General features: G+C 42.3%; 2 protein-coding genes across 2 annotated transcripts; one reads left to right on the forward strand and one right to left on the reverse strand.

Moving 5' to 3' along the window:
* The first annotated feature begins 10,136 nt into the window (after positions 1–10,136).
* Positions 10,137–70,968, forward strand: LOC126100431 (farnesol dehydrogenase-like). Its single transcript, XM_049911036.1, has 6 exons — positions 10,137–10,268; positions 32,229–32,397; positions 42,004–42,133; positions 43,686–43,818; positions 59,183–59,338; positions 69,352–70,968. The coding sequence occupies exons 1-6, from the start codon at positions 10,137–10,139 to the stop codon at positions 69,394–69,396; spliced, it is 765 nt and encodes a 254-aa protein (XP_049766993.1). The 3' UTR covers positions 69,397–70,968.
* A 2,826-nt stretch (positions 70,969–73,794) lies between these two features.
* Positions 73,795–92,451, reverse strand: LOC126100955 (protein adenylyltransferase SelO-1, mitochondrial-like). Its single transcript, XM_049911616.1, has 7 exons — positions 91,759–92,451; positions 91,556–91,686; positions 91,199–91,404; positions 90,840–91,097; positions 81,588–81,709; positions 81,224–81,480; positions 73,795–74,146 (listed from the first exon to the last, which is right to left on the reverse strand). Exons 1-7 carry the CDS (start codon positions 92,250–92,252, stop codon positions 73,908–73,910), a joined length of 1,707 nt encoding a protein of 568 aa, XP_049767573.1. The 5' UTR covers positions 92,253–92,451; the 3' UTR covers positions 73,795–73,907.
* Between the last annotated feature and the right edge of the window lie 51,728 nt (positions 92,452–144,179).

Raw genomic sequence — 144,179 nt, forward strand, 5'->3', positions numbered from 1 at the left:
CCTAATGTTAAGACGGACCTCCTTTTGTCCGGCGAAGTGCATCTACTCGATGTGACATGGACTCAACACGTCGTTGGAAGTCCCCTGCAGAAATACTGAGCCACGCTGCCTCTATAGCCGCCCATAATTGCGAAAGTGTTGCCAGTAGAGGATTTTATGAGCGAACTGACCTCTCGGTTACGTCCCATAAATGTTCGATGTTCGTGTCGAGCGATGTGGGTGGCCAAATCATTCGCTCGAATTGTCCAGAACGTCAGTCGCGAACAGTTGTGGCCTGGTGACATGGCGCATTGGCACCCATAAAAGTTCGACCGTTGTTTGGGAACATGAAGTCCATAAATGGCTGCAAATGGTCTCCAAGTGGCCCAACATAACCATTTGCAGTCAACTATCGGTTCAGTTGGACCAGAGGACCCAGTCCATTGCATGTAAACACGGCCCACTCCATTTTGCAGCCATCACCAGCTTGAACAGTGCCTTGTTCGAAACTTGGACCCATGGCTTCGTGCGATCTGTGCCACATGCGAACCGTACCACCAGCTCTTACCAACTGAAATCTGAACTCATCGGACCAGGCCACTGTTTTCCAGTAGTCTAGGATCCAACCGATGTGATCATAAGCCATGGAGAGCCACTGCAGGCGATGTCGTGCTGTTAGCAAAGGCACTCGAGTCAGTCGACTACTGCCATAGCCCAGTAACGCCAAATGTCGCCGTACTGTCCTCAAATATAACTTCGTCGTACTTCCAACATTGATTTCTGCGGTTTTTTCACTCAGTGTACCTTGTCTGTTAGCACTGACAACACCACGCAAACGTTGCTTCTCTCAGTCGTTAAATGAAAGCCATGGGCGTGGTCAGACGTAATGCCTGAAATTTGGTACCTCGGCACACCCATGACACTGTGGATTTCGGAATATTGAATTCCCTAACTATTTCCGAAATGGAATGTCCCATATGGCTAGCTCCATCTATCATTCCGCGCTGATTGTTAATTTCCGCCGTGCATCCATAATCATGTCGGAAACCTTTTCGCATGAACTGAGTACAAATGACAGCTCATCCAATGCACTGCCCTTTCATACCAAGTGTGTTGTATCGAGGGGGATTACTTTGACCGGGACAAAGTTGATGTTAATAAATAAATAAAGGCCGGCCGGAGTGGCCGAGCGGTTCTAGGCGCTACAGACTGGAGCCGAGCGACCGCTACGGTCGCAGATTCGAATCCTGCCTCGGTCATGGATGTGTGTGATGTCCTTAGGTTAGTTAGGTTTAATTAGTTCTAAGTTCTAGGTGACTGATGACCTCAGAAGTTAAGTCGCATAGTGCTCAGAGCCAAATAAATAAAGATTCTTGAAGAAGAACGAAAAATCCTATTATTTTTTATCATATCTTGTATATAAACAATGAGACATCTAGGATGAAATTAATAGATATTTACGCAACGGATTGCCAACTTTATATTCGGTGGCATCATCGTCGCGTTTCCCCAACAGTAGCAATTTGCAACTACATATTTGCTTCTGAAAGGGAAAGATATGAAAATCAATAACCTTTGAAACAAACTCGACGGTACTGCGAAGTCAGTCATCTGACCTCATGGTAGAGTTCAGTATGTGTTCCTGCCTTTTTTTAATACTTGGAGATATAATTATACTGATATATTAAACTCTGAAGGATGCTACGTAAAAGGGGTAAGCTGTCCGCTAAACAGTGGGAAGCGAAAGAAACGATAAGTGACAGAAAAAAATCTCAGAAATGACTTCTTTTCAAATCCTTGGCTTATTCAGTAATCTAGCAATTAACTACTGAGCCACTAAGCAACAGAGCAAGTTACAAACTACGTTGTCCAATTCAGCTGCACATGCGTTACAATACGGAAGATACCACAATTAACTGTTTCTATGTACCAGCTTTTCGAAGAATCTTTAATGCACCAGTGGCTACAAGCAGCATTCCTTTTAATGCACACTGGCTCTAATAAAAGGTATTCCATAAAGATAAAACGTTTGCGTGAGTAAAATAATATACAAATATATTAATGAAATTAAGTAATTTGTGCATTGAAGCGCCAAAGAAACTGCTATAGGCAGGCGTTTTCAAATACAGAGGCATTTAAACAGGCAGAATACGCCGACGCCTATATAAGACAACAAATGTCTGCCGCAGTTGTTAGATCGGTTACTGCTGCTACAATGGCAGGTTATCAAGAATTGTGAGTTTGAACGTGGTGTACAGTCGGCACACGAGCGATGGGACACAGCATCTCCGAGATAGTGATGAAGTGGGGATCCACGTGCGACCATTTTCGAGTATACCGTGAATATTAGGAATCCGGTAAAACATCAAATCTTCGACATTGCTGTCCGCCCCCGTTAGCTGAGTGGTCAGCGCGGCGGAATGCCACGCTAAGAGGCCCGGGTTCGATTCCCGGCTGGGGCAAGAGATTTGCTCCACTCAGGGACTGGGTGTTGTGTTGTCCTCATCAACATTTCATCCCCATCTCAGACGCGCAAGTCACCCTTTGTGGCGTCGAATGCAATAAGTACTTGCCCTCGGCGGCCAAACTTCCCCGAATGGAGGTCTCCCGGCCCACAATGCCGTATGCTCATTTCCATTATACGACATCGCTGCGGCCGGAAAAAGAGCCTGCAAGAACGGGACCAACGACGACAGAAAAGAATCGTTCAACGTGACAGAAGTGCAACCCTTCCGCAAATTGCTGCAGATTTCAGTGCTGGTCCACTAACAAATGTCAGCGTGCGAACCATTCAACGAAACATCGTCGATATGGGATTTTTTCGGAGCCGAAGGGCTACTCGTGTACCCTTGACGACTGCACGACACAAAGCTTCACGCCTCTCCTGGCCTCGTCAACACCGACATGGGACTGTTGATGACTGGAAACATGTTGCCTGGTCGGACGAGTCTCGTTTCAAATTGTATGGAGCGGATGGACGAGTACGGGTATGGAGACAACCTCATGATCCATGGACCCTGCATGTCAGCAGGGGACTGTTCAAGCAGGTGGAGGCTCTATAATGGTGTGGGGCGTGTTCAGTTGCAATGATATGGGATCCCTGCTACATCTAGATACGATTCTGACAGATGACACGTACTTAAGAATCCTGTCTGATCACCTGCATCCATTCATGTCCATTGTACACTCCTGGAAATTGAAATAAGAACACCGTGAATTCATTGTCCCAGGAAGGGGAAACTTTATTGACACATTCCTGGGGTCAGATACATCACATGATCACACTGACAGAACCACAGGCACATAGTCACAGGCAACAGAGCATGCACAATTTTCGGCACTAGTACAGTGTATATCCACCTTTCGCAGTAATGCAGGCTGCCATTCTCCCATGGAGACGATCGTAGAGATGCTGGATGTAGTCCTGTGGAACGGCTTGCCATGCCATTTCCACCTGGCGCCTCAGTTGGACCAGCGTTCGTGCTGGACGTGCAGACCGCGTGAGACGACGCTTCATCCAGTCCCAAACATACTCAATGGGGGACAGATCCGGAGATCTTGCTGGCCAGGGTAGTTGACTTACACCTTCTAGAGCACGTTGGGTGGCACGGGATACATGCGGACGTGCATTGTCCTGTTGGAACAGCAAGTTCCCTTGCCGGTCTAGGAATGGTAGAACGATGGGTTCGATGACGGTTTGGATGTACCGTGCACTATTCAGTGTCCCCTCGACGATCACCAGTGGTGTACGGCCAGTGTAGGAGATCGCTCCCCACACCATGATGCCGGGTGTTGGCCCTGTGTGCCTCAGTCGTATGCAGTCCTGTTTGTGGCGCTCACCTGCACGGCGCCAAACACGCATACGACCATCATTGGCACCAAGGCAGAAGCGACTCTCATCGCTGAAGACGACACGTCTCCATTCGTCCCTCCATTCACGCCTGTCGCGACACCACTGGAGGCGGGCTGCACGATGTTGGGGCGTGAGCGGAAGACGGCCTAACGGTGTGCGGGACCGTAGCCCAGCTTCATGGAGACGGTTGCGAATGGTCCTCGCCGATACCCCAGGAGCAACAGTGTCCCTAATTTGCTGGGAAGTGGCGGCGCGGTCCCCTACGGCACTGCGTAGGATCCTACGGTCTTGGCGTGCATCCGTGCGTCGCTGCGGTCCGGTCCCAGGTCGACGGGCACGTGCACCTTCCGCCGACCACTGGCGACAACATCGATGTACTGTGGAGACCTCACGCCCCACGTGTTGAGCAATTCGGCGGTACGTCCACCCGGCCTCCCGCATGCCCACAATACGCCCTCGCTCAAAGTCCGTCAACTGCACATACGGTTCACGTCCACGCTGTCGCGGCATGCTACCAGTGTTAAAGACTGCGATGGAGCTCCGTATGCCACGGAAAACTGGCTGACACTGACGACGGCGGTGCATAAATGCTGCGCAGCTAGCGCCATTCGACGGCCAACACCGCGGTTCCTGGTGTGTCCACTGTGCCGTGCGTGTGATCATTGCTTGTACAGCCCTCTCGCAGTGTCCGGAGCAAGTATGGTGGGTCTGACACACCGGTGTCAATGTGTTCTTTTTTCCATTTCCAGGAGTGTACATTCCGACGGACTTGGGCAATTCCAGCAGGACAATGCGACGCGTCATACGTCCGAAACTGCTACAGAATGGCTCCAGAAACACTCTTCTGAGTTTAAACACATCTGCTTGCCACCAAACACTCCAGACATGAAAATTATTGAGCATATCTGCGACGCCTTGCAACTTGCTGTTCTGAAGAGATCTCCACCCCTTCGTACTCTTACGGAGACGGATTTATGGGCAGCCCTGCAGGATTCATGGTGTCAGTTCTCTCCAGCACTATTTCAGACACTAGTCAAGTCCACGCCACTTCGTATTGTGGTACATCCGCGTGCTCGCAGAGGCCCTACACGATATTAAGCAGGTGTACCAGTTTCTTTGGCTCTTCAGTGTATAATATTGCAGTGTATGCTACCAGTGATGATATATGAAATACGACATTGCTCAAAAGCCCTCCATGACTCAACAGACACACTTTCGTTCTTTCGATTAACTCTTCAGCATACTTGCACCCCCAGTGTACATTTGCACGCTGGCTCTCGGCCTTGCGCTCTAGGAGTAATTGTAGTTTGTTAGCGTACACACTAGATTTCAAAAATACCCCTTTCCCCCAGACAAAAATCACATGGTGTCTAAAAACCAAGATCTGCGTGCCTATTTCACGTCACCGTTGTGAGAAGTCACCCAGCCATGGAATTTCTCTCGTAACAAGACCATTATTGCAATCGATGTGCCACAGGTTGCACCATCCTATTGAAACCAAGCCTTTTCAGAACTCACAGGACCCAGTTCAGACCATAAGAGCTCTTCTAACATACTGAGGTAGCGTTTGCCGTCTACTGTTAATGCGTTTCTGGCGCAGTCTTCGAAGGAATACGGCTCAGTTACGCCCAAATGCCACACCCATAGTCAGCCGCTGTGGCTGCAACGGCTTCTCCACAATTACTCGAGGATTTTCGACGACCAAAATTCTCCAGTTCTGCTCGTTCCTGAAGCCATTCAACAGGAAGTGTACCTCATTAGTGGATATTATTTTCTTAAAGAAATTGTTGTCCATTCTTCGTTTTACAAGCAGCCGGTGGGCAAATGTTCGGGGTTTTTAGAGGTAATTTGTTTTCGGTCATTGCGTCAGTTGGATTTTACAGGTCCAAAGGTGCAGATCTTTCAGAATTCATTGCATATTGGTTCTGGGAAGGTCCAGTTGTTTTGAACGTCAGCGAATGGATTCTACCCCGCTTACAGGAATGTTATCGCTAATGTTTTTCGCAGAGCTACTAAAATTAGGAAGTCCTGAGGATTTAATGTTCACATCCGAATTGGTTTTCTCAAATTCAGCAGTCAGACTCATCTCAATCGCCTCATTTGGTGCATTACGTTGGCCAAATATTCCACGGAGTTTGTGAACAGTCTTTGCACAACATTCACCACATTTGTAAATAAGTTTTCACTGTGACAACGCGCTGTTCCGTCGTGAAACGCTCCATTTCTAACCACAGAGAAAACAGATGAAAATCGTGCATCGTTCAGTTTACTAGAATAGAAAGGACAGATATTTATGGGACACCACTTACTAAACCAGCAAATACGACACGTTCCAATAAGAACTGTGAAATCACACATGACATGTTCTTATTGAAATCAAACATGGCGTGTTTTGATCTTTTCTCCATGCCCATGTCACAGCAGGTTAGGTTAGGTTATGTTAGGTAGTAACGGCGTGTTTGTGGACAGACATGACAAATAACGAAAGTAACAATTAACGAATATTTTACACAGAGGAGGGTATAGGGGTGGACAAAAATTGGGAAATGTCAAAAACACAGCACGTTACCATGACTATTAAGGTGTAGAAAAACAGTTACCTTTCGAAACGGCTTTCAGTCACCTCGGAATGGATAAATAAAGGTCCTGCAAGGTTTTCAAAGGAATCTTACACCATTATGCCTCGAGAATAGTGGTACGTTCAGGAAACGATGATGGAGGTGGATAGCGATCAAACACCCTTCTCTCCTAAGTAGACCACAAAGTCCCAATAATAAAGATCTGACGACTGTTGTGGCCAAGATAGATGCGGCAGTTCATTCTAGCGCTCACACAACCAGTGCTGGACGAGGCGAGCTGTGTGAACAGACGCCCTGTCGCCTTGGAACACAGCAGGGGGAGGGGGGGAGGGGGGAGGACGTTGCACCTTGGGATGGATCTGATCAGCCAATAAGGTTACATAGGGCCCACAAAATAGCACAATATGGCTGTCCAAATTGTCACCGGATCCACCATGTTTCTCGCTTGGGACGTAAACTCGGTCAGAAGTTGAAAACAGTATGAAACAAGATTCATACGACGAAACAACATCCTTACATGGCTCCAGAGTCCAGTTTTTACGGCTTCAGCACAACGTTTTCCTTTTTCGGGCATTTTGCGTCACCAACGAGTGGTTCTGGAATTCCATCTCGCCCTGCAGTTGCCTGCTTCTAGTGTTGAGAGGGCTCGCGAGTGCGACATGCAGTTCTGAGGTGATTTTTGCAGCTGTCGTCCTGTTATCTTCCATTATAATCATCTTTATTGACCGTATGTCACTAACACACACTTTCATCCGCTTTGTGACTTACAAGGGGAGGCCACGACGTTTGGAACGCGGATTTACTGCGTACACTCGTAGTACTCCATTAGGACAACAAAATGTGTAAGCAGCAGCGTGTACTTCTCAAGCGTTATTGACAAAATCGCAAGGTAAATTCGGTCGTCAAATATATACCTGTGGGTCACCATTTTTACAATGAAGCGCCGGCAGCCGAGGGGTTGCCGGCACAGTAACTCGGCGTGTTTGGTCAGAGGGCTAGCTACCCTCTAAAATAAAAAACTGAGTGAACGGATCAACAAAGAACCTGAACGGCTGTCATCGGACATCCGCCCGCCACGAGCAAATTCATCGACCAATATAGAGCAAAACGAGCCGGCACGGTAGCTGAGCGTGTTCAAAAATAGCTCTGAGCACTATGGAACTTAACTTCTGAGGTCACCAGTCCCCTAGAACTTAGAACTACTTAAACCTAACTAACCTAAGGAAGTCACACACATCCATGCCCGAGGCAGGATTCGAACCTGCGACCGTATCGGTCGCGCGGTTCCAGACTGTAGCGCCTAGAACCGCTCGGCCACCCCGGCCGGCTCAGCATGTTCGGTCAGAGGGTTAGCTGCCCTCTGTAATAAAAAAAACTGAGTTAATCGATCAACAACGAACTTAAACTGATGTCTTACGACGTCCGCCCCGAGCATTCAACGAACAAAATGAGATTTTAAAAAATTTAAAAAAAGTGATTAGAGTTCAAGCCCCATAGTCGCTGGGTCGCTGGATCGAGTCCGGCTCGTCAGTTTTTTTATATCTAACACAATCATTTTCTTTACTATTTATATTACAATTGATGTAATGGGAAAAATACGTGTAACCGGATGAACTTTTATTAAATTTACAATGTTATTTTGCAGTCTACAAATTTTTATTATCACAAATAACATAATATTCATAACTACCGACTAGTAAACGACCAAACGCGTAAAGTGATACTGAAAATGTATGTTTGTCCGTGTCTTCAAAATTGTTCGTATTTAATCGAAAGAGAACGAGAAATTGCTTCTCGTGAAGACGCTATTAAAATACACTCGATACTGCATGACCAATGATCAGCGCCGATATTTAAGGAAATGCTGGGTTAAGCATGGTTTGGTTCCAAATTATCGGTTGAAAGACAGGTTTTAGAAAATGTTAACGAGGTTTGTTTTTCCACGGAAAATCTCAAAAGACCTTGCGTGTGCGGAAACATAGCATTTATTCAATGCAGCTGGTGCAGTTTAACTTTGTTTTTCATGTTTTTACGAAAAATACCATCCCGCAACTTGTACTCGCAATGTCGAAAGCGACGATTAATTGCACATCTTTCGAAAGCCGTCTGTGCTGGTCAAAACTTGGAGTTAACAAATCGTTTCGGGCTCCTTCCTGGTATAAGGGATTTCTCAAATCACGGACAAGCATACATTTTCAGTATCTCTTTATGCGTTTGGCCGTTTAATAGTCGGTAGTTATGAATATTATATGATTTGTGATAATAAAAATTTGTAGACCGCCAAATAACATTGTAAATTTAATAACAGTTCATCCGATTACACGTATTTTTCCCATTACATCAACTGTAATATAGATAGTAAAGAAAATTACTACCGAGCGAGGTGGCGCAGTGGCTAGCACACTGGACTCGCATTCGGGAGGACGACGGTTCAATCCCGCTTCCGTCCATCCTGATTTAGGTTTCCCGTGATTTTCCTAAATCACTTCAGGCAAATGCCGAGATGGTTCCTTTGAAAGGGCACGGCCGACTTCCTTCCCCGTCCTTTCCTAATCCGATGAGACCGCTGACCTCTCTGTCTGGTTTCCTTCCCCAAAGAATCCAATCCAATCCAAAGAAAATGACTGTAGGAAATTAAAAAAAATGACGAGCGGGACTCAATCCAGCGACCCAGCGATTACGGGGCTTGAACGCTAAGCACTTTTTTTAAAAAAATAATCACATTTTGTTCGATATTGATCGTTGTATTTGTTCGGGGCGGACGTTCTATGACACTTGTTGAAGTTCATCGTTGATATATTAACTCAGTTTTTTTTTATTTTTATTTTTTTTTTATAGAGAGGGCAGTTAACCGTCTGACCGAACACGCTGAGCTACCGTGCCGGCAGCATTTGGCTGCCGGCACTTCATTGTAAAAATGGCCACGCACTGGTATCTATTTGACGACCGAAATTATCTTGCGATTTTCTCAATAACGCTTGAGAAGTACGCGCAACTGCTTACACATTTTGTTGTCCTCGTGAAGTACTAGGAGTGTACGAAATTTGCAGTAAATCCGTGTTCCAAACGTCGTGGCCTCCCCTTGTTAGATGGTGATGTGCTTCCGCTTTCCTTATATGAGAGAAAAATCTTCCATATATAATGTCTCTTGAAGAGTGAAACTTTCCGCTATCTTGGTTACGGAAGCATCCACCATACGACCACCAACCGTCTGCCCACGTTCGAAATCACTTACGTTCGACATAATTTACTCTCAACTAAGCAGAATGGTGTTCTGACCACTATCGATCCTTGCAATGTGTTGAGGACATTGCACAAGTGCCGTTCGTGGTCAGATACAACTACATTTATGCTCAAGCAAGCAGTTCTCGCTGTGTTTCGATATTTTTGTCCAACACCTGTAGCGCGACAGCATCGAATACATTCGACTAGTCTGACAGGCCTATTACCTAGCCTATGCGTATATCGGGCCAGACTAGAAACTCCAGTTCTGCAGCCAGCGTTACTAACCGCTAAACCACACATGTTTCTGAACAATGTCATATTTAATATCGAAGAATGGTAAGTTGAATCCAGATAGCGTAACTTGGGTTGACCTGAACGCATTGCAGCTGCCAGGAGCGGGTAACCCGTTTCCGTCTGCTTCTCCCACCCCGCGCACAGCCGCTGCCGCAGCATTCTCAGCGGTGCTGAGACAGGAGGCGCAGTTGGCGGAAGGCCGTGGCATGGAGCGCTGGCGAGGGAAGGCTGCATTGGTCACTGGCGCCAGCGCAGGCATCGGCGCTGCCGTCGCGACGCGCCTCGCAGCACGCGGGGTGCGCGTCTTGGGACTCGGTCGTCGCCTCCACAAGCTGCAGGTCATTCCTTCTTTCATGTTAAACACTTTTATGACGATAGAAGTCGATGATTCGGAAGTACCAATACCCCAATAAGCTCAATCCCCTGTCCCCGTTTCTTCAAAGAATCGAGCTTCCACGTACAAAACAGCTTCAAACGTTTAATTACTTTACAAATGGGTTAATGTGTTCAACGTTTCACGTGGTGCACGTAAGCGCGAAAAAGTTTAGAACGGATTTGAAATTATCATCTGTGATTCTACTAAACCATACATTTAAAATTTGCGGAGGGCAACAGAAAATACTGGTTGCCCTAGTAACGTGTCAGACTGGGGGGCGAGGACGGCCTTGTTCAATCCTAGGCTGTTGAAAGTCGTCTCTACCGGTCTATTTGAGGATGGTTTCGAGGAGTTTCCTGACCGCTGTCTAGTCGACTCCTGGTCCTGGGCTACGCTTTACTCAAACAATCCAAAAAGATGTAGCTTTCTAAACAAATTCTGCCCAACTTTACATACGCCAGACGAAATCAAAAAATAGAAGGCATGCAAATAATGCAATAAATCTATTAACATGGTACGATGTGAAATTCCGTTCAGAGTCTAAGTGTTCTTCACGTTTAAGAGTATCAATGTGGCATTTTTTGCTGTTTTTTGTTAGTATGATTTAACAGGATTTCTTCATTCATTTTCACTTCTTCCCAATTCAAAATTTTTAATTTTCCATGTCATCAAACATTCTTATTATATAAATATTTTTATGGGTAACTCTTTGCACTACCTGCATTTAATTGTAAGGAAGATGTAATTTCGCATCGAAGAATTAGAAAGGTAGCAGTTATATTGTTATTAATAATATACAAATGTGTACTTTACATATACTAGTGAAATATGCTTACTGTTTAGAAATCAAAGTAATCTACCTTAAAAGCATTACGTAAATACCTGTCACTGGTTTGAGATACAAATTTTTTTTGCCCTTCCTGTCAAATTTAGATACCAAGCTCACTGAATAAGTTGTCTCAAAAACGGCAGTTATAAAATCTCGCCCCTCTTTGATAAATCTGCGGTCGTCTATGTACATACCTCTGTATGATTAAAAATTGCTCATTGTACTCTATATGTACTGCAACGAATCGCACCAGTTTTTTTAAGGCGTAAAATGACTAAATTACCAATTAACATGAATGTTATGGGCAAATTACTGTTGAATTACTCCATACTACGATGATTTGATCCCTATATTTCGTTTCCACAGAGTGTAATCCATTCACTATACTTCGTTAATATTTACTTTTAGTAGGCCATATTCAATAAAGCTCATTTGACTTCCTGTATTCACATTTAATTCCCAGGAACGAGAATCGCAAAACTATACTGACGGTGAGGAAGTGGTGTAGTTGTTCAAGAGAAAAGAGGTGATACTTCGTGCCGTCAACGTCAGCCAATCAGAGTCGTGACGACATGAGCTGTTGAAATGATGTTTCTGAAGGAAGTGGTGAAGCGGTCTCTGACCCAGGCAAGCAAGGCAGGAGCGAACGGGACACGGACTGCTTCCTCCGAGAACGAGAAAAAGAGAGAGAGAGAGAGAGGAGGCGGCGGCGAAAGACGGTAAGTCGGTGAACCAGCCGTGCTGAGCAGCTAACGGTGCGGCCGCCTTTCCAGCAGTTGTCGTTCCACTCGGGTCCATACCATGTCCTGTGCCCCGCGCGTCGGTAGCTGATAACACAGATTTTTCCGGATTTCATTTTTGTTTATATCTTTGCAAATAGTCGCTTTTCGCAAAAGAACTCCAAGATTTTAAACGCGTACTGAAGAGTGTAGAAGAGAGACAGAAACCGTTCGGTTTATTTCTTGTACCACGAACAGTGCCAAACTAACGCCTTATCGCCGGGTCGAAACAACGACTGTAGTACGGTACTTATGGCGTTTTGCTAGCACTTCGTGCAATGGTAGTTAAACAGCGTTTTTAATCAAGGCCGGATTTGAGCAGTGGCCACTTAGACCCTGAAAATACGCCGGAAGGAGACGGGCAATCTAAATTTCAGTCGGGGCTTGTGTTTTCAGCAGACTTGGTCTCTCCGTCTCCCCTCCCCCGGTCTCTCTCTCTCTCTCTCTCTCTCTCACACACACACACACACACACACACACACACACACACACACATACAACAACTGTATGTAATTCGAATATACGGACGCCAAGTAGTGTCGCTATCGTAGGATTTTGTTCATTGTTGAGTTCAGTTAGAGGGCGATTCATAATGTCGCTTACCGCAACTGATATATACAGGGTGTCCACAATGAGACTCCAACATTTGAACTCATAAAATCGGAGAGGAAACACAATTTACTGACGAACAAATACAGGGAAATGGTACAGCAGCTCATCAAGTTTTCATCCACAGGTGGACGGTTCAGTACACTTGAACATGGGCGCCACGGTTAGCGCGAAGAATTTCAAGTCAATATACGACTTCGTGCCACGTGTTGCGGAGCATCTGTTCTGTGACAGAGTTGATGACTTCTTATGCGCTGTTTCAAGTCTTGCGGGTCCTTTACTGGTGTAGCGTACACCCGGTCTTTGACATAACCCCATAAGAAAAAATCGAGGGGGTTATATCGGGCGAACGTGGCGGCCAAGGAATTGGACCTCCACGGCAAATCCATCGTTGCGGGAATGTGTCATCTAAAAATTTTCGGACATCAAGGCTCCGATGGGGTGGTGCACCGTCCTGTTGAAACATTACAATCGGCTGCAGGTCTTTTATCTGTGGCACGGCAAATTGTTCCAACATGTCCAGGTAGAGGGCTCCATCCACAATCGGCTCCTGAAAGAAAAACGGCCCAACAATGCGATTTATCATCAAACACCACACATTAACTTTCGGACTGTCGCGCATGTGTTCCCTAGGTGCATGTGGATTTTCGGACCCCAAATGCTCAAATTGTGACAGTCCCTGACAAGTGAAAGGTTGCCTCGTCAGTAAACATCACGCGTGATAAAAATGTCTCGTCCGCGGCAATGCGATCTAACGTGACACATGCAAATTCTTCTCGCTTTGGTCGAACATCAGGCTTGATTTCTTGCACAACCTACGCTTTACATGCGTACAAACGTAATCGCTGATGAAGCACTTTGTGCACTGTTGAACGTTTCATACGAAGTTCTCGTGCTGCCTGTCGCACTGACTTCTGTGGACTTTGTTCGAATGACCGCCGCACTTGTCCCACATGACGTTCGCTGATCCCAGGCTTACCACCACCGTGCCCCCTCGCAACACTCCCAGTAGCCAAAAACTGATCACACCACTTCTCTATAGTCTTGAATGACGGGGGCGCTTTGTTGTAAACTCGACGAAAGTTTCTTTGCACTTGGGTCGCCGATTTTGTCTCTGCATACCACCGGACCACTTGTGCACGCTCCTTCATATCCTCCATTTTGCTAAAACAATTGATTGCAGATCCACTACAGCCACTTGTCGTATGAAATTTGCACACCACAAACGTGTTGAGTTGCTCTGTCTGCCCCTTCAGGATTCACAGGTCCACCATCTGAAATGAGAAAGATATAGGATATTAAAATGTTGGAGTCTCATTGTGGACACCCTGTAGTTGTGTTTCGTATCGATTCGCGTAAAAGTTAACAATGCTCATCGCTGTGTCTACGAGGTGCATTCAAGTTCTAAGGCCTCCGATTTTTTTTCTCCGGACTGGAAAGAGATAGAAACACGCACATTGTTTTAAAATGAGGCCGCGTTCATTGTCAATACGTCCCAGAGATGGCAGCACCATACGGCAGATGGAATTTTACCGCCAGCAGCGAGAATGAGAACTGTTTTAAATACTTAAAATGGCGACATTTTCCTTACTTGAACAGCGTGCAATCATTCGTTTTCTGAATTTGCGTGGTGTGAAACCAATTGAAATTCATCGACAGTTGAAGGAGACATGTGGTAATGGAGTTATGGATGTGTCGAAAGTGCGTTCGTGGGTGCGACAGTTTAATGAAGGCAGAACATCGTGTGACAACAAACCGAAACAACCTCGGGCTCGCACAAGCCTGTCTGACTACATGATCGGGAAAGTGGAGAGAATTGTTTTGGGGGATCGCCGAATGACTGTTGAACAGATTGCCTCCAGAGTTGGCATTTCTGTGGGTTCTGTGCACACAATCCTGCATGACGACCTGAAAATGCGAAAAGTGTCATCCAGGTGGGTGCCACGAATGCTGACGGACGACCACATGGCTGCCCGTGTGGCATGTTGCCAAGCAATGTTGACGCGTAACGACAGCATGAATGGGACTTTCTTTTCGTCGGTTGTGACAATGGATGAGACGTGGATGCCATTTTTCAATCCAGAAACAAAGCGCCAGTCAGCTCAATGGAAGCACACAGATTCACCGCCACCAAAAAAATTTCGGGTAACCGCCAGTACTGAAAAAATTATGGTGTCCATGTTCCGGGACAGCGAGGGCGTAATCCTTACCCATTGCGTTCCAAAGGGCACTACGGTAACAGGTGTATCCTACGAAAATGTTTTGAAGAACAAATTCCTTCCTGCACTGCAACAAAAACGTCCGGGAAGGGCTGCGCATGTGCTGTTTCACCAGGACAACGCACCCGCACATCGAGCTAACGTTACGCAACAGTTTCTTCGTGATAACAACTTTGAAGTGATTCGTCATGCTCCCTACTCACCTGACCTAGCTCCTAGTGACTTTTGGCTTTTTCCAACAATGAAAGACACTCTCCGTGGCCGCACATTCACCAGCCGTGCTGCTATTGCCTCAGCGATTTTCCAGTGGTCAAAACAGACTCCTAAAGACGCCTTCGCCGCTGCCATGGAATCATGACGTCAGCGTTGTGAAAAATGTGTACGTCTGCAGGGCGATTACGTCGAGAAGTAACGCCAGTTTCATCGATTTCGGGTGAGTAGTTAATTAGAAAAAAAATCGGAGGCCTTAGAACTTGAATGCACCTCGTACTAACCATTGAAACTTACGTTCTTCCTGAAAGAAAAAGAACTACAAGAATCATATCCGAACGTCATGCTTTCGTTCAGAATACACCTGTCGATGGTGGTTTTTAGTTGTGCAGTGGAAAGGTCGGTATATGTTTTAAAAGCATTAGAAATCATCTCGCTCCTACCGTTTTATAAATTAGGCTTATCGCATTGTCTGTATCGCAAATTTATGTGTAAATTGTAAACATGATGATTGCCGCGCGGAGTGGCCGCGTGGATAGAGGCGCCATGTCACTAATCGTGCGACCCCTCCTGCTGGAGGTTCGAGTCCTCCCTTGGGCATGGGTGTGAATGTTGTCCTTAGCGTTAAGTTAGTTTAAGTAGTGTGTAAGTCTAGGGACCGATGACCTCAGCAGTTTGGTCCCTTAGAAATTCACACATATTTGAACACATTTTTATAAACATGATTGTGATAACATAACTGATGACTGTGCTGAAAAGAAGTATCTAGGTGTTACACCAACTTTCAAGGTTAGTTTATGTTGCTTTCACATTTATAGGACATTTAATTCTTTTCTTTCTGTGGATAAATCGCACCGGTCTTGTTTGTTCCGTTTTTATTACAAAGTTAACTGGATGCTACGTATCCCTCCTAAGTAACCCCTTTCCATCAAATACACTACACCACGTAAGTCGAGGTTGTTCCTTCCGTCCCTCCAGTATAGTTTTTCGTTTCACAAAGGAAATATAACTGTAAGCAGGCATATGACTTTAAAGTGCAGACTACCGGTTATGTTTCTTCTAAGTAATTCCATTACTGACTACATTTTTGTAGTATGGTACCTTCATTTTGTAGAGAAACAAAAATGTTTGAAGAAACGCCGAAAATCGAAAACAAACGAGATATTGGGTGGTGTAATGTATTTTTCATCAGGCAGTAATGACCAAGCGTAAAAAATGACATAGTTAATGGAATCTGCCCAATAATATGCAGCGCATAAATTAAATGTTTGCCGTCGAAAGGACACATTACAAACGCGAAAGCATGATGTGTTGGATTTACAGCCAAACATCTGAAAATATTAATCGGCGTCATTTCTCCTATTTTGCTGAGCTAGTGGGCCATGCCTTTGGTGGTGATCCAGATGACAGATGGCGCCGTGTGCCTCTGCGACGATTTTAAACATGCTGTCTACGCGCAGTATTGGACTCGTGTCCAATTCTGAGGCCCAAGGAGTTGGCGAAGTTGCCAGGTGGGCTTTACTTGTTACGCATCAACTTGCGTGGCGCATGCCTGCAGTTACCGTTGGACGCATCTTCTTGGGATTAATTAGTACTCACGAGCCCCTTTGGATTTTTGGCCTTTACCAGTTTAATCGCTTTCCCTTTGGAATTTCGTCTATGCCAAGAATGTATCAGTGATATCTGGAGCAGTTTAATCAGAACATCTCTTGTTACATAAACTACTTCGATGACATTTAGGTCACGGTCTCCACACATTTACGAAATGTGCAGTGGTTTTCCCTACGGACTAGCATGTCAAACCCCAGGAACCTAAAGGAGCTCCAGTCTTTTTGGAAAAGATTTCTTAGCATGTGAAGTTCATTCCCTAGGCCGCACACATCTGCCATCCTCTTAATCCGTTTCGCCAAAATGGCAAACAATTCGTGTGGTTTGCGGACTATCAATAGGATTTTCATTAAGCAGTGTTTTTGTTGCCTGTTGGCTTCCTTTACGCCAGATAACCGCTAACCCTGGCCACTGATGGGTCCCAGTATAGCACTAGTGTGGTTCTGTCATATCAGAATCTAGATGACGCCGAGCAAACCATCGCTTATGCGCTGAAGACGCTATCAGAGGCGCAGCGTTAATTACTCGCAGGTGGAAAAGGAGGTGCTGGTCATCTTTTTCGGCGTTAAAAATTTCATTTTTTTAAAAATAAGTTTCTACTCATTACTGACCACAAACCCCTGGTTCCCTTATCCAGCGTTCACTCGTAGCTACCAAATCGGAATGCCCATCAGTAGCAGAAGTGGACCTTCTTTCTCAGCAGTTATTGCTGTGGCATTCATTACTGGTCTTCTGCTCAGCACGCTAGTGCAGAAGTGCTATCGTGCTCACTGGCCATGCCCGATCCTAAGTTAGATTGACAAAAGGCTCTATTTCTCACACTGGAGAGTAACCTGCAGCAGATATTGCTGGATCTTCCTTTGACAGCATGGGGGTTCACAGCGACCATGGCTACCATCCCGTTTTCCTGGAAAATAGTTTCAGTAGTCCAAATGGGATGGCCCGAATGCACTCCTTCAGGAGCAGATTTGGTGTGATGAACATTTCTTCAGTTGCAGGATAGGCTCAGCATTGTCTAGGGAGTCCTAATGCTGGCCACAGAGGAGTAAAGCTGCCGAGTGCTTATCACTCTGGCGCTAAATGCACGCATACTCCATAGCTTTCCGTTCAAAACATATAATCAAATCTTGTATGGATTAAGCAGGTTTCATTGTGGATGACTTGTATATACTGCATGTGTCACTGGCGTATTTTCCAGGCTTTGGCATGGCGATATGTCTATTGGTTGGCAATCGATCAAGATTCGACACTTTGTGTGGGCTTGTGCGGTCTGTGCACAGACCCAGGCTGTGTCGCCACAACAGTTTTTCATTTGGCCAGTTCTGGAGGAACCCATGGGAAAGGATTTTTTTTTTTTGGTCATCAGTCTACTGACTGGTTTGATGACGCCCGCCACGAATTCCTATCCTGTGCTAACCTCTTCATCTCAGAGTAGCACTTGCAACCTACGTCCTCAATTATTTGCTTGACGTATTCCAATGACTGTCTTCCTCTACAGTTTTTGCCCTCTACAGCTCCCTCTAGTACCATGGAAGTCATTCCCTCATGTCTTAGCAGATGTCCTATCATCCTATCCCTTCTCCTTATCAGTGTTTTCCACATATTCCTTTCCTCTCCGATTCGGCGTAGAACCTTCTCATTCCTTACCTTATCAGTCCACCTAATTTTCAACATTCGTCTATAGCACCACATCTCAAATGCTTCGATTCTCTTCTGTTCCGGTTTTCCCACAGTCCATGTTTCACTACCATACAATGCTGTACTCCAGACGTACATCCTCAGAAATTTCTTCCTTAAATTAAGGCCGGTATTTGATATTAGTAGACTTCTCTTGGCCAGAAATGCCTTTTTTGCCATAGTGAGTCTGCTTTTGATGTCCTCCTTGCTCCGTCCGTCATTGGTTATTTTACTGCCTAGGTAGCAGAATTCCTTAACTTCATTGACTTCGTGGCCATCAATCCTGATGTTAAGTTTCTTGCTGTTCTCATTACCTTCGTCTTTCTCCGATTTACTCTCAAGCCATACTGTGTACTCATTAGACTGTTCATTCCGTTCAGGAGATCATTTAATTCTTCTTCACTTTCACTCAGGATAGCAATGTCATCAGCGAATCGTATCATTGGTATCCTTTCACCTTGTACTTTAATTCCACTCCTGAACATTTCTTTTATTTCCTTCATTGCTTCCTCGATGTACAGATTGAAGAGTAGGGGCGAAAGGCTACAGCCTTGTCTTACACCCTTCTTAATACGAGCGCTTCGTTGTTGATCGTCCACTCTTATTATTACCTCTTGGTTGTTGTACATATTGTATATGACCCGTCTCTCCCTATAGCTTACCCCTACTTTTTTCAGAATCTCGAACAGCTTGCACCATTTTATATTGTCGAACGCTTTTTCCAGGTCGACAAATCCTATGAAAGTGTCTTGATTTTTCTTTAGCCTTGCTTCCATTATTAGCCGTAACGTCAGAATTGCCTCTCTCGTCCCTTTACTTTTCCTAAAGCCAAACTGATCGGCACCTAGCGCATTCTCAATCTTCTTTTCCATTCTTCTGTACATTATTCTTGTAAGCAGCTTCGATGCATGAGCTGTTAAGCTGATTGTGCGAAAATTCTCGCACTTGTCAGCTCTTGCCGTCTTCGGAATTGTGTGGATGATGCTTTTCCGAAAGTCAGATGGTATATCGCCAGATTCTACACACCAACGTGAATAGTCGTTCTGTTGCCACTTCCCCCAATGATTTTAGAAATTCTGGAATGTTATCTATCCCTTCTGCCTTATTTCACCGTAAGTCCTCCAAAGCTCTTTTAAATTCCGATTCTAATACTGGATCCCCTATCTCTTCTAAATCGACTCCTGTTTCTTCTTCTATCACATCAGACAAATCTTCACCCTCATAGAGGCTTTCAATGTCTTTTTTCCACCTATCAGCTATCTCTCTGGGGGTACCCGTGGTCTAGGGGTAGCGTCTTTGATTCATAATCAAAACGTCTTCGGTCCCGGGTTCGATACCCTCCACTGCCTAAATTTTGATAAATAATCAGCATTGGCGGCCGAAGACTTCCGGCATAAGAAGTAAGCCTCATTCTGCCAACGGCCTTGTCAAAGTGGGCGGAGGAGCCGATAGAGGTTCAGGGCACTCTCTTGCCCTAGGGGTAGGAAATTGCCCCTAAAGGCGGAAGAATCAGCAATGATCAACGACATGAGGATGCAGAAGGCAATGGAAACCACTGCATTAAAGACACGTAACGTGTATCCACAGGACATATGGCCAGTAATTGAAGAAGTGTCATGATGATCTCTCCACTGGCAAAAGATTCCGGAATAGTCCCCCATTCGGATCTCCGGGAGGGGACTGCCAAGGGGGAGGTTACCATGAGAAAAAGATTGAATAATCAACGAAAGGATAACTTTCTACGAGTCGGGGCGTGGAATGTCAGAAGCTTGAACGTGGTAGGGAAACTAGAAAATCTGAAAAGGGAAATGCAAAGGCAATATCTAGATTTAGTAGGGGTCAGTGAAGTGAAGTGGAAGGAAGACAAGGATTTCTGGTCAGATGAGTATCGGGTAATATCAACAGCAACAGAAAATGGTATAACAGGTGTAGGATTCGTTATGAATAGGAAGGTAGGGCAGAGGGTGTGTTACTGTGAACAGTTCAGTGACTGGGTTGTTCTAATCAGAATCGACAGCAGACCAACACCGCCAACGATAGTTCAGGTATACATGCCGACGTCGCAAGCAGAAGATGAACAGTTAGAGAAAGTGTATGAGGATATTGAAAGGGTAATGCACTATGTAAAGGGGGACGAAAATCTAATAGTCATGGGCGACTGGAATGCAGTTGTAGGGGAAGGAGTAGAAGAAAAGGTTACAGGAGAATATGGGCTTGGGACAAGGAATGAAAGAGGAGAAAGACTAATTGAGTTCTGTAACAAGTTTCAGCTAGTAATAGCGAATACCCTCTTCAAGAATCACAAGAGGAGGAGGTATACTTGGAAGAGGCCGGGAGATACGGGAAGATTTCAATTAGATTACTTCATGGTCAGACAGAGATTCCGAAATCAGATACTGGATTGTAAGGCGTACCCAGGAGCAGATATAGACTCAGATCACAATATAGTAGTGATGAAGAGTAGGCTGAAGTTCAAGACATTAGTCAGGAAGAATCAATACGCAAAGAAGTGGGATACGGAAGTATTAAGGAATGACGAGATACGTTTGAAGTTCTCTAACGCAATAGATATAGCAATAAGGAATAGCACAGTAGGCAGTACAGTTCAAGAGGAATGGACACTTCTAAAAAGGGCCACCACAAAAGTTGGGAAGGAAAACATGGGTACAAAGAAGGTAGCTGCGAAGAAACCATGGGTAACAGAAGAAATACTTCAGTTGATTGATGAAAGGAGGAAGTACAAAAATGTTCCGGGAAAATCAGGAATACAGAAATACAAGTCGCTGAGGAATGAAATAAATAGGAAGTGCAGGGAAGCTAAGACGAAATGGCTGCAGGAGAAACGTGAAGACATCGAAAAAGATATGATTGTCCGAAGGACAGACTCAGCATACAGGAAAGTCAAAACAACCTTTGGTGACATTACAAGCAACGGTGGTAACATTAAGAGTGCAACGGGAATTCCACAGTTAAATGCAGAGGAGGGAGCAGATAGGGAAAGGATACACTTCGACTTTGCATGCCCTCTTTTGGGAAGCATGTGAATATTGGTGGGCGATGCATTGCCAAATTTCCCACATGTGGCCAATCTGTCCTCTACAACGTCCGCTACAAGTATTTGCATGTTGTCATTCATTTTTGCTATCGAGTCTCTCCCCAGACCCTCGTCTCTGTTAATGGTCGGCAATTCATGTAGCGGGAATTCTCAGATTTTTGCAGTCGCGTTGGTATCCAGCACCTGACTACCGCCTCATTTCACCCGGCTTCTAACTCAGAGGTGGAGTGAATCAGGCAAACATTCAAAACCCAAATGAAGATGTCTGCGTTTGTCTCATCCCATGACAATGCGCTGTCTAGCTTTCTTGCCACATACTGGATGACGCCTGTTAATGAGTACAATCCAGCAGAATGTTCGCATGGGCGTCAGATGTCTGGTCTTTTGGAACTGTTGCACCCTGAGATGGATGCCTTGGACCATTGTGGTCCATCGACTTTTTCTCACAGAACTACCATTTGGTCCTGGTATTTTGGCCAGTAGCAAGGCAGCAGGGGTAGCTGATAGGTCTCATGGTGGGCCACACAGGCTGGCATTTATTTGTAGTGGATGTTGGTTGGGAGCAGTTGACCCATCATTTGAATCAGTTATATATGCAACTCGTCGTACCCTCTGCACTGCTGTCTCCAGGTTAGCCAGTCGATGGGGTCAGTCGCAGCACTGTTCTGGTGGGAGGGTTCCAACCATGCGAGTGTGCTCATCCACTGCCACCTCCACTGCACCTTCCGATTTCCTACCTTTTACTCCAAAATAGGGAGCTGTTGGGAGCAGCTCTCATGACTGCCGATGCAGAGGCTGTGAAATTTCAACCAGCGTCCTACATTCTCCACTCGCCAGTGGATGGGACCTCGCCCCTGCTAATGCCAGTGGATCAACCATACCCCAGCCTCCAGAATTTTTTGCCCCTCCAGTGGAGCCAGCTGCATCGACATTCTCTCCTGTGGTGGTCGATTTGCTGCTGGAGGTCATGCCACCTGCCCATTTTCGGCTCTACATGACCTTTTGACAGGGATGGTTGCAGATGAACTGGCATGCGTAATTCAGGAGAATATTGCAAAACTCTGTCACAAATTGTGTGCTTAAAGATTTCATTAGCAGAGCCCCTGACTCGAGTGTTAGTTGCCGGCAGCAGTAGACCCAGTCCGCCAGTTCTTAGGCAGATATCAACTACCTCCTTCCTGACCTTTGCCTCGCTCCATTCTCTGTTTTCCGTGTGCTTACTTTATTCTATCATTCATTATGATCATGTTGGGTTTGCTCTGTATACTTCTCTACAAGTCGTTCGAATTCTCTTCTCCCCTGTAGACTGACTTGCAAGTCAAATTTCATTCCCTCTTCACAGGTTCAGTTCCCCAGGCTTGTAGTCGTGCTACTGCCAGCTAGTGTAATAAGTGTGGCGACAGTAAAGATTTCATGATGTTATCACGCCTATGGAGATACAGAACATTATATGGCGAAAAGTTTCTTGACTACCCATTGAACACAGTGCCCATCAGGCAATATGCACCATTGTATACTGTATAATTCCAGCTCTACAGTCCGACCTCGACAGACAAGTCAGAGCTGACCAGTAATATTAACTTACCGTCTGCGAGTGATGTCATTTGGGTGTGGTAAGGAGAGTGTGGGGTTCAGTACAACTCTTTCCTGGCCTTTTGTCAATTTATCAAACAATGGAGCCGCTACCTCTCACTCAAACAACTCCTCAGTTGGGCTCTAGAGGCTGAGGGCACTCCATTACAGTCCTTCCACCAAGAAAAAATCCCTGGCCTAACTGAACCAGTATGCTCCGCATGGCAGTCATACGAGCTGACCTCTCAGATAGAATTTTTTTGTCTGCCAGGATGAGGGAGCGGATAGGATAATGAATACGAGTGGGCCTCATTGTAGGAGCTTTTAAATCTCTACATTTCTCTAAAAAAAAATTGGAGGAGTTATATACATACACTTAGGTACACTGTCAGCAGTGGCATTTTGCAGAGAAAGCGTAAAGGGAACACTAAATTCCACCATCGATTTGGCAAGCAATAGACGTTAAATGCTAACGGCTTAGTGTACGAGCTAATTCTCGAACCTCGTCAACTAAACTGCTCAAAAAATGTTTTATACACCTGCATATCTGCAAGCGTTGGTGAGTTTAGATTCAAGAAGATAAGGCAATAAGCCAATGGGGAAAAATTTTACTCTGAATGAAAAAAAACTATAATAAAAAAGGCATTCTCTCTGAAAGTGCATATCTTTGCATATCCGTGAACTCAAAACATACTGCTAGTATTGCTCCACCTAGTACACTGAAACATGCTTGGAGCCTCCTTGGCATGCTGTGCACAAGGTAGTTGAGACATCGCTGCTCAAACCTGTCCACTTTTCGTCATCGTCCTCCTGAAGTCATCCAGTATGTGAGGAGGGTTTCTTCAGGGGCATACTGGTCCAAAGAACGCTCAATCTGGTTCATGTCAGCAGGCAGCACAGGCTATTCCAGTTGGTTGACTTGGATAGGTGTGCTTGTGAATCATCGTCTTGAAAGACGAACCCGTCGCCAAAAAATCGACAATGAGTCTGGACGGTAGGATGGAGGATCTTGTCCAGATACTGCACAGCCCTGAAATTACCCGCGACAGCGATGAGAGGTGTCTGAGATTGCCGGCCGGTGTGACCGTGCGGTTCTAGGCGCGTCAGTCTGGAGCCGCGTGACCGCTACAGTCGCAGGTTCGAATCCTGCCTCGGGCATGGATGTGTGTGATGTCCTTAGGTTAGTTAGGTTTAAGTAGTTCTAAGTTCTAGGGGACTGATGACCACAGATGTTGAGTCCCATAGTGCTCAGAGCCATTTGAACCATTTTTTGTCTGAGATTTGTAGATGATACTGGCCCAAAATAAGACTGACCGACCACCCTGCAAAATCCGTGGGACTGCAGCCTGACACATGCGTTGGTACCTGGCCGCCTCTTCTACGATAATCATCAGGAATCCTGTAAATCCTGCAGTCATTGGCGATGAGAAATCGACGACATTGATCCAGGTTCTATTCCACTCAATCCACTAACATTTCGGATGATTGTATGCAGTGATATCCCATGGTCTAAAGAGATTTCCGGCCGACTTAAATAGTCATGAGGACGTTGCAAAGCTTTCTGTGGGCGGCATGTGTCAGGGGGCTTCCCCTATAGCTTAGGTAATTCGTGCATCCGCAAGACAGGCTTTTTGAGGCTGCATTTAAAAATGAATCCACACATGAGGATACTACTACACCAATGTTTCACCGTCTGTGCCACCCCCCCCCCCCTCCTCCACCACCCGCCCGCCCACTGACCCACACACAAATAGGATATATTGAGATAAGCGTCCTCAGCATAGAAAAGTTAACACTATTAAAAACGTGCAATGCACCAGGCCCTTACAGAATTACAATTATACACTCCTGGAAATGGAAAAAAGAACACATTGACACCGGTGTGTCAGACCCACCATACTTGCTCCGGACACTGCGACAGGGCTGTACAAGCAATGATCACACGCACGGCACAGCGGACACACCAGGAACCGCGGTGTTGGCCGTCGAATGGCGCTAGCTGCGCAGCATTTGTGCACCGCCGCCGTCAGTGTCAGCCAGTTTGCCGTGGCATACGGAGCTCCATCGCAGTCTTTAACACTGGTAGCATGCCGCGACAGCGTGGACGTGAACCGTATGTGCAGTTGACGGACTTTGAGCGAGGGCGTATAGTGGGCATGCGGGAGGCCGGGTGGACGTACCGCCGAATTGCTCAACACGTGGGGCGTGAGGTCTCCACAGTACATCGATGTTGTCGCCAGTGGTCGGGGGAAGGTGCACGTGCCCGTCGACCTGGGACCGGACCGCAGCGACGCACGGATGCACGCCAAGACCGTAGGATCCTACGCAGTGCCGTAGGGGACCGCACCGCCACTTCCCAGCAAATTAGGGACACTGTTGCTCCTGGGGTATCGGCGAGGACCATTCGCAACCGTCTCCATGAAGCTGGGCTACGGTCCCGCACACCGTTAGGCCGTCTTCCGCTCACGCCCCAACATCGTGCAGCCCGCCTCCAGTGGTGTCGCGACAGGCGTGAATGGAGGGACGAATGGAGACGTGTCGTCTTCAGCGATGAGAGTCGCTTCTGCCTTGGTGCCAATGATGGTCGTATGCGTGTTTGGCGCCGTGCAGGTGAGCGCCACAATCAGGACTGCATACGACCGAGGCACACAGGGCCAACACCCGGCATCATGGTGTGGGGAGCGATCTCCTACACTGGCCGTACACCACTGGTGATCGTCGAGGGGACACTGAATAGTGCACGGTACATCCAAACCGTCATCGAACCCATCGTTCTACCATTCCTAGACCGGCAAGGGAACTTGCTGTTCCAACAGGACAATGCACGTCCGCATGTATCCCGTGCCACCCAACGTGCTCTAGAAGGTGTAAGTCAACTACCCTGGCCAGCAAGATCTCCGGATCTGTCCCCCATTGAGCATGTTTGGGACTGGATGAAGCGTCGTCTCACGCGGCCTGCACGTCCAGCACGAATGCTGGTCCAACTGAGGCGCCAGGTGGAAATGGCATGGTAAGCCGTTCCACAGGACTACATCCAGCATCTCTACGATCGTCTCCGTGGGAGAATAGCAGCCTGCATTGGTGCGAAAGGTGGATATACACTGTACTAGTGCCGACATTGTGCATGCTCTGTTGCCTGTGTCTATGTGCCTGTGGTTCTGTCAGTGTGATCATGTGATGTATCTGACCCCAGGAATGTGTCAATAAAGTTTCCCCTTCCTGGGACAACGAATTCACGGTGTTCTTATTTCAATTTCCAGGAGTGTATTTTGCATTCAATATGCAGAGTACATTCGCCCAGATAGTTGTGCGTCTTAAGGCGCCACTTCTGGGATGGGGAAATGCGTCGACCCCGAATCGAATCCGCCCGTCGGATTAACGACGAGGGTCGGTGTGCCGGCCAGCCTGGGTGTGGTTTTCAGACGGTTCCCCACATCGCACCAGGTGAATACCGGCTGTCCCGCCTCAGCTGCACGACTCGCAAACATTTAGGAAACTTTCGCACACTTTCAAATGAATCACATTACACGCAGACAGTTCGGGTACCACATTCCCCACAGGGGGGAGGGGTAATCGGGGGGATGGGGGAGGGGGCACAGGAACAGCATCTGACCAACTTTTAAACCAATCATGCCAAATCTGAACCATGCCGACTCTGCGCAAAGGGACAAGAAAAAGAAGAAGATAAATACACTGCGGAAATCAGTCCCTTATCCAGCCCATATTTATCGAACAGTGAATAGTCTCGGGCAACCGAAAAGAGCGCAAATCACTCCTGTTTACGAAAAGGAAAAGAGAACGGACACTGAGAACTGAACGCCAATATCGCTATCGTGAGAGTGTTGTAGGAGCCTTAATATTAAGCGATAATGCTGTGAGATTTGTAAAATTCAGATACTTCTGTGTATGATTAGGAAGTCATCGAGATTTTGAGGTCCATCTCGTGCAGTCTCCACGATGTGGCTTTTACATAAGGAAGTTCTTGGCCTGTTTGCGAAAACTACCAAGTAGCGCCGTGGTTTGGATTCCACATAAATCCATTGGTCCATTGACAGACGTGTGGGTGTGATAATTTGCTTTTTTTGGGTGGGCAGGGACACGCCATATACGATGAAAATGTGATTAATAGAGTTCTGTGATGTCCAGATCAATCTTCACTGATTACGAGTCACGGTTTCTTATTCTATTCTTTTTTTATTTTAGGCAACTATTGACGAGCAACTCTGAACTTCAAATGCTGCTTTAAAGCAATTTCCTGATTATAAATCGCCGTACCTTCATCAGCCTCAAAGCGTAATTACATTAGATCGTACCAAAGCTCGTGGTGATGCTGAACTAGCTTGAAGCCTAAAGCAGCAAAATTACCAGTATACACCTTTACTTTTAGTGCTGGATCATTGTGCTGAAAGAAACAGCTGGAGGCTTCTCATGCTGGACGTTCAATTTCAAGCATCTAAACACCTCTTCCCAGTGAATGTTACTGGAAAGTTGAGCACCAAGTATGTCTTTTCTACGGAGCATAAAGTCACTATTATTCGTTTCCTCACTGACTGGAGAGCATTTGGCATTCTGTTATCTAAAAATTAAGTTTTTCGGTGACTTGTTGGGCTTGGGGACTCTCCTTCAGCCATAGCACAACGTCCCTATCACTGTTGCTCGTCACTGCTGCAGTAGTTTTTGCATAACTCCGATGTCAGCTTCGAAATTGCTGTCGCGCTTGTTTAATCTCAAGCACAGTCTCACAGTTACTAATTACTAATATGACCATTAATACTTACACCAGCTCACTCGTACGTTTTTATATTTACAGAATCAGTTTTATACATACCCGGCATTTATAATATGTTGTAGACAGTACAAAGCATGATTGTTTATACACATTTCTACAGTTACCGTAGCAGAATTAATAGATTTAATAAGCCAACGCATTAGAAAAAAACACGACGCCTTGAACGACTAGAGATAGAACATTCATGTTCACAGGACATATACATTAATATGTTCTGCAGAAATGATTAGCATGTGAACCACATCGGCCCGCGAGTTCGAGGTGAACATCGATATCGCGGCGCAACACCAGCTACCAGCAAAATGTGCCTGCGCCTCTCGTTGTCGCCATAATCCGAAGGCAATGGATCAGTGTGACCTGAGCGGACGTGCAGGATGCCTCGCCGACGTATGGGCGAACCGTACCGTCAAATGAGTCAATTTGAAAGAGTGCGCATTTCGACATGAGAGAATGCCACGCATCCATCCGGGAAACTGCTGCTTGTGTGGGTCCAAGGGTTTCGGCAGTGCAAGGGATGTTTGCAGAATGATTCATGGAAGGCTGCAGAACACGACGAGATGGTTCAGGCCCCATCATCCAGACCACCCCCCGAGAAGATCGACACCTCATCCGCATGGCATTGCAGGACAGATTTGCGTCCTCCTCGGCTCTGGCGCAAGAGTGGAACAGTGTAACGCATCGTACACTATCAGGAGTGATAGTCCATCGCCGTTTATTATGGCATGGATTATGTGCACTTCGTTCACTTTCCACCTATGTTTGACGAATGTGCAGAAACATGCTAGACGCCAAAGGTGTGTGGGACGGCGTCACTGGGGGCAGAAATGGCATCAGATAGTGTTTTCAGACGAATCCAAATTCGGTTTGTTTGCTAATCATAGTCGCGTTTTGGTTCGCTGCGAACAAGGGGAGCGGCATCACAGCGATGTATTACAGCTTCAACTCAAGGCCTTATGGAGTGGATTGCTATTGGGTACAGCCACAAATCACAGCTGGTGTGTGTCCAGGCCATACTGAAACCTGTAGCCATACCCTTTCTGCACAACACCCAGACGCCATTTTTCAGTAAGACAATGCAAGGCCCCACGTTGCTGCACCAACACGTGCCTTCTGCTTGTCACAGGATGTCAGCCTTTTGCTCTGGCCCACCAGATCACCAGACTTGTCACCAATCGAAAATGTGTGGGATACGGTGAAATGATAGGAGCAGTACTGTGACCCAGTGCCAACGGCCACAGATGAACTTCGGAATCAGGTGAATGCAGCATGGACGACTATACCACAGGATGCCATTCGCGCCTTATGCGCGTCGATACCATTACGCATGGAACAAGTTATTGGGGCCCCCGACAGACCCTGAGCCTGCTAGGCAACAGTACACATGCTAAATTGAGGTGACTGAAATGCTAACCATTTCTGCAGGACATACTAATGTACATGTCCTGTGAATATGAATGTCCTATCTCCAGTGGTTTAAGGTGTTCTGTCTTTTTTGTACATGAGTGTACGAGGTGCTATCCAAAATTTTCGGGACTGGTGCTGCCATCTGTTGAAAACCTTACCTTTGGACTAATGGTCACCACACCCTTGAAGTAGTTCTCATCCGCACGTACACACCAGTCCCAGCGCGTCTGCCACTGGTCAAACGTTTTCTGGAAGTCCTGTTCTTTGAGGGTGTTTATCACCGACAGCGCTTCTTCTTGAATCCTGTCTAGATTGCCGAACCGACGGCCTTTCAACTTGAGTTTCAGTTTTGGGAATAGCGCGAAGTCGCAAGGTGCCAAATCTGGCGAGTGTGGTGGGCGGGGTACAACCGCCATGCTGTTTTTTTCCAAAAAGGTCGTGGTGAGCAAGGACGTGTGACAGGGCGCGTTCTCGCGATGTAGCAGGCAGTTTCCTTGTCGCCAAAGTTCGGGCTGTCGTCGCTGCACGTTTTCACGGAGCCGTCGCAAAACGTCACAGTAGTACGCGGAATTCACTGTTTGGTTGGGTGGGACGAATTCTTTGTGCACAATTCCTTTGGTGTCAAAGAAAACGATGATCATGTTCTTCACTTGGATCTTCATCTGTCTCGGTTTTATGGGCCTTGGAGAGCCCAAGCTCTTGTGGCTTTGTCTCTGGGTCATAACTGTAAATCCAGCTCTCATCACCGGTGATAACCCGTGACAAGAAGGTTGGATCATTAGATGCCGTCTGACGAAGGTCCGTGGACACATCAACACGCTATGACTTCTGATCGGCAGTGAAGATCGCACAAATTTTGCGGCGACACGATGCATGCCCAGTTCATCAGCCAACATTCGTTGACATCTCCCATAACCAATACCCACTTCATCCGCAAAGTCTTGAATGGTTCGACGTCGATCCGCACGAACCAATTGTTGAAGTTTGGCAACAATGTCTGGCGTTGTGCAGCTAACGGGCCTTCCAGTGTGAGCATCATCTTCGACGTCTGTACGGCCGGCCCTGAACTCAAACACACGCGTATGGCTCATGCTCTGTCCCCCAAACACTTGTTGAATCATTGCAAGGATCTTCGTAGCACTTTTCTCGAGATTCGCATAGAATTTGATACACACGCACTGTTCTGTTCGCGGATCCATCGTAAAATCGCCACACACCAAACACACAGTATTACGGAAATCACTGTGGACACGCAACACGTCCTCCCAGCTGAATGTCACTCTGCACACTGACTCATCAGATGTGCAGCTCTCGCCACCTAGCGGTGCAAAGATCTACTACTCCTACTTTCCGGATGGCAGCACCAGTCCCGAAAATTTTGGATTCCACCTCGTATATAAGCGGAGTAGAGCAACGCAAATGTGGAAATCCACTGACATAAGCGACTCTGAGAAAGGACAAACTGATATGGCCTGGCGCCTGGGAACGAGCATCTCGAACACGACGAAGCTGATCGGCTGTTCATGTGCTACTGTCTGAGCATCTGCGGAAAGTGGCGAAAGGACGGTGAATCCTCGAGTAGGCGGCAAGGTGTTGGACGTCCACTCCTAATCACAGAACTTGAAGGTTGGGGGCTTGTCTGCACTGTAAGCTGACAGTATGTGGCAAATCTGACAAAGTGAAATGCTGGTGCAGGCACAGGTGTTTCGCAGCACACCGTTCAGAGCACATTGTTGAACATGTGATTCCACAGCAGACGACTCATACGTGTTCCCATGTTAACCCAACTAGATCGTCAATTACGATTGCGGTTGGGACGGGATCGTCGATATTGGGCCGTGGAATGATAGAAACGTGTCGCCTGATCGGATGAATCACATTTCTTGTTATACCCAGCCGAGCGGTTCTAGGCGCTACAGTCTGGAACCGCGCGACCGCTACGGTCGCAGGTTCAAATCCTGCATCGGGCATGTATTTGTGTGATGTCCTTAGGTTAGTTAGTTTTGAGTAGTTCTAAGTTCTAGGGGACTTACGACCTCAGAAGTCAAGTCCCATAGTGCTCAGAGCCATTTGTTATACCAGGTAGATGTTCAGATACGCCATCGTCCAGGCGAAGGGATGCTTAAAAAATGCAGGCTGCTGGGGCCAGTATTATGGAGACATTCGCCTGTGCGTCCATAGGTCCTACAATAGTGTTCGATGGCGTCCCATAATTTACGAGAATTGCGTGCCATCTGCGTAGACATCTGATACCTCCGGAAACCTACCAAGGACTTGTCGAGTCCATGCCACGCAGAATCGCTGCTGCATTGCATCCCAAATGTGGAGCAGTATGCTAATAAGCGGGCGGTCGTAATGTTTTGCCTCCTCAGTCATCAGTGTAAACAGTATGGCGAGGTAGCGAGCATGGTAGCAACATTACTTCAGAAATCTCGGAACCCTGCCGTATCGCCACACCACATGGATCCTCACATTACGAAACATGCTATAATACCTCTTTTAATAAGAATCTCTTTTCTCGTGTCTCAGTTCCACCTCAGCATTACATCCCCCATAAAAACAAGTAGTTTCTGTCAAAACTATTTCACTTGTTGTGCCTGTGCATCAGGCATATTGCCAGTCACACATTGTGGAAGCTGGCCCCTAATGATCACCAGGCTCTCAAAGCCATAGAACTGTGATTTAAGACCAGGGTGACGGGACACTACGCCCAAAGAACACTTGTAATGCCTCTTTGACCAGACGGCATGTGGCGCAAATGTGATTGCAGCTATTGGTGACTTCATGAAATACGATTGGTTATAGGAGATCAGAAACTGAATTATTGGTTCATGTTATTTGTAGGAGGGTCTCCTGAGAGTCAATGAACAAACGAATGTAGGTCGTGTATTAAGACATTATGTTTAGAGATCAGGGAATAACTTTTTTGCACTAGAGGGATCAAAGGACTAAAACTGTGGGAGAAGACGGAGGTTGGAATACATCCAATAAATAATCTAGATGAAGAGGTTGTTGATACAGGAGTTCGTGGCGAACTAAAGTCTGAAAACTGAACGGAAAAACAAACAATTTGTAGCCAAATGTGAGGTAAATGCCACCCGTTTGACAGTAGCTTCACTGAATTATATTGGATTTTCTTTGTAAATCTTCTCTTAAATGTTAATTTTCCAGGAAGTGGAGAAACTTGCTCGAGAACAAGGTGGTGAACTTCACGTCTTGGAGTGCGATCTCACGAAGGAAGAAGACATCCTGCGTGCTTTCCAATGGGCCAGCGACAACTTTGGTGGAATTGATGTGCTCATCAATAATGCTGGTCTCTTCTACGAGAGTCTCCTGTCAGGTAATGGCGTTTCGAATGTACTGTTTACGTGTATCTTTTAGTTGGCCACACTCTTGTCATGTATCGTATACAGAGGAAAGTGCAAAACCATTTTTTTAGGGAAATAACTTCCCGAAGCCTCCCTCAGTAGCACGATTTTAATTGGGACTGACTATGCTTTTATCTACGATGAGTAGTATTTGGTGTTGTACAATAGAGAAAGTGAAAAGTGAAAAGACCAAATTATGATTCTATAAGTGGAGAAGAGACCATAAAAAGGACTGCAAATTTCTTTATTGTCAAGCCTGAGAAGAAGGTAAGGGGGAAAAAACCAATAAACAGAATGATAAGAGGAACTTCCAAGTCCTTCAGCATTCATTTTTACTGTTGTTACTAGGCTACTAGGTAATGTAAGGGGTGTGAACAACATTAGATGTTGAGTGATCAATGCATAGGATTGTGAGGCCAGGCATATTCATCGTCAACGTACTGGGCGACCACGTCTGACAACAAGGGAGAATCGCCATATTGTGCACCAAGCACGTCATAACCACATCTGTGGCTGCCAGCTAAGAGCAAGTAATGAACTCACTGCAACATTCCGTTTCGTCCCTCACCATTGGTCGGAGACTACCAGTAGATTAGGGAATTACCACTTCATTTTTAGGCTGTCGTTAACACCACAACACAACGGCTGCATGTGGAAGTACGCCGTGACGGGGAAGCATGGATTGCTGATAAATGGCGTTGCACTGTTGTAAGTAGCAGTAGCGTGAATAAAAGGTCGATATGTGTAGGAAGCGTGAAGCGTACTTTGAATGCCACGAGCACTTTAAATAAGAAAATGGTATCTGACGTTCAAATCAACGTAAAAGATTGGGTCGCCACCAACTCTAGCTACACGACAAATAAGAGGTTGCGCTGAGTCTGGAAAATTACTTAATTTATTCATAAGAGAAGTCCGCAGCTCGTGGTCTAGCTCGCTGGCACGGTAACTCAGCGTGTTCGGTCAGAGGGTTAGTTCCCCTCTGTAATAAAAAAAAACTGAGTTAATGGATCAACGACGAACTGAAACGGGTGTCTTGCGACGTCCGCCCCGAGCAGATACAACGAACAAAATGAGATCAATTAAAAAAAAAAAAAAGTGGTAGCGTTCTCGCTTCCCGGGCACGGGGACCTGCGTTCGATTCCCGGCGGGGTCAGGGATTTTCCCTGCCTCGAGATGACTGGGTGTTGTGTCGTCTTCGTCATCATCATTCATCCTCATTACGGTCGGAGGAAGGCTATGGAGCAAAACACCTCTGCACATTGCCTAGTACGACGGTACGGGTCTCCCGCATCGTCCCCTATGCTCCTCAGAGTATGGGACCTCATTATCATTCATAAGAAAAACTCACAAAAGAACATTCATTGTAAAGTCACTGATAAAGAATGGGATGTAATTATTAATATGATCCAGGCATTGTTCACGTGAATCAAATACTGAATAAAGTAAAGAGTGCGTGAACACTGTGCATAAGTACAGCTTGCAGCAACATTTCTGAAAACAAGATATATTCCAAAACATTTGTTTTAAATAAAAAAGGGACACTGTGCGCATGGAAACGCTATGGGTGGGCTAACAAGGAAAACTACAAGGTAAATGGCGTAGGTGACGGAGACGTAACATTGGTACACTGGATAAGATTGGAGGCAAAATTATTCATTCCTTCAAACATTGATGTAATGCATATATAGACTGCTGTTGCCTGGTAACTAAGTACAATTGCTAGTGAAACGCTATACATTTCACAATAGACTCGTGTGTCAACATGGTTCGCGGAGACACAATTTTAGTAACATCAAACCACGCAGTTGCGGACAATTAACATTTTACAGAGGATACATTTGAAGAGACAAAGGATAATGACAGAGGGCCAACAAACTCTAATATTAACCCATGTGGGTGGTTTCCACAGTCATAAAGTAAAGAGACAAAGAAAATTCACAAAGAAGCAAAAATTACCAAGAATCGGAAAAGATTAGAATGCATACACACGCAGCTGCAGGCACACAAACATTCACACTAAACCGAGGGCGCTTCAACATATGCAACACCTTTGTGCTATGTTCTTCTTACGGATGAAAGTCAAGTCTGCATTAGCAATCAAACTGAAAATCTGCAAAAGCCTTGCATTCCTTGCTGCGACCCAGCAAATCAATCATTATAAGATGAAATGCGAGACCAAAAGCTAAAAGCTCCCCTCTTGCTATGAGACAACGCGCCACGCGCTTGTCAACTCACCCATCTTCGAAGACACTTCGGCTGCAGACCCTCGGCGAGCTGGAAGCAGACTGACCATCTCACACACTCCAACGCCTCCCACGTGACTCCGTGGCCAGGAAAACCAAGAGATGAGGCTTCCGCCACCAACCTAACACCGGCAACTTTCACACAAGGGGAGCAAACCCCTTTGCCTACCTGAAAACAACAAGGGTTGGCCATTCTGTACGACTACCGTTGATTCTCTGCAGCAGACTAAACCACTGTATAGCAAAATGAAACACACCCACATTCATTCACTCACTCACGTATGCCAGAGAGTTCTGTATCATTGGGAAGCAAATAAAATGATAATGAAAGGGGACTACAGGACCCTTTCACTGTGTTCAGCAATGAATCTCAATTTGCACTACTCTGGATGACCGTCATTGGGAGTTATGGTGGCGACCTGGGAAGAGGTCCCTCTCTTCCAGTGTTTTGGAGGGGCACATCAGCGTTATTCCTGATGTCATGGCTTGAGGAGCCATCAGGCATCACGTCAGGTCACGGCTGGTAGTGGTTGAGGGAACTCTGAGGTTGAGGCAACTCTGACGGTATAATGGTATATCACAACATGCTGTGTTCTTATGTGTTATCTCTCATACAACAGTATCATGGTACCACTTTTAAACAGGACAATGCCACTTGATTTGTCTCTCTGCGAACTATCTGTGTGATGTTGTACTCTTGTGACTAACAAGAGACCCAGTTCTTTCTAGACCCACTTCTTTCCCCAAACCGAACGTGTATTGAACCAGCTCGGATGTCACTCCATCCAACTTCCGGTATCCAGGACATCAAGGACCAGAGGGGGAGGAGATTAGTGTTTAACGTGCAGTCGTTGTCATTAGGGACGGAGCTCAAGCTCGGTTTAGGGAAAGATGGGGAAGGAAATCGGCCGTGTCCTTTCAAAGAAAGCATCCCGGCATTTGCCTGAAACGATTTAGGAAAATCACGGAAAACCTAAATCAGGACGGCCGGAGACGGGTATGAACCGTCGTCCTCCCGAATGCGAGTCCAGTGTGCTAATCACCGCGCCACCTCGCTCGATATCAAGGAAAAGATAAACAGTTGACCGCCAATTTCCTCAGACCGAATCTGTCCATGCAAGCAAGTCCGAGGGAGTGTGGTATGTCATAGTGATAAGTGGGCTCATACTGCGAAGCTCTTGGTAAATTTGACTCGATTTTGTAATCATTAAAATACCATCACATACAAGTGAAGCTTAACTTCGTTTCCTCCTCCCCTTCTGGGTGATTCACTTTTTTGTCAAGTGATTTTTTTTTTTTTTTTTTTTTTTTTTTTTTTTTTTTTTTTTTTTTTTTTTTGGTGGGGGAGGTGATCATGACCTGCACCTCTTTCCCGCCTGCCCGTGTTGGACCCACACCTGGCTGCTCCCAGTAGGGAACAGGCCAAGTGAGTGGCCGCTATGGAAGCATACCAGGCAGCAGACAAGTAATGTTTCCATAGTGAATCTACCACTGTCTACATTTCATGACTGGTTGTCGAATATGAAGCATTATTCACTAGAGGACTCTGCAGAAATGCTTCTAGTGTGTAGTATGCCAAGGCGTAGTGCCTGGAAGCAGTGTACCGAGCCCAGTTCACAACAGGCACCATCGTCATTGGAAGATGTTTATCGCCGTGGGTTGAAATGAGAAATTGAGTCGTTTGATCCACGTAGAGCTGCTCTAGGCTGTTAGTAAGGAATTGTCCTCACAGCATAATTTGAGATGGTGTTGGCTCATATGGAAAGAGACTCGTTGTTAAGCACCCATCAGTTAGATTTTTTTTTTCTTATGGGTTTCCTGAAGTTACTGGTGCATGAAACTCCAGCAGAAACCGAAGAGAGAGTAACTGGTAGGCTCCAAACAGCATGGCCATTGTGGCCACTGCGACGTCCACCTCAGATTCACGCACGCTTATTAGCGTTCGTCAGTTGCCCTGACCAACACAATCTTTCATTTAGTATGTGTGGGAGATCGTGCGACGATATCTGCTCAGTCTGCGTGATCGACATCATCACGCGACAAAGTGCACCAGGTGAGTAGCATCGACGTTTTTTATAGAAGTTTTTTCGAGGATATCTCCATAAAGAGACTAACCTAACGATCTCAAAAACAGTGTTAACGTACGGCAGCTTTTTTTTCTTTTCTTGTTAACTCATCACTCTTCTGATCGATTCGATGTGGCCCGCCACGAATTCCTCTCCTGCGCTAACTTATTCTTCTCACAGCAGTACTTACACCCTAAATCCACAATTATTTGTAGGATGTTTACCAATCTGTAACTCCCCCCCCCCCCCCCCCCACAAGTTGCAGTCTCCACAGCTCTCTCTAGCACCATGAAAGTTATTCGCTGATGTCTTAACACATGTCTTATCAGCCTTCCTCTTCTTCTTGGAAGTGTGTTCCATATGTTTCTGTTTACGTCGATTCTGCGGAGAAACTTCTATCCAACAAATTTACATCTGACGCATACTTGACTGTCTGCATTCAGAATTTTAAGAGTCAGTACGTTCCACAAGTTGCTGAAATTGTTATCTACGACAGCATACCGAACATAATATTCAGTCATTCCCTGGAGACTCCACGCGAATATTGTGTAACGCCGCCTGTAGCTTGTATAACGCCCTCAGTTCGGTGAGGAAGAAAGTCCACAAGGCTGGTTCAGGTATGCTATATCCATATAAAGCCGCTTATTGATTATCAGCTTCCTCAGAGATACCAGATTTCGTACATTTTGTATGCTGTGTTTCGCCTGTTGTTCCAAATATTCTAGATATTTTCTATGGGGTTAAGATCGGATGATTTAGTGGGTCAGTCCAGTTGTGCTAGAGTGCCTGAGTGTCCGTCAAATCAGGAACGAATGAGAGGAGCCCTGTGAACCCGGGTGTTGTCATATTGGAAGAAGGCAGTATCGAAAGAACACTCGAAGATGTCGGAGAAATGGCAACACTTGGTCACCGCGAATGTTGGAAGATACATCCTGGGCCACGTTCACGGTAACCTGAATAAGAAGATCCAAGTCATGGTACGAAAAACGCACTCAAAAATCACAGAATCATCTATGCGCTGATCTGCAGCCTCCACATATCGCACAGTAAACGTGTTAATGGGGCTGTCATTGCATTCCCCGTACATCATTTGTGTAGCTCTCTGCACAGGTCCAGTACTGCTGTGTGACGACGTTGACGACATTGTGGGTTCAGCTTGCTTTGAAATCAACCTTTGTAACGGAGATAAGAGGAAGAAAACCTGCTTGGTAGAAGAGGTTAGGATACAGAAGATGTGTAACTCTCCTAGGGTTAACAGAAATGGTTTGCTTGAGTAGCAAGTCTTTACTCTTTCTTTAATCAATTTGTTACTCTAACAGACACATTTACTTCTACATCTACATAATTACTCTGCAATTCACATTTAAGTGCTTGGCAGAGGGGTCATCGAACCACAATCATACTATCTCTCTACCATTCCACTCCCGAACAGCGCGCGGAAAAAACGAACACCTAAACCTTTCTGTTCGAGCTCTGATTTCTCTTATTTTATTTTGATGGTCATTCTTACCTATGTAGGTTGGGCTCAACAAAATATTTTCGCATTCGGAAGAGAGAGTTGGTGACTGAAATTTCGTAAATAGATCTCGCCGCGACGAGTTTTTGCTTCCATCCCAACTCGCGTATCATATCTGCCACACTCTCTCCCCTATTACGTGATAATACAAAACGAGCTGCCCTTCTTTGCACCCTCTCGATGTTCTCCGCCAATCCCACCCGGCAAGGATCCCACACCGCGCAGCAATATTCTAACAGAGGACGAACGAACTTCGTGAGGTGTCAGACCAAAAGCCTTTATAAGAATGTCAGATGCTTTCAACAATTAGTAGAAACGATCTCTATCAGACACGAGTACTTGTCTGTCATCTCTCAACCCACCTGGCCACTTGGCCTAGCTAATCAGTCGTCGGCACTGTGAACTACTTCAATAGTACTCACAGGTCAGATTATCTACTGTACAAGAGACAAATACCAAGCAGTAACTAGTTCCGGCCATTAACTGAAATTCACATCTCCATGTCGAGTCATCTTATGCCTTTTAGAGCCTCTGGCTACAGTTGTGTAAACTAACTTTTACTGTGTCATAGCTGCAAAAGAAGTATTTCTTCGTAATGGAAACCTGTGGTACATATTTGTGAATGTTCATGCTTTTTACCATGCGCAAGAGCTGCCAACTGTTAGGCATCACTATGAAAATGTCAGCAAATCAGTGTAGCAGTGTGCAGAGCTCATCACCACCAGAATACACGGATGTGGTTGGTTCGCTATATTCCACTGTATGATTGAATATTGTTATTGTTATTTTTCATGGTAATTATTGAAAATCATTTTACTATTTATTACAACAGAGAAAATTTGGAAATTAATTATTTTAGTCCATCAAATGGTATGTTTTGAAAACGAGTACATATTTTTGTATAAGCCTTGCATCTAAAATCACCTAAGAGCATTGCCACATAAATAATGATGCCATTCAGCTGACTGTAATAAGTGGTATGGCTATAAAATAAGGGGACTGGGGGACTGGTGCTGTCACGGATTAAGTACGCTTGAGCCAAATATGAACGACCAATAGCTGTGAAGCGCAAAGCCTTCTCAGTCGAATGCAGCATCTCAGGTGTCAGTAGGCAAACCAGGGTGGCTGTGCCCTCCGTTTGCTAACAGCTGTTACTTCGTTTTGTCGGAAAAATGATGTGTAATAATAGAGCAACGAATTGTCGTGAAGTCCGCCTGCTTAGCTTGGTGGTAACGTACAAGCGGGCCCGGGTTCGATTCCCGGTCGGGTTGGAGATTTTCTCCGCTCGTGGACTGGGTGTTGTGTTGTCTTCATCATCATTTCATCCTCATCACCGGCGCGCAAGTCGCCCAATGTGGCGTCGAATGGAATAAGACTTGGCTGTCAAATTTCCCCGAATGAGGCCTCCCGGCCAACGATGCCATACGCTCATTTCATTTCCATTTGTCGTGAAGTTTCACATACAAGTTGGAAAAATAGCTACTGAAAGCTATTTTTTATGAAAAGAAGTATATAGTGGAGGCTGTTTATCACGTGCACGAGTTGTTGAGTAGTTCAAGCGTTTTCAATATGGCTGAGATGGCCGAAATGACGTTGAAGATAACTCACATCCGGAACGACCTTCAGCATACAAAACGGAAGAAAATATAGAAAAAGTACGTAATCTGGTTCGTCTGACCGTTGGTTGAGTACTCGATCGATTGCTGAAACTGTAGAAATTGACACAGAATGCGAAAGGCAAATTTTACATAACCAATTTAACATGCGAAAAGTGTGTGCGAAACTGGTGTCGAAAATTATTACGATCGCACAAAACGAAGCTCGTGAAAATGTTTGTACAGACACTTTGAACACGACTGAAAATTATAGTAATTTCTTGGACAGAGTGATGATGTGTAACGAATCTTGGTTTTTTACTTAATGTACGATCCAGAAACTAAGCGCCAATGCATGCAATGGATGAACCCATCTACACCGAGAGCGAGAAAAGCTCGAATGAGCAAATCAAGATTCAAAACGATGATTGTTTTGTTCGATATAGTGTGTCTTCACTGGGTTCCTCAAGGTCAAACTGTTAATCAACATTACTACTTTCAGACTCTTGCTCAACTTCGTGAGAAAATAAGAGAAAAGCGACGCGAATTGTGAAAAAACGAGTCGTGGATTTTGCATCGAGACAACGCATCGGCTCAGACCGCATTGCCTGTTACGAGAATTCTAGCAAAGCACAGCATCCCAGTGTTAGACCACCCACCTAGCGTCATGCGACTTTTATCTGTTCCACAAGGTTAAATTCGCATTAAATGGAACAAAATCTCAGTCCATCGAAGCAGTGAAAGAAAAAGCCGCGCGCTTCATTAAGAAGCTCACAGAGCAATATCAATGGAAAATTCGCTTGGAGCGTTGTAGGTATAGAGAAGAGAAGTACATTGAGTGTGACAATAACTAAATTGGTATGTTTTTGAAATAAAATATTTTACTGCAACAGTGCCTTTATTTTATCGCCATACTTCGCAAAATCTACTTATTTGATTATATGTCACATCGGAGAGATGCATTTTCGTTTGTGTGCCACATGATAAATGAAATTAGTAAAAATCGGATTTTATTTTGCTGTTGGACGATATATCTGATAACTGCTTCGCCTCAAGGGGCTCTGAAAAGGCTCAAAATCATGAAAAGTTCAATTTTTACTTTTTTGCGTTTTCTGAATCTGCAGACTATTACCTTTTAATATATATATAATTTATTCAATTCCGAAGACTACAACTATTTTTAAATTTTTTTTTGAAATGTGTTCTACATGGGCGTGACCCACTGTGGCGCTGTTAAACTGCTGTCAAATGGTGTTATTATTAACGTCCGTGTTCATCAGGTACATTTTAGTGATGTGAGACAAAGTATGTGTTGTGGCTAACCTGTGATGGTTCAATATATATCGCTGGTGTGATTGTCGATTGTTTCATGTTTATTTACTCTGTCGTTATCTCGAAAATATTCGTAATTAATTCTGTTTCTTGAGTCTCTGTTTTGTTGAAGTATAATAATGAGTAAAAGTAAAGTTATTAGAAATCCTCTGAAGGCTTTTAAGAAAAGGAGAAATGTTGGAAAGCCAAAGGTATGTGTTATTACTGTAAATAATAACATTCTAACATGGTACGAGCGATGCTTGCTTTAGACAAGGAACGCCTTCGGGCTGCAGACAGGGCTGTAAAGAGTCTAGAAATACAAGCAAGAGTAAACAGGAGGAGGAACAAGAGGAAGCTGGAGGAGGAGTTTGCAGAGGATGAAGATAATCCATCCTATGGACCTGGAATGCACTAAAAAGTTAAGCCAATCTTTGTCGCTCGATTCCCAAAACTTTTATTTTCTCATACTAATTACATGTTTTCTAAGGACCTTCCAAACATATTTGTTTCAAGCTTTCAATAAATGTTACACAGTACCTTCTGCATAATTTAACACAACCTTTTTCCAAAAAACTGTATATTTTTGAGTATATAAATAAAAAATTGCAAAAAAATGTTGTGAATTTTCATTACAATTGAAAAAAATCATATTTAATAACTGAATTAAAATTTTGTAAAATCCCTGTGTTAAGTTGTAGCCCATATTCCAATAAATAATCTGTAAAAAGTTCAACTTCCTCCCTCAAATACTTTGTGAGGAAAGATGTAATTTATAAGCGTTATTTTAACATTGCAAGTATAGGGCGTTCCGGAGCCCCTTAACGTGCTGTCGTTTGCTGTACAGACGGCGCGACTGACGAGTGGCGCCAGATGCTGAAAGTGAACGTGCTGGCGCTTAACGTGTGCACGAGGGAGTTCCTGCGCGGACTGCAACGGCGCAGCACCCACGCGGGACACATCGTGCACATCAACAGGTGACAGCCCTAAGCGGCAATGTTTTTACATCGTTGCTGGCGGCCAGTTAATATTGTTATGCCGTTTCTTTACTGTTCATAATTGTTGTACCATGTTATTTAGACCCACGTCTATAGTCTGTAGCCCACTGTGAAGAGCATGTCAGGGGGAGTATTAAGATTTCTTCTCGTTCCATTCAGGTAATTGTGATTTTTATTGGTCCGCTAAATTACCTTTCATACAGCCATGTGCTTGTAACTCAGGACACGTCATGGTGCTTACAATCTAGGCAATATATACAGACATTAATTTACATGGTCCGTGAATAATAATATTCTATATAACACAACAATGATTAACAGTACGTAATGGTTCAAATGGCTCTAAGCACTATGGGACTTAACATCTGATGTCATCAATCCTCTGGAGATAGAACTACCTAACCCTAATCCCATACTTAACGATCTTACTGTTGTGGAAAAGATTTTTGCAATTTTGGTATCTCTTCCGTGTCAATTCAGTTTTGTAGCTTCCCTTGTTTGTTGAAGGTTTCATGTTTAAGCTTTATTCTGTTCTCCAATCTTGGCCCTTTCTATCTCTCTGTCTCTCTCGCTTTCTCTTTCTCTCTCGTGTTCATTTAATAGACTGACCGAAAAAATCGCAGCACTAGAATATAATTAAAGTAGAATAATGAAATATCGGGATTAAATTTTCCTAGGTAACATACTTAAGTTATTAACAGTGCAAGATGACAAGTTAATGTAAGCGCGAGACAAGCCATTGCAAATATCAAATGCTGGAACATTAATAACCGGTGTAACCGGCAGAATGTTTAATGCAAGCACGCAAACGCTGGAGTTGACCTCCGGTGATGCCCCATATTTGCTGGTGATCGAGCAGGCCAAGGCAACATGTCGACGCTATGTAGAGCATGTTGGGTTACAATAGCGTTATGTGGACCACGTTGCCATCCCGATACCGATCTTCCTGCCACCGTACATTCTCGTTACCACCGCTACAAGTAACCGTGTACAGGGGCTATGTTCCTGCCAAACCTTTCTGCAATATCACAGAAGGAACATTCAGTTTCTCATAGCCCTATTACACTATCTCGTTCAAACTAGGTAAGGTGTTGGTAATTGCGTCTTTGTCGTCTTACACGCATTCTTGACTAACATCAACTCACCACGTCCGAAGGTAATTGAGGCTCACGACCGTTACAACTTATATTTACGGCAAACCTGATTTATATACTTATAGTGCCTCTATTATCGACACTCTTTTGCGACAGGCGCGAAATTTGAAAAGACATCATCTTTCAAATGTAGAAAAACGCCTACCAACTTTCGTTTATGTCGCACAACTCTTTGGTGTTAAGGCTTTTTTTTTTTGCCATCATTGTATGTTTAACTTTTAGATATTACTGTATCTAATGCCACCCTCGGTGGTTCTCTTGTGAACTCCGGACTTTCAGAGGGTGAGATCGCATTTTACATTGCACAACAGTGATGTAACTACACTCTGTCGGGTTGACATTGAAGTTGGTGCTGTAATAGCTCCTGTCTATTTCAGCGTGGGTGGACACTGGGTTCCGTCCCTGCCTGGAGCGGCCGCCTACGCCGCCAGCAAGCACGCCGTGACGGCCCTCACTGAAGGGCTGCGCCGAGAGCTCGTGAAGACCGGCAGGGCTGGCATCAAGGTCACGGTAAGAGACACCTTAGAGAGTCAGCAAGGAGCAAGCTGCGCTAGCAGAGGCTGTGGAGCTAGCAAGCTGCGGAGGTGGTGCGTTTACATTGTTGCTGTTGTGGTCTTCAGTCCTGAGACTGATTTAATGCAGCTCTCTATGCTGCTCTATCCTGTGCAAGCTTCTTCATCTCTGCGCAACTACTGTAACCTACATCCTTCTGAATCTGCTTAGTGTATTCATCTCTTAGTCTCCCTCTACTATCTTTACCTTCCACGATACTCTGCAATACTAAATTGGTGATCCCTTCATGCCTCAGAACGTGTCCTGCCAGCCAGTCCTTTCTTTTAGTCAGATTGTGCCACAATTTTCTCTTCTCCCCAATTCTATTCAGTGCCTCCTCATTACTTACGTGATCTACCCATCTAATCTTCAGCATTCTTCTGTTGCACGACATTTCGAAAGCTTCTTTCTGAACTATTTATCGTCCGTGTTTCACTTCCACACATGGCTACACTCCATACGAATACTTTCAGAAAAGACTTCCTGACTTAAATCTATACTTGATGTTGACAAATTTCGCTTCTTCAGAAACGCTTTCCTTCCCGTAGCCAGTCTACATTCTCTATTTCGACCATCATCAGTTATTTTGCTCCCCAAATAGCAAAACTCATCTACTACTTTAAGGATCTCATTTCCTACTGTAATCCCCTCAGCATCACCTTACTTCATGCGATTATCCTTGTTTTGCTTTTGTTGATGTTCCTCTTATATCCTCCTTTCAAAACATTGTCCATTCCGTTCAACTGCTCTTCCAGGTCCTTTGCTGTCTCTGACAGGATTACAATGTCATCCGCAAACCTCAAAGGTTTAATTTCTTCTCCATCGATTTTAATTCCAACACCAAATTTTTCTTTTGTTTCCTTTACTGCTTGCTCAATATACAGATTGAATAACATCGGGGATAGGCTACAACCCTGTCATACACCCATCTCAACCACTGCTTCCCTATCATGTCTCTCTACTCTTATAACTGCCATTTGGTTTCTGTATAAACTGTACCCTGCCATTTTAAGCAAGTACACCAAGTCCTTTCATCCATACATGTATTTTTTCATCATTACTAACTTTTCTACATGAGCGTGTATACAATGTAAATGGCGTATTACTATGAACATAACTAGGTCTGCTTTGTGTCTTCGGGTCAATTCCACAATGCTAAGTCTTGTAGGCGATGACTCTGTCGGCGAAAGATTCCAGTCCAGGAAGTGAACCATTTTCACAACGAACCCCTGCCACCTTCAGAATTTGAGAGAGAGTAGTATTCCAGTCAACATTGTCAAACGCTCTCTCTACAAATCCTAAAAATGTAGGTTTGCCTTTTCTTAATCTAGCTTCTAAGATAAGTCGTAGGGTCAGTATTGCCTCCCGTTTTCCAACATTTCTACGGAATCGAAACTGATCTTCCTCGAGGTAAGCTTCTATCAGTTTTTCCATTCGTCTTTAAAGAATTCGCGTTAGTATTTTGCAGCCGTGACTTATTAAACTGATAGTTCGGTAATTTTCACATCTGTCAACACTGCTTTCTTTGGGATTGGAATTATTATATTCTTCTTGAAGTATGAGGGTATTCCGCCTGTCTCATACATCGAGCAAGATGGTGAGCAAACCAGATGGTAGAGTTTTGTCTTGGCTGGCTCTCCCAAGGCTGTCAGTAGCTCTAATGGAATGTTGTCATGCACAATCATATCTCCCATTTCATCTTCATCTATGTCCTCTTTTGTTTCCATAATATTGCCCTCAAGTACATTGCACTTGTATAGGCCCTGTATATACTCCTTCCATCTTTCTGCTTTTCCAACTTTGCTTGGAACTGGTTTTCCATCTGAGCTCTTGATATTCATCCAGCTGGTTCTCTTTTCACCAAAGGTATATTTAATTTTCCTGTAGACAGTATTTATCTTACCCCTAGTGATATATGCTTGTACCTCATTTGTCCTCTAGCCATCATTGCTTAGCCATTTTGCACTTCCTGCCAATCTCATTTTAAGACATTTGTATTTCTTTTCGCCTGCTTCATTTACTGAATTTTTATATTTCCTCCTTTCATCTATTAAATTCAATATCTCTTCTGTTAGCAAAGGATTTCTACTAGCCCTCTTCTTTCTACTTACTTGGTCCTCTGCAGCCTTCACTAACTCATCTCTCAAAGCTGCCCCTTCTTCTTCTGCTGTATTTATTTCCCCTGTATTTGTCAACCGTTCCCTAATGTTCTCTCTGAAACTGTCTGCAACCTCTGGGTCTTTCAGTTTATCCAGGTCCCATCTCTCTAAATTACTACCTTTTTGCAGTTTCTTCAGTTTTAATCTACAGTTCCTAACCAATAAATTGTGATCAGAGTCCACATCTGCCCCTGGAAATGTCTTACAATTTAAAATCTGTTCCTAAATCTCTGTCTTACCGTTATATAATCCATCTGAAATCTTCCAGTTTCTCCACGCCTCTTCCATGTATACAACGTTCTTTCATGATTCTTAAACCCAGTGTTAGCTATGATTAAGTTACAAGTATGCTCTGCACAAAATTATACCAGGTGGCTTCCTCTTTCATCCCTTACCCCCAGTCCATATTCACCTATTACTTTTCCTTCTCTTCCTTTCCCTACTATCGAATTCCAGTCCCCCATGACAATTAAATTTTCATTTCCCTTAACCATCTGAATAATTACTTTAATTGCATCATACATTTCTTCAATCTCTTCATCATCAGCAGAGCTAGTTGGCATATAAACTCGTACTGTTTAGTAGGTGTGGGCTTCGTGTCTACCCTGGCTAAAATAATGCGTTCACTATGCTGTTTGTAGTAGCTTACCCGCACTCCTATTTTTTTATTTATTATTAAACTTACTCCTGCATTACCCCTATCTGATTTTGTATTTATAACTCTGTATTCACCTGACCATAAGTGTTGTTCCACCTGCCACCGAACTTCACTAATTCCCACGATATCTAGCTTTAACCTATCCATTTCCTTTTTAAATTTTCTAACCTACCTGCCTGATTAAGGGATCTGACAATCCATGCTTCGATCTGTAGAATGCCAGTTTTCTTTCTCTTAATAACGACGTCCTCCTGTGTTGTCCCCGCCCAGAGATCCGAATGGGGGACTATTGTACCTCCGGAATATTTTACCCAAGAGGACGCAATCATCATTTACCCATACTGTAAAACTGCATGCTCTCGGGAAAAATTACGGCTGTAGTTTCCCCTTGCTTTCAGCCCTTCGCAGTACTAGCACAGCAAGGCCGTTTTGGTTACTGTCACAAGGCCAGATCAGTCAATCATCCAGACTGTTTCCCCTGCAACTACTAAAAAGGCAGCTGCCCCTCTTCAGGAACCACATGTTTGTCTGGCCTCTTAACGAATACCGCTCCATTGTGGTTGCACCTATGGTACAGCTATCTTTATCGCTGAGGCATGCAAGCCTCCACACCAACGGCAAGGTCCATGGTTCATGGACATTACATTACCTGACAAGAAAAGTGAAACACCCAGAAGACATGGTTGGATGCCAATGTATCTTTGCATATGTATATTCCAGTGTTGGGTATGTAAACGATTACGATTGCAATTCTCTGCAACAGTTAGAATTGCCACCAGAGTGCATTACTGCCGTTCGTGTCTAGTGGTGTAACCAGACTTGATAGGGTATATAAAGAGTGTGAACAGCATTAGAAGTTGAGTGATCACTGTGAAAGACACAGAGATGCCGCTTACCCATTGTGAGATAGTGTTTAGTGCCACATTAGACAGTTTGAAAGAGGTCTCATTGCGGGTCTCCATTTGACACTATGGTTAAATCACGCAATATTGAGATTTGTGGGGCCTTCAGGTGTGACAGTGGCCTGATGTAGGACTGCACAGGAATGCAGGGGTAGGCATACTTATCACAAGATACCAGTCGACCACATATCACCACCATAAGGGAGGATCGCCCTATTGTGCACCAGACATATTGGAACCCCTTCACAATTGCACCTGCCAACCTATAACAAGTAATGGACAGTCAGCAACATTCTGTGGCGTACCACACCATTGAACAGAGACTTCCAGCAGCCAGGATACAGAATTACTGTCCCATGCTCACTTTGATGTTAATACCACAATACAAACAGTTGCGTTTGGAGTGGTGCCATAACTGGGAAGAGTGAACTGCTGATGACTGTGTTCAGTGATGAATTGTAGTTCTGCACTCTCCAAGGTGACCATATCTGGAGGTATGGCAATGACCTGGGGTTCTTGTAGTGTTTTTGAGGGGCACATCATTGTTGCTCCTGGCATGGTGTGGCAAGCCATTAGCTACGAATTCAGGTCACAGCTGGTATTACCTCTCATGTGACAGTGTCGTGATGCCATTTTTAATAGGACAATGCTCACCAACGCATGGCACATACCTCTATGAACTGTCAGCGTGATGTTGAGTTACTCTCGTTGCCAGTATGTTCCCCTGACATGTCTGTGATAGAACATGTTTAGGACCAGCTTGAACGTAAACTCCACCCCAGTGTCAGTATTCAGGATATCTAGGGCCAATCGCTTTGCATGCATCCAGCTGGGGAGAGGGGGCGAGATGTCATACTGATAAGTGAGCTCATGCTGCCAAGTTCTTTGTAAATTTTACTCGATTATGTAATCTCTGAAAGAACATAACATATGTTCTCAACCCGTGAAGTTTCATTTTGTTTCCTCCTCCCTTTCTTGGGGCTTCACTTTTTTTGTCGTGCAATATATATCTGGTGTGGATGAAACGCAGACAGCCTCACCAAATTATAATAAAACAGTCTTTTTTGACTGTTTTTCTTTAATTACCTGAATATATCCTCGCAGGGCCAATATAGTTGCTCCAAAGGTTTCCATAACAATTTTATTAATTGTTCTAAATCAGTAGGCTTTCGTGGTCGAAGTCAGTTTCATCAAAGTCTTTCTGGATGTGTCGCTGCCTTATCTAATAAAATACTTAAAACACCAAACTACTAAAATACACCAATGTTTCGGCCGAGTTGAAGAAATCTTCCTTTCAACAGATGCCTTTCGCCAAAAATCTCAAAGTTACTCCTAATCTCTTGTTGAGCGAACTTATGTTTCTCATTAAGGTATTTTGCTTTATTGTATGTCGCATCACCATAAGTAATTTCTCATATGATGCAGGACTCATCCGAATATAATTTACGAAATCTGTTGGGTCCATGGTTCTGACTGCAGTCAGTATACTGAAATGAGACAACTCGCCCTTTTTGACGCTATTTGCGCACCTATTTCCTATTTTGACAGCAATAGTTAATGATTGCAGCACGTACTTCATCTGCGTGTTCGACATCTTAACCTTATGAAATCGAGTTGCAAACTGAAGTCAAACAATTTTGACTAAATTAATGACGGTTTTAGAGTCGCTTCAATATACAGTACTACTATAAATGAATCATTCGTTTTCAAGACTGTATTTTTCAGTGTATGACATATACAACTATGACTAATACTTGAACAGAACTCATCAAGTTTGCAAACTGCTCGCTACAGATGTTCTGTGAGTGTCCTATGGTCGCACAACACACTTCCTAGCAGTAGCCAAGTTCGTTCAATACCTTCTGTAGCAACATCTCATCACTGATCATCACAGCAGCATTGATGGATCTTTTGATCTGTTTCAGTGTTATTAGCATTTGAGGTACGTATACATGATCCTTACTCTATCCCCAAAGGGAAAAGCCACAAGGCATCAGGTCAGGCAACCTAAGGGCCAACGGAACTGAGCAACTTCATCTTCACCACTACACCCAATCCACCGATGCGGAAATTCTTCGTTTAGGTAGCATCTGACATTGATACTCCAGTGAGGGAGTGCCCCATTTTGTTGGAAGGTGAAATTCTCGGAATGAGCAATCAGCTTTCCAGACAACCACAACTGCAAGATATCAAGGTAAGAGGTACTCCATACAGTCTTCTCAAAGAAGAAAACCAGCCCATGCAGCTAAGTCTGTGACATTGCACAGAAAACATTAATCTTCTGCGAATCTCCTTCATGCACCATAGTTTCAAGAAGATTTTCAGTGCCCCATATTCACTCACATTGTGGCGATTACTCTTTCCAGACAAATGAAAGGTTGATTCGCCGCTCAATATCAGCTTCTTGGCGAAATATTCGTCCTCAAGTGCTTCCTGCATTGTAACACAAAATTGAAGGCGCCGCCGTAAGCTTACGGTAGAAACTGTTGCACGAGTTCGTGGCTTGACCGGAGCGTTCAATTTTCGGGATTGCATACAAAACTTTTCTTCATTCTCTCCAGGTTTGCATCTGGCATACTTGGTCAATCGGTTCTCTTCTGTTTACATAGACAACACAGTGTCCATAAACTGTCGACACCAATGCACAGTGCTCTGTTCACACGGCTGTTCTCCTCCACAATTCATTCTGAGTACACGCTGCACTGTTGTAAGTGATAAACATCTCGTATGTTCCAACACACCAAAAACTCTTTTCTTGCGTTGTCGTCATTTTGCCAAGGCACTGCACTCCTAACTCAGTTAGTTTACAGTTCTATTCATGCGTCAATCATATTTGCACAGTAATACTTTAGAAAATATAGAATTCTGAAAACGATTTAATCATTTATCGTAGCCCTGTATTGAAGGTTTGACAAAGTAGTCTTGTCAATAAGTATTGAACATGTGCAGGGCTATTTAGAAGACAAATTCATTGACAGAATCGTTTGTTTGATTCTCCAGCCCAGTGACATTTGCGGCTCGCTTTCTGTCTGTACTTTGTCCTCTCCCTAATTTTCCAGCTCGACATAACTCTGGCTTCCCACTGCAGAGGCAGCACACACGACTGGAAATGACACCAGAAAAATACTGAAAAAAAAAACAGTGCGCTGTACGACTTGCCCTTTCAGGTGTCTCGCTAGACAATTGCAACACCTCCACTAGAGGAGCTTTGTAATGTAAGCTCATACAAAGAAGGAAAACTACTGTCTACCAAAAATTCAAACACACTTCTTGGGTAAAATTTCTTTGTCCTGAAAACTATTCAGTCTCATTAATGACAACCAAAACGTTGGCCTGTTTAACATGCTACAGTTTTCGTTATATGCCAGACATCTGGCTTTTCTATAGTGCACAGTGTGTAATGGAGGGTTTCAAATTGCCACGGAAAGTAACCTGATCACAGCAACAGCCAACAGGCGACCTTATATTGTTGTGTCTTGCCACTGAAGTGGCCAACCACCATACAGCAGACCTTCATATCTGCCTGAAGCTTCTGCATGAGGAAGTGGAGGATTTCATAGAGTACGGTGAAAGCCAGACGACGAGAAATTGTTGAGTTTCATACTGTGTTAATACTTCCTTTCTTTATTGTGTGTATGATGCTTTTGTGGGAAAACTGGATACTCTACAGGTACTAGGTACAGCATGATGCCACACTGAGAGGGCAAGATATTTTCCAGTGCTGACCAAGGGATGTACCTCCCATAATCTACACTGTTTACAGTCTAATGGTAGACTTACTCACTTACTCCTCAGTTCTACAGCCCTTGTAGGGCCTTGGCCTGCATCATAATATCTTGCCATTCTATCCAGTCCACGGCTTTCTGGCTCCATCCTCTGACACCCAACTTTGTCATGTCTTGAATTCAATCCACTCATATCTTTCTGGAATGTCCCTTCCGTCATCTGCCTCCAGCCTTGCCATCAAAATTGTCTTCCTCCAGTCTGATCATGTGTCCTGCCCACTGCAGTGGTGGTGACAATGTCAAGTTCTTTAAAAAATTCTTCTAGTCCTGTATTTGGATGGATGCACCAATCTTCTCGATTGTACATTGTGCCATATATCTTACGCAGAAGCTTTCTCTCCCAAATGCTAAGAATCTTTTCCTCATTTGCAATCATGGTCCATGTCTTGACACCATACACAACAACTGGTCTTATAATTGTTTTGTAAATGAGGGTTTTAGGTTTTCATGATAGAAGTGAGCTCCTAAGCATGGGTTGTGCAGCTGAGTAGCATCTGTTGCCTGCTGTTCTAGCTTTCACCTTGCTGCCGATGCCATTTGTCTCTGTGCTAGTCAATCCAAGATACCTGAAGTCTCTCACCCTTTCAAATTCCTTGTCGGTTATCTTGAGGTTTGGTTGATTTCATTGTTTGGTCATTGCCATGTATTTGATGTTTTCGACATTGGCACCAGGCCAAGTTCTCTTGTACCTCTCTCCAGTTGTTCATTGGCTTTAGTCAGCACACCAGTGCTTCATGCGAATAATGCCAAACCATCTGTATAGGCTACATGTTACAGTGATTGATTAAAAATGGTTCCTCCTCTATTTCACTCTATCTGAATTGCGACTTTTTCTAGGCAAAGGTTGAATAGCAGTGAGGAGATATTCTCACTCTGTCTCAGACCCTTCTTCACTTCCATTTCTCTGGAGATTTTGCCCAGTATTTTTACTTTGCAGTTGGTTTGACTGAGGTCACCATAGTAAGTTTAATGAACTTCCTAGGTATTCCAGCCTCTTCCATTACATTCCATGATGCCACTCTTGAGATGCTATCACAGGCTTGTTTAAGATCAATGTAAAGCTGGTGTATGTTTATTTGATATTCATAACATTTTTCAAGTAATATGTGCAGTGTGAATATCTACCTATTTCTTCTAAAGCCACTCTGATAGTCTTTAATTCTCTCTTCTACATATGGAATAAGCCTCCTAGTTAGGATCTTGGAGAACACTTTATACGTAGTATTCAGCAGGGAGATTCCTTGATAGCTCTGACAGTTTAATTTATCTCCTTTTTTATGTATGAGGCACATTATAGCCTTTTTCCACTCCAATGGCATGCTCCCCTCCTGCCAGATGCTCAGTATTACTTTAGATACTGCTTTCCACAGTGTTTCCCCACCATATTTGAGAAGTTCCACCTGGCTCTGATCTTCCACAGGTGCCTTATTGTTTTTAAGATCTTAATAGCTCATGTTATTACAACTGCCTGGCCTATGCCCAAATTGACTTTAGGCCTCCATTTTGTGGTCTATGTGCCTAGCTCATCACAGGCTAGCTCAGCACAAGTGGTGCTGCTGTATCTGTGGGTGATGCCTCATGCAAACAGCTCAGTATTCTTGATATATAATGTCAGTTGAACTCTTGCCATCTTCAGAACATTCACGGTGTACAATAAGTATAACAGGGGCCCAAGTGCAGACACCTGTGGCGCTCCGCTCTAATCGGCCATGCTGTAGATATGGTGTCATCACAGCCATGTTGTTCCTCCAGTGCAGGTAGCTTGTAGAGGAGTCCTTCGCCTGCAGTCCATAGGGACAGATTTAGTTCATGAGTGTGGATGACGTAGGGAGCACCCCACTCTGAACATTTAATGCCAATAGCTTCTCTAGCAGCCGTACCCCTTCTGATCATTAAAGCTGATCATTTCCTTCCCATCTGAGATTTTTCAGTGACCTAATCATATTCGGCAGAAAGAAGATCTTCTCCTGACCAAAGCAAGGTAAATCTTATCACCCTATCTTGGAAAACGAAACAATTATAATTTTTGAAAGACATGATGTGAACACCTATGTGCTCAGAAAGAATCCTATGAAGATGGACTGTGGATGAAATATTTATAATACAACATTGAAGGGCCACAAGAAATTATTAAATTCTGGTGTCTACAACATACTATAATTTTAAGACTATTAGTCAAATCCAGGAGGCAGTTAAGCAACATTAAATCTACTAGAATTTGCATAACATTACTTTTTACTGAAATTATTCGTTAAACATTAAAATGTTGTTTATATCAGATTACAGGTTTCTGGTAAATTTGAACCTTCTGTCTTTATTCCCTACTGCTTGTAAGGCACGAAACACATGTAATAACTGAAAAATTATTTACTTCACCTTCTTGAAATTTTGGCAGATGGTATTTCTTTGCACTTATCACAACTTTTTGATAATAAGACTATAATTAAAAATATTACTTTCAAATGATTGCATAACAATGTGGTGTCATCCAGCTGTGTTGGATGTAGATGGCATAAGGGAGTAATTACGTTTAGTGAAAAAAATACGAGCTTACGGAATATCGGACCAGGTTTGTGATTGGATTCAGGATTTCCTAGAAGAAAGAACACAACATGTCATTCTTAACGGTTCAAAATCTGCAGATGTAGAGGTAATTTCGGGAGTACCGCAAGGAAGCGTGATAGGACCTTTATTGTTTACAATATACATAAATGACTTAGTTGACAATATCGGTAGCTCCGTGAGGCTATTTGCAGATGACACAGTTGTCTACAAGAAAGTAGCAACATCAGAAGACTCGTACGTACTCCAGGAAGACCTGCAGAGGATTAATGCATGGTGCGACAGCTGGCAGCTTTCCCTAAACGTAGATAAATGTAATATAATGCGCATACATAGGGGCAGAAATCCATTCCAGTACGATTATGCCATAGGTGGTAAATCATTGGAAGCGGTAATGACCGTAAAATACTTAGGAGTTACTATCCGGAGCGATCTGAAGTGGAATGATCACATAAAACAAATAGTGGGAAAAGCAGGCGCCAGGTTGAGATTCATAGGAAGAATTCTAAGAAAATGTGACTCATCGACGAAAGAAGTAGCTTACAAAACGCTTGAGTATTGCTCATCAGTATGGGACCCTTACCAGGTTGGATTAATAGAAGAGATAGACATGATCCAGCGAAAAGCAGCGCGATTCGTCATGGGGACATTTAGTCAGCGCGAGAGCGTTACGGAGATGCTGAACAAGCTCCAGTGGCGGACACTTCAAGAAAGGCGTTACGCAATACGGAGAGGTTTATTATCAAAATTACGAGAGAGCACATTCCGGGAAGAGATGGGCAACATATTACTACCGCCCACATATATCTCGCGTAATGATCACAACGAAAAGATCCGAGAAATTAGAGCAAATACGGAGACTTACAAGCAGTCGTTCTTCCCACGCACAATTCGTGAATGGAACAGGGAAGGGGGGATCAGATAGTGGTACAATAAGTACCCTCCGCCACACACCGTAAGGTGGCTCGCGGAGTATAGATGTAGATGTAGATGTAATTGCTCTTTTAATCAAAACCATTCAGCTGTGCTGACCTAATGTAGAGCACCTTCCTGATATTAAGAGTGAGGCAGAAAACAAAGAACTTGCTTCACTACAAGTCTTACAGAGTGAGGGCTGTAAGCTTCCACCCTTACTCTGACCTATATTTCAATTGACATATTAATGGTCTCAACTTTAACTAAAGCAATCAGAATCTGTCATACAGGTAAACGCAGAAAGGTTAAGAGCTTTGTGCATATGTATAGTGCCAAATCATTTCCCTGCTTCAAATTAAACAAATCTTGTATATATTTACTTCAATTCAAAGAAAAAAATAGTATTCACACTGTTTATATTCAGTAACTCAGAATGAACAAATTATGTAAATTTAATCACTATTTATTTGACATGTATTTCAATCTTAACAGCTTCAGTTTCCACAGGTCACTATTATTGCAAAGCCATTTTCCTTATGGTAAGTGTTGTTCTGGATTGTTCTCCATGAAAACCACAAAAAATTAGATGAAACATAGACCACAAAATGGAGGCCTAAAGCCAATTTTACCCAAGAAGTGTGTTTGAATTTTTGGTAGACAGTAGTTTTCCTTCTTTGTATGAGCTTACATTACAAAGCTCCTCTAGTGGAGGTTCTCCATGAAAACCACAAAAAATTAGATGAAACATCATGAATGACAATTACTATTCCTTATCAGCCAGATCCCATTGCTAACTTTAATCTTTTGTGCCACTTTAAATCAGAGCACTATATTTTTTAATAACTCCTAATCCCGAAGTATTCATCCACATTACTAATTAATATTCTCTCTCTTGTCACTTTTCCTCTAATTAACTCCTCATCTACATTTATATTCATTACTGTCTCACACAACTCCACTCCTCTAAATTCTGACTGCTTCCACATGCCTCCAGAGATGTGCTGATTATACAAAAATGCACCTGCTCTCAAATTAGAAACCTAACATCACCAATATTACAATGTCCAATGACTGCTTCCAGGCTATCAAAGTACTTGGTCCTAGTAGATATGGTAGGCTTAAAGGACATACGATTTGAGTTGGTCTGATAAATATCAAGTTTTGTGGCCCACTAGCTTCTTTTGAAAGCATATGTGTGAAAAGTGTGACTTGGCAGCTAAATGTCAGATCACAAATCCAATAACAGGGGTTCATTACTCACTCAGTCTCAATTTTTTTTTCCTTTTTGCTCTGTTAGTTGTCGCTTCTTTCACCTTAGGCAAATGAACACTGGTGGAAATGGGAAACATTACACCATGACACTCTAGCCTGATATTTGTCAAACTTTGTAGCAATGTACACTGCACAATTGGTATTAATTGATTCAGAACTGATGCCCATCATTACCAGTAAGAGGTATGACCCCAAAGGATACAAATACACTCTTGTGTTGATTGTGCAATACAAGTAAACAGCCTCCAAATGTTATCTTGAGAAATTTCTGTCCATGTTTGAAACATGTTGTATTAATTCATGGAGATTACTGATGTAGGCTGTTATGAAAGTATGCATCTTTCTATCACATCCCTGACATGCTCTATCAGAGGACCTAACAGGTCAGTCACAGGGTCAAAACATTGCTCACTGAGTGAGGTGGTGCAGTGGTTAGCAAATGCTGGGATGGTTCCTTTGAAAGGGTTCAAAATGGTTCAAATGTCCCTGAGCACTATGGGACTTAACAGCTGAGGTCATCAGTCCCCTAGAACTTAGAACTACTTAAACTAAGAACATCATCATACACACCCCTGCCTGAGGCAGGATTCGAACCTGCAACCGTAGCGTTCGCGTGGTTCCAGACTGAAGTGCCTAGAACTGCTCGGCCACACCAGCTGGCCTTTGAAAGGGCATGGCCAATTTCCTTCCCCATCCTTGACAGAATCAGACCTTGTTATTCATCTCTCATGACCTCAATGTCATCATGGCATTAAACTTAGTCTTCCTTCCTTTTTACACATTGCTCAAAACATTTGTGGTGTGGGCTCGCACTGTGGCGACTCGCGTTATCCTGCTGGAATATGCCATCTGGTAGCCTGGTCATGAAGGATATGTATGACAACAGTTTACTATTCTTGTCATAACCATACATCCCCATTCCAAGATTCAATGAGTTGGAAAGGCAGGGGGCCAAGAATTGCTTCATAGAAATATGTTGGTGTGGATCTGACCACCACTAATGGAAGTGAGACATTATTGTGATGATGCCAAAAACAATTCAGTAATCACCATATGCCATCTAAAGACAACTGAATTTTGTTGTGTCCCAAGTGTGGTTTTTGCAAGGGACTGAGTGACAGAGGTTTGTCCTAACTGGAATTGCAATTGACTTCTAAATTTATTTCCAAATATCAATTATACGGATGACTTCCCCAGCTGAGATGCCTCTGCATGTCCTTACACAGAGACAGTGACTGTTTATCACATTATTGTCTGCTTACAGAAACCCTCGTACATGAAATTCAAGATCAGCAGAGCCGTTGCAGCTAATTAACTTCTTCTCAGCAACCCCAGCATATTCCCCTGCCTGATTCAGCCCACGGAAGTTTCTCATGTCTAATCCACATTGCCTACAGCCTGACTACACATTCTTCTATATTTCTCCTCCTCTAGATGCCTGGTCCTTGAGTTCTATTGGCTTTTCCCTTCAAACCCACCAAGGACATGCCGTAGTGTCAAAAGGCTTCACATCACCTTACTGGCTACTCTGGTGTGTCATTCTTGAGGTATCTTTCAGATACTTAGTGAAGGGGATAGGAAGCTTACCCTATGTGGTATGCAGCTATCATGGCATAACATCATCCTCATCATAAGCCTTCTGTCTTTCTCTCCTCACAGCTTATGCTCTCATCCTGTCTCAGTTCTTGTCCCTTTTACCTTAGACCCCTCCCTCTATTATATTACTTACTTCATATCATCCAATGATTCCCTTCATTAACTCTGTCCCATATTTATTTCATTGTCATCTAAGGCTCTGGCTTCATAAATTCTGTCACTTAACATATTTCTTTATTGGCTACGGACCTTGCTTCATTAAGTTTGTCTCTCAAACTATTTTACAGGGCTTCTCTTGTTGCACCATTCTGACCCCTACCATCTGGCCCTGTAGCTGGATAATATTTAAAAGGCCCATTGCCATATCTGTGGCTGCTCCTGCTGCAGGTCATTCCCTCTCTTTTGTTTTTGTTGACTTGAATATTATTTCTAGAACTTGGCTTCTCATTGAGGACATGTCAGTCTGACAGAATTGTGTTTGAACAACTACTGTAACAATAGCTCTGACAGTAAGATTCCAATTTTTGTTATAGGGAATGCAAGTCTTTGATATTTTGAGTTCAACTGCAACCTTGATTTTAATGAATGCACATATGTATTTGGTGGCTGGCACAAATGTGTATCACACAGTATTCTTTTTTTTTTGTTTTTGCATCACAATGTGTAGATAACAATTGAAAAATAAGTCAGAATTTACAACTTTCACCACCAACCAGTGGGATAAGAAAATCAAAGAGGCAAGGCATTCTGAGATTTATTTCATACATTGCTACAGGGTCTTGTGTAATGTAAGCATAAGGGGCAATTGGACATGGATGTTAAACTTAGCATCTTTGTTGGTGGTTATCAAACTGCCACTTCCTTCAATTCAGTATGATCCAACATAGTACAAAGACAATGCTATATTTCAGAAACACATATATTAAACATCCACCCAATGCTGTTATATATTTGAAACATCATCCACAGGCCAGAGAAAAGTATGCCATCTCAGCAACATCATAATAAGAAATCCCCACATTACTTCCTAATGATGTGACTTACGAATTGTGCCAGAATACGGTTTAGAGAGAGAGGAATGATTAAAAGTGACTGTTGGAGCTGCAATGTAGTCCAATGTATTTTACTGATGTATAAACACTGCTAACAATATTTCAGTTGTTGGGGGTTCAAGGTGGATTGTTCTCAATTTCTTCATGAACAGTATAAGCTGTCACTTCCTACACAGTAGGACAACACAGTACAAAACTGAGTTATAGTAAAAACAGCATGTCAGGAATACAATGTGAAATGGAGTGTCTCCTCAGAGCACCTTTGTCTGTTGAAAACTAAACACTTGTAGTAGTACCAGTAGCAGCAACAACAACAGTGGTGGTGGTGGTGGTGGTGGTGGTAGTAGTAGTATTGATTCTTTTAGTTGCTGATGACATTAAAATAAAATTTCTCTTAATCACTATATGTGTCTATGCACAGGCTATTAGCCCAGGGCTCGTGAAGACTGAAATATTAGACAGGGGTAATCTCCACTCTGCAGCAAGCGACACAGTTTTTGCCAGTCATGCACACATGCTGCCTGAGGACATAGCAGATGCTGTTGAATATGTCCTGTCTGTCCCAGAACGTGTCCAGGTGAGTCTTTTTACAGAGCAGACCAGCTTGCTGGTAAGTGCTGAAGTGCAATACAAGTATATCCTATTATCAGTATGCAATTTCTGCCTCATCGCACAATATGTTCAAATGCAATGCTGCAATCAGATCTGAATCCCTGAAGAAATTTCAGAAAGCTTTTAAGTGTGATGCATGTTGAATTTCACTTTGGTGACCAAAGTCAAAAATATTGTTAACTATTTAAATTTTGTTACACAACATACATTGCCAGACAAATCCATTAATTTTATTTCACACATCCCTGTTAGAAATGGATCATGAAGGTCAAAGTTTTAAATTAATGTGAATCAGTTATTGCTTGAAAAATAAGTGTTATTAAACTTAATCTTGTATTTTTTTGTTTTCTTCATGCCTCCTGTGTTTCAGACCAGTAAGGTTTTGTTTTCATGAAACTGATCAATTTTGCAGTACTAAAGATTTGATGATCCCTCTGGCTCATTCATCCACAATGAAACATTTCATCTAGAACATTTTGGTTAACATTTATTTTTTGGATTTGTCACAAAGTTGTTTTCTGATTAAGGTAAAGCATGCTAATAAGAACTGTGTGTGGATATATGCTCTACGATAGACATATCAAATAAATTTCTAGCAACTGTGATTTTAAGGCTGAAAGACAATGTCATCATATTTCAGTCAGTTAAATAGTTAATTATTTTGGAGTGTTGACTGTCTCTTGGAAAATAAGAGCTATGAGCACTTCTTCTTCTTCATTGATACTGTGAAATGCATCTCTTCTACTACGAGCTCTTTTCTTTCCATATTTTGCAAGGAGGTAGTATGGACCAAAACAAGATAAAATATTTAGTAAACATGGGCTCTAAAAAGAACATCTTCAGAACAAATGCTCATAATGTTTAAGATATGTGATTTGGCAAATTTCCTGCAACAAAAACCTTAGGTTTTGTCATGACGCTCCTCGGGTTAGTTTGGAGACAGTACATGGTCTTTCTGTGGCACATTCTGTATGTCACCATCATGGATGTGGTTCACTCTTGATTTTCATTTTCAGCAATTGTTCAAGCATTATAATAAAAATAATAGCCATTGAAATGAAAGAATCTAGAAAGGAATTTTAGTCTGTAACATGGCAGGTACTTTTCATTATATGTTACAAGAGATGCCCTAGTTTAACAAAAACACACTAGATTACATGTTGTTGAAATACTTCATTATATTAGAAAAGATGGGCAGGTCAGTTCTTACACTATGCCACCAAAAGCATCCGGACACCTGCCTGAAAAATGACTTGCAAGTTAGTGGCACCCTCCGTCAGTAATGCTGGAATTTGATATGGTATTGGTCCACCCTTAGCCTTGATGACAGCTTCCACTCTCGCAGACATACGTTCAATCTTCTTGGGGAATGGCAGCCAATTCTTCACGGAGTGCTGCACAGAGGAGAGGTATCAATGTTGGTTGGTGAGGCCTGGTACGAAGTCAGCATTCCAAAACATCTCAAAAGTGTTCTATAGGACTCAGGTCAGGACTCTGTGCAGGCCAGTCCATTACACGGATGTTATTTTCGTGCAACCATCCGCCTCAGACCGTGCATTATGAACAAGTGCTCAATCGTGTTAAAAGATGCAGTTGCTTTTCAACAGTGGGAAGCAAGAAGGTGCTTAAAATATCAATGTAGGCCTGTGCTGTGATAGGGCCATGCAAAACAACAAGGGGCGCAAGCCCTCTCCATGAAAAACACATGCACGCAACCACATACGCACACTCCACTGCTCGACTCGCTGTGGCTCACTTCATTACTGTCGCTCACGCATGCCAACGCCACTAGCTCAACACCTTGTCGGGACGCAGAAAGGGATGCAAGCTGGCTGCCATGGCCAAGCTCCTGCTCACACTGGCGGGAGATGGGCACGTCACCAGGACGTGCAAGGACGCAGTCGCGTATCTGAAGTGCGCCAAGGTACATGACACACATGCCTGCGATAAACCGTGACACGTCATGTCCACGTGCGTGAACTGCGATGGTGCGCACGCTGCAAACTTGCGCATACCTAAAGAAGACCCAGGCCACCGCAAGAAAAGCGGCACATAAGGAAGAGGTTGTGGCCCCAAAATCCCTCTCTACAGGGGGAAAATGAACGCGGCAACAAGAAGTTGGCTAGACTGGAGGCCCGCCCAGCGGCAGAGAGGGCAGCCACGCAGAAGTAGCTCGTCGCTATTCACCGACAGCTTCAACAGCTGCGAGAGGAACTCAGGTTGGTGATGAAGAAGACACCCGCCCCCAACGCCACCTCCACGGTGGGTCGACAAGCGGGGAAGGACGCGGTGACCCAGATGGATGGTCCGCCGCGAATGGACGTGGTGACTCAAACGGACGTTGCCCCGAAACCTGTAGCAATACAGGAGACCGGGGAGATGCCCATGGACGTGTCACCGTCCTCCCCTTCCCCAACTCCCGACAGGGAGGTAAAACACCAGGGGAAACACGAAGAAGAGGCTGGGAAACTGTGCACCAATGTCATCCCATTCCTCGACAGCACCAGCATGCCAGTGGTGCTGAAGAAGATTGCCACCATGCTGCGGGATGGGTGCTTCAACGTGCAGAAAAATCCATACCTCTTTGCCCAGGTCGAAGAGGAGCAGAAGCTTTCGCTACCACATAGGCCGCTAGACCTCTGTGGTGGACACCGGACAATAATGCTCGAAATCGCCACAAGGAAGGACCTGGGCGTCATCAAGGTGAACCCCATCTTCACACCGTGCGACTGGAACTTCATCCTGGAAGACGCAGTTGTGCGGCTGAGGAAGGAGGTTCGCAACAGCGAGAGGTAGCTGACAGCAGAGCTCGAGGCAGCAATTCAACAAGTCACGCGCGAGGGGAAGAAAACCCAAAAGAACAAAGTCCACCGCTAGCATGTTCGCATGCCAGCTGTCAGGAGTAATCGACGAACCGTGCCAGGACAGATCTTCAAGACAGGAAAAACCTTCACACACCCCACAAGGAATAGGAGGCAAGGCTGTAACAAGCTAGAACTCCACCCCCCTCGGGCCACGGATAAGGCCCATCAGTACATCAGCGTCAGCATCATGAAAAACACAACCACGCCATAACACCACCACATCCAAATTTTGCTGCTGGCACTACACCCACCGGCAGACGACATTCATTGGACAATCGCCAAACCCACATCCCACTATCGGATCGTCACATTGTGTACCGTGATTCATTACTTTACACAATATTTTTCCACTGTTCAGTTATCCAATGTTTACGCACCTTACAACAAGCGAGATGTCATTTGGCATTTACCGGCATGATATGTGGCTTATGAGCAGCTGCTTGGCCATGAAATCAAAGTTTTCTCACCTCCTGCCTAACTGTCATAGTACTTGCAATGGATCCTGATGCAGTTTGGAATTCCTGTGCGATGGTCTGGATATATGTCTGTCTATTACACATTACAACCCTCTTCAACTGTTAGTGGTCTCTGTCAGTCAACAGACGAGGTTGGCCTGTACGTTTTTGTGCTGTGCTGTACATGTCCCTTCACGTTTCCACTTCACTAACACATCAGAAACAGTGGACCTAGGGATGGTTATGAGTGGAAATCTCATGTACAGACGTATGACAAAAGTGACACCCAATCACATGACCATATTCGAAGTCCATGAGTTCCGCGGGGCACCCCATTCTGCTCTCTCATGATGTCTAATGAGTAGTGAGGTTGCTGATATGGAGTACCTGTCAGTAGGTGACAGCATAATGCACCTAATATGAAAAACGTAGTTTTTTGGGGGTGTCCGGATACTTTTGATCACATACTGTACCTGCAAGAGATGCAAATCCTGTTACAGTTAACTGAAACATGAACTAAAAACTCTTTCTTCAGGTGAGAAAGAAGAAAACCCTCTGTCCTTGAGGGTAGAGCACATTGCTACAATTTTGTGATTACCAAATTACTTTACAGTGGGTAGCATATTGCTTCTTCACTGGGCCGATTCAATAACTAATGTCATCCTTACACTGGGCAAAGGCTGCTTGGGATACTTGTTGTGTTGAAAAGATCCCACCATGAAGGAGTAGAATGTGGAATGTATTTGAAGTGGGCAGACATTATAAATCTGCTTCTGAAAGATGAAAATTTCATAGCCTGACATGATGACAGTGCTAATATAAATGTGACATTTTGATTTTTGTTATGTTGGTACATGTTAGACAATAATTTAATCCACAGTGAACTTGATCAGCAGGTTATTTTTATAGTTATTTTTAAAGTACTTATGCTGTACATGTTTGTTGCATGGTGCTGAAAACATTGTACAAGTGTTAGTCATTCCCTTTCCTGTTCTGCTCAGAAATGGAGTGAGGGAAAAGTGGCTTTCTGTATGCATCCAAATGAGCCTTAATTTCTCTGACCTTGTCTTTCAAATTGTTATACAAAATGTATGTTGGTGACAGTAGGATTGTTTTGCAGACTGCTGAAAATACAGGTTGTCTAAACTTTATCAAGAGCATTTCCCAAAAAGTACAAATTCCTATTTCAGTTCAAGAAGCATTTCTACAACAACTGGGTGTTGATTAAATCTCCTGGTAACAAATCTACCAGTATGCCTCTGAACTGATGGAGTGTAACTTTTGGGACATCATCTTTTGTCAGGTTATCTGGTGGGGATCCCATACACTTGAGAAAAACTCGAGAATGAGACATATGAGTGTTCTGTGCAAGGTCTCCTTTATAGGATTGTATCAATAAACTGAAGTTGACCATTCACCTTCCCTGCAACTGACCTTACATGCTCATTTCAATTTATGCTGCTCTGCAGTGTAACACCTAGATATTTAATCAAGGTGACCATATGAAGCAACACATCATAAATACTGTATCTGAACACTGCAGGATTTTTTTACTATTCATCTGCATTAACTTAAATTTTTCCACATCTAGACCAAGCTTCCATTCATAATGTTAAATAGAAATTCTATTCAAGTCACTCTGCATTCTCCTACAGTAACTCAAGGACAATACTTTCACATGCAGCATGGCACCATCAACAGAAATATCCAGGTTGCTGCTCCCCCAACCATCAGATGGTTTATGTATACAGAGTACAAGAGCTCTCTTTGTCTCAGATGAATACTCACTGTCTAGGACAAGACACTGGGTGCTATTACTGATAAAATTCTTTGAGCCACACAGATATCTGAAAACCCATTACCTATGCTCAGACATTAGTTAACAGTGTACAGTGCAGCACTGTGTCAAACGCTTTCTGCAAATCTAGGAATATGGAATGTGTCAGTTATCTTTCATCCATGATTCACAATACAAAGTGCAAGAAAGGGATAAGCTAAGTTTCAGATGAACAGTGCTTTCTAAATACTTGTTGATTTGTGGATAGAAGCTTTCCTCTCTAAAGAAAACTTTGTTATATTCAAACTTAGAATATGCTAAAGAATTCTGCAGCAAACTGACACAAGGATAGTAGGCTGTAATTATATGGGTCCATTCTTTTACCCTTCATTATACAGAGCCATCTGCACTTTTTTCCAATCGCTTAGGACTTTCATCTTGACGAGAGAATTATGATAAACACAAACTAAGTATGGGGTCAATAGCGAAGAGTAAATCCAAATTGGGATTCCACCTGGATCCAGTGACATATTCATTTTCAACTCTTTCAGCTACTTTTAAACAACAAGGATGCCCTCCATATGGGAGTTTGTGAAGTAATCAAAGAACAGTATATCTACAATTCTCCTGTGCAAATGATTTATAAACATGAAATTTAAAACTTCAGATTTCTTTTTGCTACCACGATCTTTCATTAACGTCTCATAAAGGAAATTGTTACATGCTTTGTGTACCAATCTTTTTACAGATGTGTGAATTTTTACTAAAGTTTATCTATTGACATTTCTGCATTCTTTTTTGAACTGTGAGTGCAGAAATCTCTTTTTCTTCTCAGCTTTTTCTGCATTTTGTTACTAAATCACAGTGAGCATTTTCCATCCTCAAACCACTTACTTTTCCAGAGCCTGAATTACAGTCAGTTTAAACTATGGTTATAATTCCTCTATTCCATCGCACTGGCACTAGAAAGTGTCCATTCACTGTCTAAGTAGGATGCTAACAACTGCTTGTCTGATCTTTACAGCGTTAAATCTCTCCAAGCCTTCTCAATGGGTTTGTTAACTTTAGTAGTCATCATGGCTACAATGAATCATGATTGCTAATCCTTGTCGCTATACTGACACTTATGAGAAGGTCACCCTGTTTGTAGTTATGAGGTCTAAAATATTTCCATTCCATGTGGGTCGTCGCACTAGTTGTCCATGGCAGCTTTTAGAGAAAGTGTTCAGAACTATTTCACAAGATTGTCTGCTGTCCATATGACATGCAACAATATCCCAGTGTGTATTTGGTAGGTTAACATTGAATCTAACTAATTTTGCTTGATTTTGGGGGGAGGGGGGGGGGCTATCTCTGTGCTGCCGAAAGCAGACATTCTTTGAGTGATTCTACAACTAGTTAAGTGGAATTCGTGGCTGGTAGGACAATTACTCGTGTCCAGATAACTTTGCAGTCAGACTCAACCTTGACCTTGATATAGAAAATATTTTTGTTGACTGTAATGAACCCTCTCCCTCCTACAATCTCTAACGTGTCTTTTAGATACACATTCCATGCTTCATTAAATAGTTCAAGTCTTTCTACTTTATATTTCATCCAGCTGTTGGTTCCAAGTATAATTTGAACATGACAGCTTTCCTGGAGGGCTGTAAATCCAGGTACTTTGTTACAAAGTCTTTGGAAATTTAATATTAAAATCTTATAAATGATCTGATTTTGCTCTCTGTCTCTTGACTGGTGAGTGTTTATACAAGGAACATTAGCTATCTGTTTCCTCTGGTCAGAGCACCCCAATCGACCTCTACAATCTTCTGCCCCATAATGCAAGTCCAGATACCTACAGTCGAGACTATCACAGAATCGACAGAACCTCTGGCTGAGATCCCCTGCTTGGCTTAAGCCCAAGGACCCCAGTCACGTAACTCAGGGTATGACATTGCAAATCATAAGCTCTGCTTGCACCCTGTGAGCAAGGCCAGCACTCTTCACCATTCCTACCAGCCTCCTGCAGGAACTGAGGATTGCTTCAGGACCCAAATAACAGAAGTCATTGGTGTCAACATTACAACTGCACCCTGCACCCTTGATAGCTGCAGGCTTGCTAACAAAAACTCATGCAAAGTTGATGAATGTTTACAAGAAGTCTAATTCTTCAGTTTCAACAACTGAACCAGTAGTAGGTGAACTCAAAAGTGCTGTACCCCTCTTGAAGAAGATCCACGAGATGGACTTCCCACAATTGCAGCCAGATGAGACATAATAGAAAGCAGAGTATGGTAAATTGCATGATGAATTAACTGTGTGCAAGGATTTTGCTTCTGTTGCTTCCATTTGGAAACTTTTTGAAAGAAGCCAACTGATTTTTGTAAACTGACCAATGTCTTGAATGGGATGTGGGCCTTTAAATTCATGCCAGAAACGAATCCTGAAGAGCAAAATTGGTTGGAAATCGATGTGCTGTTACATAAATGGCAAAGCAATTTCATATATGATTGTTGGAACTCTATTAACATAATTTCATATGTCAATATCTTGTAAATTTGTACCTACAGTGGTTTCCTAGAATTTTTCCAGTTTTGGCAGCAAGTGACCACTGGTAGCTCTGGCTCTTTCTGATGTAGCAGCTTACATTTGCTACTGGAAAGAGTATTTAAAGCTGCTGAAAGGTGTTCTCTTTACTTATTACTTCGCAAATGATACAAAATTAACTGTTGAATGCTACTGAAGTCTTCTAGACCAACTCGGTTAAAAATATATGAAAACAGAACTTGATTGATTGATGAGAGAGAAAGAGAAAGAGAGAGAGAGAGAGGTGTTATCAAAAAATAATAAGAATTTTTGTTTTTCTTAAAGCATCTTTATTTATTCACATTAACATCAAGTTTGTACCCTTCAAAGTAACTGCCTCAGATACAATACACTTTGGCCAGCACTTTTACCAATCTTAAAAGCACTTCTGGAGATTACTTTTCATTGTGATGTTCAGCTTCTTCAGCAATTCTATTTTTATCTCATCAATGATGGCAAAAAAACATCCTTTCATGGTTCCTTTCAGTCCCAGAATAGAAAGAGATTGCAGAGGGCCATGTCCGGTAAACATGGTGGCTGAGGCAACATAATGGCTTTATTTTTCACCAAAGAATCACAAACAAGCATTGAGGTGTGAGTGAGAGCATTATTGCGATGCAATTTCCATGACTGATCTTCCCAAAATTCTGGTCATCCTCTTCTGATTGCTTCATGCAAACAGTGCATAACTTCTAGATAGTAACCCTTATTGACCATACACTTATAAGGCAGGAACTCATGATACATTGCCCTGTTGTAAATGAAGAAAACAGTGGGAAGAACCTTCACATATGATCGAACTAGTCAAACTTTAACCTTCTTTAAAAGTTCTGGAACATTATCAACTTCATTCAGTAATTCCTGAGCGACATCATTTTTGGATGAAATTCATCAATTTTGGAACAAACTTTACTGCTACATATTTCATGCCCAAACCATCTGAAAAAAATTGCTTGTATGAGCCAAATGGTATGCTAATATTGTCAGCAACCTCTTTGATGGTGATTTTCCAGAACCAATTTCTTTACATCATCCACACTATTGTCAGCAATAGATGTGCTAGGGCATCCAGGGCGGTCGTCATCTTTAACGACTTCGTAAACCTCTTTGAAATGTCTGCACCACTTGTAAAGTCTTGTCTCACTGAAAGTAGATTTGTCAAAAGCCCCAGTCAAAATTTTGAATGCCACGCTGCAATTTACTCCATTTTTCAAGTGAAATTTAATGCATACTCTTTGTTCCATCTTTTTTGAAATTAAGAATTCACTGAGCACTCAAAAACATATATGACCTCTTCAGCTGTCAACAATAAACTAAATATTCAAACAGGCTGAAAATGAAGACATACATCAGGAACTCATGTTCCAAGAAGATTATAAAAAGAACTGAAAACTGAATGTATAAAGTCTGTGAAATTAAAAAAAGATCCTGTTTAAAAGACATTGAGAAATTTGAAGTACAAGTGATAGTTTCCAACATATATCATCACCACCAGATTTGGTACCATCCGATTTAAGCCTACTGCCAAATCAATAGAAATTTGTGGCTGGGAAATGTTTTGAGACCAACAGAGGGACTAACAGCAAAATATGCATATACTGTATTGCATTCCTTAGAGAGATGCACGTCCAAGGATGACATCTACTGACTGGAAAATTTGCCCAAGTGTACTGACCTACAAGAGTACTGCATCAAAAAAATAACCATTTTTACCTAAAAACAGCCCCTCATTAACAACCAAGAATAATTATTTATAGTCTTTATGCTTTATTACATTAGAAATGAAAATGATATAAAATTAACATGAAGGTTTCTACCTAAGGAAAGGCCTTTAGTTTTTTAGTTTTACTATTAAACCACCCTCAAACTGCTTTCTTAACATTGATTTCGATTTAAACACACACACACACACACACACACACACACAGAGAGAGAGAGAGAGAGAGAGAGAGAGAGAGTGAGAGAGAGTGAGTGAGAGAGAGTGAGAGAGAGAGAGAGAGAGAGAGTGAGTGAGTTTGGGAGGGAGTTATGTTAAACAATGGAATTTCAGTATACTCATAGACACAAAAAATAAGTAACCTTTTACTTTGGAATCATGTTGCTTATCATAGCACTATATAATACCAATATATTATTTCATTTAATATTTAGGTTGTTCCTTATTATCAATAACAATTTTGATGTAATAATTATTACACAGATAAGAAAAATATATGATAAGCATTGTAGCTGATTGAAACTTTTTTGTACTATACACTTCATTTCAACTGGACAAATGTTTGTATTTCACGTATTTTTCTCCTTGGTTTTTCAGATCCATGACATCATTCTCAGACCTGCTGGAGAAGAGGGCTTTTGAAGACATAAATTAAGAATAGAAGTATATTTATAATGATATACCATGGTTTTGTTACAAACTTAGAACTCACGAAACTAATAAAGTGGTAGCATATGACTGTTGCATAATGTAGAATTACTAATATTTTCCAATAACTTGTTATGTGTGCTAATAATTAGCTTGAAATAAAACAGTTTATTAAACAGAATCATACTATATCAATTAAATTTTTTTTTCAGTGAATAGCAAAGTGTAAAAAGGACTTGACTGACAGCAGAACATTCATCTGCTCATTTCACACTGGACATTAAACCACTGTTATAGTGTTGCTTCATTAGTAAATGAAATGTGGAAAGTAATTTATTACAATCAATTCAGTTCCATGGATTGATTTGAAACCTTGTAACTGAAACACCAATAATGACTGGAAAAAAAAGTGTTTTAACTTGGATTTGTAGATTTCCAAACACAACAAAATTCTGTTAATAAAATATGTTGAACTCCATTTAATAAAAAAGTGCAGTATGTAAAATAACTTCCAACATTTCGAAAAATGAAAAGGAAAAAATTATTATCAAATATATACTCTGTACACGAGGCAAACACAGTGTGACACAGTGGCGTATTTTACTAAATTAATTTAACAATATGATGCTTAATGAAAGCTCGGTGTATGGAGAGAAAGGAGTCACTGAAGGAAATGAGAGAGCACCATATGGTAATTATTGTAACAGTAGGCAAAAGAACTGTACAAAGTTGAATAAGTACTAATACTACTTGCAATTTTCCTGTAGTGCAATTTTCTAGAAAATGTACTGCTATACTACTTTATATTTTCAGGGTAACACAGAATATTAAGGTAATGCTGTTAGGATACATGTGTCTAAGACTGAGATAAGAAGCAGCTATGGATTAAACTGCACTCTGCACTGATGACTGCAGCCTCAAGGAAATTAGACACTAAGAATGGTATCAACTAGACACCAGTAGAAAGTAACGTATGTTTGGATTATTCCACTCAGCTGTCCTCATTTATGTAGGAAAGGAGCATAGTACATGTTTGTTTTAGAATGTTATATGAGTTCAAGTAAACTCCTGTTGTCATGAGTTGGAATGAAAGAAGTACAATGAATTAAATCTTCACATACTTTTCAAACAGTGGAAAGACCTAGGTGGAATTACAGTAGTATTATGAAAAGAGGAGATGTTAAGTCACAGATGTGCACAACAAAAAAACTGTTACACATCAAGCTTTTGGCCGAAGAGGCCTTCTTCTGAAGTAGAACACACACATACATTTTCACACAAGCACAACTCGCACACAATGCTACTGTCTCTGGCCACTGTGGCCAGACTGCAGACTTCAGTTAAACCTGATGGGAGAAGCAATTTGGCATGGTGGGGGAAGGAGGAAGCTGGGGTGGAAAGGGGGAGGGTAGCAGGGTAGGGATGGGTGAAGGCTTAGTGCTGCTTGTGGGAGCAGGAAGGGGGATGGTGGGGACTAGTGCTGGAGAGGGCGCAGGGTCGGGAATAAGTAGGTGAAGGGCGGGGGCTAACAAATGTTGAGGCTGGAGGGGTGAGAGGGCAAGGGGCGGGGGGGGGGGGGGTTATGGGGACATAGATTACGTTGCAGGAAGAGTTCCCACATGCACAAGTGAGAGAAGCTGGTGTTGGTAGGAAGGATACAGATGGTGCAGGCTGTGAAGCAGTCACTGAAGTGAAGTACATTGTGTTGGGCTGCTTGTCCAGCAACTGGGTGAACTAGTTATCACTTGGCCCCAGATTGTTGGAGGTCATTAGTTGTCATGTCCCAGTATAAAGCAGTACAGTGTTTGCACCTTAATTTGTAGCTCACACAACTGCTTGCAAAGGTATCCCTGTCTCTGATGGGATAGGAGATGCCTCTGGCCGGACTGGAGTAGATGGTGGTGGTGATGGTGGTGGTAGGATGTGTGGGACAGGTTTTTCATCTAGGTCTATTGCAGGGATATGAACAGTGAGGCAAGGGGTTGGGAGCAGGGGTGGAGTAGCAATGGACAAGAATATTGCATAGGTTCATTATGTGGTGGAATACCACTGAAAATGGGTGGGAAGGATAGTGGATAAAATAGTGTACTTACCCAATTATAAAACAAGGTTTTTTCCCAAATCCGTCAATTCAAAAAATACAGGGTCATCTTATATTTGCAGATTAACTATTGGTGCTGAGTTGACATTTTAATGTTGTTTAATAAAGTATAGAAGTATTGGCTTTTCTTTACATATGAAGCTTTGGATATTGAGGACATGTGAGATTTATTTTGAAGAATTAATAAGGGCAAGGTTGGGCAAACTAAACTCACTTTTGAACAGGTTTGAGATCAATACAGTATTGAGTATGACACGCTTGAACGATCACATGACATTCGACTCACACGGCAGTACCCGAGATACTTGAGAAACTATGAACTAGCCACTGCAACAATCTATTGCTCTGTTTAAAACTTGATGGTTTTGTAAAACAGGAGGAAATAGCACTAAATTCTATAATCTTAGAAACTGTTGTTATACTTGAACAGGTTTGTAATAAAAGTTCTCATACATGTGTGGATACCATATAAAAACATTATTGCTACTTTTTAAGTAAATGTAACATTCAAAAGTGGAAATGTTGTCCTTCAAAAAACATTACTTGATTCTGAATTCAGATCAATATTTAACTTGATTATGAGATGATGTAATGATTTACTAAGTGGGTTGCAAATGAGAAATTCGGCTGCTCTTCACGTATTAGAATACTGAGTAAAAATGTTACCAGCTTTTAATTGGCTTTAGAACATGAAGGTGACATTCATATGAAATGAGAAGGAAAATTAATCCAGAATGAACTATTTAACAAATGAAATAATTCAAATTAAACTGACTGTAATTGTTCCGAGAATACATCATAGCGGCAAGACCTGTCACGGAGATGGTACCACCAGACATCAGTAGATCACAGGACGAGTGAAAGTGTGAGATTCGGACAGAATCTAAATTTATGTATTTTTTATTTATGTATTAGTTGCTGTTGTTACATATGATCTGCTGCTTCAGCAGTCTATGTTTCCAGTTGCTCAAGCACATCACTACAGAAGGGTTGGAGAGGTAAAAGTGATGTCTGCTTGACTGAGAACTAGAGGACTGTGGGGAGGAGAGCAATGTGTGGGCAGCAAATTATGTCATTTTACCAGCCATGGGAATGTAAACCACATACTTTGGCTTTTTACGAGCATCTGCTATGTTCAAACTGCAGTTTGCCTGAATCCTTTTCGGAATTGAACTGACTTTAAAATTGGACAAATACTCAACAATAGTATTCATTTCTGCAGGATATGGTAAAAGTCCAGATAGGGGCCAATGGCATACTTATGTGTTTCTTGCCACACTCTTGCTTCGCTCATTGTGACATGTGATGAAAACAAAAGAAGGTGTGCCAGCTGCTAGTTCTACGCAGCCAATGAGAGAACGGAAGGCATTTTGGAAGCAGGTGACATTGTAATATTATCACATCAGTATAGAAATGAAATCCGCTATGTATTCATTTAAAAATGGGTGTGTTATCAGGTCCCACAGTAACCACAACTGCAGGAATCACAATATATTCGAAAAAGCAGTCAAATATTTGTGACAGTGAAGATATAAATTTTTCAGCTGTGACATTAGGATGATGATGATGATGACAATGATGATGATTATGATTTTTATTTTATTTCTCCTAGTTTTATCAAAATGTAGACAACCAATACATGGCATAAATTTAGTATATGTACAAAGCTAACTTTTTAGACAGAGATTTTATGTCAATAAAACAGTTTGTAACTTTGATAAGTCAGAATGTGTTAAAAATAAACTTTTCTCAAGAAGCCTCTGAAAAAGGGGGGGGGGGGGGGTCATCTTATACTCGGGCAAATACAGTATATAGTTTTACAACACACAATATTTATTTTCACCATAATGGAGCCCTTCGAGCCCTTTACTACTTTTAAGTTTTACAATAACTCAACAAAGATAAATAAAGATACAAACATCTAATTATTTGGGGAAAAAGCTGGTCATAAAATCTAATAGGACATCACACTGTGGCTGACCATCTACACAAAAGGTACGGCTGTTGGATGTGTCATGTTACATCTACTCTTCAAAGAGCATATATTACTATGGCTGAATATGACAACACATTTTCAGAGTAGAATTTTGAATGTCAACAGAAATGTTACAAGAGGCCAAAGCAAAGAGCATATAGAATTAAAAAAAAAAAAAAACAATTTATTAAAAAAAAACAGTCATATTGTACATTACCATGGAATTGGTGTAAACTGTTTAAATTCTTGAATATATATTCAATGTCGAAACAAAATTTAGTTTCAACCCATTTAATTTCAAATAGTAACAGAAGTGGCTAGTAATCAACATTAAGAAACACACAATACAATTCATAAAAAAGTAAGATAAACACTAAATGGAAACAATATTATGGTGAAATAACATATTTTTACATTGCACTGAATCTTTCAGCTGGAACAGCTAACTCGGAGGAACAGTGACCACTCTGGAGGAGGGTCTGCAAATTTACGCTTTTCTGCCTCTTCTTGAACTGTGAAAGGGTTTTTCAGTATCTCATGCAGCATCTGGACTTCAGTAAAGTCATTGTCTTCTGCTCGCTCAATAGCAACCTGTGCCATCCAGTTACGAAGAATGTAGCGTGGATTGAATTTCAGTATCCGTTCCTTCCGTACTTCCTCAGTTAAACCTGTGAATGATTATAAATGGTATTCAGTGGTCAGTTATTGGAAACAAAGCAGAACAGTAAATATTTTGATGGGTCAAACAATAAGAACACATTATTTGTTCTCTGGCAGATAACATATTCCATACATCATATTCAATACAAATGTAATGAGATGGAATGTGTCATCTCAACGTACCTAGTATATAACTCTTTAAAACATGTATTTACATTGCAATATGTGGGTCATTTTCATGTCTGTAATCGATTACTTCTTCCTATTGAGGGGTTCCTCTACAGTACAGGTATCATTAAGGAAAAATAACATAAATCTATGTTTGAAAACATTTCTGCCATCTGTCAGACATTTTGTTTCTATGGATTAGTAATCAAAGAATTTTGTAGCTATGTCTTATACTCTGTTCTATGCCAAAAATAGATTCATAAGAGGAAAGTGTAGATTAGTTTTCCTTCTACTGTTGAATTTTTGAACTCGGAGGTGTAAATGACAATAAATTTCATCAGTTAATAAATGTTGTGAGCCTGCTGTTCCTAAAGGTTAAACCAATGCCTACAAATCTTAGGCAAGTTAATCCAAAACCTAATTCTGACTACTTCCTTTTGCATATTTGTGCCATACAGGGTGACAACTTTTGATGAAAGAAAATCATTAGTATTTTCTTTGCTGGTGCATTTTTTACTTGGCCCAAAATAAAAAATGCATCATCCTTAATAAGAAATTCCTGATTTAAATGAAATGGTTGATCAACATAAATCAAGAAGCCCATGATAGTACACTGTGAAAAACCCACAGTAATTCATGGTATTACACTACGAAATATCCATTGTAATTTTTTCACATGAAGAGGATATAACAATTGTGAACCTCTCTGTGAATTGTTTAGAAATCCAACTGCAATTTTCTGCAACTTGTTCCTTAAAAAGAAACTAAACCAAGTATGTGCTGAGCCATGCATTCCATAAAAATATAATTCCTTCAACAGAATGTTTTCACTGAAACAAGTGATGAATTTAATAAGTCATAGAAGATTCTAACTGGTGATACTCTATCATTTAAAAATTATATTGTATTCATCAAATGTATAAACTATTGTCTCAGTTCAGTGATCATTTAAAATCCGAATTGTAATTGGCTTAGTATCCCACTATTGCGCAGATAAGTGACAAACAGGCACTGTCTCAAATATTCTCAAAATTATGTAAAGAGAGGGGCTGACCACTAGTTACTGATATCTGTAGAGCCATCTTTTTAATAGGCATGCCAATTTTTAAACTTCGCAGCAAAAAACTGAGTTACTTTTTTGTGCCCAATTGAAAATATCATCAAACCAATGTGAAATTATACTTTAAAATGGCTTCATAATTTTATTTATTAAATTTCAACTTCAGTCCATTTCCTTTGTATTGTTTCTCTGGTGTACTGTTTTGCCTTCTCTTTTGAACCACTTGCATCATATTTTCCACCTACTTTTAAATAGTACCTGTCTAATGCTTTCATATTTGATGCAACACTAAATACAAAATTTACTTCCTTTTCAAATGGTAAGTATTAAAAACATCTGCCACAAATGAAAAATGTCTTATCATATTTCTTTAGTATCTCCACTGGGCATCAATATATAAAATACGTCCTTGATCTGTGGCCACCTGGGCCAATATTAGTTCAGCTGCAGCATGTCATAAGCTGCTTCAGATTTTATGTATGTTTGCATCTTAGAGTGATATAAGTGTGCCTATCTCAATGGACTGTGCAACCCTTGGGAATGTGTTTTGCTCCTCAGATTACTGGCTGCATCTGATGTAACAACACTCATGCTTCGATTTGAACAGTGACAGATTTTATCCTCATTACTTGGCTGCCTTAGCCTATGAATAAATTATCTGATTCATGTATCGGTACCGATTATTATGAAGAAATAAATGTAATGTTCTATAAAATGAGCCCCATTGCTTTTAATAGAAATAGAGCCACTTCAGCAGCTTATTTCCCCCATATCTCTTTTTATGTTATTCTATATTTATTTTTCCCCCCATGAACCATGGACCTTGCCATTAGTGGGGAGGCTTGCGTGCCTCAGCGATACAGATGGCTGTACTGTAGGTGCAACCACAACAGAGGGGTATCTGTTGAGAGGCCAGACAAACGTGTGGTTCCTGAAGAGGGGCAGCAGCCTTTTCAGTAGTTGCAGGGGCAACAGTCTGGATGATTGACTGATCTGGCCTTGTAACACTAACCAAAACGGCCTTGCTGTGCTGGTACTACGAACGGCTGAAAGCAAGGTGAAACTACAGCTGTAATTTTTCCTGAGGGCACGCAGCTTCACTGTATGATTAAATGATGATAGCATCCTCTTGGGTAAAATATTCCGGAGGTAAAATAGTCCCCCATTCGGATCTCCGGGCGGGGACTACTCAGGAGGACGTCGTTATCAGGAGAAAGAAAACTGGCTTTCTACGGATCGGAGCGTGGAATGTCAGATCCCTTAATCGGGCAGGTAGGTTAGAAAATTTAAAAAGGGAAATGGATAGGTTGAAGTTAGATATAGTGGGAATTAGTGAAGTTCGGTGGCAGGAGGAACAAGACTTTTGGTCAGGTGAATACAGGGTTATAAATACAAAATCAAATAGGGGTAATGCAGGAGTAGGTTTAATAATTAATTAAAAAATAGTAGTGTGGGTAAGCTACTACAAACAGCATAGTGAACGGATTATTGTGGCCAAGATAGACATGAAGCCCATGCCTACTACAGTAGTACAAGTTTATATGCCAACTAGATCTGCAGATGATGAAGACATTGATGAAATGTATGATGAGATAAAAGAAATTATTCACATAGTGAAGGGAGATGAAAATTTAACAGTCATGAGTGACTGAAATTCGAGAGTAGGAAAAGGGAGAGAAGGAAACATAGTAGGTGAATATGGACTGGGGATAAGAAATGAAAGAGGAAGCCGCCTGGTAGAATTTTCCGCAGAGCATAAATTAATCGTAGCTAACACTTGGTTCAAAAATCATGAAAGAAGGTTGTATACATGGAAGAACCATGGAGATACTAAAAGGTATCAGATAGATTAGATAATGGTAAGACAGAGATTTAGGAACCAGGGGCAGATGTGGGCTCTGACCACAATCTATTCGTCATGAACTGTAGATTAAAACTGAAGAACCTGCAAAAAGGTGGGAATTTAAGGAGATGGGACCTTGATAAACTGACTAAACCAGAGGTTGTACAGAGTTTCAGGGAGAGCATAAGGGAACAATTGACAGGAATGGGGGAAAGAAATACAGTAGAAGAAGAATGGGTAGCTCTGAGGGATGAAGTAGTGAAGGCAGCAGACGATCAAGTAGTTAAAAAGACGAGGGCTGGTAGAAATCCTTGGGTAACAGAAGAAATATTGAATTTAATTGATGAAAGGAGAAAATACAAAAATGCTGTAAATGAAGCAGGCAAAAAGGAATACAAACGTCTCAAAAATGAAATCGACAGGAAGTGCAAAACTGCTAAGCAGGGATGGCTAAAGGACAAATGTAAGGATATAGAGGCTTATCTCACTAGGGGTAAGATAGATACTGCCTACAGGAAAATTAAAGACATCTTTGGGGAAAAGAGAACCACTTGTATGAATATCAAGAGCTCAGATGGAAACCCAGTTCTAAGCAAAGAAGGGAAAGCAGAAAGGTGGAAGGAGTATATAGAGGGTCTATACAAGGGCGATGTACTTGAGGACAATATTATGGAAACAGAAGAGGATGTAGATGAAGATGAAATGGGATATACAATACTGCATGACGAGTTTGACAGAGCACTGAAAGACCTGAGTCAAAACAAGGCCCCGGGAGTAGACAACATTCTGTTAGAACTACTGACGGCCTTGGGAGAGCCAGTCTTGACAAAACTCTACCATGTGGTGAGCAAGATGTATGAGACAGGCGAAATACCCTCAGACTTCAAGAAGAATATAATAATTCCAATCCCAAAGAAAGCAGGTGTTGACAGATGTGAAAATTACCGAACTATCAGTTTAATAAGTCACAGCTGCAAAAAACTAACACGAATTCTTTACAGACGAATGGAAAAACTGATAGAAGTCGGCCTTGGGGAAGCTCAGTTTGGATTCCATAGAAATGTTGGAACACGTGAGGCAATACTGACCTTACACCTTATCTTAGAAGCCAAACCTATGTTTCTAGCATTTGTAGACTTAGAGAAAGCTTTTGACAATGATGACTGGAATATTCTCTTTCAAATTCTGGAGGTGGCAGGGGTAAAATACAGGGAGCGAAAGGCTACTTACAATTTGTACAGAAACCAGATGGCAGTTATAAGAGTTGAGGGGCATGAAAGGGTGGCAGTGGCTAGGAAGGGAGTGAGACAGGGTTGTAGCCTATCCCCAATGTTATTCAACCTGTATATTGAGCAAGCAGTAAAGGAAACAAAAGAAAAATTCGGAGTAGTTAAATCCATGGAGAAGAAATAAAAACTTTGAGGTTCACCGATAACATCGTAATTCTGTCTGAGACAGCAAAGGACTTGGAAAAGCAGTTGAATTGAATGGACAGTGTCTTGAAAGGAGGATATAAGATGAACATCAACAAAAGCAAAATGAGGATAATGGAATGTAGTCGAATTAAGTCGGGTGATGCTGAGGGAATTAGATTAGGAAATGAGACACTTAAAGTAGTAAAGGAGTTTTGCTATTTGGGGAGCAAAATAACTGATGATGGTTGAAGTAGAGAGGATATAAAATGTAGACTGGCAATGGCAAAGAAAGCATTTCTGAAGAAGAGGAATTTTTTAACATTGAGTATAGATTTAAGTGCCAGGAAGTCGTTTCTGAAAGTATTTGTATGAAGTGTAGTCATGTATGGAAGTGAAACAGGGACGATGAATAGTTTGGACAAGAAGAGAATAGAACCTGTCGAAATGTGGTGCTACAGAAGAATGCTGAAGATTAGATGGGTAGATCACATAACTAATGAGGAGGTATTGAATAGAATAGGGGAGAAGAGGAGTTTGTGGCACAACTTGACAAGAAGAAGGGACCTGTTGGTAGGGCAAGTTCTGAGGCATCAAGGGATCACAAATTTAGCATTGGAGGGCAGCATGGAGGGTAAAAGTCGTAGAGGGAGACCAAGAAATGAATAAGCAGATTCAGAAGGATGTAGGTTGCAGTAAGTACTGGGAGATGAAGCAGCTTGCACAGGATAGAGTAGCATGGAGAGCTGCATCAAACCAGTCTCAATACTGAAGACCACAACAACAACAACATATTTATTTTATTGTCTGTGCTTTTAATTTCAGGGAACATGATTATTTTTACAATTTTTCTTAATTTCCTACAATACCAATTGTAATATGTAAATTTCCTTGATCACCATCTGCACTGACTATTTTGTAAACATTCCAGTTTCATTCTGAAGATAGTATGATATTGTAGATTTATTTGAGGTTTCCTAATTGCACTGAATTATCTGGAGGGAGAGGACTATTTTCTAAAATGGCTGCAAATATGTTAAATTTAGAGCTGGCATTGGACTCACTGTACATTCTTCCTACTCGACACTTTAAGCTCTCTCTATATACTGTTTTATCCTTAATGTTCTCATGAAGTGTTTTTGAAAAATACTATAAGCACAATATAACATGGACTTTTTCTGGAAGAAAAGGAGTCAGAGGAAGCCAGACGATTTTGGGCCAATATGGCATGTTTCCGCTAGCTGCCCACCTTAGCTGCTAAACAATACAACATATTGTAGCAACATAGTAGGCACTGTGGATGCAATGTGCAACCTGCACAGTGAGAAAGGGGTGGGGCTTGTTCCCATTGTATCTCTCCTCTCCCTGCAGCAGCCCATAACTAGGTGTTGATCGCACATGCATGTTTCCAGCACCCAATGCAAAAAGCCAAGTTGTATTATACATATAGCACATGCAAGTAAATTACAGAATCAAGCTAACTGTGCATATATGCCAATTTAACTTGGTAGCAATATAATGTAATTGGATAAATAAGAAAGCTATCCACCAAGTGGCAGCAAGAGAACACATGTATAAAAAGAGATTTTACGTATGCAAGCTTTCGGAGCCAAAGGCTCCTTCTTCTGGCAGAAGTGTTGAAGAGGAGGGAGACGGGTGAAGGATAAGGGCTGAAGTGATTTAAGAAAATGGGTAAAGTTTGGAAACATAACAAAGACCCCAGGTCAGGGGAGACTTACTGGATGGAATGAGAAGGAAAGGCTGATTTTTGGGGACTGCACCAGATGAGACTTGAAAACCTGAGAGCTTAAAGATGTAAGATATGGTAATATGCAAGGCAGAGATTACTGCTAAAAAACTATGCACAGGTTAGTAACAGTGAAAAGCTAAGTGCATTGTATGTAATAGGGATGTGAGGGAATGAAAAATGGTGAAAAGCTGGTGGCAGGTCTCTCAGATCCCAGGATGACAGGCACCATCCTGTTACGAGGACAAGGGAAACAAAGATTTCTCCTCATCTGCACTACTGGTGGGTCCCTCCTTTATAAGCTTCACAAATCTATTTCTCTTTCCTTACTGAGGAAGGAACTAACATTTCTAAAAGCCAGAAAAGTTTCTGGTTTTCAATCTTAAATGCATCTTTTGGCAACGTATGAATTTGGCCTCGTGATGATCAGAAACGACCAGTTATTTTCTCTCTCTGCACTTCAACATGTAGATAAAATTAAATAGACAATATTAGGGTGATATGCTAATTTTTACCATGGGTAGAATTAAGTTTACAAATATTTCTGTGAATGTCAGAAGAAATATGCACTTTTTACAATGTTTCACCTTACACGAGTCAATACTAGCATATCCAATAAAGTAAATTACACTTTAAATTATATTCACGACAGGATCAAATGTTTAAAAGTAACTCCTTATCTAATATTATTCAAATATTTACAATGACAACATTAAATTTGGTTGCATGAGTTTAGTGTGATAAACCAATACACTTTATACAACAGCTTATAAATTATTACAAACTCGAGATCAGTTATATTGTTACAGTATACAAAACAAATAGACATAGCTAACTGGAAGCTTAAAGACTTACCCTTTTCTTTCTTCACTCTATTCCTATAGAGTTCAATAAAGTCTTCAAATAATCCGTGCCCAGACAATTTTTCTAAAGACCAGAGGGCGTCTAGTTTAGATTTGGCTGTAATATCAGTCAGATCAATTTCACCAAACTGCCTAAATGTCATTGTAAAATCAGCTCTTGTTTCTGCCATTATCTGAAGCAAGAGTGTGATTAGCTCATCATCTGAGTCTTCAGGCTGTTGTAAACCCAACTTTCTCACAAATGCTTGTCTGAAATTAGAAGCACCCATATAATTTTGAGTTAAAACTCACATATTACACAAAGGAGCCCATTTTGGAAAGAAAAATGTTACAATATTGAATGAATAAAACCTCACCTCCTTTTCTGAGTGGAATAAGATGAAAGGCTATTCATAAGATCCAATATCTGGATCCTCTCATCATCGTTTAAGAGAGGAGACAAAGCATGGGCAAGCTTTTCGAGGTTCCATCTGACAATCTAAAATGCAAGCACCAGTTAAATATAGTATTGTCAGTGATGCTTGGTGATGGGTAAGGGCATAGACATAAATATTTCCAAAAAATTGTGATGAATTTGCCACATCATTGTTGATCACATAAAATCTTGGAACTTAGAAGTCGTAGAACTTAAAAAAAAAAAAAAATGTGATTATTAATGAGATATACTAGTGTTTCCACTAAGACCTACGGTATTTAGCCTTCACTTCTATCATTGTCTTGACCAGTTATACTAGCAAAAAATTTCAGTTTGCAATCAGTATACAGCCTTATATGAATTACAGCTCTAGCTACATTTTAAACATAATTTATCTTAAATCATTTAGATTTGTTCTTTTACTTTTTTTATGGTTATGCACTTCAATTAGTAAAAATGGAATGCTTTTAGAATCATTTTGTTGTCCATCTGTCTGTCTGTTGTCTGTCTGTTCAACTGTGAAGAACTCTTTTTCTCAGGAACGGTTCTAGGTTCAAGTTGAAATTTATGTCAAATACTGAGATCTATGGTCCCTTGGCAGTGTACATAATTTAAGCTTCTAGGACAATGCAATCAAAAGATAGGGTCATATATGTTATATATTTTGATACTCATGAACTCTTTATCAAAACCTTTACATGAACTACATACATACATGTCAGTCCTGGTTGTCCAGCACAAAAGCACATGCCTGGAAACTGAGAGGTTGTGGGATTGAATCTCAGTGAGACCATGGATTTTTTAGTCTGTGTTTTAACTACACTTCACCTCTCAACAATTTGAGGAGTTGCCAGAAACAACAAGTGGTTGGAATTCCACGTTAGACTGAAGATCCTCTTTCCCGTGTTGACTTGCACCAAATCATTAAGCCCCCCCCCCCCCCCCCCCCCCCCCCCCCCGCCCTGCATTCTCTACTGCTGTTACCCTTTCCTTGGGGCACTGTAATAGTAAGATATGTGGCTTGCACTTGAAAGGAGTGAGAGTCAAGTCCCCATTGGGCTGTCCAAATTTAGGTTTCCTGCAGTTTCCCTAAACCAAGTATGATGAATGCTAGTCCAGTTCCTCTGAAAAGGACAGAGCTGATCTCTTCCCCATTCTTGTTCAATTCAAGACTACAAATTTTTTCTAATGACTTAGTCATTGATGAAATGTTAAAACACTAATTTTCCTTGTTTCCTCCTATCTATCTGCTTAACTCCTAGACTATCTCTCTAGCTTTTGTTTTTATGATAGTATTTATTTAATATACATTTTCCAGCATATTTCGTCTCTTGTGCCTCAACATTCATTTTAGCTAATAATTAATGTTTCTTCATTAGTGAACTGTTTATCATTTTTTAATTATAACAAAGTTTAAAATTCTGCTATTACATTCCACTTTGACTCCTCATTTATGCCATAGGAGATCATCATTTATCTACCATTTTTCCATTTTTTTTTCTTGCTGCCAATCTGCTTCTATTCACTGATACCATAACATGAAGCTCTACACTAGATCAATTAAACTAGCATCAGATACAAGAGATAAAATGGAACTTATTGTAGAATGATACAACTTTGGATTAATTGGGGACTCTGTGTACTCATCTGACTCAGGTTCCCAGCTTTCTCCTCCATATATCAGCCACTGCACACAACAAAATATTTTCAGCCTTATGTTGTTACATTCTTTGTTTATGAGTATTCTATAGGGAGATGTCAGCAGACCACTATCAACGACACCCTGTTACATTGTGTGGTTATGAGAATGTAACCTTTTTTCTCCTTTATCCCAGACACTACTGACTCTTTTCCCCTTATGTATATATACTCTGAATGCCAGATTTATGGGAACACATTAGAAAATAAGTTTTTCTCGATATATCAGATATGCATGCATACATACATACAGGAAATGGCTACCTGAGTATCAGGGTATGTGTGTTACGCATATTGATGTTTCATAGTTTAGAGATACTCCAGTTAGCTCTCCCTAAGCTTGGTGGTAAACTACATGTCACAACTGGAGAAAGGCGTACATCAACCACATTAATGACAGATGAGATCATTCACACTTGCAAGTCAGAAAAAGAAAAACGTTTATTTAGTGTCACTCAACTGCAAAATGTTTCGTTATAGGATCCAAGAATTAGTTTCATTTATTAGCAACAATAATGCCCACACAGTACTTGGAACAAAAAGCTGGGTGAAACCAGAAGTGAAGAGCAACAAAATTTTATGCTGGGTGCTAATGGTGGTGATGTATTCATTGCTATAAGGAACTCAATAATATTTAATGAGGTGATCACAGATTCCGAATGTGAAATAATCTAGATTGAAGTAAGTGTCAAAGGTGGATCTAACTAATTGATGCTTTTATAAGTTACTTGCCTCATGATCTATAGTGGCAGAACATTTCACAGAAAATTGGAGAATACTGAGAGTACATTTTCTAATGATGCTACTGCATCAGGAAGAAATTTCAACTTGCTAACAATAGATTGTGAGAGAAAGCCAATTAAACTGGGTTGCAGAGACAAGGATTCATATGAGATTACTCTGAAAGTGTTTTCTGGAAACTATGCTGAGTAGTTAGTTACAGAACTGACTCATGAGGACATCATCTCAGATCACCTAGTAAGTAACAGCCCTGAACTTTCATTGAAATAAGCGATTTTTGAACAGAAACTCAACTTAAGTCACTCTACAGAGGAAAAGCAACTTGATCAGATGACACTCCTGTATTATCCTATACAGATTAACAGTCCCATACTTGCCAAACTAGATCCATAAGAATGTAAAATATGAACTCCTTTTTTTTATTGTAATAGTACAAACTACTACAACAGCAACTATTGTATGAAAGAGATAGCTCCCCTTCTAGTTGCAGTCTGTAGGTTATCAAAAGAACAAAGCATTCCAAGTGGTTGGAAAACAGTACACGTCATTCCATGTTCAATAAGGACAATCAGACACATGTATGTAACTATAGGTTTTATTGACAATGTGCAACTATAGATCAAATTTTATGCTTGTGTATCATGATCCATTCAGAGAATGAGAATTACCTCTGTAGAAGGCAACATAAGTTCTGCCAACAGTGGTCTTGTGAAGCTCTGATTACACTGTTCACCCATGAGACCAAAAAGGCAGAATATAACAGCTCCCAGGTTGGTGCCATGTTCCTTGACTTCAATAAACCATCTGATAAATATCCACATTCTGCATAGTTGCATAGTGAACCAAATCAAAGCTTATGAAATAACACACTAACTTTGTAATTACATTTGGTATTTCTGGCAGATAGATCTCACCATGTTGTAACACGGGGTGATATCATAAGATGTAAAAATTACTTTGAGTGAATCCAAAAAGGAGTATTATAAGGTTGTTACCATTCATGTAAATGATGTGTTGGATAATTCTGAAAACTCTGTGAAAGCATTCTCAGATGATGGTGTTTTGTACACTGGAGTCACAATGCCAGATAACTGTAGCAATATGCAGGGACATTTGTTTGGTGTAAGGACTGCCAATTGACCCTCAACATAAATAAATGTAACATACAGAACATTATTGACCAATTACACATTTGATGATCAATTACTGGAAACACTAAGAACCATAAAATATTGAGGAGTATACATTCAGAGTGAGCTAAAATGGTACAAACACACAAAATCAGATGTAGCAAAAGCAGATGCAAGACTAAGATTCAAAAGATGAATCACAAGGAAATTTAAACAAGTAGCTTACAAATTCCTCACTCCACTGATTCTTGAGATTTTCTAGTTAGATGGAACCATTAATTAAAGATAGGATTAATAGAGGACGTAGAGAGAATCCAAAGAACAGTACATTTCATCATAGCTTCATTTAGTAAGAATGAAAGCATTATGGACATGTTCATCAAACTCTAAGGGAAGACTCTGTGCGTCATGGAGAGGGAGCAGATTAAAAGAAAATTATTACTTCCTCCCACCTACATTTTGAAAAATGACCACAGAGGGAAAATCAGAGTAATACGAGCTCATACAGAACATTACTGACTGTTGCTCTGCCTGTACATCATTCCTGAAAGTATTAGGAATGATGGACATGATAGTGGTACCGAATCTACCCTCAGAATCTTAAGTTTATTGTCTCATGATGTACATACATAAACCATTGATTTAAAGCACAGGAAACTCATCAATATAGAAAATGTATCAGTGATACATACAATGTATCAAACAAAGAACAAAAGCAATCTTAATTTACAAAAATTGTTACAATTTTGTTTCATTACCCTACAAAGCAATCTTCATCATCATTTAAAAATTCCATGAGTGAATAACAACATTTTTGCACTAGGATGATGTGTAATCTCATCTTCATGAAACATAGTTCCATACAGTGAAAATTTTTAATTTATTATAAATTTTCATATCCATGTAATGAAGAGTTTGGAAGTAGAGTTTTATTCTCTCAGATGGCAACATGAAGTTCTCTTTGTTTCTTGTGTCATACATATGTTGTAATTAGTTTTCTATACATAATTATGAACTGGTATGGATAAAGACAAACATTTCATAACTGTAAATACATGGAATAGTTTTAATCCTTGAATAAAGATCGGCATGACTCTCTAGGCTTAATATTACACAAATTTCTAATGATAGTTTTTTGATTTACACTACTTGCATTCCCTCAAAATATTATTCTGTATCTTACAATGGCTTCAAAACAGTTGTTGTAAAGACCTTTCCTAGTGTCAATGTCACCTGCATAAGGCAATATTGTGATTATGAATGCTAGACTGTTTAGCTCATTTGCCAAGTAGCTTATATGCGAAGACCAGAATAATTTTTCTCTAAAAATATTCCCAAGAATTTGATAGATTCTGACTTTCATGGGTGATTTGCAAGTCACCTGATTTTCACTGTTTAGTTTTAAACTGTGTGAGGTGGTTTTGTTTTCATGTTTACTTTTAATTCATTTACATCAAACCAGTGTTTTCAATTAACTATATGGGGTGCCAATGACTCTTTGAGGAATCTGTCCTGTGGTCTCACTTTCAATCAGCACAGATGTATCATCTGCACATAAAACTGAGTGCAATGTTCTGTGTAGCAGTAAATCATTTACTAAAATAAAAACAGGATTTGGCCTAAGATGAAGCTACTTGACTGTAAAAATTTTAAAAAGCTGAACACTGTTACGATTTATTTCAAATGAAGTTCTTAAATGTTTTTTAATTCAATTTTAGTTGGTACAGTTTCTGTTGCAGGAAAAATGGGAAATGATTTGTAGGCAATGGACAAGTCAGGAAGTATTTTAGTGGTTTTATTGATTTGTGTTTTTGGACCATATTTTGAACTATGTTTTATTTTAGGTTTTTGCTACCCGAGATTTGGTTGCTACCGTCATTTCTTCTGATAGCTAAATTAGTTGCTAAGATGTGTTTATTTAGTTTTTGTACTTGGTTATGAATGTATTGATATGTGTTTAGTGGGTATTGTGGACTTCATTTTAACTCTATAGGTAAATTGAAGTTAAAGACACCAGATGCATATTCTTATTTCTACACTCCTGGAAATGGAAAAAAGAACACATTGACACCGGTGTGTCAGACCCACCATACTTGCTCCAGACACTGCGAGAGGGCTGTACAAGCAATGATCACACGCACGGCACAGCGGACACACCAGGAACCGCGGTGTTGGCCGTCGAATGGCGCTAGCTGCGCAGCATTTGTGCACCGCCACCGTCAGTGTCAGCCAGTTTGCCGTGGCATACGGAGCTCCATCGCAGTCTTTAACACTGGTAGCATGCCGCGACAGCGTGGACGTGAACCGTATGTGCAGTTGACGGACTTTGAGCGAGGGCGTATAGTGGGCATGCGGGAGGCCGGGTGGACGTACCGCCGAATTGCTCAACACGTGGGGCGTAAGGTCTCCACAGTACATCGATGTTGTCGCCAGTGGTCGGCGGAAGGTGCACGTGCCCGTCGACCTGGGACCGGACCGCAGCGACGCACGGATGCACGCCAAGACCGTAGGATCCTACGCAGTGCCGTAGGGGACCGCACCGCCACTTCCCAGCAAATTAGGGACACTGTTGCTCCTGGGGTATCGGCGAGGACCATTCGCAACCGTCTCCATGAAGCTGGGCTACGGTCCCGCACACCGTTAGGCCGTCTTCCGCTCACGCCCCAACATCGTGCAGCCCGCCTCCAGTGGTGTCGCGACAGGCGTGAATGGAGGGACGAATGGAGACGTGTCGTCTTCAGCGATGAGAGTCGCTTCTGCCTTGGTGCCAATGATGGTCGTATGCGTGTTTGGCGCCGTGCAGGTGAGCGCCACAATCAGGACTGCATACGACCGAGGCACACAGGGCCAACACCCGGCATCATGGTGTGGGGAGCGATCTCCTACACTGGCTGTACACCACTGGTGATCGTCGAGGGGACACTGAATAGTGCACGGTACATCCAAACCGTCATCGAACCCATCGTTCTACCATTCCTAGACCGGCAAGGGAACTTGCTGTTCCAACAGGACAATGCACGTCCGCATGTATCCCGTGCCACCCAACGTGCTCTAGAAGGTGTAAGTCAACTACCCTGGCCAGCAAGATCTCCGGATCTGTCCCCCATTGAGCATGTTTGGGACTGGATGAAGCGTCGTCTCACGTGGTCTGCACGGCCAGCACGAACGCTGGTCCAACTGAGGCGCCAGGTGGAAATGGCATGGCAAGCCGTTCCACAGGACTACATCCAGCATCTCTACGATCGTCTCCATGGGAGAATAGCAGCCTGCATTGCTGCGAAAGGTGGATATACACTGTACTAGTGCCGACATTGTGTATGCTCTGTTGCCTGTGTCTATGTGCCTGTGGTTCTGTCAGTGTGATCATGTGATGTATCTGACCCCAGGAATGTGTCAATAAAGTTTCCCCTTCCTGGGACAATGAATTCACGGTGTTCTTATTTCAATTTCCAGGAGTGTATATTATTCAGTTGTTTTGGAATTTTGTTTTAATGTGGTCAGTCGGCACTGTTGTGTTCATTTCAGGTACATGGCTGAAGTGAATGTAAGACATCATTATTTGTGGATTTTCCTCCCAGTAGAAATCACTGTTTCATGGTTAGTTGGTAACTTGAAATTTATTTCGGCTATATAAGTTAACTGAAGATAATGATAAAAATGTGCAGTGTTCTTTTGGAGGATTCACGTACCATGAGGTTAATGGAATTTTGTTTCATTTGTGGATTTTGACGTATGTGAATGGGGGAGCAGAAGATGGTGATTCGTTCCTGCTACCCTCAAATTCCTGGCAGGTGTCCCATCAGTTACTTATTAGTTTTAGATTATTTAATATATGGTTTTAAGGTGAAATTTCTGTTGCCATGTTTCATTACAGTTGCATAAACAACTTCATGGTTGCCATATTGGTATTATATGAGTTGTCTGTATATGCCATTTCAATGATACTGCATGTCAAAATCAATGCCCAGTATACTTCAGAATTTACAGTAAACAAACTGGAGGAAGATAGTGTACAGAGGCACTAAATTACTGCTTCCAGTTCCTGCACTAAAAAAAGGAATGTGAGGCACACATTATTTATGATGGTCAATGGAGGAAACTTGTGACTTAGAACTGCTCAGAAGTAAAATTCTACAAATGTACATTTCAATGTCATTTTGTCATGAAGTGTCTGGTGAGATGGCTTTGACCCATTTACTGATTTAACGTAAGAACAAAACTTCTTAATATTCTTTGTCAGATTACATATATACAGAATTTTACTTGCAAATTAGTTGAACACTTTGTGCATGGCTCCCCTCATGGGAATTTTGACTCTGTATAGTTTTTGTTAGTCTGTGAGGCTTTGGCTACATTTAAATATGCACTGAAGTTCTCTTTAGTTTCACAGCAACTTTCTAATATGACTGTCAAACCACCACAGGTCGTCCTTGTCCCTCACTTCACATGCTACTACCTGTCCAGGCACTTATGATTGGCACCAAATTCTGAGTCTTGGAAGACAACAGGCGGACAATTAGTTCACTCCAGCACCAGGTAATGTCTGAGATCAAATGATACTGCTAGGTTTTATGTAGCCACAAAACATATGACACCACTCTTTGCTCTGTATGTTTTGTGCAATCTGAGTTACAAATATGAAATTCTGGTGACATTTCTCTTGGTGGCATATAGGAAGCAATCAAGTTTATTCCCTTCATTTCTAACAAGTAGCACTAAAAATTAGCTAATACATATTTTAGTGTGTGTTGTAAGTATTCAGTGCACTGTCCACTACACACAACCACCTCAGAAACTGGCATTCAATTATGGCATCACAGACTCTTTTAACTTAGTTGTCATCAGCATAGTTTTCATGATGAATACTTCTTCTTTTCTCCTTTAGCTTAATAACTTCAAAAGTTGTAACTCTTCAGGCTTTCCCGGAGATCTAATGACATCTTGGGTTGTCGGGTGTTCTGCCGGATATCAGCGTCGTACTTGCACAATATTTCGGTCCCGTAGCTCGTGACCGAAATATCGTGCAAGTACGACGCTGATATCCGGCAGAACACCCGACAACCCAAGATGTCACTTCAAAAGGTAGTTGACTCTCTGAATTTCATATCAATTATATTCAGAAATTAAATTTGGTATACTGAAGTAATTCACTGAGAAATTAAGTTATGTATACAACTAGTTCAGAATATTTTTACTTTTTCTGAATTATACTGCTTGACAAACAACCTGAGAGTCTCAGGTCGCACCTGATGAAGGTCACGAGCTACGTGACCGAAATATCGTGCAAGTATGACGCTGATATCCAGCAGAACACCTGACAACCCAAGATGTCACTTCAAAAGTTAGTTGACACTCTGAATTTCATATCAATTATATTCAGAAATTAAATTTGGTATACTGAAGTAATTCACTGAGAAATTAAGTTATGTATACAACTAGTTCAGAATATTTTTACTTTTTCTGAATTATACTGCTTGACAAACAAATGTTAAACAGACCTATTAAATCTTCCAAATACTGCTACACTTTGGATATGTATGACAAATCAACAAAAATGCTTGTGCAGGTAATATATGAGTCAAGATATGTTAGCACAAATTAACAAATATGGCTGATCCACTTACTTCGAGCTGTTTACAAAGAGCATATCTCTTCTCATCATCTGATGAATTTGGCACAAAGAGTGGATCATAAGTTTCTACAAAACCAAAGGGACCATAGTCAATGGTAATTCCAAGAAGGCTCATGTTATCTGTGTTCAGTACACCATGAGCAAATCCCACAGTATCCCAATGTATTGCCAGGTCCATTGACTTATATGCTACATCACTAAACATTTGAACATATTTGTTCTTGTCATCCTTCAAGTCAGGGAAATATTCCTGAAAGAAAATCTTAATGTGTTACTGTGTTTTTACCACAGCCTTTCACTTGGTCACTTCCCAAGCACTGTGTTTAAACAGTTATTATAAAAAATTGTCACCTGAATGATGTAATCTACTAAAACTTTAAGAGTTGCCAATTCACCATTCTCTGTCAGAATTTCCAGGGAACCAAACCGGAACCAAGAAGGTGCTAGCCTGAGCACTACAGCTGCTCTCTCTGCTTTAGGATAACCCTTGTAAAACTGATCCCTTACAACAGGATCTTCACTAACAACTAAGGCGGCAGCCCTAGAAGTTGGAATCCCTGAAAATATTTTCATGAAAACAGGAACTGATTGCAGATAATTTCTTTAAAGATTGATCATGATTTGGAAATCTGTCTATCTAAAAATACAGTCTATTATTCATATAAACAATTAAGTTCTTAATGTTTTGTATGATGCAGTGACCACTACCTAAATAATACATGGCTTCAGAGCATAGAAACTCTCTGACTGACGAACGAAGCACTGCTCGTCCATCACCAAACCGCGAGTATGGTGTCCTTCCTGAGCCTTTTAGTTGTAATTCCCAATGTTGTCCTTTGCTGAAAAGTGTAATGAATCAGTCAACCACTACCCATGCAACAGACAGTACCCAGGCTTGATATGCTGCTCACCTGTTAACGTATTCTCCAAGCGATACTGCTCTTCCATCTCCTAGTTGGTAAGCCCAAAGTCCAAACTGGTACCCGCCGTATCTGTGAGCTAACGGTGTTGAACTATCCAACACTTTATTCCCAGCTATAAACTGAATAAATTCCTCTGTGTCACTTATTTCCGGATCCATGTCAAGAATGTCTGTTAATGCATCTCGCGAGATCGACACAAGCCTTAGCTTTGTTTTTAACGGCACCGGTGACACTTCTGAAAACACCGCATTTTCTACATTCCCACGGACATAGTTTTCTTTTATTTCATCAATGGGCAACTGTTTCAGTTTGCTACAAGAAAACTGCCATTCGCTTAGGCTTCTTTTCAGCCTGGGACAAGTATCACGCTCGATTATATCCATCACTAAGTGCGTGTAATTCTTCGGCCACTTATCACAAGTGTCACAGGTTATCGAAGTGGCAACAACACACAAAATCGTCGAACACAAAAGAATCTTCATTAATTACAAATGGGATACATCATGTAAATTGAAAAACTACATTACAGGCGCCACACCTATTTTCATGAGTGTCTGTATTTTGAATGTCAACTGCTGCCATAACAAATAACTTCTTCGATATTTTCCACTTACAGTTAAGCGACTATAATAAATTCGTAATGAAAATAATAACACAACACACTAAATATCGATTAATCGATAAATACGACAGTTGATTGTTTTCTCGATGTATGTGTGTTCAGTTATTATTCATCGATACAGCGCTCCGCAGTCCGCAATAAGAATGTTTGTGAAACAAGTTAAACAACCAAGCCGGCGCATTTGCAATTGCAAGAGAAGTTAGTTTTATTGATTACTGATTACTGATGCATTTCCTATAAAGGAGAAGCAGAAGTAAGTACTTTGCTGAAGATAGTAAAATGCTGGCATAATCAGTACATATGACAGAGAACACGCCATGTAGTCGTAATGCAGAAGTGGAAGAAATAGCACTGAATAGAAAATTACGGGAGAGATTACCCTAGCCAGTCAAAAGACTTTAACTAATTTGCAACGTCATGCTTGACTGACTGGTTACATTAACAGTCACATACTCTTACAAATAAGCAGCTAAGTGCTCTGAGAGAAGTTTTAAGCGGCACTGTTCTCAAGAAAAGGTAGAAATAAGAGCTGCTGGGTCTACGCATATTTCTTGCTACAGGATCATATATAAGAGGGGTGTGACGAATATTACGTTCTTGTGATACGTAATCTAGTTTTCCGTCGTGTCAGTATTTAATACAGTCCTACACATGTGTCCATTGTGATCGAAGTAAATATAACTAGTTCGCGTGATGTAGGAAGGCTAACCAATTTTCAGACGTTCTGCGCATCCCCATCTACTAGCCACTGTTGTTTGTTGTGGTCTTCAGTCCTGAGACTGGTTTGATGCAGCTCTCCATGCTACTCTATCCTGTGCAAGCTTCTTCATCTCCCAGTACCTAATGCAACCTGCATCCTTCTGAATCTGCTTAATGTATTCATATCGTGGTATCCCTCTACGATTTTTACCCTCCACACTGCCATCCAATACTAAATTGGTGATCCCTTAATGCCTTAGAACATGTCCTACCAACCGATCCCTTCTTCTAATGAAGTTGTGCCACAAACTCCTCCCCAATTCTATTCAATACCTCCTCAATAGTTATGTGATCTACCAATCTAATCTTCAGCATTCTTCTGTAGCACCACATTTCGAAAGCTTCTGTGCCCTTCTTGCCCAAACTATTTATTGTTCGCGTTTCACTTCCATACATGGCTACACTCCATACAAATACTTTCAGAAACTACTTCCTGACGCTTAAATCTCTACTCGATGTTAAAAAATTTCTCTTCTTCACAAGCGCTTTCCTTGTCATAGCCAGTCTACATTTTATATCCTCTCTACTTCGACCATTATCATTTATTTTGCTCCCCAAATAGCAAAACTCCTTCACTACTTTAAATGTCGCATTTCCTAATATAATCCCCGCAGCATCACCCGACTTAAGTCGACTACATTCCATGATCTTCGTTTTGCTTTTGTTAATGTTCATCTTATATCCTCCTTTGAAGACACTGTCCATTCCATTCAGCTGCTCTTCCAGGTCCTTTGCTGTCTCTGACAGAATTACAATATCACCAGTGAACCTCAAAGTTTTATTTCTTATCTATGGATTTTAATACCTACTCCGAATTTTTCTTTTGTTTCCTTTACTGCTTGCTCAATATACAGATTGAATAATATCGGCGAGAGGCTACAACCCTGCCTCACTCCCTCCCAAACACTGCTTTTATGTCCATCGACTCTTATAACTGCCATCTGTACAAACTGTCTGTACAAATTGTGAATAGCCTTTCGCTCCCTGTATTTTACCCCTGCCACCTTCAGAATTTGAAAGAGAGAATTCCAGTCAACATTGTCAAAAGCTTACTCTAAGTCTACAAATGCTAGAAACGATATTTCTACGGAATCCAAACTGGTCTTCCCCGAGGTTGGCTTCTACCAGTTTTTCCATTCGTCTGTAAAGAATTCGTGTTAGTATTTTGCAGCCGTTTATTAAACTGATAGTTCGGTAATTTTCACATCTGTCAACACCTGCTTTCTTTAGGATTGGAATTATTATATTCTTCTTGAAGTCTGAGGGTATTTCACCTGTCTCATACATCTTGCTCACCAGATGGTAGAGTTTTCTCAGGACTGGCTCTCCCAAGGCTGTCAGTAGTTCTAATCGAATGTTGAATACTCCCGGGGCCTTGTTTCGACTTTGGTCTTTCAGTGCTCTGTCAAACTCTTCACGCAGTATCATATCTCCCATTTCATCTTCATCTACATCCTCTTCCGTTTCCATAATATTGTCATCAAGTACATCGCCCTTGTATAGACCCTCTATATACTCCTTCCACCTTTCCGCTTTCCCTTCTTTGCTTAGAACTGGGTTTCCATCTGAGCTCTTGATATTCATACAAGTGGTTCTCTTTTCTCCAAAGATGTCTTTAATTTTCCTGTAGGCAGCATCTATCTTACCCCTAGTGAGACAAGCCTCTACATCCTTACATTTGTCCTCTAGCCTTCCCTGCTTAGCAGTTTTGCACTTCCTATCGATTTCATTTTTGAGACGTTTGTATTCCTTTTTGCCTGCTTCGTTTACTTCGTTTTTATATTTTCTCCTTTCATCAATTAAATTCAATATTTCTTCTGTTTCCCAAGGATTTCTACTAGCCCTCATCTTTTTACCTACTTGATCCTCTGCTGCCTTCACTACTTCATCCCTCAATGGTACCCATTCTTCTTCTACTGTATTTCTTTCCCCCATTCCTGTCAATTGTTCCCTTACGCTCTCCCTGAAACTCTGTACAACCTCTGGTTTAGTCAGTTTATCAAGGTCCCATCTCCTTAAATTCCCACCTTTTTGCAATTTCTTCACTTTTAATCTACAGTTCATAACCAATAGATTGTGGTCAGAGTCCACATCTGCCCCTGGAAATGTCTTACAATTTGAAACCTGGTTCCTAAATCTCTGTCTTACCATTATATAATCTATCTGATACGTTTTAGTATTTCCATGGTTCTTCCATGTATACAACTTTCTTTCATGATTTTTGAACCAAGTGTTACCTATGATTAAGTTATGCTCTGGGCAAAATTCTACCATGCGGCTTCCTCTTTCATTTCTTACTCCCAATCCGTACTCACCTACTACCTTTCCTTCTCTCCCTTTTCCTACTATCGAATTCCAGTCACCCATGACTATTAAATTTTCGTCTGCCTTCACTATGTGAATAATTTCTTTTATCTCATCATACATTTCATCAATTTCTTCGTCATCTGCAGAGCTAGTTGGCATATAAACTCGTACTACTGTAGCAGACGTGGCCTTTGTGTCTATCTTGACCACAATAAAGCGTTCACTACGCTGTTTGTAGTAGCTTACCGGCACTCCCATTTTTTTATTCATTATTAAACCTACTCCTGCATTATCCCTATTCGATTTTGTATTTATAACCCTGTATTCACCTGGCCTAAGTATAGTCAGACGGATGAAGGAAGATGGACCTGGCAAGGTAAAGGACAAAGAGGATGGAATACATATAAATGAAGGAGGAAAAATTAGGAAGAAGAGAAATATAAGACGTAGATCAGATCTATATATTGGTACGTGGAATGTGAGATCCGTATATCGACCAGGAGCACTGAAAGTAATTCTGGATCAAATAATGAGGCTGAAGAAAGTATAATAGCACTACAAGAAATTGGACAGGGAGTGGAGTTATAGAAAAGAAAGACGCGAATATATTCTATAGCTGCAGTGAAAGAAATCACCAGCTGGGGACAGGATTTGTTGTACACTCCTGGAAATGGAAAAAAGAACACATTGACACCGGTGTGTCAGACCCACCACACTTGCTCCGGACACTGCGAGAGGGCTGTACAAGCAATGATCACACGCACGGCACAGCGGACACACCAGGAACCGCGGTGTTGGCCGTCGAATGGCGCTAGCTGCGCAGCATTTGTGCACCGCCGCCGTCAGTGTCAGCCAGTTTGCCGTGGCATACGGAGCTCCATCGCAGTCTTTAACACTGGTAGCATGCCGCGACAGCGTGGACGTGAACCGTATGTGCAGTTGACGGACTTTGAGCGAGGGCGTATAGTGGGCATGCGGGAGACCGGGTGGACGTACCGCCGAATTGCTCAACACGTGGGGCGTGAGGTCTCCACAGTACATCGATGTTGTCGCCAGTGGTCGGCGGAAGGTGCACGTGCCCGTCGACCTGGGACCGGACCGCAGCGACGCACGGATGCACGCCAAGACCGTAGGATCCTACGCAGTGCCGTAGGGGACCGCACCGCCACTTCCCAGCAAATTAGGGACACTGTTGCTCCTGGGGTATCGGCGAGGACCATTCGCAACCGTCTCCATGAAGCTGGGCTACGGTCCCGCACACCGTTAGGCCGTCTTCCGCTCACGCCCCAACATCGTGCAGCCCGCCTCCAGTGGTGTCGCGACAGGCGTGAATGGAGGGACGAATGGAGACGTGTCGTCTTCAGCTATGAGAGTCGCTTCTGCCTTGGTGCCAATGATGGTCGTATGCGTGTTTGGCGCCGTGCAGGTGAGCGCCACAATCAGGACTGCATACGACCGAGGCACACAGGGCCAACACCCGGCATCATGGTGTGGGGAGCGATCTCCTACACTGGCCGTACACCACTGGTGATCGTCGAGGGGACACTGAATAGTGCACGGTACATCGAAACCGTCATCGAACCCATCGTTCTACCATTCCTAGACCGGCAAGGGAACTTGCTGTTCCAACAGGACAATGCACGTCCGCATGTATCCCGTGCCACCCAACGTGCTCTAGAAGGTGTAAGTCAACTACCCTGGCCAGCAAGATCTCCGGATCTGTCCCCCATTGAGCATGTTTGGGACTGGATGAAGCGTCGTCTCACGCGGTCTGCACGTCCAGCACGAACGCTGGTCCAACTGAGGCGCCAGGTGGAAATGGCATGGCAAGCCGTTCCACAGGACTACATCCAGCATCTCTACGATCGTCTCCATGGGAGAATAGCAGCCTGCATTGCTGCGAAAGGTGGATATACACTGTACTAGTGCCGACATTGTGCATGCTCTGTTGCCTGTGTCTATGTGCCTGTGGTTCTGTCAGTGTGATCATGTGATGTATCTGACCCCAGGAATGTGTCAATAAAGTTTCCCCTTCCTGGGACAATTTCAGTTTCCAGGAGTGTACATCATCAGTTAAAGCATTTGGTAATAGGGTTTGCACTCACCAAAGAAAAAAGAGAGAATGGATGAAAACAAGTGTAAAAGACATGGAGTTCATGAGAAGCAGAAATGAAATAAGAAAATTCTATAGAGAGGTGAATGCGGCGCGGAAGCCTTTTGGTAGCAAAACAAGCTTAATAAAAGATGAGACAGGGAATATAATAAGTGAAGGGAAGGGAATATGCGAAAGATGGCGCAGGTATTTTGATAGTCTCCTCAACCCTAGAATAACTATACAAGAGAACCCAACAGACACGAATGGGGAAGAGGACCTAGACAACAACACTACCCCACCAAATATAGAAGAAGTGAAAACTGCCATGAAGAAATTGAAAAACAACAAGGCAGCAGGGACAGATGGTATTCCAGCAGGACTCTTTAAGCAAGGAGGCAGAGAGCTGGAACAAAGCCTTCTGAAAAAGGTCACCAGAATATGGGAAGAGGAGAAAATGCCCCAACAATGGAAAGAGGGTATCATATGTCGCATATATAAGAAGGGAGGTAAGATGGAGTGTGGCTATTACAGAGGGATCACACTACTTAATTTGGGATATAAAATACTCCCTAATATACTATTCGACACAATACTCCCAATCATACAGAGGGAGATGGGGCCGTACCAGTACGGATTCCTTCCTGGGAAGTCAACCATAGATCAAATATTCACCTTAAGACAAATCCTGGAAAAAAAACGAATAAGGAGGTGGCACTCATCACCTCTTTATAGGTTTCAAAGCAGCTTATGATAGCATAAATAGAGAGCAGTTATATCAAGCTCTAGATGAACTGGATATCTCTAGAAAGTTGGTAAGACTGGTGAGAGTGACAATGAGCGAAACACAAGGTAGTGTAAGAATAGGAGGAATGATGTCCAACACATTGAGTGTTAAAAATGAAGTGCGACAAGGGGATGCATTGGCATGCCCTCTCTTTAATAGCGCCCTGGAGAAGGTGATGAGAAACGCAAACCTCTGAGCAGAGGAACGATCTTCTATAAATCGGTGCAGATACTGGCATACGCAGATGACATAGATATAATAGCAAGAACCCAAAAAGCAATGGAAGAGACATTTACAGCTCTTGAACAGGCCTGTAGGAACATGGGGTTAATTATTAATGAACAAAAAACAAAATATATGGCAGCTGGAAAAGCACATAGAGAAAATATGCCAAATGCGATAACAATGGGCAATTATACATTTGAGAGAGTTGAACATTTCAAGTATCTGGGCTTGACAGTTACACATCTAAATGATACCTCCTTTGAAATTAAGCAGATATTAATACTGGTCAACAGACCCTATTTTGCCCTAACAAGACTTCGTCCTCAAGGCTCCTGACTCGTACCAGGAAATTAACTATGTATAAATCACTTATAAGACCAGTGCTTAGATATGCCTCTGAAGCCTGCACATTAACAACTAATTGCATTTGAAAGACAGGTACTTAGACGAATTATCGGCCCAATCTGTGAAAGAGGAAGATGGAGGAGGAAATACAACCACGAGCTGCATACCATATACAAAGATCAACCCATCAGAAGGATAGTGAAATCATCCAGACTGAGGTGGGTGGGACACGTGGCTCACATGAATGATACAGAAGTACCTAAAGAATATTACAAGGAAAACCAGGAGGGCACAGAGGACGTGGTCGACCAAGAGCCAGATGGGAAGATGGAGTAATCGAAGATCTTAGGAAGATGGGCTATAGAAACTGGAGAGTATTGGCAAAGGACCGAGAGAGATGGAAGGAAATTGTAGAAGAGGTCAAGGCTCATCATGAGCTGTAGAGCCAAGAAAGAAGAAGAAGATTCACCTGGCCAAAAGTCTTGTTCCACCTGCCACCAAACTTCACTAATTCCCACTATATCTAACTTTAACCTATCCATTTCCCTTTTTAAATTTTCTAACCTACCTGCCTGATTAAGGGATCTGACATTCCACACTCCGATCCGTAAAACGCCAGTTTTCTTTCTCCTGATAACGACGTCCTCTTGAGTAGTCCCCGCCCGGAGATCCGAATGGGCTTCTATTTGACCTCCGGAATATTTTACCCAGGAGGCTAGCAGCCAGCCGAGTGGCTAGCAGCCAGAGAGTTTACAGCTGGAAAGCGAGAATCTCGCTCCTACATGCTGCACTGTTGCCGTACTTCGCGACAACCGAATTCTTCATTCAGCTCTCAATTTTTTCTTTTTTTTTCTTTTTGCAGTATAGCTGTCAATGGGTATGTGTAAATGTTTAAGCGCGATAAAAAAAGGTCAGATGACGGCAATAAATGTGCAGTGCTTCACAAGCAGGCGAAGGGTATTATTTATGCATCTACAACTTCTTCAAATGTCAATTTGAAAGCAGATCTTCTGCTGTTGACATTTGAAAACTCGAGAACGGACTCCAAAACCATGTGATGTAGACAAGAGAACTGTAAAGAGAATTGTAACGGAAGTGTCAGAGCTGTAGGAACCGTACAAAAAGTTGATTTTGTGTCGCCTGGCAAGCATCGAAATCGCAAAGAATCTGTAACACAGATGGATGGTTTTGAAGTGCTGAATATGAATACCCGACATTACAAAAACGTGTTACAGCTATGTAGGAGAAAATAGGCTTCAATGGTAAGCGCTTCATCAATGTATAGAATTTAAAAAGACGTTGGTTCCAGATATGTTCTGAAGAGAGCTTTTAGTTTAGAGAAGTGACATAGGTGCAGCACGAACTACATCCCTTATAAAGATCGACGGTACAAGAGAACGAGGTAGTTCAACAGTGTATTTACCTTGATGAAATATGGGTCGGTTAGAATCATTCCAGGAACATGTGCTGGAAAATGAGTGATGGTACTGGCGGTTTTAAAGTTGTCATAGTAATAGGCCCTCGGATAATTATTCTGCATGCTGACTCTTCTTCTGATTTTGTTTCTGAGATTAAACTGTGTAAGAAAAACAGCAGTGACTACCATTCGGAAACGTACCAGTTACGTGACGTGATTCACAGTTTATAACGATATGGTTCAAATTGCTCTGAGCACTATGGGACTCAACATCTTAGGTCATAAGTCCCCTAGAACTTAGAACTACTTAAACCTAACTAACCTAAGGACATCACACACACCCATGCCCGAGGCAGGATTCGAACCTGCGACCGTAGCAGTCCCGCGGTTCCGGACTGCAGTGCCAGAACCTATAACGATATGTTTACGTAATGTGTATACATAAACATACAGTTATAAATGTCCCCGTTCGTAGTCGCTAATTATAACAATATGTTTACTTTTGTGCTGTAACATATAGCTATAATCAGCGGTGGAAACATATTTGCGAACGCCGACCGTGTGCGGCTGTTTCTTGTTTGATCGTCTGATCAGTCGGAAGTTGCATTGCAGAGGAGAGAAAATGCCTATTCAAAATATAATTATTTTTGGATAGCTCAACATGAACTTCCTAAGGGACCGTAGTTTATCATGCATTTACCAGTAGAATATGGCGCGGAGAAAATATTTCGCCGCATGCAACTTCCGTCCGAACTCGACGAAACAATTCGTGACTGTGAACTCTCTATTTGTCAGAAACATAAAGAAAATTAAATAACTTCATCAAGGAGTGAGACATAGATTCTATATTAAATAAATAGTCCATACACCAGTTCCATTTAACTCTGAATTTATGGCAATTAATAGACGAATGAACGGTTTAACATGGATGCCGTTTTGACTGGCACTTCTCGTAATGAAAACAATTCCTTTGACGTTTTCACATACACGTCGCACAATAAATCTACTGCTAGGCACTTTTAGTATTACACATTTACTTTACACTAAAACAATATTATTTTTAACGATAATAATACGGCGGCAAGACATGCGCGTCCGACACAAGTTACAGGAGACAAGAGAAGAATGAGTAACTGTTCATCGAGAATATCTCGTACATTAAAAAAAAAGAGTAAAAGTGTTCTTCTTCTGTCCGTTTTTCGCGCCGCGGTTTTCAAAGTCAATAACTCACTGCATCTCTGACGGCGCTTCGACAATAAACAAGTTACGTCACAGGTCGTTCACCTTTTACATTCTCGCAACATTATTTGCTAACTGTAGCTGTTGCCGAGCGACTGCTCGATTAGTGAATGATTTAAAATGATAAGGCAATCACATAATGTTACAAGTTCTTGTCATACCTCGCTTCGAAGTCGGTCACTGCTATATACTTACAGTTCAACTGTTACAGAGAAAACGCCAAGTAAAAACATCAGAAAAGCGGATATTTTGCCCTGGCTTAAAAATAAAAATATTAGGCACAGTATAAATCAGATTTGTAACAATACCCTGCAGCTTGTTAATTTATACAAGTCATGTGACAGAACATACAAACGGGACTTCCTTGGACGTGAATGGGGTCACATAGTTTTGTGTTTACTCACGTGTCACTGTCAGTGTAGTCCCATGGAATTAATATGGGCAAAGGGTTAAGGCTATGTGGCAAGGAAAAAAAAATCATTCAAGATAACATACACTGAATCGCTTGTGCATGAGGCAATAGACAACATCCCACCTGTAGTGTGGGCACTGTATGTGCGGCACGTTGAAAAGGTTCAGAAAGAAGAATTTGACAAGGAAGTAATATTGGATATAAGCCTGATTGTTCGGAAACAGACTCAAATAGAAGTGATAATGGTATTATGAATCAGATTTTGGAACAAAGTAATAATAGTTCTTAGTTTTAAAGATCCATGGTTTAAAAAATGTATTTGTCAACATATCAGTTTCATTTATAATAATGAGAACTTTCTAGACTTTTTGATTAGGGCTTTGTATCCTTTGACTTATGGAGACTATAATGTTCAACATATTGCCCAAGGAGCTTCTCCCACCATGTTGTATGCTCTAATAATGCACGAGAATGCAGCTGGATAAATTTGTCAGAAGTCTGATAATTCCACATGTAAACCTCTGTCATTTTCAAGGCACAAACTGGATAAGGCCCTAAAATAACAGTAACTTTTATTTGTCGAGATATCGGTGGTTTTCGATGTTATCGGTCAGCATTCCCTGGAGTTATTCACAGATGATGGTTGATTGTTTGCTTGTTCAATGGATTTTAAATGCGGTCTCTCATTGTAATGTCGAACGCGTTAGTTTACACTCATAATGACAGTTAACAGCGAAAAATATGACAGCTTACTGAACATTTTTACGATACATTTGTATTTTCTACCACTAATTCCTTTTTATGCCCAGTGATTACACTAACTATAGTCAAACACATCACAACACATACACACCTTACGCATTTTTAAACTTCTGTTGAGTAGAAGCTGTAGTCAAGCAAATATAATGATTTCGTTTTATGCTTGAAGTTAACTTAGTTGTGTATCAAATTGAAGACTCATATCAAATTTTTATTTATAATGCAGTTCAAATCACAGAAAATGATAATTATTGCAAGCAGTTTCAATGACCTTGTCCTTAGACAATTGTCATATTGAGAAAAATTGTACTTCACGTCTTCACAAAATTGTCTCAGTTGTTCTCTCCTTCCGATGTCACGCAGAGTAAATCTGTGGAGCGGTGGACGCAACGTCATCAAAAGATGAATTTTTATTTCTCTCCTGATGACTGATAGAAATTTGATTTAATATTTATTATTCCCCTCATAGATTTGAACGTATAATACAATGTAACGAGCCTGACTGATGTCCACAGTTCGGCAGCGTGAACTTTGCCCGCTCTCTGCTGCCGCTCATGCGCAGTAGTTCGAGTTTCCTGCGATACAAATGCGCCAAAGATAAACATTGTGTCGAGATTTCCGAGAGTGGTTAATCGTTGCAGGAGGAATAACAATAAATACTCAGTAACTGTTCAAATTATCATAAACATTACAACAATTAAAGTTAAGAATGATGTGTTTCCGAAACCCGCATAGCTGTATGAAAGTGCTTTATTCGTAACTACCGCTTTCACGTCGGTATAGACGTATCTTCAGGTTTATAAAGGTTTCCGTAATGTAAGTGGACAATTACAGAGTCCCAGCTTTCGCGAAGTTATACACGTTATAAGTCAAAGAACAATGGTGGATTGTCATAATAAAATTGACTATACCCAAAACATGCTTGTAAATTGAACAAAGCATGACTGCTGAACGAGCCAGGTCACATATATTATTAGATCTGGTAGACACAAACTGTGTAAAACCAATGAAGGGCTGCTTACAGCACATCGGCCGGTTATCAGTGTGGAAGTACGCACGTTATACGGGATTTTAAGTTTTACTTCATTGGTCACTATCTGAAAGCTGGGACTTCGTAATTGTCCTCTTACATTATGGAAATATGATCATTATAAACCTGAAGATGCGTCTACGCTGACATGAAAGCGGCATTTGCGAATAAAACATCTTCATGCAGCTATGCGGCTTTTGGAGATACCTCACCAGTCTTGACTTTTTTATTGTTGTAATTTTTTTGATAATTTGAACGATAACTGAGTGTTGTATGTTTTTATTGTTACTCATAATGTCTCTGAGCTGTAGTTGGCCCCTTCCCAGAAAGTTGTTGCAAGAGGTTACAACCGAGTATTATTGTCATAATGTTGCTTTGGTTCCAGATTTGTGAACCCCATGCTTCATTCGCATATAATTATTGATGTACACAATGTTCTACAGCGAAATATGAGAAAAAAATAATGGAAACCGGAGTTAGAGATAGCTGCATGTGTGATATATACAGCGTTTTGGGCACTCAGAAACTGAACATAACGTGGCAAACGACTTGTAAGTTGTGGGACATTGCACAGCTGTGTTCGATTGGCTAACTGTTAGTAAAGCACTTGATTGAGAAGTCTGAAAAATGTTGTAGCCTATTTTGGGCAACGCAAATTTTCTTGTGGATGACAGTGAATTGTTTGATGAAGTAAATTGTGTAAAACTATTCGTAAGCACTTGCGCTCCTACCATGGCCAGCGCCCGTGTGCCAAACCAAGGAAACACATCTTCAGTTTTGTAAATGAGTGGTCTGTAGCAAGAACGAACACGATTTCTGGAGCATAGTACGTTATATAGCAACACATAAGACTGAATGAAGTACAGGTTGTGCGTAACACTGAACACATAAACTGGATAACAGTAATATAGGTTACAGAATAGGCCGAGTACCCGTTCGCGATCGCCTACACTATACTGTAACGTGTCGTTTTGTATTGTGGGCAACCACAGCCAAACTTCAACATTTTCTTCTCCAAAGAAAATTCCGCCCTGTTTCTTTGGCGGGTCACCAGAGCGCGCCAGGGGCCGACCTAAGAGGGTCTGTCAACTGTATGGACGCGCGAACTCTGAAATCATGCGCATCATGAGTGAAGGTATTACCCGTTCAGTTTCCAATGCCGTTTTAGCTGGGCTATCTGCAAACTGTTGACGAGTGCTGCTATTGATTGTTTCGGATCCAATAACATGAGTTTGGAGTGCAGCAGACAAAAATACATTCGCTGTTAACACATTATTCTACAGGAAAGCACAAGGAATGAAAATGAAACAGAAATTTTGGTGTACGATCTAGTAACTAACAAAGAGGTCCCCGCTGGAGTGAGGGGAGGGGGGTGAGATCGACTTTTGAAACCATATATTTGGTGATGTAGATTATGATCCCTGGAGTGATTCACTCTAATAAGCCTTCATTTGCAAGTAACAGAAGGAAAAAATCGTAATTCCATTAAAATAAAAAGGACATATTGTCAGCAGAAGCACTGCAGTGGACAGCATATCTGCTTGCAGACTCAGAGAATTGTGTGTCCACAAATGATGGTTCAAATGGCTCTAAGCACTATGGGACTTAACATCTGAGGTCATCAGTCTCTTAGACTTAGAACTACTTAAACTAACTAACCTAAGGACATCATACACATCCTGCCCGAAGTAGGATTCGAACCTGCGACCGTAGGAGCAGCGCGGTTCCAGACTGAAGCGCCTAGAACCGCTCGGTCACAGTGGCCGGCCCTCTGCAAGAGAATATGGGTTCAAATCTTTTTAGGTCTGTAACTTTTATTTTCAAATCTTTACCTAAATGGTTTTGATAACTATGTTATTAAATCGTGTCGCAAAAATACATTTTTGACAGCATTGCACAACCAATAGAAAAAGGTTATTCTACTTTTGTTTTTTAATCAATATATCAGCATTTTCAAACGTTTAAATATTATGATGGATAAATAAAAATAATTAAAATCACATACATAAGGATTCCAAATGAAAAAGGAAAGACAAGAGCAAAATATGTGACTCAGCAAAAAAACTTAATACAATCTTTTCAACGACCTTTACTCCATATGTAAGGGCTGAACATCTAGGTCTTTTTCTGTACACAATTCAGCCCAATGTACTGTCTCAGTAGACCTGTTGCCGATGTCCGAAGCAGCTGTCTGCCGAGTCGGAATTTTCCTCTTCCGATATATCCTCAGAACCACGCGACGAAATTTCACTGACACTGTCTGGTTGAAGTTGAATAATTTCGCTCTCAGTAGCTTTCATCAGGGTGTGTGCCAATATTCGTCCATAATAGTTTTCACATTTAGAGCAACTGGTGCAGCATAAACGCATCAATTTTGGTAAGGTTTCCACTATCATCGTTCACAAAAATCCTTCCTACTGTTGTTTAAAAGTTTTCCATCACTAAATAGCTGAACTGTTTGCAGAAAAAGTACGGAAAAACCTAGTAGCTTCGGCTAACACTTCTTAAATCAGTATCCCTTCGTCTTATTCCCAGTCTGTGGCCGGCCGAAGTGGCCGTGCGGTTCTAGGCGCTGCAGTCTGGAACCGCGACACCGCTACGGTCGCAGGTTCGAATCCTGCCTCGGGCATGGATGTGTGTGATGTCCTTAGGTTAGTTAGGTTTAACTAGTTCTAAGTTCTAGGGGACTAATGACCTCAGAAGTTGAGTCCCAAGGTGCTCAGAGCCATTTGAACCCAGTCTGTGACGTCACCAGAGCTTCATCCAATAACAGAGCGTTTTACACCACGTGACCAAATCTTGATATTTGATGATTTGGAAATTTAGTTACATAAAAAGAAGAGATATTTTGTGAGAATATTGACCGTAAATGCAATTTGGATGTTGTAATCACTCTGAATAACAACAATTCGAACCACATTCTGAGCATAGGAAAATAGCCTATTGCCGACAGCAGAACGCGGAACTATGCTTTGTTTACATACTGTCTGGGTCAAAGGCGTCCGACACTACTGTGCTCGACAGTACACGAATGACGCACGTGGCTCGACATTGTACCGTCACGTTATTTCATACGGCTGTGTAGTCTTGCCGGACATTCTTTTCTCTGCTCCCTACAACATCATTAATCATTATCAAAAGTAAGGAGTTCTGGAACTTTTGCAAGTGGGTGGTGGCAGTACAGAGTTGAAATAGGCACAGCCAAAGGTGAAGCTGAAACATTTGGCGACGGCGCAGTTTCGTCAGCTACTGGAATTGACTCCTCACTGCTTCGTGTTGTCTCGCAACCATATTTTTTCTGTATTACAAAGACCATTTAATATAAATTTTTAATGTGTCTCAATAACTCACTCTCTGACATGACTGGAGTAAGATCAGTTGCTTAATCTACAGATAAGGCTACTTATTCTTAGCTGCATCTCAACTTCTGGCTTCCTGAAATTTTAAGGTTCTCAAATAGCCATCCTTTACGATTTTCAACGTTTCTGTATTTTTTTACTTAAAATGAAATTTACATACATTATAATACGCTGATTAAAATTTTCAAATACTTTTCAGATATCTAGGATCAGCAAACTCATTCCGTTCACATCACTTCGAATTTCTATTCGGTCGTTCTTCGGTTGTACGCATTATTCGTGATAATCAGTATGGCTATGTGGGAGACACTCAGAAAAGAGTTCATGAAACAACTGAAAACTGAAGCGTCGTTGGAAACCTGTCAGAAGTATGGGATTAGGACCAATCTTCCTAATTGCGTAGGAGCCATTGATGGAGAACCACCACGATTACAAAAACATACGGATCGACAAGTGAATTTTTCAGCTATAAAAAGTTCTTTTCGATTGTCCTAGTAGGTGAGGAAGATAGCAATTACTGTTTCAGATACGCAGACATGGGACGCTATGGATATGTAGGAGATTCAAATTTGTCCAAAGCAACTGTTCTAGCCAAAAAAAAAAAAAAATCTCTACGCAGAGACATTAAATATTCCACAATCAAAGCTTCTTTCAAACTATGCTGCGTGTACACCTCCTCCATTTGGATTTGTGACTAGCGAGGGAATTTAAAAATGTTTGACGCCTCGAAAAAAAGTTTTCAACTATAGATTATCAAGAGCCAGACGTTTTACTGAATGCGCATTTGGCATTTTAGCAAATAAGTGGCGGATTTTGCATTGGTTGGTAGATTGAAATGTTAAATTTGTTGACAGCATAGTTAAAACATGTTGTATCCTTCACAACTACGTGAGGATTGTTGATACTTACAACTTTGAAGACACTCTGATATGTTCTTTGATATCTACGCCTGCATGCGGAGCTATAGGAAACAAACGTGGAAAATTTTATCAAGACCATTATGCTGACTGTTCTAGTTGTTGATCAGTGTCTTGGGAAAACAGCTACACAGAATAACTCTTAAAAGTGTGTCCTAACTGGAATTTTAAATGGAATTTGCTTGTAAATACAAATGAAGTAATAAATAAAACATTTTATACAGGTTTTACACCTACCAACTGTACTTCTGTCTTCCAGTTCCCAGCTGCGCGCGGTAGACGCGTGGTCTATGGCGCTCTGCCACGGTTCACGCGGCTCCCTCCGTCGGAGGTTCGAGTCCTCCCTCGGGCATGGGTATGTGTTGTCCTTTGCGTTAAGTTAGTTTGTGTTAGATTAAGTATTGTGTAAGCCTAGGATCGAAAACCTCGGCAGTTTGGCCCATAGGAACTTCCCACCACCACCTCTTCCAGTTCCATTTAATTCTCCACCCCCGTGCCCTCAACGTCCCCGCCTCAATAAGAACCACAGTAATTGCTTCGTACGTCTCCATTTTCATATTTCTATGTTTACAGTCTGGGAACGTTATATCATAAATATATGTATCTTTTTGCACTTCCACGATTAAGAGATCGGCGTCTACACACTTCACGTTGTATATCGTAATAAGTTATGGTCGGGAGGGCGCGACAGACTGAATGCTGTAAGAAAAACTGATCGTGTGGCCAGGACAATTCTATTTCTGCCACATTTTTTCCAGCTCGCATCACACAGGAAAAAACGCACGTATGACCATAGCCTTATCCCTGAATAAGACCTGACGTCAGCCAACAAACTTTAGGAGTTAGCTAAAATTAACATTGGAAAATTAAACACTTCTATTTCCAAAAATTGCGAAAGATAACAAATATTTAATTTAACATTCGAACAGATGAAACCTACTTTAGAATTGAAAAAAAACTGGCTGAACTGTTATTAATTGTCTTTATTAATTTATGGTCGCGATTTCGACTATTGTACCACTCTCAAGTAACAGCTGTAAAAATATAATTCGTAAAATAGCATTTAAATTTTTGGGAGACGTTCTATTGCCAAAAATTTGAAAAATCTAAATTATTTTTCAAACGTTGTACCACTTCCTACTATATTAAAAAGTGCATCATTGCATGTCATTACCCATTAAAAGGAACTGCAACGCTGTAGTAAAGTAGGAAGTGATACAATTTAAAAAAAGTAATTTAATTGCAGTAGTCTTTTATCAATTCACGCTGTATCACATGAAAAGTGAAACACCCTGAAGAGAAGGAGGAAACGAAACAAAACTTGAAAGGCGGAGAGGACGTGTTGTTGTTTCAGTGATTACAATATCGTATCAAATTTACAAAGAACTTGGCAGTATGAGCCCAGCTGAAAGTATGACGTTGCACCGCCTCTGACCTGGATATTTCCGTTGAATCGGTTGGGAAGGGTATCATAAAGCCGTTGCATCCCTTCCTGAGACAAGCTGGTCACAACAGTAGTCACTTGGTCTTGATATCGTGGATACTAGCTCTAGGACTGAGTTAATGTTGGAGCTGGTCTCAAGGGAACAGAAGACGTTGGGATCTTGCACGCCATGGGAATACCTCAACATCACAGACAGTTTGTAGAGATACACTTCATAAATGTACAAACATTGTCCTGTTGAAAAATGGTATGACGATATTGTCGCATAAGAGGTAACACAGAAAGACGCAAGTTGTGCGTGACGTTCTGTTGTACCATCAGAGTCCCTTCATTCACTACCAGCCGTGACCAGAAATAGTGCCGGACGTCTCCCCACACTATGACACCGGAAGTAACACCGCTGTACCTTTCCAAAACACTGGAAGAATGGGATCTCTTCACAGCTTGCCATCATACTCGCCGAGGATGGTCATCCTGGGTAGTGCGGAACCGCAATTCATCGCTGAACTCCATGCGACGCCATCAATACTTCCCAGTCACACTATCACTCCAAACGCAGCGTTTCGTGTTGTAGCGTTATCGGCAGACTACACATGGGAGAATAATTCCCTAGTCTAGCAGCCGCTAGTCTCAACTAACGGTGTGGGAGGACCCAAATTTTTGCGAGAATTAATTACTTGTTCTTGGATTGCACGTGCCGATGGGAAGGGGTTACGATTTGCTTGTTCACAATATGGCGATCCTCCCTAATCATGACAACGAGTATGTCGCCCTCGCGCTCCCATGATATCCAAAATGTCGCCACTTTTACATCGGAATACCCACAGTTCTGGACCCCGCGTTATTAGACCAGTTGGCTAAATGGATACCTACAGTAAGGCGCCTTTCAAATTCTGTCAGGTGCTGATAACTTTGTACCAGTACGTTGCTTCTTCGCATCCTACACAGTGATCACTCAAATCCGACGTGTTCACTCCCCTTGTGTACCCTGCCAGCCCTGGTGATAAAAGTAAACATGGGTAACGCTAATGCACTCTGATTGGCGATCTACCAGTCACAGAGTTTTGCAGAACTGATCGTTCACGTATCCGCTGACGGAGTGTACATGTACGAAATTATATTGACATCCAACCATGTCTCGTAGCTGCTTAATGTTCGTTGTTAGGCAGTGTATGTTGTTACAGCTGTTTCTTACGAATGGCACATAACCTATTTGCGATCGTAAGTAAATATGTTTAGAAAGAATCTGAGCAGAAAATGCTGTCATTTCAAAAATACCTCAGGAGTATAAAAGCAACTTTAAAAGAAACCTATGTGCTTTCGCAGTGTTTTATAAAACCAATAATAACTCAATGAGGTGGTTGGTACTGCTTATTTCTGGTAATACTTTGTGATTTCTGGTGGTGTTGCCCAATGTACATTGTAAGTATTTCTCCAAGTTTATCAGTTTCACACTTTTCTTGCCATTGCTGCCACAATTCATAAACCACTTTCATACCTGTATGTTGTGGCGAACTGAAGCAATGTTATCAGTGTTCATCAGGTTTTTCCGACAACAGTGGATACTTAATAAGTAATGTCCTTAATAATAAATGCAATGCATCGCTGGTCAGGGACTTTCCCGGATAGATATAAATATTTAACTGTTAAACTTGGTTTCAAAAATACCGAGAAGAAAGATTTAAATAATTATCGCCCAGTTTTCTTACTGACGTCTTTTTCCATAAAATTCGGTAAGGTAATGAACTTAGGTGAATACTCGCATGTAAGCAGAAGAAGTCGAATCCAGCATTCTGGTATGGTGGGTAGAGGGTGGGAGGGGGGCGGGACGAGGCTGAGCTCTAAAGTAAGAGGTGTTTTCCTAATCTATTATATCAGCAACGATAGCGCTAAGATTTTTGGGACTGTTAAGTCGTCTTTACAGACGATTGGAAAAACTGGTAGAAGCCGACCTAGGGCAGATCAGTTTGGATTCCGTAGAAATGTTGGAACACATGAGGCAATACTGACCTTACGCCTTATCTTAGAAGAAAGATTAAGGAAAGGCAAACATACGTTTCTAGCATTTGTAGACTTAGAGAAAGCTTTTGACAATGTTGTCTGGAATACTCTCTTTCAAATTCTAAAGGTGGTAGGTGTAAAATACAGGGAGGGAAAGGCTATTTACAATTTTTACAGAAACCAGATGGCAGTTATAAGAGTCGAGGGGCAAGGAAGGGAAGCACTGGTTGGGAAGGGAGTGAGACAGGGTTGTAACCTCTCCCCGATGTTATTCAATCTGTGTATTGAGCAAGCAGTAAAGGAAACAAAAGAAAAATTCGGAGTAAGTATTAAAATCTATGGAGAAGAAAAAAAACTTTGAGGTTCGCCGATGACATTGTAATTCTGTCAGAGACAGCAAAGGACTTGGAAAAGCAGTTGAACGAAATGGACATTGTCTTGAAAGGAGGATATAAGATGAACATCAACAAAAGCAAAACGAGGATAATGGAATGTAGTCGAATTAAGTCGGGTGATGCTGAGGGAGTTAGATTAGTAAATGAGACAAAGTAGTAAAGGAGATTTGCTATTTGGGGAGCAAAATAACTCATGATGGTCGAAGTAGAGAGGATATAAAATGTACACTGGCAATGGCAAGGAAAGTGTTTCTGAAGAACAGAAATTTGTTAACATCGAGTATAGATTTAAGTGTCAGGAAGTCGTTTCGGAAAGTATTTGTATGGAGTGTAGCCATGTATGGAAGTGAAACATGGACGATAACTAGTTTGGACAAGAAGAGAATAGAAGCTTTCGAAATGTGGTGCTACAGAAGAATGCTGAAGATTAGATGGGTAGATCACGTAACTAATGAGGAGGTATTGAATAGAATAGGGGAGAAGAGGAGTTTGTGGCACAACTTGACAAAAAGAAGGGACCGGTTGGTATGGCATGTTCTGAAGCATCAAGGGATCACAAATTTAGCATTGGAGGGCAGCGTGGAGGGTAAAAATCGTAGAGGGAGACCAAGAGATGAATACACTAAGCAGATTCAGAAGGGTGTAGGTTGCAGTAAGTACTGGGAGATGAAGAAGCTTGGACAGGATAGAGTGGCATCGTGAGCTGTATCAAACCAGTCTCAGGACTGAAGACCACAACAACAACAGCAACAAGTCGTCTGAAAGCTATTTTGCAAAGAACCTTCCTGTTTCTTTAGATTAAGAAGAAACAGACATTTCTGGAGGGGGTGGGAGGGTGGGAAGGGAACGCAACCCTATAGCCTCCCCCTTCCCCTGGATTCACCTCTGAAGCAGAAACAACTTGCTTGCTGCATTACAGTTTGCATTCCGGAATGCTTGTTTGACTTAGGACACTATTTATACATTCAGTCACCAAACATTAATAGCCTTAACCCCTTCAAAACTGATTTCTAATTTTATATGCAAAAACGTTGGCAACGTGTTGTTTTATTACTCTTGATAATAATACAAATACGTTCTTTTAGATACTGAACTCATGTCTTGCATTTAGGCTCTGGGACACTGGTGTCCCATTAATCTTACTGAACGGGAAATATGTTGTACCACCAGTATCCAACAGTAACAGAGGATAGTACAACATATATAGAAAATAAATGTACAATCAGTTATTTATTACTTTAGTTAGCAACAGTTAGTACAAAACATACTATCAAAGAACTCTTCATGCCTGTGTTACAAAATTAAATATGATTTGTTGCAAAACCCATTTTTCATAATGGATTCTGGATCATTTTGTAGATGGTTTTTCTTCTTGATCCCTTGTTGTTACTGGAACACAAAGCATACCTTTTTCTTGTAGATCCTTCTTCAGGTAGGTGTAGACTTACATTTTGCATAACTGTTGCTCTGTCCAGTTAAGAATTTCCGCTGTACTTTGGTCGTCTTTTGTTCCCTGGCAATCATCTTCTGTGCTATGTCCTAACAGGAACTTCTTATGCGACACATTTGCCCCATAAGGTTCGAAAGGATCAAATAATAAAATAGCGCCAGTTAGTATTTTTTGTGATCTTTCCAAGGCATTTCACTGCAGAGATCACGCTACTCTCTTAGAAAAACTTAACTTCTGTGGAACTGAAGGCATTAAAAGTAAGGTGGTTTGAGTCATACTTAACAAACGGAAAGCAAAACGTTGTGCTAAATACTTCAAATAGTGACGAAAAGAGAGAAAATTTTAGCGACTGCGAAGGAGACTCGACTGGAGTCCCGCAAGGTTCAATTTTAGGCCTACTTATATTCCTTATATGTGTGGATGACCTTCCACTTAACATTCATTGAGCAGGATTTTTGCAGGCGAAACTAATGTTATAGTAAATTCCATTAGAGAGAAAACAACACAAGAGATTGTTAATGATATTTATCATAGAATTTTTAAGTGGTTCTCTGAAAATGGCTACACTGTATTCAATTCTGTACAACAAATGAAGATATACCAATACTCAATGTAGCACACAAAGAGCTGTCAGTGAACAGCGTAAAATTGTTCCAAATTTCTGGATGTAAAATAAGATAAATAAGATAAAAAACGTTAGGTTTTGAGCGTACTTGCATGATTAGGACCAAGTAATTATATGTTCATTTATGTTAACACAAATCACATATACATATCCTGTACACTGACTGGTTCCACACCATTTTGAAAAAAGAATCGTTCAAATGGTCTATGGAACATGTAACTAAGTACTCGACACCAATATTTTGCCAACATGTAACCAATGTCATGCTGGCAAAGTCTATTTTCTGGTAGATTTAAGATTTTTTTTATTTTGAACCAGATTTCACTATCTAAAAAAAATATTCATTCATATAATTAAGAAAAATATAAGCTGGTAATATTAATTACTGATGACAACTGTTGACTACTACGATTGTTTGTACAGCAACGAAAGTAAATAGAACAGTAAAGAAGGACTGGGATGCATTTGGTAAATGAATTGATTACAAAAAACGATAGTGTTTGAAACTTAGAGTTTTCAGTCAGTGTATGTTTTGACTTATGACAGTGGGATCTGAAGACTTATTAAGAACTGATGGTTTTGCAGGCAGCAATGGATAGATTCAAGTTGGGAGAAACAGGAAGAGACAGGAAAATAGGCAGATTGATCAGCTACATATTATGCTGATATGGGAAGACTTACACAAGATAAACTAATGTGGAGAGCTGCTTTAAACTAGTCTTAAAATTAATAACGACAATAACAGTTACAAAGTTACTGATATTTGGGCAGAAACTATGCTGTATGTCAAAGTAATGAAGAGGAAGCTGCTACTAGTTATGGAAACGTTTCTATCTGAAGTACAATATGAATTTATAAGTTCTGGTAGAATGAATAATGGGTTATAAAACTGACAGAACTTCGTAGCCAACTGACAAATTTATTGAAACACACATTGCAAATGAAGAAATTATGTACATACCATTACATATCATGTACGCTCTTCACTTGGTCTTGATTATAACGCCATACTGATGGTCACCACCCAGTATCGTGTATTCTTTCAGGAGGCGAACGAAAGCTTCCATCACCCGATTCAGAATGTTCAGTGGTTTGATGGGATCTCCTCCACAGCTGTGCGTGTCCTTTCCTTGAGTTCAGCCACGGAATGAGGACATTTGTCGCACACTTTACTCTTAAAGTATTCCCCACAAGGAGAAGTCAGGGGCAGTAAATCGAACGACCATGTTTACTAACGAATGTCTCCAAATTTGGAACTTGCACACCATACTAAAGCAACAAATCACTGTATGCCTACAATTTTGTAAGAACGAATGGAATCAGTAAACATTTTGCTAAGACAAACTAACCAGACAAGAATTCCTTCTGTTATCAGCAGCCAGCCGCTGTGGCCGAGCGGTTCTAGGCGCTTCTAGGGGACTGAATACCTCAGATGTTAAGTCCCATAGTGCTCAGAGGCATTTTTTGCAATGAAGTACATAAAAGAGCCAGTGCGTTCCGGGATCACGCCTCTTTCCCAGCGCCCACGGTTGCCATAAACCCTGAAAAGAACGAGATCGCGCGGCGCAAAGTTATACTTGAGGACCATTGGCGGCGCGTCTGGATGATGGTGAATGCGAACACGACTATCGACGTGTAACAATAAACCTGACTCAGGTACCACATTTCCATTATTCCACTGTCCAGTCCCGATGATCCTAGTGACAACTGCAAACGTACAAAGGGCGTTCAAAAAGTTTTGCACAGTCGTCTCTAATTGTTTTAAGTTTTGCAGGAGGAGAATGAATTTTTTTGTGAATATACTTGGAACATTTACCTATAAGTTGGTGTATAAAAGTATTTTCTTTTATTTACAGGTGAGCCATAATGGACAGTAAAGATGTCAGTTTGTGACAACGGTCGGTGATGGAGTTCCTCTTCAAGACCGGCGATGACTCTGCCACATCGATTCACAGGAAGTTGCTCTCTGTTTATGATGAGGACACAGTGGATCGCCGCACTATCCAGCGGCGGTTGCAGAGGTTTAAAGAAGGTGATTTCTCTCTACTGGACAATCCACGATGTGTTAGACCATCGACGGCAGTGAGTGATGTGAATAAGGGGCTCAAATCATCTAAAATGGCACATGTGTGACGACACGACAGCTTGCTGAAATGACTCGTTTGTCACTGGGTGGTGTGGTATCACTGGTGCAGTCACTAGGGTGCAGACAAAATCTGTGCACATTGAGTGCCTAGATTATTGACAAGAGAAATGAAAACGACGAGGAAGAATGTGTGTGAAGGTCTCATGAAGACCTTTACTGAAGAGTGGAAACAGTGTTTTGACCTTGTCATTACCCAGGATGAAACATGGTTGTTTTTGTCCAAACCTGAGAGCAAAACCCAATCCATGGAGTGGCGTCATCTGGGTTCCCCTCGGAAGAAGAAACCAAGACTTCCACAAACAGCAGGCCGAAAGATGATTGCCTCCTTCTTTTGGGATCAGTGTGGTGTCATTTTCATTGACTTTTTGGAACCTGGCTCCACAATTAACCGGGACCGTTACTGTTTGTCATTGGACAAGCTGCGACGTGCCATCAAGACCCACAGACCACAGCTTCAGGGCCAGCTCATCAGACTACACCGTGACAATGCCAAGCCACATACGGCCCTTATGACGCGGGAGAAAATCAGGAAAAAAGGTTGGAAAATTGTTCCTCCCTACAGTCCGGAATCAGCTCTGTCTAATTTTTACCTGTTTGGTCGTCTGAAGGCCCACCTGCGCGGTAAAATATTTGATAGTGAGAAAGACCTTATTTCTTGTGTCAAGCGACGGTGTAAAAGTCAATCCCCAGATTTTTTTACCAAAGTACATTTACATCATGAAAGAACGCTGGGCCAGATGAGTCACAGCTGATGGAGGCTACATTGAGTACGCTCAATGTATAGCTAAATCTTCCAAATATGTTCACAAAAAATTTCATTCTCGTCCTGCAAAACATAAAAAATTAGAGACGTCTGTGCAAAACTTTTTGAACGCCCTTTGTAATTGGCGTCGTTGGGTTAACGGGGGAACATGTAGGGGCGTCTGCTGTGGAGCCTGAACGATGCGCTGCGAAACACTCGTGCCTGCACCGGCACTGCCCTCTGTCGCCAGATCTGCCACAGAGCGCCGCCTATTCTGCTTTACAGGGGGGAGCCTTGGACCTCCTCCGTCTGAGATGACGTGTGGACGGTCATCAGCTTATCATCTACTCGTGGTTTCGCCGTCCTTCAACCGCTTTGCACACAGGACTATAGCTCAGGAACAGCCGACGAGCTTCGCTGTTTGTGAGATCCACGTCCCCAAGGATCGGGCACAACAATTTATCCCTTGTGAAAGTAGCTTATTAACATTTGCAGTTCGTATCATAGCCATTTGTCTCTACTTTGCTTACGTACACTGGTGTCCAAAATTTTAGAACGCAAGTAACTTTCGCGAGATTGTCACAGCCAAGTAACAAAGCTCGAGGAAAATTGGACCGTAGAAATAACTGCTACAGTATAGTACGGAGGGTAACTGAAAGAAATACGCAATGAGACGACTAGGAGTGGCACTCTTATTCAAAGAAAATAATGGCACTGAAGGCACTGCTATTCATAACGGTCATTACAAAAGGTGGGACATGGTTCTCATTAGCATGTGTGATCACAACGAACGGACATTACAAAAGGCGGGACATGGTCCTTATCAGGATGTGTGATTACTACGGACGACAATCCACGTTTTGCAACGTGCTCACATGATAGCCCCAAGGCTTGTGAGGTGCTCATATGGTAGGCGTTCCAGCCTTCCACCAGGCTGTTGACGAATGCTGGATGGTCGTTGGTTCAGAACATCTCACCAACGCGTCCCACACTTTCTCGATGGGATTTAAGTCGGGGAACGGGCAGGAGGAGGGTTCGAACGGTTCCTCCACCCGCGGTGTTCGATGCGGCATTGCATTGTCATCCATATATGCCAAATGCACTCCTGAAAAGATGCACATGGGAAAGGAGTAGGGTCTCACAAAACCGCTGACCGGAGAGTGCACCGAATTCAAAGAACTGTAGGTCAGTACGCCAATGTAGCATAATGCGTTCACACATCATGACACCTAGACCACCGAAACTATCAATCGGCAATATTCCTGGGTGCACTATGTGCTCCCAATCAATAAAATGCTCCGGGCTATTTTGCCGAGGTCGAGTGGATTTCACATTCACATCCAAAGTTTCGTCTCCGTCTGCGGCCAAGCATGCTCGCTAACCGCTGGAAAAATCAGGAATGTATAGGCTTCCGTGTAGTTTGGGGGGAACTGTACATGGGCACTACAAAAAGAAGGCTAAAAAAAGGACTAGAAGAGAACAAGGAGATTGCAAAAGATGGGAGACTGACAGATCAGTTGTTCCGGATCATGCTTTGCAGCCAGGAGACCGGCGCATTCATTTTGATAGGACTCAAGTACTGACATCCACAAGCCGCCCCAGAAATTTCAATACGAAAGAGGAGGGCGTCAAATTGAATGACATCTGGATTACGGTGCTGAATGTGCACCAGTCTTCCACCACGGGGCGACAGCAACAGCGGACGACGGCACTCGGCAACGGACTGTTGAGTTCGCGCATTTAAAACATGTGACGTCACGCCACTGCGGGGAAGCACACGGAAGCGGAATTTTTATGTAGATAATAGCGAGCCAGGGTGTGAGTCGTACATTCAAAGAAGCTACATTCCCCCTTGAAAATGCCCTCCGCAGATGGGGACGAAACGTTACGGCTTTTAGTTAAAATCCACCCGACCATGGCTTAATAACCCGGAACATTTTATTAATTTTACACTACGTGTTCCCACCCCTCGCCATATGACGGTATGCCTAGTGTTGTCGAATATGATCGTTTTCGCGGTGCAGTTGCTACGGTGTGGCAAAGCATAATGTTGCATAAATGTACTCACCTCTAAATGTTTGAAGACGGTACTGTCACCGGTCAACGCTATTGTGACACTGTAATCATTGACCAAGTGAGATTTTACAGGGGAATATTTGGCTCTGACTTCATTTTTATGGATGAAATGCGCCCCCGCATCGAACAGTGCGCGTGCAGAAGCTCTTGCAACGAGAGGATATACGGCGAATGGACTGACCAGTCCGTTCCTCCGACTTAAATGCCATTGATCACTCGTGGGATGCGTTGTTAAGGCGTATTGCAGCACGCCCGCTTGCACTAACGGCAGTCCAGCAGTTATCGAGCCCTCTGATGGAGGAATGCAGCATCCTACCACAAGACCACCTCACAAACCTTGTGGTATGCATGTGAGCACGTTTAAGAATATGGATTGCCGTCCGTAGTGATCACACATTCTGATAAGAACCAAGTCACGCCTTTTGTAATGTACAGGGTGGCCATTATGAATCGCGCTGACTTCAATGCAATTATTGTCTTCGAACATAAGGCGTCATTTCTGTTCGTCTCATTGCATATTTCTTTTAGTTACCTTCTGTGCTATATTTGTGCGAATGGACCAAGTTTCATCGAGGTATGGTGAATGGGTTGAAAATAAATAAATCTCCAGGTCCTGATGGGATTCCAATTCGGTTTTACAGAGAGTACTCTACTGCATTGGCTCCTTACTTGCACTTATCGCGAATCTCTTGCCCAACGTGAAGTCCCGAGCGACTGGAAAAAAGTGCAGGTGATGCCTGTATATAAGAAGGGTAGAAGGACGGATCCTTAACATCGGTTTGTTGCAGGATTTCGAAGATATTCTCAGTTCGAATATAATGAATTTCCTTCAGATAGAGAAGTTGCTGTCCATGCATCAGCACGGCTTTAGAAAGCATCGCTCCTGCGAAACGCAACTCGCCCTTTTTTCACGTGATATCTTGCGAACGATGAATGAAGGGTATCAAACGGATGCCATATTCCCTGACTTCCGGAAAGCGTTTCTCGATGCCCCACTGCAGACTCCTAACTAAGGAACGAGCATTTAGAGAACCAGCATTTGAGGCTGACTGCAGTACAATTTTACTGCCGCCAACTTACATTTCGCGGAAAGACCACAAAGAGACGAGAGATTAGGGCTCGTACAGAGACATATAGGCAGTCATTTTTCCCTCGTTCTGTTTGGGAGTGGAACAGGGACAGAAGATGCTAGTTGTGGTACGAGGTACCCTCCGCCACGCACCGTATTGTGGATTGCGGAGTATGTACGTAGATGTAGAGGTATTTTACTTGACAGTGATATATCATGCGGAAGTTACTTTCGTCCTCAAGTTTTCCGCGCCAGTGTACTTTCCATACTGCGTCGTATGCCCACAGGGACATTATGCGACATTCAGTCCCTCGGTGGACAGCGGTCATAATATTTTGGCTCATCAAGTTTGGAGGGTAACATGACACCTTCTAAGGCGCCCCAAAGCAACCAAAGTGCTCTTTCAAGGAGGTGACTAATCCTTTGTGCGCCGAGCTTAAGCACACGGACAGCTTGTTACAGCATTTCCAGAGCATGCCCGAATGCAGGATAACCGAAAACAAGTTGGCAATTCGAACCAGTAGTTCGACGAAGGAAGGGATGTTTTTGCAAAATGTGGTTGGACCCGTGAGGAGCCGGAACTGACCAATGCGCAGATGGTGGTCGTGATGAAGAAGTATTATCGCGCGTATTCGCGGACAAGGACTCCGGAGGCGTCGTGACGTCACGGCGTCAGGGCGTGGGCCTCCTTGGGCGTGGCGAGGTCGCTGGACGCGCCGTCGGTCTTCTGGGCGACCTTGTGCGGCTGAACGGTAGCGGGGACCACAGAGGCACCGCCGGCTGGGGCCAGGGAAAACCGCGAACAGCCAAGCCGGCTTGTCAGTCACCATAGCTTGTTTCTGCTCTTATTAGGCTTCACCTGTTAGGTTTTGGGTCTCCTTACGTTTTCTCGTCTTCTTCCTTTGTACAGGGGTCGGACCAAAATGTGGAAACGCGGCGAGAAAACCATGCTTGAACGAAAAGACAGATCCTAGCGAAAGCTGAGGGTTTCACTGTTGTACTCGACGACGAACGCCACCGGTACATGCCCTCAATACGTTGCGAGTGTCAGTCGCGGTCAGAATAGTGTTCTGTGTAGCTGAGAGTGCATCAAGTCGGAGCTAAGTGAATTCGAACGTGGGCAAATTGTTAGTGCTCGCATGGTACGTGCTCATACAACCAAGATAACCGAAGTGGTCGGTGTTTCAAAGGCACCGTATCGAAGATTTGGTTCAAAAATGGTTCAAATGGCTCTGAGCACTATGGGGCTTAACTTCTGAGGTCATCAGTCCCCTAGAACTTAGAACTTCTTAAACCTAACTAACCTGAGGACATCACACATCCATTCCCGAGGCAGGATTCGAACCTGGGACCGTAGCGGTAGCGCGGTTCCAGACTGTAGCCCCTAGAACCGCTCGGCCACCGCGGCCGGGTATCGAAGATTTAAACTGCATACAGGAAAGACGAAAAAATATCATCCCCTACGTCACAACGCCGAAGAAGGTGTGTGTTGAGCGATTGTGACAAAAAACAAGAGAACGACAGCTGCAGAAGTCACAGCGAAACCTGTCACCACCAAAAACACGAAGGAAGCACCAGGAGCAGGGAATTGCAGGGCGAGCTGAAACTTCAGAACCACTCATCGTGATGCAAATGCCCTTACCTGAAAAACGTGGTTTCAAAGCACTTGGACTATGGACAAATGGAAGAAAGCCATTTGGTAGGATGAGTCTTGTTTCGTACTTCAGGCCCAGTTTACGTCGTAAGTGTAAAACATGACGGAGGTTCGGTGATGATCTGGACAGCTATATCTTGATTATTTCATGGGACTCACGGTTAATCTTCAGGATCGCATTATTGCCAAGGATTTTGTGACCATTTTGGCTGATTAGGTGCATCTCATAATACAATGTTTGTTCCCCAGTGGTGATGGTGTTTTCCAAGATCACAGGGCCCCTGTTCATACAGCTTGCATAGTCGAGGACTACTTTTGTGGGCACGGGGAAGAACTGTCGCATATTAGCGGACCACCTCAGTCACAAGCTATCAGTATTATTGAGCCTTTGTGGTCCACTTTGGAGAGAAGGATGCGTGATCTCTACCCATCTCCATCAACGTTGCCTGAAATTGCCACTACTTTGCTGGAAGAATGTTATAAGATTCCATTGAAGGCGATACAGGACCTGTTTTTCCACATTCTGAGACGACTGGAAGCTGTTTTGAATGCCAACGGGTTTCCTAAACATGGTAACGTGTTGCGCTTGTGATGTTTCCATACCCCATTTGTACAGTATTTTTGGTAGTCTGTCATCCTACAGACTACTGATGTGGTCTTTCCATTTCCTTCTGTATTTTTCTATTTTTATCATTTACAAGCACACCGTCTTCAGGCCACAAGTGACCCATCGGGACCACCGACCGCCGTGTCATCCTCAGATGAGGATGCGGATAGGAGGGGCGTGTTGTCAGCACACTGTGTAAGTAGGCTGTTAATTTTTTCTTATTGGCAACGTTACGTAGCGCTCTGTACGAAAATCACTGGCTGTGCTGTGTGCAGTCTGTGGCTAGTTTGCATCGTTGTCTGTCATTGTAGTGTTGGGCAGCGGCAGCTGGATGTGAACAGCGCGTAGCGTTGCGCAGTTGGAGGTGAGCCGCCAGCTGTGGTGGATGTGGGGAGAGAGATGGCGGAGTTTTGAAAATTGTAAAACTGGATGTCATGAACTACTATATATATATTATGATTATTAAGGTAAATACATTGTTTGTTCTCTATTAAAATCTTTCATTTGCTAACTATGCCTATCTGTAGTTAGTGCCTTCTGTAGTTTGAATCTTTTATTTAGCTGGCAGTAGTGGCGCTCGCTGTATTGCAGTAGTTCGAGTAATGAAGATTTTTGTGAGGTAAGTGATTTGTGAAAGGTATAGGTTAATGTTTCTTTTGTAGGGATTTTTGAAAGTCAGATTGCGTTGCGCTAAAAATATTGTGTGTCAGTTTAAGCACAGTCTTGTATAATTTTTCTAAGGGGACGTTTCAACTGCTCTCCCGGTCGTTATCATGGTATTCTGTGACCGGAGCCGCTACTATTCGGTCGAGTAGTTCCTCAATTGGCATCACGAGGCTGAGTGCACCCCGAAAAATGGCAACACCGCAGGGCGACCTGGATGGTCACCCATCCAAGTGCCGGCCACACCCAACACCGCTTAACTTCGGTGATCTCACGGGAACCGGTGCATCCACTGCGGCATGGCCGTTGCCTTTATCATTTAGAGAATTAATCTTAATTCTGTCCTTATTTACGTACTTCGCTTTCGACCTTGTCTTTTGTATCCTGATACATCCATGAGAAATATCATTTCCATGTATCCACTATAAGTGTGTCCTTTTTTGATGCAACGCAGGTTTCGCTTCCATACTATTTAAGTGCGAGTGACAGTATTTTGAAAAATTTCGTAAGTATCATTCCTTTGCAAGGTTCGTCTAATAGAACCATTCATTAAATTTATCTATCTTATGATGAAAATCAGTGTCGTCTTCATATATGTTGCATGATAAATATTTTAAACTAGCTTAGCGCTCGTTGCTTCGCTCGCGTAGGCCTGCAGAGATTTTTTTGTTTTGTTTTTATTGAATCGAATTTTTGTATTGTTTACAAATTGCAACACTTTCTAAGCTTTTCACGCTAAGTATATAAGCATGATCTTTTCGGAATGTACTTCTGACCTAAAGGCGATTCTGGTAGCTAGACGCCAAAGTTTTCGTTAATCATGCCTTTTGCGTTCTTGTGGAGATATTTCCATAATAACTTCCATCCCCTAACAAATACTTCTTTATATATAACCGAGAAGTAAAATACCAATTTTCGTAAATTTAGCTTTAAAATTTTTTTATCTAACAAAATTTTTCTTAAAAATTTTCATATCCTATTGCACTCCCCTAGGGGTTGAATTTCCAGAAACACTGACCAGGTATTTTTTATTTGTAGCTGAGGAGTCTAATACTAATTTCCACAAGTGTAGCCTTAAAAACCCTTTTGTAGTTCTTTAGTAATTATTTGTTTTCAAAAAAATTTCACCCTGTATTTTACCCTCTTAGTGGTTGAATTTCCAAAAATGCTGAAACAGTTATTTTTTATTTTCTGCCTCAGAAGCCAAATATCAGATTTCGTAGCTCTAGCTTCAAAATTCATTTAGCAGTGACATACTTTCAAAAGCCTTTCATCCCTTATTTTACCCGCTCAGGAGTGGAGTTTCGGACAATTCCTTCTTAAACGTTGCATATAGTATAAGATCCACACCCTCTCGAAACTTCAAGTTTCCATCCTTAGCAGTTTGGGCAGGGCGATGAGTCTGCCCTATTTCGCCCTCTTAGGGGGTTGACTTTCCAAAAGCAGTGAAACACTTTTTTTTCATCTCCAAACGAGAAGCCAAAAACAGTTTTCAAAGTTTTAGCTTTAAAAATGTTTTCGCAACGAAATATTTCCATAAAACGTTTCACTCTCTTTTCACCACCCTAGGGGTTGAATGTCCAGAAACAATGACATGCGTATCCTTTATTTCTAATAGAGGAACCAAATACAAATTTTTGTTTTGGTTTAGCTCAAAAGATGCTTGCACAGTGAAGTATTTCCATAAAAACGTTCATATCCCGTTCCACCCCCACAGAGAATGAATTTCCAAAAACAGTGGAATACATATTTTTTATTCCTGACTGAGAAACCAAATTTAAATTTTCACAGATTTATCTTTAAACATGCTAAAATATTTTCATGAAAGATCTCATTCCCTGTTTCACTTCCTTAGGGGTTCAATTTCCAAAAACACTGAAACATGTACTTTTTTTTATTACCGAGAAGTTGGATACCAGTATTCATAGATGCAGCCTTTAAAATACAACTTCAAAATTTTATTACAACGGCAGTTGTTTCAATATTTTAACAAAATTTCTTTTATTGCAATCACTGTTTACTAAAGTTTTTATATGTACTAAAATTTTATGTTTCAGATACTTTGTTGATGAAAGGAACTGAACCTCTATAAAATGGCGACTCGTCACGAGAAGACACAATGTGTGTCCTGGTTTATTGAGACAAAATTGGATGTTCAGACTCTACGAAACTTCAGAACGAAGTGTGGAAGCGCCCTTCAGTTCGTGCATGGCATAAAAAATTTATGGAGACAGGGAGAGTGTTGGATAAAGGGAGAAGCAGGCGACCAAGAACATCCGAGGAAAACATCGATCGCGTTTTAAACGTCTTAACTCGTTCACCTACGAAGTCCATCCGCACTGCTGCCAGACAGTTGCAACTACCGCGTTCAACTGTGCATAAGATCCTCCACAAGAACTTACGGTTGTACGCTTACAAAGTGCAACCGGTACAGACACTTCAGCCAAATGGCAAGCCAAAACGGACAGAGTTTGCACTCAACATGAAGCATTCCTCAAGCGATTTTGTTTCAGTGACAAGGTAACTTTTCATGTTTCTGGGACATCAAACAGACACAATCTGAGAATCTAGGGATCTGAACACCCCCATGTGACTAGGGAGCTTCATTGGGATAATCCAAAAGTGAATGTGTGGTGTGGAATCACATGTAACCGAATAATTGGTCCATTTTTCTTCAACAATTACTCGACCTTCTGACCGAATATGCAGCACCACAATTGATTGACTTACAACCAACCATCATTTTCCAGCAAGATGGTGCACCACCACATTGGGGACTGCATGTTCGTCGGTGCCTCAACGAAACACGTCTAGGCAGATAAATTGGGAGCGACGGGCCAATTCCTTGGCCACCGCTTTCGCCAGATATCACTCCCTTGGACTATTTTTATTGGGGTATGAAAAAGATACCGTGTATCAAACACAGGTACGGGATATTGCTGACTTGAAGCAAAGGATTCGTAATGCCATCGCTACCACTGATGACGCTATGCTACAGCGAACATGCTAAGAAATCGAGTACCGTCTTGATGTGCTTCGTGCAATTAAAGGCGCCCATCTAGAAGTCTATTAAACACTGTAAAAAAACTGTTATAAACACTGGTTACAATAAAAGAAATGCTGTTAAAATATTTCAACAACTGCCGTTGTAATAAAATTTTGAAGTTGTAAAGGGAAGTTATGGACACACTGTATTTTAGCACTTGCGTCCCTTGGGCAGTGAATTTGCAACTGTACTCGAGCTCGTTCACTACCTATTTTTCACGTGGCTCATCTGCAAAGGAGGTGGTAGTGAACGGTTGCATCTGCGTCCCTACTATTGAGTCATATATTGGCTAGCTTTTGAACAACAGTGAACTGAACTATACACGTTCAGATTGAAACTTATTTATTCAAAAGAAACACTTTAACCTTGTGGCCATGCATTTTTGAGTTCACAAATAAATCCGATCTGTATAAATAATAATCGGTGCAATTCGTACACTGTTTATTGTCTCGCACCTACACACTTTCACGTTGTTCCTTCACATACACTGGCGTCTATGCTTACACTCGCGGCACTTTGCCGCTCCCAACCTACCACCACAACGGACAACGACCAAAGACCCCGATTTTCCCGCTCATATCCACAGTCCTGAGTCCGGTCACGTGACACTAGATTAGTCAAAATAATCTCTAAACATGGTCACAATTCGTTAACAATTTTTATAAGATTTAAATACTTAAACCTTAATACATTATATAATTTTATACACATTTATCACCACAATTTTGTAATTCGTTGCAATTAAAAGAAAGACAAAACACTATGCAACGGAACTACAATGCCCATCAAAACACAAAACAAGTATTTTCCGGTCTATTTTGCCCAACATATTATTCCTACTGCTGTGCTTTAAATTTAAATTACGAACTACGTGAAAGAGCTCCATCTTATCCCCTGTTACCTTACAAATTCAATAAATTGTACATAATATCTTGAAAAAGTGACATTAAAAATTAACAAACAATATTTTTAAACGTATAAAAATGAACAAACTCTGATGGCGAGATATTTTGTGCATTTATGTCAGATATTAATTATAATAAAGACGATCAAAGAGATGTAGATGCAAACAGACGTATAAGAATCCCTGCCATTGTAAAGAGTGTGTAAATAGCAACTCACAATTATAACGTCTCTCTATTGATCTTTATTGCTCGTTTGGTTTTGATCTTGTTGCTCATCTGTCGTATCTAGATACTTTTGTTTCATTTGTTATAAGAGTGATTGTTCTTATCTGGACTTGTCGCTCGGTATTGTGGTAAATGTATCATGGTTATATTTCTTAATGCACTGTAAAGCTACATTGAGCGTACATGTATTCATTTATTACATAATAATCTCCATTTGCCACTTACTTGAGGTTTCCAGCAACTTAGCACACCTGCTGCGGATGCGAAAAGGATTATCGCTGACCGTCATTTGATTCGCCAGTGCGCAGAGTTTTAAATTCCAGTATATTTAAAACCAACAGCGCACGCTAAGGCGCAACAAATGCTCAAAATATGAAATAAATGATCGTGACATTTAAACACAAAAACTTTGATTTAAATACCAGAGCTTGACGTAAGTAGAAAGGGGTAAAATATAAGATCTTGGCTTGATTGTACGAAACAACGTAAGTAACTGACATTACATTTAATATTGTACTGATAGAGGAGCGAGTCATTTTGCGACATTTCTCGCAAATCATTATATTGCCTCATAAGTAGGTGTATTTCATATAAATCTGCTTCATATCCGACTGAGAGAAAGAGAACACACTTGACAAACTAGCGGGAAATACTTGAAAAGAGAATACGTAAATAAACTGTACATAATTCAGGTAAGAACGGCAGTGGCTCAGTATTTCCTGTTGCGAAGGAATAGTCAATGCACAGCAGAAGCAGTGTAAGCACAGTGAAGTGTGTATCTAGCATTAAACCAATTATATATGTGTATGTTTTTCCCTGTGTCAGTCCTTGTGTAGGGTTATATTGTGATTTCATTTGTGTTTGTGTACGGAAATTCTTAGGTTAGGCAAAGGAAATGGGCAGAACAGCAAGCTAACTAAGGCTTGCCGGAAGTAGAAACCGTGCCACCTACAGTGCATGAACCCGACAATCTGTTGGAAATGACTGATACTGATAGTAATTTACAAACTGAAACTGTAAGTGAACTAGGTGCTCCGTCTTTTGCCACTGGCAGTACGACGGAAGGCACGAGTAGTCAAACTACGCCGAAAAGGCAATTTGAACAAACCAAAACTGATAGTTTACTGGACGTAGCAATGGGTTCACCAATTGCTGACTCATATGCAGAGTTGTTACGCAAGTTACAAGAGCGTGACCAAGAGAGAGTCAATAAATTATAAGAGCGTGACCGAGAGCGAGGTAGCAAATTGTTGGCCGCTTTCAATGAAATTAAAAAATACGAACGTGTAGAAGCAGAGCGTGATACCAAGATTTTAAAAGAAGTAAAGGATTAGTTTACTCAATTGAAAGAAGCATACAAGGATTTACCAGAATTGGTACAGATCTTGTCTACGCAAATAATTGTCCTGCAGATAGAGCAGTTACCAGAAAAAGAGGAATGGTCAGAATTGACACAAAGATTCGAAACCTTAGTGATCGAAGACAATGAAAGGGTAGAGCACAAATGTGACGAAGAAAGTAAGAAACGTGATGCAACTTTCAACCAATGTCTGCAAGCCAACAACGGTGAAATCATTCACCACTTAGAACAGAAGTCGAAGCTAAAAAGCTATAGTAAATAGCAATTTAATGCTGTGTCGTATGACACAGTGTTAAAAACCAAACATAATGCTGCACTGTGACAACGCCACCTACCAGAGTATGTAGACCCAGATACCTGTTCTGTTAACAGCAGTAGACAGGGTAATAATATTCACACAACCAATGAGGATAAGTATGGCAATGCTAACCATTTCAGTGTAAGCCTAGGTCCACACATGTTGAAGTTGCCCATACGGTTTGCGACAACAGAACCCATGTAACGTTCCGCAAGGGATTATGTCACATAATGTGAGCAACTCAACTGGTTCTAATTACTGTCTTTTGCAGCACAATTCAGTTGTGGGGGCAGTATCTCCAAGGTCTGAACTGGAAGAGAGTTTGATAAAGAGAACACAGTTCACGCTGTTGTTTTCATACGTAGTTTTAGGAACATATTACCTAAAATGCGAAGTGAGAGACAAAATGATTCATTTTGTACAACTTCACATCGAAGGTGAACCAGCCCCGTGGGCTATGCAAGTCTCTGAATCTTGCGAACGCAGAAGATGTTTGAGAAAGAATTTTGGACCACTGGCGTTCAAAAAAGTCTTAGGAAATAGGCTTATTCACCTACATTTTGCAACACAAAAGAGGATACGTTAAGAAAGTATTTTGGAAAATACATCAAACTATTCGCCATAATACAACGGCAATAGTAACAGAAAGTGTGGTTATAGTAACAATAATAACCATAAATCAGAAAACGGTTACAACAACACCAATGACAATAACCGATCATTCAGCTGAAAGAAAGGTCATGACTCTTTCACCGTCCTAGCAGAAATGCTAAGTAGAAAAGTTTTAAACATGGAGGATGTTCTGCGCTATGGAGCAATAATCAAGAGCCAGGACAGAGTAATACTCCGAATAATAATTTTAATAACCCAAGCAATGTCACAGCGTTGAATCATCAGGCTCCGCAATGGACTGGTAATAACAATCAAACAATGAGAACAGTCGAAGTGGCAGAAGATATACATCAGCCATGTACATCTGCGTCGAAAAACTAAATTCGGCCACAATCCACCCTCCGTTGTTGGCCGTAGAGAACAAGGAGAGCAAACATACGATCTTAGTCATGAATTACAATTATTGAGATATAATGATGATGTGACTTGCAAGAAGAATTATTAGAAAAACATAGGTCTTGTCCAAGTACAGAGAAAGAGAAAGTACAGGCTATGGTGGGAGGTAGTGTTTACTGTATACCCGTGAATGCAATTATCAATACTGGAGCTTCCACAAACGTGATGAGCGTGGCGTTTTTCAAGAGGGTAACAAAAGTGCAAAGAATACCCACTTTGCCAGTGAAAAATTGTGGGGCAGCTGGAGCCACAAGAGCACAGTCCCAATTGATTAAATGTCAAATATAAGTCCCAATCGACGTCGAAAAGAAATATATATTAAGTAACTTTCTTGTCGTCTGGAGATTCTCGATCGCTTGTATTTTGAGTTGTTTCTCAGGGAGGGAGAGGGACAAATTGACTCTCTCGTTGAGAAGTCACATTGATCAATAAAGGCAAACGAGTAGCTTTGGCATTAGTGAGAACCAGGGAAACACATGGTAGATATTTCCAGAATGTGAAAGTTTTATGTATGGGGTCTCAGGTATTGCACATATCTGGTATCGGTGAAAAAGAGCTTTACTACTCTGACGCTGGGGAAGGGATTGTGCCCTGCATTGAGAAATCAATAAATAGAATTAAAGACTCAGGAGTCGAAATACTTATCCATCAACCAGCAGGATGAGCTGAAACACTTGTTGTGTGACTATGTCGAAGTGTTTTCGGACAATGAGTTCCAAATTGAGGAAATGCCTCATTAAACGTACTGCCATGCCAATTACTCTGTATCTTGGAATAAAAAGGGCGAACTCACCAAGGAAATACGCAAAATGGTTGATTGGGAATAATAGAGCCTCCGCTTTCACCGTATAGCAATACTTTGATTGCATAGCTAAAGCTGGCGGCAAATTACGCCTATTCTTAGATGCTCGAGAAATAAATGAAATAACAATGCCTGTACGAACCAGACCTGAGAATTTGGAAAAACTAATCCAGAAGTTTTTTGGTGTAATATTTATAACAACGATCGATTTAAAAGCCTTGTATTGGATGATATTCTTAACAGAGGAATCTAGAATATACACAGCCTTTATGTTCCGCGGACATAGTTATCAGTTCCGTGTATTACCTTTCGGGTTGAACATAAGAGCTGGATTGTTCATTACAGATCTCGACACTGTTCTAGGACAAGATTTGCTGGACACACTTACTGTCTATGTGGATGACTTGCCAATTGCTACGTCCACTTCGGAAGAACGCTTAGAATTACTTTAAAGAGTATTGCAAAGATTTGCCACAGACGGGGTGACGTCAAACTTAGAAAAATCAAAATTTGGCAGACGAGAAACAAAGTTTCTAGGTCATATCGTTTCACCGGCAGGTATTCTACCTGACCCAAAAGGTTTATTGCGATCGAGAAGTTCCCACGACCTCGTTCAAAAAGACAGTTAAAAGCGTTTGTGGGCACGGTGTCATTCTTCTGCAGGCTCCTAACAGACCAATTACTGAATTCTAAACAGATGCTAAGCTTATTCAAGAAGAATGTACCACGGTTATGGACAAATGAATATAACAATACCTTTAATGATAGAAAACAAGCATTGTTAAATGCGAATCTTCTGCACCATCCAAATATGAACAACGAGTTCTGTATTGCTACAGATGCTTCATCATACAGACTCGGATATTGTCTGTTCCAAAGAAGTGGATGGCCAGAAAGAGTTGAGAGTGATAGGATTTGCTACTAGAGTAATGACTAGTTGCGAGCGTCCATCCTCGTTTACGAAGCAAGAAGCCTTGGCTGCAGTGTGGACGGTCAAGATGTTTCAGTTTTACATGTATGGCAAGCCTGTTAAAATCTGCTACGATCATCAGGCGTTAAGCTTCTTGCTGACTTCCAAGTTGCTTCATGAGAGGTTACCGCGATGGACATTGATACTGGAATCTAATCAGATTAAAATCATGTACGAGGTGCATTCAAGTTCTAAGGCCTCCGATTTTTTTCTAATTAACTACTCACCCAAAATTGATGAAACTGGCGTTACTTCTCGACGTAATCGCCCTGCAGACGTACACATTTTTCACGCTGACGCCATGATTCCATGGCAGCGGCGAAGGCTTCTTTAGGAGTCTGTTTTGACCACTGGAAAATCGCTGAGGCAATAGCAGCACGGCTGGTGAATGTGCGGCCACGGAGAGTGTCTTTCATTGTTGGGAAAAGCCAAAAGTCACTAGGAGCCAGGTCAGGTGAGTAGGGAGCATGAGGAGTCACTTCAAAGTTGTTATCACGAAGAAACTGTTGCGTAACGTTAGCTCGATGTGCGGGTGCGTTGTCTTGGTGAAACAGCACACGCGCAGCCCTTCCCGGACGTTTTTGTTGCAGTGCAGGAAGAAATTTGTTCTTCAAAACATTTTCGTAGGATGCACCTGTTACCGTAGTGCCCTTTGGAACGCAATGGGTAAGGATTACGCCCTCGCTGTCCCAGAACATGGACACCATCATTTTTTCAGCACTGATGGTTACCCGAAATTTTTTTGGTGGCGATGAATCTGTGTGCTTCCATTGAGCTGACTGGCGCTTTGTTCTGGATTGAAAAATGGCATCCACGTCTCATCCATTGTCACAGCCGACGAAAAGAAAGTCCCATTCATGCTGTCGTTGCGCGTCAACATTGCTTGGCAACATGCCACACGGGCAGCCATGTGGTCGTCCGTCAGCATTCGTGGCACCCACCTGGATGACACTTTTCGCATTTTCAGGTCGTCAAGCAGGATTGTGTGCACAGAACCCACTGAAATGCCAACTCTGGATGCGATCTGTTCAACAGTCATTCGGCGATCCCCCAAAACAATTCTCTCCACTTTCTCGATCATGTCGTCAGACCGGCTTGTGCGAGCTCGAGGTTGTTTTGGTTTGTTGTCACACGATGTTCTGCCTTCATTAAACTGTCGCACCCACAAACGCACTTTCGACACATCCATAACTCCATCACCACATGTCTCCTTCAACTGTCGATGAATTTCAATTGGTTTCACACCACGCAAATTCAGAAAACGAATGATTGCACGCTGTTCAAGTAAGGAAAACGTCGCCATATTAAGTATTTAAAACAGTTCTCATTCTCGCCGCTGGCGGTAAAATTCCATCTGCCGTATGGTGCTGCCTTCTCTGGGACGTATTGACAATGAACGCGGCCTCATTTTAAAACAATGCGCATGTTTCTATCTCTTTCCAGTCCGGAGAAAAAAAATCGGAGGCCTTAGAACTTGAATGCACCTCGTACGTGTAAATCAATGACAATGACGACGCAGATGCGCTTTCGTGATTACCATAAGGAATGGACGAGCTAACCGAGATCATATTGAGTTTAATGTGCTCATGATTAAAGATCAAGTATACAGGAAACAATTCGTACAAATATGTAAAAATATGGTGGCTCTGCAGGATTCAGACGACATCTGGAACAAAATAAAGACAACTCTGAAACACAATCAGACGTGTTCCCTTGGTCAGATCTACAAGATATAAGATTCTGTCTTGTATCACCGAAAGAGTATAGACTCGCAAGATTGGTGTGTATGCATACCAGAGACTAATTTTACTGTCTTTGTCTGGTACACAAATTTAATATGGGGGCACATTGCTATTAACAAGTGTGTGAATATAATAAATAGATATTGTTACGCTGTTAACCTAAAAAGAAAGGTGCAAAAGATAATCCGCACGGGTGAGACATGCTAGAAGGCAAAGCCACATAACATGTCGGATAAGAATCTCTTGCACACAGTGTGTGACGAAGCAAGCTGGGATAATTTTACTTTCCCTCTTGTTTTGCCATCTGCCTCCTTAAATTAGTTTCTTTTTCAGTTTGAACTAATTACCATTAACATACGCGAGTATAATCTGCATTTTCAGAAAAGAGAAAGGTTGGCCCTCAGTTTTAAAGAATGTAACACCAGATCTAATTTTGTGCTTAGTTTTAGGTATGTAATTGATTTTCTAATTTATTTTGACTATTCCTAGTTAGTGTCTTTTATTATAGGGAGAAATCAGTAACTGTTTCGTAACTTAAATTCTACTGTTGACGTATAAACAAATATAAATTCTGTAATAATTGTTAACATTTGGAAGATGAAATGCGAATAACCTTTAAAGTATATATTGGCTCTATCCGAAAACATGTTAGCAATGCTAGCCCAAATTAATTCCAAAGTAATTAACAGTTTGGTCAAAAGTATTGTTTGCGTAACTATATTTGTTAATTTCATGATTTAAACAAATAATTTGCCCTAACTCTTGTAGTGGAAGAAACTGTTAAAAAGAACCAATCTTTCCAAGTATTCAGTTAAGTTAATAAAGTAAGTTTTAATTGTAATTTCTGTAAATTTAACTTCGAACAATGTGTAGTTTCAGCACCTATTAATCTGAGGACATACAAGGGCCCGGTTTTTGGTCACGAGACAGTCAGTCCACAGCCGAGTTTCAGACGCGGAACCTGTGTTGATTAGAACGACAACAATGGATCAACAGTGAAATAAGTGTTACACCAGTAGGCCGTGTGTTAAAGCAATGACAGTGCCTGTTCAATTTATTTGAAAGACTGTGAACTGTGTGGTTAGGCTTTTACTGCTCGTAGATGTACAACTGTAAACTATTGTAGAAGTATGTGAATGTTCGCCTGCAAACTATTAATGAGGCTCATAGGAAATTAACAGTAGTGCACTGGTCATATTAAAAGTGTATTATTGGGGGGTTGTGAAAAGTGAAAGTACAAGACTGTGAAACGAAACTGTGCATCTGTCGGCTACATCATTTACAGCAGACAGTACTGCACATCCACCCCTTGTTTTTTTATCCAGTATGTCGACACCGAGGACAACAAACGAAGAAACAAAATAGGTGAACCACTACAAGTGATTCCTACAAAAGCGCTACAACTTGTGTTATTATACATAGCAGTGTGTGTTAAGTACATGGCTATTACAAATGATTGAAGCGATTTCATAAATTCACTGTAGCTCCATTCATTGACATATGGCCACGACACACTACAGATACGTAGAAAAACTCATAAAGTTTTGTTCGGCTGAAGCCGCACTTCAGGTTTCTGCTGTCAGAGCGCTCGAGAGCGCAGTGAGACAAAATGGCGACAGGAGCCGAGAAAGCGTATGTCGTGCTTGAAATGCACTCACATCAGTCAGTCATAACAGTGCAACGACACTTCAGGACGAAGTTCAACAAAGATCCACCAACTGCTAACTCCATTCGGCGATGGTATGCGCAGTTTAAAGCTTCGGGATGCCTCTGTAAGGAGAAATCAACGGGTCGGCCTGCAGTGAGCGAAGAAACGGTTGAACGCGTGCGGACAAGTTTCACGCGTAGCCCGCGGAAAATTGGCTCATGCCAGAACTGGAGACCGACAGCGCCGACTTCATCTTTCAACAGGATGGTGCTCCACCGCACTTCCATCATGATGTTCGGCATTTCTTAAACAGGAGATTGGAAAACCGATGGATCGGTCGTGGTGGAGATCATGATCAGCAATTCATGTCATGGCCTCCACGCTCTCCCGACTTAACCCCATGCGATTTCTTTCTGTGGGGTTATGTGAAAGATTCAGTGTTTAAACCTCCTCTACCAAGAAACGTGCCAGAACTGCGAGCTCGCATCAACGATGCTTTCGAACCCATTGATGGGGACATTCTGTGCCGAGTGTGGGAGGAACTTGATTATCGGCTTGATGTCTGCCGAATCACTAAAGGGGCACATATCGAACATTTGTGAATGCCTAAAAAAACTTTTTGAGTTTTTGTATGTGTGTGCAAAGCATTTTGAAAATATCTCAAATAATAAAGTTATTGTAGAGCTGTGAAATGGCTTCAATCATTTGTAATAACCCTGTATATACTAGCAGTATATGGTAAGTTTTCAAAATATGTGAAGCTGTATTGCTTGAAGGCAGCAACAGCCAATATCCTTTCTTCCAGGAGCGCTAGTTCTGCAAGGTCGCAGGAGAACTCCTGCGAAGTTTGGAAGGTAGGAGACAAGGTACTGGCGGAATTAAAGCTGTGATGACGGGTCGTGAGTCGTGCTTGGGTAGCTGAGATGCTAGAGCACTTACCTGCAAAAGACAAAGGCCCCGAGTTCGAGTCTCGGTGCTACACACAGTTTTAATCAGCCAAGAAGTTTCATATCAGCACACACTCCGCTGCACAGTGAAAATTTCATTCTGAAACATCCCCCAGGCTGTGGCTAAGTCATGTCTCTGCAGTATCCATCCATCCAGGAGTGGTAGTTCTGCAAGGCCTGCAGGAGAGTTTCTGTGAACTGTGGAAGGTAGGAGACAAGGTAGTGGCGGAATTAAAGCTATGACGACGGGTCGTGAGTCGTGCTTGGGTAGCTCAGACGGTAGAGCACTTGCCTGCGAAATGCAAAGATCCCGAGTTCGAGTCTTGTTCCGCCACACCATTTTAATCTGCCAGGAAGTTTCATATCAGCGCACATTCCGCTGCAGAGTGAAAATTTCATTCTGGGAATATCTGTGCAGTATATTCTAAATCTATTCGAATATATATATGTTTATGTAGACACAGTGAAATACACAAAAGTATAGAGAATGAGGTATCAAGAGGCACATAAGGATAATGATCACACACACACACACACACACACACAAAATAAACACTTAAGGATTGCAGTCACACGCACAGATAATGATATATAATTACGAAAAACATGGATTAGAGAGTAATGAAGGTTCACATCAAAGAATATTTCATGCAGTCAGTCAGTATGATTATACCTATTATGGTCAGTTCAAAATGGTTCAAAATTGGTTCAAATGGCTCTGAGCACTATGGGACTTAACATCTATGGTCATCAGTCCCATAGAACTTAGAACTGCTTAAACCTAACTAACCTAAGGACATCACACAACACCCAGCCATCACGAGGTATTATGGTCAGTAATCAGCATGCTATCTAGTTATATTTTAGCCTTTAGTTCGTTCACCTCTTAATCGTTTTGCCTATAATTACACCAAACTTTCAACAAATACCACTGAAAGAAGCAAATTCTTTCTGTCATGTTTCATACATTCATATTATTTAGCTCCATTGCCATACCTAACCATTTGTCATCTTTACCCTACCTAATCATTTCTCATATTTGCCCTACCTAATCATTTCGTCTCATTTTCATCTTTGTAACCATTTCTTTGTCCATTCCTACCTTTTTCTCTTTGCTTCCTCCTTACACATCTTTCATAATTTCTTATACATCTGAAATGACTTATGAGAGCACCCTAGAGTACTACACTTTACATAATTCTTATACTAGTGGCGTCACACCTACAGTAACAATTTATACAGAGAATACGCATTATAAGGAAACTCAGTAAATGACATAAATGCAAAAGGCAAATAAACCTGAAAATTCCTTAAGCTAAAGCAATGCATGTCTTATGTTACATCAAATGTAAATACAAGAAGACATTCTGCAGTGTCACACATGTCAGTAGAAAAACAGATAAAAAAGAATCTTATTCTATGTCATGGCAAAAAATAGTAAAATTGAAAGTAGAAAAATCATCATTAATATTGCTGCTTATTGTCCTTTCATGTCACACCTCGCGAGTGATGAACTTCCCAAGAATTTAAAATTTCCAAAAGACCTAAACTGTTATGACATCGTTTCATATACAAAGTTAACCGCATAGAAAATCTAATTTGTGTTCACGTGGGCAATTTGGTGGTAAAGAATATAAGAAATTATCAGTCCAAGCTTGGGGGAGAAAACTTTGAAAGTGTTTATGATCGAAGTTATAATTTCTGTGCGAACGAAATTGTTCTCGATTGCATCATATCGGTATTTCATTGTCGTTTGTGGATGTTCGATACTGTTCTCGTGGAAAATCACCTAAACGCCATAAATGTGTATGGTCACCAAAGGTTTCTGAATATGTAAAAGGTCAAATTCGTCCTTTTCGTCGTCGTGAATAAGCTTTCTTTCAAGACGCTCGATTTTTTCATATGTTGTGTTTCTCGATTAATTTTGTCTTGGCTTTCTTTAAAATTTATGACTGATAGTCTGCGGTGTCTGAAAATTGTACTGGTATTGTGTCATTTGAATCTCTATCTGCACTAGTTGACAAGTTTGTCATTTTCGTTGTCAGGTCATCAACTTTTTCTTTAACTGTGATTGACTGCTCTTTTTGTTCTTCAGAGTTAATGTCAGAGTTTCCACTTATTCGCTAATTTCTTTTATTGTTGTGTTAAGATGTTCGTTCTGTTCTTTTATCTGTGTAACTAACGCACTCGAAACTATAGTGTTGATTTTAGCTAATAATTCGTCCTTGTCATTACGCTGAATTGTTTTCAAGTTTTCGTGGTCTCTTTCGAGGTCATGCAGTCTAGTTACAAAACTGCTGATTATTGGTTGAAGCTCATTTTTAATTTCTTCCCTAAGTGATTTACTATTTTCTTCCTGCGATTTTTTTATTTCTTCCAGTGATTTCCTATTTTCATCTTGTGTTTCTTTAAGCATCTAGTGAACTGATTCTCGGTATAAAATTGTTTACTGAAGGTGATGGGTGTTATGTTCGTTTAAAGGACACTGGCGCAAAACCTAGTTCTAATGTGTCTGTTACCAGTTGTCATAAAGTTTCGCACGACCGTGGCGACTTTAGGATGCTTTCGGTAGACTGTGGCCACTTACCGCCGACCGACACAATTTCAGAATTTGCGTGTTCATTACCTATCCTTTTTTCTGTTTCATAATTGTTCCTAAGCTGATTAATAATTATGGATCCGCGCAACTTCCTGCAGTCTCACGTAAACTACTAGTATTTGCTAATCGCTCAAGGTGGTTTATCTCATCGTGTACCGAATCGTTATTTTGCAACTGCTACAATGACCAAACAAACAAAATAGTAATATCGTGCACACAAATACTCAACAAGGAAAGAAATCCACACAGAACCTGTAGTATTATGCCAACTGCTTACGCAACAAAGTAATCGATAATCGTCACACAATACAGGATTTCGCAAATTGAACACAAATTTTTTAATGCGTTGCCTGGAAAAGAAGAACAGCATTAGTAAAATTAGCGTAGCCGCATTTCTTGCTGCCGAGAAATCCAACTATCTGACTACGTACTACCAAAAGAACGAACGAACTACCCTGGCAGATAGGTCGCCATATGTAAACTCCCCACTATATTTGTTTCTTTATGAAATTTAGCCCAAATTTACCACCCACTGTATAAAAATCTACGTATTACCGAAACTATGTACCCACAAACTGTTATTCAACTTAAACTCGTATGCTAACTTCTTCTAATAATTTCCGGGTATGCAGTCGGATCCTGTCGACATTCTGTCACGATATTTCGGCCCAGAAACGTCCGGCCATCATCAGATGAGTACACAACTACTGAAGAGCCCAGATTTTTTTTGTTTTTTTTTCCCTTTATTGATTTTCAATTCCCCCGAAGGGGGCGGGCTGGCAGCAGCTTAGTATGCCGCTTTTCAGCCTACAGACTTGGTGAGAAAGATCAAGAGAATAAATAATAAAAAACAGGCGATAAAATCGGAGACTTAAAGAGTAACATGGTGAAAAGAAATCGTGGAACTTAAAACAAAGAACAGAGGGATGATGATGCTAATAAAATACATACGAAGCAGACAGGTAAAACAATAGACAGACAATTAAAAAACACGGCGACAGTCTGGATTCTGTTCGCAAAAGACATAAAATTCACACCTAGCGACAGCATGGTTTCTGTTCGCAACATGAGAAAGACGAACAACACTGAATAGTCACTGGAACACTGCACTAAAAAGTTGGCAAATGTGACATACCACAGTCGAGAGCAGGTGGGGGGGGGGGGGGGGGGAACTGGACAGATGATGGGAAAAAAAGGGGGAAAGGAGAGTAAAAGCGAAGGGGGGGAACCGGGAAAGGAGCTGATGGAGGATGAGGACCCATAAGAGGGGTGGGGGGCAGACGCGACAGGGAGTGGGGTAGGCAGAGGAGGGGAATACAAAAGGACTTGGGCGGGGGAGAAGAGAGGTAGGGAGAGGTTTAGTGGGGAGAAAACAGGACGGAAGGGGTGAAGAGGGAGCCCAGGGAAAGGACAGAGGAAAGGAGGGGGAGTGAGGATCAGAGTTGATAGGAGGGATAAATGGAGGGAGAGAGGGCATCGTCCGGGAGGGGGAGTTGATGGAAGCCACCTTGGGAAAGGAGATGTAGGGTGTAGAGATGGCGGGTAGGGGGGACACAACGGTGAAGACGTGGCAGGGGGTGGGGATGGGAGAGGAGAGGAGCAACCAGGGGGTGAGGGGGTTAAAGAAGGCGGGAGGTGTAGAGGATGCGGATATGTTCGAGGAATAGGGGCAGATGGGGGAAAGGAATGAGATCATAGAGGATCCGCGTGGGGGACGGGAGGCGTATACGGAAGGCAAGGCGGAGTGCATGACGCTCAAGGATCTGGAGGGACTTATAGAATTTGGGGGGGGCAGATATCCAGGCAGGACTGGCATAACAGAGGATGGGACGGATTAAGGATTTGTAGGTGTGAAGGATGGTAGAGGGGTGCAACCCCCACGTCTGGCCAGAGAGGAGTTTGAGGAGTCGGAGGCGGTTGTGGGCTTTGGATTGGATGGAGCAGAGATGAGGGATCCAGGTGAGGTGACGGTCAATGGTGAGGCCAAGGTAGGTGAGGGTGGGGGTGAGGCGGACAGGACGTGCACAGACAGTAAGGGAGAAATCCAGGAGCTGGAAGGAGCGAGTGGTACGACCTACGATGATTGCCTGGGTCTTGGAAGGATTGAGTTTCAGGAGCCACTGGTTACACCATGCAGCAAAAAGGTCAAGGTGATTCTGGAGAAGGCGTTGGGACCGTTGGAGGGTAGGAGCGAGGGCGAGGAATGTGGTGTCATCAGCATATTGCAAGAGGTGTACTGGAGGGAGGGGTTGGGGCATATCCGCTGTGTACAGGAGGTAGAGGAGAGGGGAGAGGACAGAACCCTGGGGCACACCGGCAGAGGGGTAGAAGGTGTGGGAATTGGCATTATGGATGGTAACATAGGAGGGGCGGTGGGAGAGGAAGGAGGCCACCAGATGGATGTAGTTGATAGGAAGGGCGTAGGTTTGGAGTTTAAACAGGAGACCGGGATGCCAGACACGGTCGTAGGCCTTTTCGAGGTCAAGTGAGACAAAAATGGCGGAGCGACGGGAGTTAAGCTGGAGGGAGAGGAGATGAGTGAGGCGGAGGAGTTGGTCATCAGCAGAGAAGGAAGGTCGAAAGCCACATTGGGTGTTTGGGAGGAGGTGGTTTTGGTGGAGGTGGAGATGGATGCGCCGGGAAAGGATGGATTCCAAGAGCCTGCTGAACACCAATGTGAGACAGATAGGATGATAGGAAGAGGCATCAGATGGAGGCTTATTGGGTTTGGAGAACATCAGGATACGGGAGGTTTTCCACAGGTCGGGATAGAAGCCAGTGGCAAGGATGACATTGTAGGGGGTGGCAAGGATGGAAAGGAAGGAGGGAGGGCAGTGTTTGAGGTGGCGGTAGGTAACGCAGTCGTGGCCGGGAGCAGTGTTGTGTTTAGTGCGGAGTGTGAGGCTGATGTCCTGTATAGTGATGGGAGTGTTAAGTGCAGATGGTGGGGTGTGGCCCAAGTACTGGAAGCTAGGAGCAAGGGGAAGAACAGAGGTATTCGTACGGTCCATGAGATCAGGGAAGAGGGAATAATCAAAGTGGGGATTATCTGGGATGGAAAAATCATCAGAGAGGTGGGAGGCAAAGTGGTTGGACTTACTGAGGTTGTCAGGAAAGGGACGGTCATTAAGGAGGAGAGGGTACTGGGGGGGTGGGGCGGTTCCCAGTAAGGCGGTGGAAACCAGACCAATACTTGGAAGAGTTTATGGGGAGCGTGGTGTTGAGTTGTGTACATGTCTGGCGCCAGGCATGGCGTTTCTTCGTAACAAGCAGGTTGCGGATGTGTCGTTGTAATTGCCGGTGGCGGGTAAGTGTATCCCGGTCACGAGTGCGGAGAAAATAGCGGTAGAGGCAGCGGGACTCTCGAAGGAGGAGGACGGCCTGTGGAGGCAGGGCGGGGCGGTGAGGGTGGATGGCTTTGGTGGGGATATGGGTGGCGACGGCGTCAGACAAGGTCTGGTGCAGGAAGGCAGCAGTGTGAAAGATGTCATCAGGAGAATGGAGGGTAAGGTCGTGGCCGTCAACCTGGGTGTGAATGGAGTCCCGGTAGGCATTCCAGTTGGCACGGGAGTAATCATGGACAAGTTTAGGAGGGACGTCAGGGCAAGGAGCGTCACGGGGATGGCGACCATTAGAGATAGTGAGGAGAACAGGAGCATGGTCACTGTCAATGAGGTCAAGGACATCTGTGGTGATGCACCCAAGGAGGTTGGGAGAGGCTAGGACCACATCAGGAATGGTGTTGGATTCGGGTCGGGTGTGCTGAGGCAGGGGAACTAGGTCTCCCTGGAGAGTGGTGAGAAACTGATGCCACCACTGGAGGTCGGCAGGATCACGGCTGTGGATATTGAGGTTGGCGGCAATCACGTAGGTGGAGAAGGTGCAGTCAACGTGGGCCAGGAAATCGTACGGGATGGGGGTGCGAGGGCGGACATAAATGGTGGCATAGGTGATAGTAAGGGTGGGGAAGAAGAGGCTGAGGGTGAGATGCTCGGCAGGATTGTTAAGGAGAGTTTGGGGCCGGACAGGGAGGTGCTTGAGGTGGCCTATAGCAACTTCGCCACGCGCCAGACGGTACGGGTTATCGGTGCGGTGTAGGGTGTAAGGAGCCGTGGAGACGGAGATACGGGGTTGAAGGAAGGTTTCATTGAGGACGAAGGCATCCACGCGGTGCTGACGGAGGGTGTGGAGGAAGAGGAGTTTGTGGGTGGGCAGGGAGTGAATGTTGTGGTACAGGATACGGTAGGGTTGTTGTACCATGGGAGTGGAAAGTTAGACGAGGGTGGTGAGGGGGGTGAAGGTGAAGTGGGCCTGGTTGTGGGAGTATGTGGCATAGGTGGTAAGATGGAAGATGGAACGGGCAGCGAGGGCGATTTGGGAAAGAATGTGTGAGCGCTGGAAGGGGTGGATGTTTTGGAGCACAATGGTGGTGAAACGGATGATGTCCTTGGCAGTAGAGGGAGGGCGGAGCGAGTTGTTGGGGTGGATGGGGTCATCAACAGGACGGACAGGGACAGTGAGCTCAGGGGTTACTGGTGGAGGTTTCGCTTTACACTTCGAGGAGTAGGTAGGATGTGGTTCGTTGCAAGTGTTGCAGGAGGGGGGAGAGGTGAGGTTGGGGCAATGCTTGAGGAAGTGTGAAGCTTTGCAGTGGGGACAAGTAGGGGAGTTCTTGCAGGCAGAGGTAACGTGGTCGTTGTAGGTGAGACAGCGTTGGCAGCGGTAGGATTGGACTGGGGAATGGGAGGGGTCCACCTTATGGCGCCGATTGTAGATGAGGGCTCCCTCGGTGAGGAGGCGGTCAATGGAGGAGGAGGATTCGGTGAATATCCGCATGAGAAAAGTCGGCCCGGCATCATTGAAGATGCGATGGGCCGAGTGGATTTCAATGTCGGGCCAGGAGTTGAGTTCCGCCAATACCTCAGCCTCCGTGATCACGGGGCTAAGCTTCGTGATCACAGCGGTGAAGGTTGACGGACGTCGGGGAGGTTGAGGCTGACGGGCAGAGGACGGGGTGTGGTAGGGGGCGAGGGTTGCATGTTGGCCAAATTGGATACAGGGGATGCGGGAGAGGAGATCGGTGTGGAAGGAAGCATTGGGGGATTTTTTGAGGACCGAGTCCTTGCGAGGAATCAGTTGGGAGATGGGAGCATTGGGTAGTATTTCTGGATGGCGAGGGTGAGGGAGCAGGCATCAAGGAATTGAGGGTCAGGATTGGAGAGGACAAAGGTGTGGGTGGCAGGCGTGGCAGGGGCGGGGGTCGGGGCCACGTCCATGGGGGTGGGTGGGTCATGGGGATTGGAGGTTTTTTTGGAGGAGACTTCGGGGGAAGGGTCAACATTCGGGCGCTTTGAAGGTTTCGTGGGCATGACCGGGTGGAGAGGGGGCAGGGGTACGGGTTGCAGGGGGAGATGGCGGGGGGCAGGACCACCCTGAGCAGCGGATGACGCAGACGGAGGGGGCGTGGGTGGCACAGAGACTGTGGAACGTCGAGCAGAGATCCGTGCTGGCTTGGAGCCCGTCGGAGGCGGTGCAGGGAGCGGCGGAAAGTCAGTAGCTGTCGATGGGGCGACAGTGATAGGGGAGGAGGAGTTGGGGGTGGTTACAGCCGAAAGTGGCGCAGGGGTGGGGTGGACAGGGAGAGAAGGAAGGATGGG

The sequence above is a fragment of the Schistocerca cancellata genome, chromosome 9 (assembly GCF_023864275.1).
Source record: "Schistocerca cancellata isolate TAMUIC-IGC-003103 chromosome 9, iqSchCanc2.1, whole genome shotgun sequence".
Taxonomy (NCBI): domain Eukaryota; kingdom Metazoa; phylum Arthropoda; class Insecta; order Orthoptera; family Acrididae; genus Schistocerca; species Schistocerca cancellata.

Excerpts from the sequence above, each read along its gene's own strand:
- LOC126100431 (XM_049911036.1), top strand. The coding sequence starts at position 10,137 with ATGGAGCGCTGGCGAGGGAAGGCTGCATTGGTCACTGGCGCCAGCGCA. Across the intron at positions 32,398-42,003 it reads CTACGAGAGTCTCCTGTCAG|ACGGCGCGACTGACGAGTGG; the intron begins GTAATGGCGTTT and ends TTTGCTGTACAG. Across the intron at positions 59,339-69,351 it reads CTGTCCCAGAACGTGTCCAG|ATCCATGACATCATTCTCAG; the intron begins GTGAGTCTTTTT and ends TTGGTTTTTCAG.
- LOC126100955 (XM_049911616.1), bottom strand. The coding sequence starts at position 92,252 with ATGAAGATTCTTTTGTGTTCGACGATTTTGTGTGTTGTTGCCACTTCG. Across the intron at positions 91,687-91,758 it reads CTTGGAGAATACGTTAACAG|CAAAGGACAACATTGGGAAT; the intron begins GTGAGCAGCATA and ends TACACTTTTCAG. Across the intron at positions 81,710-90,839 it reads CTCTTTGTAAACAGCTCGAA|ATTGTCAGATGGAACCTCGA; the intron begins GTAAGTGGATCA and ends CTTGCATTTTAG.